This window comes from Schistocerca nitens, chromosome 2, assembly GCF_023898315.1.
Source record: "Schistocerca nitens isolate TAMUIC-IGC-003100 chromosome 2, iqSchNite1.1, whole genome shotgun sequence".
Classification (NCBI taxonomy): domain Eukaryota; kingdom Metazoa; phylum Arthropoda; class Insecta; order Orthoptera; family Acrididae; genus Schistocerca; species Schistocerca nitens.
Genome location: NC_064615.1, coordinates 282821579 through 282965757, shown reverse-complemented (window position 1 = coordinate 282965757; position 144179 = coordinate 282821579).

Here is a 144179-nt window from a genome sequence, read left to right as displayed (position 1 = left end):
CGTAATTGTAGAGAGAATTTCCTTTGTAGTTGTAGTTTTTCATTCTTGTACAGTAAAACAGTTGTGGCATGCATGTAGATTTGCACCAAGTATTTCGCAGATGCGTTTGCAATTAACGAGATATTATTTTCAATGTTATGTTAATGTTTTCTCTTATTTTGCTCTTCAAATTGTGCTTTTCTGTGTTGTCTTGTGAAATATTGTGACAATAATGGCGTGTGAAAAATGTAATAGTAGGCTCCAAAGTAAACTGAGAAATGACAGTGAAGACGAAAGCAGTGTGTTAGCGCCACCATGTAATGAATTAACTAATGTTCAAAGTAGTAATTTGGTAATTGTGCATAGGGAAATGGAGCGGGCTGCAAATAATGGTGTAGGCAGTGAAACAATTAGTGAACAGGGGAGCATTATCGATCGATCGGCCGGCAACAGCTCGCCTCAGGATTCCGAAATGAGAGGACACAATCTTGCAAATACTGTAGATTCAGGTTTTTCGTCCTCACCGTTTTCTCAAATAAATCGAGACACATTTTCTGCTTTTCAAAATGCGAATATTGCCGGTTCAAATGCACTGCCGAATAGCACTGAGGAACATGTTTCAGATAACAGTGCACTGTTATTACAGTTAATGCAACAGATGGGATAAAGGCTACAAAAGTTAGACGCAACGCTTGAACAAAATCAGAAACAAATGGGACAAAATCTTCAAAAGTTAGACACAATGGAACAAAATCTTCGGAAGTTAGACACCACACTTGAACAAACACGTGAAGATTTAACTACTGAGTTACATAACATTGAATCGAAATGTCAAAAAGTCTGTAATGATGTAAAAACACAAATTTGTGAGCATTTCCAACCTATTTTTTGGCGTCATGAAAATGCATTACAGAATCACGAAGCAGCCATAAAAGAACTGCAAACTATTGTTCATGAAAATCACGACACCTTGCAAGCTAAAATTGACTCAGTTGCATATACCGATTCGGTTACGCAACTTGCAAAAACTCAGGAAAACTTAAAGGACACAGTAGATACGATTTCAACACAAATGGACACTCTGAAACTTGGTTCAGCAAATTACACAGAGGAAATAATTTCACTATCGGATAAAGTAGCCGAACTTTCAGATCAGTTCACTAACTTATCTACAAAGGTAGATGATGACCTGAATGACACAAGACCTGTAGCCTTCACGGACACTAAAGAGCACGAACAAATTAAAAAATTCAAACAAAATCAAAATCAAATCAATACACAGTACAAAAGAGAAATACGGGAAGTACAAGATCAGTTGGCACAAGTAATACAAGAATTACATATTTCAGAGGACACTCGCGCTCCAGTACGGGAAGAGGGACATAGAAATACGGAAAAACCACAAAATAATAACACAGGACACTTCGGAAATTATGAAAGAACATGGCAAGGCGCATTGGATTTTGAAATGGAACCGCCGAAACGAAGTAACAATAAGCGATGTGGGACCCGCCGACACGATGATTTTGACTATAAGCTGTTTATTACTACACGTAAATTCAAAACATTTAAGAATTCTGACAACGACATTCATCCACAAGCATGGCTTCATCAATTCTCTCATTGTTTTCCTCCCAACTGGTCATTGGAGCACAGGTTAGAATTTATGTGTGGCTACTTGGAGAATGAACCAGCTGTAAGAATGCGATCGGTCATTCACGATTGTCACAGTGAAGGAGAATTTTATCATGCCTTCCTCTCAGCGTATTGGACTCAAGCTACACAAGACCGAGTAAAACATAGCATCATAATGATGAAACGTTTCGAACAATCTGAATTTTCCAGTCATATGAAATATTTTGAAGACATGTTGCATAAGAATCAGTATCTTTCAAATCCATACAGCCCCTCAGAACTCATCCGCATTTGCTTAATCAAATTGCCTGTACATTAACGACATATTATTTTAGCAGGACGTTGCAAAGACGACATTAAAGCTTTTCAGGGACTGTTACAGGAACTGGAAATTGACACTGACAATCGCGGAACGCGAAAACAGGAGCACAACAATTACAGGTCACATCTGTCACAATTCCGCGATGACAGAAATAATACACGACAAGGCTATTCTTATAACGTAAATCGTGGCCAAAACAGACACCACCCATATGACAACTGTTGGCAGAGTAGTAATAATTACAGGGAAAGATCACCTCTCCGCGGTAATGACTATCACAGACACAATCAGAGAAACAGACAATATGGGAACCAAAATAATTATTATCAAGGGAGAAAGAATAACTTTAGATGCAATGGTCCAGCGCGCAGTTACGATTCAGGGGGAAATTCTCCACCACGTGACCGACAAGAAAGAAACTATGGAATCTACCGACATGACGACAGACGATATGATCGTAACGACAGACCTGAATTGCATCAGAACTGGCGGGATTCAAACAGAGCAGGGCCCTCTCGACAAGGTGAATTTGTAGAAGTTAGGTCTCCAAATCCCAATAACGACACGCGCCAACAAAGACACAATAGGCAATGACTCATACCGCTGGCAGCCACAAAACGTACTTATGAAACTGACGACGCAGCTGCCGTAGCTAGTAATTACGTAAAATGGAAGACATTAGGGACATCTTACTCCAGGAACACGACATAAAACATAACAACATTGCATATCCTGTGATTCACATTACTGTAAAGTACGTAAAATTTACGGCAGTACTTGATTCTGGCAGTCCCATTTCAGTAATTAGTGAAACAGCTTTTAGCAAATGCAACAAATCGAACGATTGCCCCACACTTCCGTTACGTAAGATTAAATTACAAGGTGCAATCATTGGAAAAAGTGTAGATGTACGCCAACAAACCAACTTAGAATTCTTTTGTCAAAGCCACAGCTTCTCTATGAATTTTCTTATTGTTCCATTATTGTCGACGGAAATTATACTGGGAGTAGACTTTTTGAATGAATACAAAGCAATCTTAAACTTTCACGATGCTGAAATAAGTTTAGAGAAAGAAGGTAAGTCAATAGCTTTGAAATTCGAAGATTGGCTCTCAAACCATGACGAGGAAATTAATCGGCTTTACCTTCTGTTAGACAACAGTTCGGAATTTTCTACGGAACTAGACACTAACAATCACTCTGCAAGTACTGACAGGGATGATATCGACGGCATATTTGAAACTAATGAGTTAATTCAGAATAAAATTCAAACAATTGAGAATTGTAATGACACTGATAGGCAGGACTTTCTTGAGATTTTACAAGCACATTCCACAGTTTTTACTCACAAAACAGGAACAATCAAGGGATTTCAATACCAATTTCGTGGTCGTGAGCATACTAAATTTTGTGTTAGACCATACGTAATTCCAGGACATTATAGGGACCGTGTTAGAACAGAAATACAATCTATGCTTGACGAGGGCATTATTGAGCCTGCAGTAAGCTCATACAACAATCCATTACATGTTGTTGAGAAGAAAAATGGATCGATCAGGCTTGTCTTAGATTCGAGACAAATCAATACTATCATTATTCCTGAAACAGACTGGCCGCAAACGTTGGAAGAACTTCTTCAAAATTTTAATGGTGTATAAGTGTTGTCTTCCATTGATCTCAGATCCAGCTTTTATCAGATCGAACTTCATCCAGAATGTAGAAAATACACAGCTTTCCTTTGTTTCGGCGTTTGTTATCAGTTTCGGAAACTTCCTTTTGGTTTGAACATTTCTTCGGCAGCATTCATTCACGGGCTAAATTCCATATTACCTGAGTTCTTAAAACGTCACATCACCTTATATGTGGACGATATTCTAATAGCAGAAGCTTCATGGGAACAACAAAATCGCATCCTCAACAGTTTGTTACGTATTTTTGCAGAATCTGGAATTACAGTTAACTTGGAAAAGTCTGAATTCGGTAGGTCAAAGGTGAGGTTTTTGGGACGTATTATTTCTTCTGAAGGCATTCAGCCGGATCCTGAAAAGATAGAAGCAATCAGAGCCATTCCAGTTCCATCCACAAAAAAACAAGTCCGCAGTTTTCTAGGTCTCGTAAATTTTTACCGTCGTTTTCTGAATATGCAAATTCTTGTGACACCAAAACTTTGTTCTCTCACTGGAAAAAATACTATTTGGAACTGGGACGAACAAGCACAGTTGGAATTCAATTCTTTGAAAAAATAGCTACTTAACGCGCCAATACTAGCTCATCCAGATCTGTCACAAGATTTCTGCCTTAGCACGGATTCTTCTAAAGTCGGTCTTGGTGCCCATTTATTTCAAGAAGCCATAGAAAATGACACTACCGTCCAGAAAACCATTGCTTTTGCTAGCCGAGTGCTAACAAAATCTGAAAAAAAAATTTCCGTTACTGAATTAGAAGCTTTAGCTTTCGTTTGGGCGTTTCTTTCTTTCTGGTAAGCACGTAAAAGTATACAGTGATCATCATGCATTACAATTTCTTATGTCTTCAAAATTAAATCATGACAGGTTAAAACGTTGGGCATTGTTTCTGCAAGAATTCCACTTCACAATAATCTACATTCCCGGCAAGGAGAACATTGTTGCGGACGCAGTGTCACGCGCACCGGCTGGGCTTGAGAAAAGTAACAGTATTCAGTATTCTTTACATTCAGAAAGTCGCCTTTGAAAACTTCATCACCACATCTTTAAAGGACATTGCTCATGAACAAGATAAAGATCCGATTTGGAAAGACATCAAAAGCAAATGGCATGAAAAGACACACACACAGATTCGGCATTATTATCTGGTTAGAAACAACATACTGTTCAAACGCTGCACTGTTGATGAGAAGCTATGGGTACTTTGCATTCCTGACGATTTTGTTAATAACCTCATTTGGTACATTCATTTCAGCTATGCACATTTTGGCCCACGAAAATGTTATCATATTCTTCGAACGACTTGTTATTTTAACAATATGGAAAAGAGAATTCTAAGAGTCTTGTCTATTTGTAAACTTTGTCAAAAGGCGAAACCATCTACTATCTCCCATCGTGCTCCGATGTTTCCTGTCATTCCTTCTAAATTAAAATAATTTGCTGCTGTTCATCCCTCGGACCGCTTGTCAGAACATCTAATGGATTTTCGTACGTTCCAGTCGCTGTTGAACTTACTTCAAAATTTGTTTCTTTCACACCGTTACGTAAAGCCACTGAACGGTCTGTATTCAACGCCTTTGTTAAAAATTTCTTACGTGAAGTTGGACACTTTAGTAAAGTCATTTCAGATTTCGGACCGCAATTCAGATGTGCTGTTTGGTCACGCATGCTTCGGAATCATAAAATCAAACCTGTTTTTATTTCATTGTACTCACCACATTGTAACCCCTCCGAACGGATTGTGAAAGAAATCAATAAGCTTTACAGACTTTATTGTCACAGAAAGCATCAGCATTGGGACAGATATTTACACTTATTTCAAAACGTGCTGAATGAAATGCCTCATGACTCGACTGCTTTACCACCTACTCTTGTACTGAAGAATGAAGAACCACCGAACAGAATCAGAGAGCTTGTACCTTTCCCGAATACACGTAAACTTCGACACAAAGACATAATTGATTTGGCTATTATAAATATAAAATCTGCAGCAGACAAAAGGAGAAAACTACACGGTAAAGCAAATGCAAAGAAATTATATATTGGTCAGAAAGTTATCATTAAAGCTCATTCATTGTCACATAAGAAGAAACACTTGAGTCACAAATTCTTTCTAGTTTACAATGGACCTTACAGAATCCGACGTATACCACATGATAATTGCGTTGAAGTTGAAACTCTGCGTACTAGGAAGAGTAAAGGTTTACACCACTTTTCACATGTAAAACCGTTTGTGGAAAGATAATCTGCTTCTTAACTTTGTCTTTGCCATATAACTTTTCACTTTACATTATTAGTATGCTTTGTCAGACTTAGAATCTGTTAGCATGCAACAATGTTTGAAGTTAAAAATCCAGTCAAGAACCAAGAGAACTTATTTAAACAGAAATTACGAATGCATTGTTATTGTGAACAGACGACACAGTGTTATTGTGTGTGTACATTCTTGCTTGTTAGTTGCACGATTACGTAACGACAATAAGGCTCACATACTTAGAACATTTACCAGTACTGCTAGTGAGATTTTAATGCAACACTTTGGTTTACTTGAAAATACATTCTGGATTTAAAGTACATTCTGTGAGATTATAGATGACGCTACTAATATGTGACACAATTTACAATATTGCTTTTGCGCTGTATCTGTTTTATATCTGCACAGTTTTTCTGAATTCTTGTGGAAAGGAAAACATGTTTTAGTAGTAATTTTTGTGGTATAGCTACAAGGAGACAGCCTTTTCCGTAGCACAACAATACGTTACAGCACAGTACTTTCTTCATCACGGCAATAAGCGTAATAACTAAGATGTCTATAAGCAAAGCATTTTACTTTTGTTTATCATGAGGTAAGTACGTTGACTTCTGCAGAACTTAGCTTTCGGAGGACGATAACTACGACACTTCCACAGAGATTATCTTACAACAAGACGCACAGTTTAGCGCTACAGTACACGTATTTGAGTGATTAATTTTGTAGTTAAAACATTTATTTTTAAAGGCATTTGAAGTACAATATACAAAGGTTTTCCGTGATACATTTCATTCCATTGCTGTAATCTGTAACACCTGAGGGTATAATTACATTAATCCTCAGGGGGGGTACACGCTTACTTTGTGTATCATGTGTTTGGCAAGCACAAGGAGCCCTAGCTAATATGGTATTTGCTTATACAACTTTACACATCGGTACCATGTTTCTCTAACACAGAATTACACAGCTATCTGATTATTTAACTGAGAGAGACAAACATTTATTTTACTACATCAGTGACAGATGTTTACGTAATTACACCATTGAATAACTTCACACTTATGAAATTGTATTTTGTCTGTACTTTGTGAAATGCCCATATTTTTCCGGAACCATTGTGATACTATGAGAGCTTTGAATGACGTATTTGGTATGGGATCATGATTTTTGAAGTACGTTTGAGGTAGATAACACTTTTGAAATGAGCAGAGAATTTTTTTTAGGTTTTAAAATATTCAGAAGGCTACGACGATTTTGAGATGTGATTGATCTGTTATGGTGTTATTATTACGACAACGATGTGTATTATGCTGTTGAGGTATGTTTATGATCAATGAGATTTATTTATTTATTTATTTTATTTAGGTTATGGCATATAACACATCATATAGAAAAGACATAAAAAATCATGACACAGAAATAAAGAGTAGTCACAGTGTGTAACATATGGTTGTAGATATAAAAGTGTTTAAAAATAGTGTATATAACAAACAAAAGTTCACAAACAAACATCCAGATTTGTGACATAGTCTATTGCACTTTCAGTCGCGGTCAGAAACTCATTGGGGTCTCCTGCAAAACGTCTCAGAGGGCAATCTTCCACGATGTGACGAATCGTCTGCCAGTCCGCAGCGCAGTCACATCTCGGGGTGGTGATTTTACCCCACCTGTGTAGGCTATCTGCACATCTGCCGTTATTTGTCCGAATTCGATTCAGGGTCGTCCAAGTTTTCCTTGGCAAATTGAATCCTGGTGGTTGGACGTTGATGCATGGCATATTCTGCAGGTTTTGGGGCACAGATTCTCTCCACCACATTTTCCAGAGGTTGCCATAATCCGGGTTGAGAGGATGCGTATTTTTTGCCTTTTTTAAAGAGGGGTGTCTTGAGCGCAATCTGTTCATCTCCAGGGCAGGAACATCCTTATGGATTGGCAGTTTCTCGTTGTTCAGCACTTTTCCATACTCGCATAAGAGAGCGTTCTCTCTGCGCAGGTCCGGTGGGGAAATGTTGCTCAGTATAGGTAGCCAGTGTAAAGGCGTTGGCTTTATTGTTCCTGATATCATCCTCATTGTGTAGTTTAGTTGAGCATCGATCAAGCCTGTGTGTTTACTGTTTAGCCATACCGGTGCGGCATATTCTGCTGTTGTGTAGACAAGTCCCAGAGCCGAAGATCTCAGTACAGCCGCGGAAGAGCCCCACGTGGTCCCACATAGCTTCTGTATGATATTATTTCGAGTTTTAAGTTTTGCGGCTGTATTACGTAGGTGTTCCTTGAATGTTAGGGTTCTGTCAAAAGTGACACCTAGATATCTGGGGTAATTATTATGGTTTAGCTGCCTGTTTTCGAAATGAACGTTGAGCTTTCTTTTTGCTTGGGCATTGTCGAGGTGAAAGCATGTCACCTTCGTTTTTGTCGCGTTTGGCCGTAATCTCCCAGCTTTGTTAGATCCGCAGTTAATGTGTTTTCCGTTGCCTCCATTGATCTGCCTCTTGCAGCTATTGCCCAGTCGTCGGCATATCCGAATTTTTGAGAAGTGGTTTCAGGTAAGTCAGATATGTAGAGGTTAAACATCAATGGCGCCAGAACGGAGCCTTGTGGTAAACCATTGTTGAGCTTCATTTGGTCACTTTTTAAGTCGCCAATTATGACTCTGAAACTTCTATCTGTATGGTATGACCCGCAGCAACTTAAATATCAGGCCTTGTCGCCAAACGGTATCATAAGCGGCTGATAGGTCAATAAAGGCTACTGATGTTCTGAGTTTTTTCTGAAAGCTCGCCTCTATATGAGTTGCTAGGGAGAGGATCTGGTCGGTGCAACTGCGGTTGGGTCGAAAACCTGCCTGTTCAGTCGGTACCACTTCAAGAATTTTTCCGCTTATTCTATTGTAGATGATACGTTCCAACAGCTTATAGACACAGTTCAGCAGAGCGATAGGGCGGTAGTTTTTGGGGCATGTCATTAGGTTTGCCTGGCTTTAGTATCGCTATAATCTTTGCTCGTTTAAGCTGGTGTGGGATATTACCCAATTCTCAAATATCTGTTAAGAAGTTTGCGAGCCATGTTCTAGTATATTTTCCACAGTGAAGTAGGAATTCCGGGTGGATGCCATCGAAGCCAGGAGCCTTGCCACTTTTGATTTTTGACAAGGCTGCTGCAACTTCTTCCGCTGTGATAGGCTGGGAAAATTCGGAGGTAGGCGATGCCCTTTGTTTTAAGGATCTTAATTCACATTTGATGATCGTGGTGTGTGTTCTGTCCCTTGGTGCTCTTGAGGTTCTAACTATGTGTGCGGCCACATTGTTAGGGGTTATCGGGTGGGTGTCTTTTATTTTATGTTTACTGCCTCCCAGGTTACGGAGTAGGGTCCATGCTTGCCTACTGGATTTAGTGAAATCTAGATTCTCCACGGTGTCCATCCATTTTTCCCGTCGAGCTGCGTCTAAGCTGTGTAACAGTTCGTCTGCGATTTCTTGGTTGTTGGTTTCGGTAAATTCCTGGTACAGGTCTTCGCATCTCTCATTCCAGCCAGGGATATACTCTTTCCGGTAGCCTCTGGGTACATTCCTCTTAGCCATGGCGATGACTGCTCCCACAAATCTGTCATAGTTGTCCCTAGTCGGGGGTATCCAACCTAGGCACTTGTCAAGGTTTTCTGGGGTGTAAGGCTAGTTCGCGTCCGTAGTAGAATACTACACGTGCACCCTGGGTAACGCTAAATGAACTAGCACTAAAGGCAACCAGATAATCCAGATAATCCTGTGCTGGATCTCCTGGTAAACACATCATGAATGATACCGACCAAATGAACGATCAATGAGATGGTGCTATATGAGGAATCTGATTATGCTATGTATTTATTATGATGAAACATTGAAGATGTGTAATAAGCTAAGGAATAAGGAGTAGTGGTAAGGGACTCTGACTTGTGAAAAAGGATGTTGGAAACCAAGAATCGTACTTTAAAAATTGTGAAATGTATGTAAATGCGTGAATGTATTACAATGCTGACGAAAATTTTTTGGAGACTGTTATATCAATAGGATTTTGTTTCTACAGATTAGTAACGCAAATTCTTGACCTGTGAAATTTTTTATATGAGACTGTCACTGCTGTCGTAAATATTTCGGTAAGAAAGTTAAGTGACCTTCACGTAATGCATCGTGGATGCCCAGCTGTACCACCTGCCTGGAAAAAAGCCATTAGTGTGTGCCTTTCAGAGGCACAGGTGGAGAAAAAAAGAGGCCGTTATCCTCGCTATTGACATTCCTTTGTAGAAAGCATCGCAAATATGACACGCTCATTACTTGAAAACATATGATTACTCGTACTTTGTGCTATTTACTAAAATGTCTTATGAAATGATGAGAAACATTTTACACCTATTGTCTTTCTAGTAGAGAGATTGCTCATTTTGTTTAATATCTGGTTTCCAGCTGTGTTGCAGCATTGGTTTTATAAAATAAAATTAAGTGCATTTGCTAATGTGAACACTTTCTGCCAACAGATCTATTAAATAATAATTTTATGATCCATGTTCTTCGAAAAAGGAGCACTTGAAATGGAAAGAACAATAAGAAGCGATTAATAACAGTAACTGCATACATAATTTTCTTTTCAACTACTTGGTAATTTTTTTGCTAGAGTTAGTTATCGTGATGCATCAGTCTAGTGTTAAGATGTGGCATAGGTATTAAACATGGCCATTTTTACTGTAATATTTTTTCTGCTTGAGCTTTGTCATGTTTAGATATAAGTTATTGCATTTGCTGCTGCTGTTTGCCAGGCATAGTGCTACTAAATTTCACTTTGAAATTCTCTGTTAAGCTAGTTTTACTACTGATTTATTTTTCTTGTTTCTGCACATTGGCTCATATTAGTTGTAATGTTGCATTTGCTTGGTAATTTAGATTTACTGTAGCTTGCTTTGCCAATTTCCATTTTTTTGTCATTGCTGTTTCTGTTAATTGTTTTGTGCTGCTGCATTGCCTCGTCCCTTAGTTTTGCATCTGAGCTCAGTAGATTTAAGTTAGCTTAAAAGGGGGTAGACTATATAAGAGAATGAGTTGCGATGAATTGGAAGAAATGCATTGAGAAGTTATATGAAAAAAGTACAGAAAGCAGGTATAGGTAGGATTTTCTTGGAAATAAATGATGAGGTAAGATAATGGAAAATAAATAATGAGGTAAGAAATAGGTGAACATATAAATACAGAAAATATGCTTGGGTAGGATTTTTTGGTGGAAAAAAATGTTGAAATAAGATGAAAGATCTATGGAATGAAGTTTTGGGTTGGACTGCAATACCAAATGTTACACTGAAAACAAACCCTTCCTCTTGTGTTATTCTGCTATATCTTTGTGTACTCTTGTATATTTGTGTTTTTCCTCTCTTTATGTGTTTAGCTGATGTGAGCTATGTTGTGGAATTTTTCAAATACTATGTTATTTACTTTGTAAAGATATTTAGACATTATTAATTCTGTTTTGTTGCTCATGTGTGAAGTTGATGTTTCAAAAGTTATTCTGATCTTTTATGTATGTACTTATGTCATAATTCTTGTAACACTGTTGTACATGTTTATTTCTATTCTTTTGTAAAGCCTGTTTTACTACAAATGTTATCTGTATTGTTATGTTCTTTAATGATGTATTTTGTACCTTTGTGATTGTATTCTTATGTTATAAAATTGTAATTGACACAAGTCATCAAATTAAGTAACTTGTAAGTTTCATTTCACTGCACACATTTCTGTTGGTCATAGTATATGGACAATATGTGAGAAGTAGGGACTGTTAGTGTTTGAACGTGTGTTAATATTTCAGCAAGGGACTGGATAACAGGATTGCTGGTTCTAAGGACAATTCCAAAAACTTTGTGAGTGCACAAGTGGTGGTTTATGGACTTCCTATATTGTCCATAAGACTCTTCGATGGTGATTGTGCACCTGCACAGTTGCTACAGATGGCTGCTGGCCGTCTCTACAAGGACTACAGTGGGTCTGCATCTTTGATGGCCCACCAATACCATTATTTCTACAAGGACTACAGTGGGCCTGCACGTTTGATGGCCCACCAAGACCATTATCTCTACAAGAACTATAGTGGGTCTGCATCTTTGATGGCCCACCAATACCGTAATCTCTACCAGGACTACAGTGGGTCTACTCTGTGATGACCTACCTACCAATATTCTTCAAAACTTCGACTGACTCTGCGGTGGGTTTGCTCTGTTGTGGCCCATTACCTGTCTGCATGTCAAGAGTCAGCACTGTCTTTCCGTTGGAACGACAACACTACTTCTTCAAGACTGCATGGAAATCCACTACTTCCGTGTGCATTTTCTTTTACTGCTCAGGCTTTGAGAAAAACACTGCAATTTTACTGTGATGAATGATCAGGACTGTGAGAAAACTTTAGCTTTTGACCAATATTGTATCAATAAGTGTGTACATTTGATTTCTTTGTTATTGTAATTATGATTATGAAATTTTTTTTCAAATCTGTATTGGCCACTGCCCAAAACAATTTGTAAAATTTTTTGTGGGGAGCATGGCGGCTATGTAAGTAGGCTGTTTAGGTTTTCTTATTGGTAACGCCACGTAGCGCTCTGTATGAAAATCACTGGCTGTGCTGTGTGCAGTCTGTGGCTGCTTTGCATTGTTGTAATACTCGCCATTGTAGCGTTGGACAGTTGGCTGTTAACAGCGCGTAGCGTTGCGCAGTTGGAGGTGAGCCGCCAGCAGTGGTGGATGTGGGGAGAGAAATGACGGAGTTTTGAAATTTGTAAGACTGGATGTCATGAACTGCTATATATATTATGACTTTTGAACACTATTAAGGTAAATACATTGTTTGTTCTCTATCAAAATCTTTCATTTGCTGACTATGCCTGTTTGTAGTTAGTGCCTTCAGTAGTTAGAATCTTTTATTTAGCTGGCAGCAGTGGCGCTCGCTGTATTGCAGTACTTCGTGTAACGAAGATTTATGTGAGGTAAGTGATTCATGAAAGGTATAGGTTAATGTTAATCAGGCCCATTCTTTTGTAGGGATTTTTGTAAGTCAGATTGCGTTGCGCTAAAAATATTGTGTGTCAGTTTAAGCACAGTTATGTATAATTTTTCTAAGGAGACATTTCAACCTGTTATACCATTTTCTGCTGCTGTTGATATTACCTGATACTCATCTGACCAGAAATCCCTGTCTTCCTTCCACTTCACTTCACTGATCCCTACTATATCTAGATTGAGCCTTTGCATTTCCCTTTTTAGATTTTCTAGTTTCCCTACCACGTTCAAGCTTCTGACATTCCACGCCCCAACTCGTAGAACGTTATCCTTTCGTTGATTATTCAATCTTTTTCTCATGGTAACCTCCCCCTTAGCAGTCCCGGAGATCCGAATGGGGGACTATTCCGGAATCTTTTGCCAATGGAGAGATCATCATGACACTTCTTCAATTACTGGCCATATGTCCTGTGGAACACGTTACGTGTCTTTAATGCAGTGGTTTCCATTGCCTTCTGCATCCTCATGTCGTTGATCATTGCTGATTCTTCCGCCTTTAGGGGCAATTTCCCACCCCTAGGACAAGAGAGTGCGCTGAACCTCTATCCACTCCTCCGCCCTCTTTGACAAGGCCGTTGGCAGAATGAGGTTGACTTCTTATGCCGGAAGTCTTCGGCCGCCAATGCTGTTTATTTATCAAAATTTAGGCAGTGGCGGGGATCGAACCCGGGACCGAAGAAGTTTTTATTATGAATCAAAGATGCTACCCCTTTTTTATCTCATTTTGTTCTAGATTGTTCGTTGAATTTGTTCGTGGCGGACGTCCGATGACGCCTGTTCAGGTTCATCGTTGATTCGTTCACTCAGTTTTTTTGTTACAGAGGGCACCTAAACCCTCTGACCAAACACGCTGAGCTACCGTGCCGGCATCCCCTAGACCACGGGTGTAAACTGTAGATTGTATAGTATACCACAAATCACAATGTTAACATTTTTCCAAACTCACAAATACAGGGTTAATATTAAGAAATTCTGCAAACGCACTTACATCACCAATAGCGGGTTTTGATAACATCAAACGGCATTTGTATAAGTCTGTTACAGATATAAATCCAAGTAAAAACAGAATGCATCGCAAAATAGTCGGTATCAAATTATGATTCATTGGATGAAAAATAATTATTCTATGTTCAAATAATTATGTAAATAGTTTTAAGTGGTCAAATGAGAAATGTACTTTCTTTTATTTTTGTGAGTAATTTTCCCCATATAAAATATGCTATGAAATCTTACACAAGTGGAGAACTAACTTCGTCTGCAGTAATTAATAATACCTTGTTTGGATGGATCTGGAAATGTGAAGCTGGTAGCAACAACGATGTTCAGCTACTAAAGGAACTCACTTCTTCGTGAAAAACCTTTCCTGAAACTTGCGAATAGAGAGCATTCTATTTCTCTCGATGAAGGACTTTCATTACTAGGAAATTATGGTCATAAATAGTGCCCTAATAACGCCACCGCTGTTTGTAACTGCATCCATAAAGGACACCACCAGCGGTAGGTGAATCTTTAACAATGCCTCCCACTGATTGTGGAGAAACGTAACTAAAATCATTAAACTTTTGCTGAACATAGTAAGCAAAAGCCAGTTTGTAATACGTCAACAAGTCGTCACGAGGGCCTCGACAGTTTTGTAATGACAGTTTTCTATACACTAACGCAACATTACAAATAAATAACACTGTAATGCGCGGTTTTCTTATGGGTGGTGGTTGGAAACATTTCAAACACATCGCCGTTCAGAATCCAAAGGAAAACGCCTGCGGAGGGTGGGGGTGGGGGTGGCATGTGGCGGTGGGTGTAATGGGCGTCAGTGGTACTGACCTCTTCCTTGGGGCGATGATTCCCACATATTTCTCGATCCAAAACGACAGTTTGGCTTGCGATGAGTAAAAGGACGACGTTCTTGTCAATATTTGGCACTGCTGGCAATTCATGAGCGATAAAAATCTTCTCGATCTACATCTCGGGGCTTTAACCCCAATGGCCGTAATCCCACTCCTCTAGAGTGCAGTGCGACTACAATTCTTGCTGTGATGCACAGCGTGGACTCACTAGTGACCATTCAAGACCATTCGACGAAATCTGAAAATGTTATGAAGCAGCAAATAGTCTTTACGCTTTTTCAGTACTCCTGTTCCACACCTTGGTGTGGCGTCATCATGGTGGGGTGTGACACTGACACATGCAAATGACAAAGGGGCTGTCTAAGACATCCTCCCCCCGCCCCCCTCCACCAACAGGTAGGCGAAAACCTTGGTGGCACATTTATTGGGTATTTTAAAAATGTGCCTTAAAAAAGGAAAATACCTTGGAAAACACCTGCTCACTTTTACTCAGAATTTTAAAAATGTTCACTTACAGAGAAAACCTGCAAAGTAGCCAGAGGTACCTGCTGGCAGGCAACTGACCTCGGAGGTTTGTCAAGTGCAGGTACCTCTCGCTACTTTGCAGGTTTTCTCTGTAATTGAACATTTTTAAAATTCTGAATAAAAGTGAGCAAGTTCCACCGAGGATTTTGCCTAAGTGGAACGTCTTAGAGGGACCCTTTGTCACTTTATTCTAGCATGTGTCAATGTAGCACCCATCTGTGATCACACTGAAGAATGGCGTGAAACAGGAGCACCGACTACGTAGTAGGACTCTTTGTTGTGTCCTCATCGCCACTGTTGAGTCTTGCACCATAGCAATCAAGAAGAGAATGTTGTTCGGTGACCAGTATCGTGTTTGTACAACACAACTGCACACATGTATTAAGAGCGTTCTTTATTTACTCGAACAGAAAGCTACGTAACTTTTAAGAGTCCATGTGTTGGTAAAAGCTCTTCATTAATACTCCACGTTAGCCACACTGGCGGTGAAGTAAAAGTCCCGCTATGCGACGAACCGCAGACGACAAACTGGAATTCGACTGGAATTCACTGAGCGACTGCGCTAGTGACTGCGACTGAGCAAGTAAGTGAGACTGAGAGTGACTGAGATTGCGACTGAGTGACTGAGGCCTCCGATCAGCGCCGGCGATCTAAATACTTGTGGTCGAGAGGGCGTTGACGGCATGTTCCTTGCGAGTCTCTCTTTGGCCTCTCTCCTGATGGGCGCGCTTGATCCGGCGCCTACTATCGATCTCCTTGCTACATCTTTGACGACTGGTGTGCTGGCGACAGTTTACGCCAGCACACTTTTTGCTGCTTCGGAGCGTGTTCAAATTTTATTTAAAATATTTGAACGGTTCCTAGTGGTTCCCGCCTGTACACGAGAGCAGAATTTAGTCACGCTGCACTCCAGAGGTGTGCGATCACCTTCAATGGATATGCAGCCCCACAGTGTCCATTAAAGAAGGGTTGAAACGTTCGAGGGTGGCAGCAGTGTTAAAGGTTGTGAGTGACGTGTTCCAGTTGCTCATCGCAATGTGAACTGTCGCTTTCGACTGTGAAATTTGTCGGAATTCACGTCCCAATGTTTCACTGACGCTCTTCATGCCATCCTATCAGGCCTTTTCGTTTCGATTCAGAGCGACGATCCATCGCAGAGACGTCAAAATAAGCCCTGAAATGGGACGTGACGACCTCCTCATCGGGTGACACGTTCACGGTATCTGTGGGCAGAATTATGATGAAATTTAGTGCGAATGTGACATTATGAACCGACTTTACACGTCACATGAATTGGTCTCCGGTCTTTTGTCCACTAGTGTCGCTGTTTGTAGGCGTCATCGATCCGGAGAGTGACGCTGCAGGGCGCCACGCATCTTCACCATTACAGACGACGGTTCTTGGCACCTTCGGGGCAAATTTCAAAGTTATGCGTCTGAATAGGAGGAAACTGCGAGATGTGGGAAAAGTGATACTTTAATTCCGTCCTGCATTGTAGATAGCGTATTTGTGTGCAGTCACTCCTGTTTGCTTTTATTCAGTGTATCGATTTTGAGAACAGATGTTAATCCGAACGCGTATATCCAGCAGATCGAAGACAAGTCGCTGACAGGAAGATCGACTTTAGGTAACAATGACAATCTGTAGCTCATATCATGAGCAAAGAAAGTAATTCTAAGGTTCAGAGTCGAGTGTTAAAGCGTGGTGAGTGCATACGTAGCGGCACGTTAGTAGCGACAACAACAACAAATGGAATCGCTTTCTAAGCAAGAAATACTTGTTACTTGTAAACACGTCACACAGCCGTTACAGAAATCGAGATTATAAAAATTGTGATAAATAAGGTGATTTCTTGTAGTAGTTTGCCTTGGTATTAGGGAGACAAAGACATGGCCAAAACTTTTGTTCCTAGAGGTAGTAATGTGGATGATTCGATGCTTCGTCTTCATTCCTTCAAGAGACATTTCCTACCTGATCTGGTGCGGATAACTTTCTACCTATAATAAGGAAAATGAGATGAAACTTCTTGGCAGATTAAAACTGCGTGCCTGACCGAGACTCGAACTCGGGACCTTTGCCTTTCTCGGGCAAGTGCTCTACCATCTTTTTTTTAAAATCTCATTTTGTTCGTTATTGTTCGTTTCAAATGTTCGTGGCGGACGTCACCCGACGCCCATTGTAGTTCGTTTTTGATCGATTCACTCAGTTTTTTTATTACAGAGGGCAGCTAACCCTCTGACCGAACACGCTGAGCTACCGTGCCGGCGATGGGGATGAAATTATGATGATTAGGACAACACAACCCAGTCCCTGAGCAGAGAAACCATCTGAGCTACCGAAGCACGACTCACAGCCGGCCCTCACAGCTTTACTTCTGCCAGTATCTCGTCTCCTGCCTTCCAAACTTTATAGAAGCTCTCCTGCGAACCTTGCAGAACTAGCACTCCTGAAAGAAAGGATATTGCGGAGACATGGCTTAGCCACAGCCTTAATCTGCCAGGAAGTTTCATATCAGCGCACATTCCGCTGCAGAGTGAAAATCTTATTCTGGAAAATGAGATGAGCTGAAAAAGCAGGCATTTTATTAAACAATAAGACCTGTATAAAAGGCAAAAGTGAGACTTAGAGGTGAGCCGTGATGGCTCTAGTCTTGGCGGTAAGGCATTCCACTGGCGCCACTAACTAGATAGGTTGCCGATATTGATTCGATCGTACGTCGCTAACTAAGGTCTTTGGTCGAGATATGTGTGTGATTGGTTTGGCGGGCCCTGGAGAGAGAGTCGGCTGCAGAGCGCGTGGCTGGCAAGTTGCGGCTTTTGGGTAACTCCGACCGTCTGGTGCGGGTCCCGAGAAGCGGCGTAAGGTTAAATCGGTCAGCGGCAAGCCTGACGGCTCGCTTAAGAACTGTAGCGGCGAGCGGCGCGAAGACAGAACGGATGTCGCGTCCAACCTGGACCGCAAGTTAATGACTTACTCTGCAAACTTAACGTTTACGGCAACTCGACGACCGCCTTTAAGGTTTGGGAGCAATACTAACCTGGCTAGAATCTTGCAAGTCACGGCTCCTTCACACCTCACAGAAGTCATGTGTTGTCTTCTTATGTTGAGTACTTGATACTATAAGGTCATGTCTGTGTCGTATGCAATTGGACCTGTTAGATCAACGCGCCTACGAGTGTTTGAGAGCATGACTGTCGGTCAGAGTTACTAAGTGCAATTTGTGTTCTAAGCCATATGTTGTGATAGGTTCCGTGAAGGGACTAAATCGTAATAAGATCTGTGTGGCAGGCAAGTTGGTACATATGTATGTTTGTTATTGGACTAACAAGCGCTGATATCATCATCTTCGAATACCAGTAATTTTAAGGAGTGTTAAACTTAATCTGTGTTGGTATCCACTTTGCCGGCCGGAGTGGCCGAGCGTTTCTAGGCGCTACAGTCTGGAACAGCGCGACCGCTACGGTCGCAGGTTCGAATCCTGCCTCGGGCATGGATGTGTGTGATGTCCTTAGGTTAGTTAGGTTTAAGTAGTTCTAAGTTCTAGGGGACTGATGACCTCAGCAGTTAAGTCCCATAGTGCTCAGAGCCATTTGAACCATTTGGTATCCACTTTGCCATTATTTTATATACTTTTTTACTTCTTGGCCGTCCTTCTGTTAAACTTTATTTGCAGAGATTACCGTTTACTTTTCCCGTGTGTGGCAGGGCAGCTTTGGCGGCAAACGGCATGTTCCTGTTCCCTGGGCCCGGAGTAGAGGCGTGTTTGTTTGTTAGCGCGGCGGCACTCCCCCCGTCGTAAAGCACGGAAGGCAGACCCACTTATTTTGTCGTTTGTGTTATGTTATACAATTTATTACATAACAACAACACCAATATTAAAATTTAAAAACTTATTAAAAGAGTCAGATGTCTCACTAAAATTTGAACAGAATCAAATCATTTAAGAAAACTACTTTAGCAACTGTACTATTAAGAACAAGACATAGAAGTCGGAAGTAGAAAGTTCCCAATAACAAGAAAAGTGAAATAAACTGCCCTCGTCTGCAAGCAAGTTACATAAAAATTTTAGCAACCAAATGAATTACAATAAATGTACTAACAATTTGCAAGCTTAGGTATCTGTTACACAATTGGACAACATTCATCCAAATATGGGAATGATCACAAGACGTACCACCGATTTTAGCTTCTCGAAATACGCGTAGTAGTGCGTAACCCTTAATAACAGAATCCGGTAAGCAGTAAAGTACCCAGTCCCTCAAACAGACCAGCCGGGAAGGTATAAAATTTAAACACAAATGCCCTCTCGTATATTCCAACCAAACATTATCAACAACCCTTAGTAAATATACAATCGAATAAAATTCAAGAGCCAGCCGCTGTGGCCGAGCGCTTCTAGTCGCTTCAGTCCGGAACCACGCTGCTCCTACGGTGGCAGGTTAGAATCCTGCCTCGGTCATGGAAGTGTTTGATGTCCTTAGGTTAGTTAGGTTTAAGTAAGTTCTAGGGGACTGATGACCTCAGATGTTAAGTCCCATAGTGCTCAGAGCCATTTGAACCAAAATTCAAGATCAGTTGGAAGTACATGGAATTGAAATTGACACGACCTTTTATAAACATACAATTGCCCTAAATTCAAAGTAAGCTGAGAGCTACGGTAGAGGGCTATCACAGCCAACAAGGAACGAGCAGCCAAATTCCACCCCAAGTGTGCTAGCTAGTGACGGCGGTTTATATTGATAAGTGACAGGTCTTAAGGGGCTCCGGAAAGGCTCAAAATCATGAAAAGTTCAATTTTTACTTTTTTACGTTTTCTGAATCTGCAGACTATTACCTTTTAATAGCTATATAATTTATTCAATTCCGAAGACTACAAATATTTTTAAATTTTTTTGAAATGTGTTCTACATGGGCGTGACCCACTGTGGCGCTGTTAAACTGCTGTCAAATGGTGTTATTATTAACGTCCGTGTTCATCACGTACATTTTAGTGATGTGAGATAAAGTATGTGTTGTGGCTAACCTGTGATGGTTCAATATATATCGCTGGTGTGATTGTCGATTGTTTCATGTTTATTTACTCTGTCGTTATCTCGAAAATAATCGTAATTAATTCTGTTTCTTGAGTCTCTGTTTTGTTGAAGTATAATAATGAGTAAAAGTAAAGTTATTAGAAATCCTCTGAAGGCTTTTAAGAAAAGGAGAAATGTTGGAAAGCCAAAGGTATGTGTTATTACTGTAAACAATAAAGACGATGAAAATCCCCAACATAGCTTGTGTCCCAAAGAAGAAGACAGTTGGTGTAAATATAACAAAGGGTTGCTAACTGGTGAAGTGTACACTCATAAGCATAGTCTGCCTCATGCAATAATGGAGGTGATAAAACCTATTTTCAGAGACTTAGCACCACATGAACTGTTGAAAAAGTGTATTCACGGAAAAACTCAAAACCCCAATCAAAGTGTAAATAGTGTTATATGGTCGAGAATCCCCAAGACTGTATTTGTTGGAATAGAAACACTTCACTTTGGTGTGTATGATGCTGTTGCGACTTTCAATGATGGCAACATTGTAAGGTGCAAGGTATTTAGAAATATGGGAATGAAGATAGGTTCTAACATGGTACGAGCGATGCTTGCTTTAGACAAGGAACGCCTTCGGGCTGCAGACAGGGCTATAAAGAGTCTAGAAATACAAGTAAGAGTAAACAGGAGGAGGAACAAGAGGAAGCTGGAGGAGGAGTTTGCAGAGGATGAAGATAATCCATCCTATGGACCTGGAATGCACTAAAAAGTTAATCCAATCTTTGTCGCTCGATTCCCAAAACTTTTATTTTGTCATACTAATTACATGTTTTCTAAGGATCTTCCAAACATATTTGTTTCAAACTTTCAGTAAATGTTACACAGTACCTTCTGCATAATTTAACACAGCCTTTTTCCAAAAAACTGTATATTTTTGAATATATAAATAAAAAATTGCAAAAAAATGTTGTGAATTTTCATTACAATTGAAAAAAAATCATCTTTAATAACTGAAGTAAAATTTTGTAAAATCCCTGTGTTAAGTTGTAGCCCATATTCCAATAAATAATCTGTAAAAAGTTCAACTTCCTACCTCAAATACTTTGTGAGGAAAGATGTAATTTATAAGCGTTATTTTAACATTGCAAGTATAGGGCGTTCCGGAGCCCCTTAAACTTAACGCACTGAGAAGCAGTAATAAGAGTGTCAGCTTTAAACGAATAATTATAAAGGTACAACGAGGAAGAACCTCAAGCTTGGCTAACACCCATTAACCTCCGGATCTGTTTAAATTCACCAAACAACTGGTTCCCGATTAAAAGGCGACAATTAGCCGTGGCACGCATGAAAACATCACTTTACTTGAGCCATCACGATGCGAGTGGAAGGGGGCGCAAGACTGCCGGTCAAATCGGAGGCCTTGCGACGAATGCGGTGCCGCCGCACCAAGAGACAAATACTCCTCTGGTCTGGGCCTAGGGAACAGGAACGCGCCGTTTGCCGCCAAATCTACTCTGCCAACAGACATGAAAAGGAAACAGTAAACTTTACAAGTAAAGTTTCACAGAAGAACGGCCAAGGAGCAAAAAAGTATATAAAATAATGGCAAAGCAGGTACCAACACAGGTTAAAATTTAACGCTCCTTAAAATCACTGATTTTCGCAGGTGATCATTTCAGCGCCAATAACACACACTTACACATGTACCACGTTTCCTACCACACAGATCATGCTACAATTTTGTTCCCTTCACGGAACCTATCACAGGGAATACTCTTACACTTGCACGACATATTGCCTAGTTAACAGATTGTAATTAGTAACACTGACCGATGGTCATACACTCAAACACTCCCAGGCGCATCAATATTACAGGTCCAATTCCATACGACACAGACGTGACCTTACAACATCAAGTACTCGAAATAAGAAAACACTAACTCAGCTCAGGTGTGAAGGAGCCGGATTCCAAGCTGGAGTGTTATTGCCTCCAATACACAGGATATCGTTGAGTTGCCGTAAACGTTACATTTACTGATGAAGCCAGGAACTTGCGGACCAGGTTGCATGCGACATCCGTCTGTCTTCGCGCCGCCGGCGCTACCAGTTCTTAAGCGGGCCGGCCAGCCTTGCCGCTGACCGATTTAACCTTACGCCGGTTCTCGAGAACCGCGCCGGACAGCCGGAGACCCCCAAAAGCCACAACTTGGAAACCACGTGCTCTATAGCCAACTGACTTTCCAGGACCCGTCATACCAACCACACACACACCTCGACCGAAGACCTTAGCTCGCAATACACGATCGAATCGATATCGGCAATCTAGCTAGTTAGTGGAGCCAGCGGAATGCAGTATTGCCAAGATTAGAGTCGACAAGTCTCAAGAGGAGAGAGAAGCAACTGCACTGCATTGAAGAAAGTGGTAAGACACAGCTATCACTCGTATCTTGCGTTTTCCAGCCAGTACTTTGAGGATATGAATAAGTGCAGCTAAACGAAATGGTGCTTCGGGTTTCCAGCCAGCATGGTACTTCCAGTAAAGAACGAAAATGAGTTGCAAGAAGTAGTGGTCAGTGAGGCTTAAGCAAAGATATGTGGAATTCAAAACAGTATAAGGGAAACAGAAGTAATGGGATTTGGAGGAAATAACAATGTAAAGAAAATGCCGAGCAGGGAAGCATCAGAACATTTACAGAGGTTTAAATACCCAGAAAGCATAATAGAAAGCCACTTTAAGTGTAGCACGGAAGTTAAACGCGGAAACATGGAAAAGAGCTTTCTGCAGCAGTACGGACAAAGATTTCAGGAAAAGACTGAAAAAAGTTTTTGTGTGGAGTGTGCTCTTGTATGGCAGTGAAATATTGACAGTGAGGAAGAAAGATTGGGACAGATTAGAGACACCTCAGATGTGGATGTGCCGAACACCGGGAAGAAAGTTACTTCCGTGGATAAAGGAGGAATGATGAGCGAGAGAGCAGAGAGTTGTAGAGTTTAATAGAAAAAGAAAAAGGAATTTAACAAGGGATATGTTAAGATAGAAGGAATAGCTTAATAAGAAATCTTGGAAGGTTGTGTGAAATTGATGAGGAGGTGAGGGAGAAAAAAATTTCAGATCCTGCATGATGAGCTCCAATGCAACACATACAGCACCATTAAGGAAGAAACGGCGACGTAAAGGGCCTCATAAATAGCAATTGATCATGTTGTTGTTGTTGTTGTTGTTGATGATGATGATGGCTGGATGTTACTATGAATCTTCCGCAGAACTTAGCCTCATGTAAAGTAATGAATTACAGAAATATAGTCCTGTAACTTGTTTGCTCTCAGATCGCAAGGAAACGACTAGACAGCAAATCCAGACAGAGCCTCTGTGGAACATTTCCGGCTAACGGGCGTTCATTCGTCGTTCACAGTTCAGCAGGTGGGCTAATGGAAAACCAATAGAGCGGAAGGGAACGGGTAAATCAATGACAGACGTGACGTCTTACTTGCAGCACAGTGGCCGCATGGTTCTTCATTCTTCTCTAAACGGCGTTGAAACTTTTTATCTCAAATTACAGATTGCATAGTGAGTATGCATAGAGTTCGTTTGACACTTGCACACTACTGTGCATTGAAGCTGCTACCCAGTGAAGATATCATGCGACAAAGGGCAAATTGGCATGAAGTGTGCTTCGTATCTGGTCGTAAAAAACTTCTGAGCATTTCAGTGAATGCGCACAAAGAAGTGGGAATAACGTAGGCTACGTTATGTATATGTGGAAATATCACACAGTGAGTTTCTCAGTCAGAAATTGCATTTCAGTCTTGGCTGTCTGAGAAGATCGTGTTGTACACAGCGAAAGAAGAAAAAACCGTCTACCAGCACGTTTTGTGATGCAACAGCAGCAGGTACCGTATGACTACTAAGTGGATAATGTTTTGTACAACTCAATTGTAACACATAGTAAAATGTTGACTCTAAAGTTGAGTTGGTGGATATTATGAACTTAAATGAATAAATTCATTGCACATATTACACTTAACTAAACGTGGTACTCCTAATAACAATGTTTTAGAGGTTATCTTCAATGAGTCTGCGGCGGGGCAGGTTAAAATATATGCCTCGAACATTCGTCGTACTGTTCATTTTAAATGTCCATCTACCTCAGTACGGCTTCCGCTCGACGTCCCTTCACTCTGCAATCGTATGTACTTACAAGATGGCGAAAAAGCAGCGTTGAAGAAAACGTCGCCTATACCTACCCAGCCGAGACCGCATAACTCTAGTGGTGCAAACAGTTCCTGAAAGTTCCTATTTATCAAGATTTCTGGTGGTAATATGGTGCATTTTTGACTGAAATACGCGTCCTAAAATTTCAAGACCAGTAATGTTTATTGCTTAATAACACACGTTTATGTCTATTAAGTCCACATTTAGTGACGTACTATTCTATAATTCTCAGTTCCCAGTCAAACAATAAATTTCACATGCAAAGCAGCCAGAAATCTACACAAGTTAGAACCGGTTATGTTTGCGATCTCACAGTCTCTGATTCACCACTATTTGCGAGTTCTACATTCTGTCTCATTCACTTACATAAAAGACGTGCTCTCCAAGTACTCCATATTTTTACTAAGGCCGAAAGTTCACACGCTAGTAACTTTCCAACAAAACAATCTAAAAACTTCAGACTACCATCAAAATGTTCGTAATTGCGACAGCCTTAGTCACGACTCGTACTAAACGCGAGAATTCAGTATTTCTTCATTTCACACATAATGAGCACTTTGACATTTACCTTTCGCGTCCGATAGCTGGCTATCGACTCTCTCGATGCTACCCCACATTCTGCATATCTAACTTTCGGTGTGCAGGAACCTCTTAATTCTGATTGGCTGATACGTCTGACTGACCAATCAGAATGATCTTTCTGGATCATTCTTGCGGCAAAACTTGCTGAACCAATCACTAAACAGAAAGTCATTGATGTCCTTCTAAATGCAAATACTAATATATTGTTTAACAAAATAGACCGAAATGAAAATTAATTTTGAAATTAATTTAAAAACTTCTTACATTTCAGACGGGTATTCTGGCTGCCTTCTTACAAAAGCAAGCACACCTCGACATATGTTATCAGCTTCGTGGTTATGAAACAATTATCCCACGCTTCAATTTCAAAATGTAGTACAAAAATTAATATTGAGTATTAACGTAGGTCCCACATACACTCTCTCATTCATTCCCATTTATCACACAACAAAATAATAAGCAAATAATAATTTTGAATCATTTTTTCTATTATGTAACATAGAGCAATGAAAGTTTTGAAACGGAAATTCCAATTAAAAGGTTAAAAATGGCTCTGGGGCTTAACTTCTGAGGTCATCAGTCCCCTAGAACTTAGAACTACTTAAACCTAACTAACCTAAGGACATCACACACATCCGTGCCCGAGGCAGGATTCGAACCTGCGACCGTAGCGGTCGCGTGGTTCCAGACTGTAGCGCCTAGAACCACTCGGCCATCCGGCCGGCTCCAATTAAATGATTCTATACACTGAAAATCTGGGATGACTTCAAATGATAACAAAAGACAAACGGTTATTGTTCCTAAGTGAATTTTACACCCTAAATGTCAGTTTTATGATTTTTAGGCAATTTTCTCAATCTCTGTAACTATAATAGTAAGAAAGCTATACTTATTATGAGCTCTACTGAATAACAAAAAGTAGTATACCAAGTCTGAAAACAATTAGTTAATATATACTATGATTTATTTAGATTCGTAGGGGGTATGAATATACGGTCGTACTAGGTGACACTGTAGCCCGTTCGCACGGCCCACATAGTGTCAGCTGCGCGGTGATTCAGAGCTGAGGCGTCTTCCTGCAGCTGTCGCAGGTTCGAATCATGCCTCGGGCATGGATGTGTGTGATGTCCTAAGGTTAGTTAGGTTTAATTAGTTCTAAGTTCTAGGCGACTGATGACCTCAGAAGTTAAGTCGCATAGTGCTTAGAGCCATTCTTCCTGCAGCTTCCTCACAGCCGTCGGCTCTACATCTACGTATAGTACTGCAATAAATGTTATCCCGTAATAACTTGGGACGTCACAAGTCATAACAATGCCATGATAGAACATCTGACCGAGATTAGTTTTCAACACTTTTCACAAAATGATGCAATTACATCAGTTTAGCATTTTATTCCTTAAGAGAAACACCTTGCAGAGTAAGCAAAAATAGCTGTGACTCCATTATGGACCCAGTCTCTAACAGTCTCCCCTGATCCATGGAGTAGAGAATGAACGATATGGAACGAAGTGGTGGGGTGGTTTGCACACTGGACTAGCATTCGAGAGGACGACTGTTAAAATCCACGTCTGGCCAACCAGATTAGGTTTTCCGTGACAATTTGCTCCAGCATAATACTTCGATTGCTCCTACCGCATTCTTCCGTAGCCGGTGATGGTGCTCCGTCTCTATTGACAGCGCTGGCGACGGAACGCTAAACTCTGATCATCCTTCTTCCTTTCGGTAAGGTCATCGAATTCATCCTCTCCCGTCTTCATAATCACCTGAACGAAAACACTGCTTCCTTCCTACTCATCAGTGTGGCTTCCGTCCCATCTTCACTTCCAATAAAAAACTCCTGCACCTCATTCATCTCCTTTCCCACTAGCTCGACAACCAATTTCACTGCCTTTTTTGTACTGATCGACGTGCAGAAAGCCTATGAAAGTTCTGGTCTCCTTTTCAAACACCAGACTTACGCCCTTGCCGCTAAATATGTCAGCATTACCCGTCCTTCCTGTCCCATCGCATATCTTTTTTCACCATTAACAGTTCCAATACTACATGGTCCCTCGAACTGCAGCCGTATCCCGAGACTCTGTCCTTTCCTTTATTTTCTCTACATGTTCGTATCTTCTCTACATGACCAAACCACTCGCACTGGGCCACCTCCTTCAGCATGCTGATAACCCCTTCTTCCTTGCCCTCTACATTACACTTCAGAAATTGCAATGTCCTCTCCAAATCTCCCTCATTTACTTTATCTCCGGTGCCACCAATGGTGCCCTTGAGATTTACCCTTCCATAACCCAGACAATAATTGTGGGATGAACCACCCACAAATTCCGCCTTTATGGCTTTTACTCAGCCGTCTTATCCGAGCAACTTAAGCACTAAAACATCTTGAAAAAGCTAGAGAAGAAAGCTCTGAACAAAAAACCGAGTCTGGATTTTATGAGGTAAAGAGTCCCTTTAAAAAAGTAAAAGGAAGTCGGTCCCCCACCCTCAAACACCCTGAAGTAACACCAACAGAGCACCCTTCAATAAACTGCATACGAGAGTGGTTAAGAAAGAACTTACCAACCTGAAACAGAAGGCACCCAAGAATTAGATCAAAGCAGCACTCAAAGAACTGAAAAAAACGCAGAGCTCTCGGATTTGATGAGATAAACCAGGAGTTCCTCATCAGGTGTGGAAGCAACGTTCGTAACTGGCTTTCAAGCTCCTTCACAGATGTTACCTGATAACCCTCAAAAAACCACCAAAAGAACAAAAATGACAGACAGAAAGAACTTAGTAATGGTCTTCTCCATGGTTCAGTTTTGGCACAAGTTCTGTTCAATTCATGACATGCCTGAAACAGAGTCGGGGAAAGACGATTTGGCTATGATCACTCAACAGACAAGTTCTGAAGCTGGTCAAGAGATACTTTCTGTAGATGTAAGGGAAATGAATGAAAACTTTAAAAAAGTGGAAATTAACAACTCCAAGGACAACCGAAGTTAGCTGCTTTCATCTTAACAATTAAATGGTGAATGCAGAGCTAAATGTCACCTTTAATAGTCAAGTGTATGTCCACAAAGATGCCCCAAAATATTTAGCAGTAGTTCTTGTTTGAACATTGTCCTACAAGAAACACTTAGAAAACGTTGCGGCAAAGCTGATATCTTTCAATAACGTTGTACAGAAGCTGAATGAAACCTCATCGGACGAAAGAGGTACAACTCTGATGTCCTTTCTGTGTTCCAGTGTGACTTAATAGATGATATGTGAGAAAAATTGATGTTCCTCTAAATGCAGCGACGAGGACAATAACAGGTTGCATCATATCTATTCCTCTTCACTGGTTGCCACCAATAAACCCAAATTGCGCCAGCAGATCTAAGACAGAATTCTCTTCTCACCGAATATGAAAAATTAATTAAAATTCCAAAGCACCCAATCCACTATGATGTGCCTGCAATTAAAATGAATCTGTTTAAACACAGTCACCTGTCAAATGGTTAGAATCGTTGCAAGCGGTGTATTTCAGCATCAGTAGATAGTGGACAGAAACGTGGAATTGAGTTGCCCTTGAGGAATGTCAGACCCTCATAAGGCCTGATACAAGACTAGTCTGCATAAAATTACCGCTTCATGCTTGGAACACAGATACCATAACAGGATTTGTACAGGTCATCACATCTGTGCAGCTAACCTACACCGATGGGGAGAGGCTTCATCTTCTCAATGTGACCGTGGCAATGAACATCAGGCCATCAAACACCTTGCAAAAAGCCTTAGTAGACGTGCTTGCCATCGAAATCAAGAAGATTGCGTGGATTAATAAATTAGACGTTAAATCGTAGATTTAGCGTTTTAGTCCCATGAATTTTGTAAAATTCTGCAGTTACTGTATGTTGGTTGCATTCCCATTTATATTGCCAAATGCTAAATAAATAAATACATCAGACTTACACTTGATCACCAACTACCATGGTAGCCGTGTCTACTAACTATTCAACAGAAGGTCCACAATAGATTAATACTATTAGAACTACTAACTGGCTCAACTTGGTGGTTACACCTGTGCACTAATTTACACACCTACAAAACCTTCATCCAGTCCATCCTTTCCAGTGCAAATCTCACATGATATCTGCTCCACCAAAGTTCCTCCCAATCCTTGAACATCGTACACTCTGACTTGCCCTCCACTGTCCTAATGTGTTACGAACATGCCAACGAAATAAACACTTTTTATAGTTTTTGAAATCATCTGAGAAATATTCGCATTTTGATAATGATTGTCTCGTCTTGATGAAGAGCAAAATGGTGTACCAGGAACAGCTCCCTCCCATCCCTCAATCGCCCCCTTCCACCGATATGGGACAAGGGTGGTGAAATACCAATAGAGGAAAAAATTTACCCTGTTTCGTGTTTTATATATGTCTTCTTGCTTTCGTTTTACCTTTTATGACTCTATTTCAAATTCAGTAACTAAGAAAATCAGGTTAGGTTTATACAAAATCTACATTAGTTCATGTTTACAAATTTTAAAATTGCATGTAAATATTTCTCCTTTTAATTAATATATTTTATCTGTATGTACGCCACATATCTAATGGCTGACAACCCAAGCTCCGCTCACGTGGTGTTGAGGAGGATGAAATAATAATAAAAAGAACATGACAGCGTAGGTCATTCAGAATTTTAGCGAAATTGCAGCCATGACTGTTTAGAATGTATTTTAATCATACCTCTTTGTGTTTACCTTTTAATCCTTTGATTTTCATTTCACTGTTTTATTACTCGGATATTTGCCTTTTCCTACGAAAGAGGCAGTTATTAATCAAGATAACTCATAACGGAACAACTGTACTGATCATATTCAACAATAACTTTTTAAAATTGATGTAACTGTATTTCGATTATAATCGATATGTACACTTCTGAAAAGGTTCCTATCTTTGTAACTCGTAAAATGAATATTTTTACTAATACATATGTTTTTGCATGGGGTCCGCCTTAAGCGAAACACAATTTAGTTTTTGTCCCATACATCTTTCACTGCTGTACTTTTAATTTGTATTACTCTGATAAAAGAATAAGACAAAAACGTCTTTGTACAATTGTAAATGACTTTGCTCCACCAATGGAATTACACTTGAAGGAAGACAAATTCCAAACATGCAGCCATATAAGTCAGGGAACGTCATTTGGAGTTTTATTTTGATTATCCTGACGATCCTACTGTTGGTGTGCGCAATAGTAACGAGAAGGGCAAGGTAGAGAGGCGTTGGCATCTGTAGACATGTTGGGTTGACCGCCAGAGATACAAAATTAATTTTCCAGTTACTTGTGCATCGGCCCACTTTCAAAATGGAGTGGCATTTATTTGCATGCTTATAAGTTATCTCTGAAGTTCTTCTTGGATGCAAGTATTTCCGGATTTACGATGTTCCAAGGTTCTTTGATCTGCGGCTGCAGGCTAACAATGACAATGGGAAGATCTTTGTCACAGACGTGAAGAAGCTGTGTAAGATTGTTTTCCGCCACTTGGTGCGGCGATACACCAACTACAAGAGAAGGCTTTCGTATTATATGATAGACATAGCTGTGATAACGGAGTGACAGTCAACATAGTGCAAGTGCTGAACAGAACGTAATTGAAACAACATAAATTCTACATGAACAGCGTTTAGAAGTTAAATTAACGTACAATCAAATCATATTCTAGTTCTTGTGACATATACTGTGATTAATGACATGTTGAAACTACGATGTCACAAATAATAGTAGAATAATCTGAAAACTTTTCACGTTAAAAAGGATGAATTTCATGTCCTGTTCATTTAAACAAACTGGAAAGCAAAGTTTATGCCTTGGTCAACGTTTTTTTTCATCTGCTGACATTAATTGTGCTTGAATGAAATCTTAGGTTCTGCTTAGCAATTTTCAGAAATTGAACAACTTTTTTCTAAAATATGGCTGCCTACGAGTGGCACTGGAAACAACTGCTTGCTTCCATCCTGATTTGTATGTAGAAATTACGTGAATAAAACTGAATACAAAAAATGGTTCAAATGGCTCTGAGCACTATGGGACTCAACTGCTGAGGTCATTAGTCCCCTAGAACTTAGAACTAGTTAAACCTAACTAACCTAAGGACATCACAAACATCCATGCCCGAGGCAGGATTCGAACCTGCGACCGTAGCGGTCTTGCGGTTCCAGACTGCAGCGCCTTTAACCGCACGGCCACTTCGGCCGGCAAAACTGAATACAAATTCACATCAGTTCCAGAAATAATAATAAAAAATTAGCTCCTTCAGTGCGTTGCCACCGTAAATTCTTAGTTAATGTAATTATTTTACGGGGTTAATTAAGCTGAGTTAAAAGCATCACTTCCTGTTCCTGCAGAGAACGGCTGTTGGACAGGCAGATAAAACCACATTATCGAAACGATAATGAAGGTGGACAGTGAATCATATGACGAAGTGTATTTATGCACATGTCAAATACACGATCGAACCACTACATCCACCGCTCACTTTGTGGTTCAGTAGTCGATAGCCTTTTCTGACAACAGATCAGTTTAGGGCACACACTGCTTTGAAAGTTGATAAAAAGTGTTGTAAGTATTGTAATTGTCAACATAATATCATTGACTGTACGTGGTCCGTTGAAAAAATTCCTCTAATTTGCCTAAAATTTTTTCTGTTCTTATCTTTTACTTATAATGCATGCGCTACTTCGAAATACTCTGCTCCCCAGTTGATACACCGCTCCCAACGCCGTTTCCACTTCCGGAAGCAGTCCTATTACGCCTCTTGCCGGATCGCGCGAAGCGTCATCTGCGAATTGTCCTGTCTTATCTATCGTTGCAAATCTTCGTCCTTTCAACGCGGGTTTCAACTTTGGAAGCAAAAAAAGTCAGCAGGGGCCAAGTTTGGAGAGTACGGACGATGATGCAGCACAGTGATTTCGTTTTTTGTGCAATAATCACGCGCCAACAGGAATGAATGTTGGGGTGCGTTATCGTGATGCTTGAGCCATTAATTGTCTCACCATATTTCAGGCCATTTCATCCTCACACTTTCTCGCAGGCGTTGCAAAATGTCCCGATAGTATCATCGATTAATAGGTCGTCCTTGTGGCATGAATTCGTCATGAGCCAATCCTTCGGTAGACGTCAAAGGGTGTCCTGAACGAGGGTCATCTTTAACTTTTGTCCGGCCATTTTTAAATTATGGGAACCATTCGTAACACAGAGTACGGTTTAAGTACTCATCACCGTAGGCTTCCTGCATCATTTTGTGTGTCTCTGTAAAGGTTTTCTTGAGTTTCACAACAAAATTTAATTCAGACGCGTTGCTGCCATGTCGAAATTCGCAAACTGTACGACACAACGTTCTACTCAATACAGCATAGAACAATAACTAACAGATATACAGCAGTGAAACTTCCGGCAGTTGCACATTAAACGCGGTCAAGTGCAGGGATGCAACCGCATCCCAGAGCTCGTACTCTAGTGAGTGGCTCATTTACTAACTGCTGTTGCGAGAGCAAAAGGTACGAAATGTTTGGGAGCCAAGCTCGTACCACAGTTGCGCACGCGGCCTGTGAAGAGTCCATTTTCGCACGTAGCGGCTACAGATACGGAACTGTGCCTTACATAGCTCACGTTTGGCCTGTTTAAACGATATTAACAAACGAAGCAAACAGAACATAAGGTAGTAAAGTGTCAATATTTCAGTAACTGTTACGTAATAATAATTATATGTGATTATACTCAGTTTATTGCCAAAACGAAGAAGAATTTAACAACTAACGCATAATTGCGAGGCTTCAGTAATAAACTGACAAGAAAATATTAGAAATGTTAAGTACCTCAGGAGTTAGCAAGCTCCCATAAATTTACAGAATCGTTGTCAGGTACAGTTGCGTCGCTTAACAAACCTAACCTTTATTAAACACAGTGCATTCGCCTTGCCGGAGAAGGAACTCATTCGTAGAAAATGTAGATGAATGTACTCGCTTACGAAGCAGGGCGAGGGTTCTTGCCTCCATTTCCAGCCGCCATACCAGCGCACTAAAAGTAAACGACGTACCATTACACGGAAAACGACTGCTCATTTGTTTTTAACGATAGTGCAGATCATCTGAATTTTAACAACCTTGCCTCTACATCAGACCGAATCAAATGATCTCCGAAAACGACAACGACCAAGTTTTATGGAACCGTCTAATACATTTACCTGGCAACACTCTACACTAATGAAACAAGTATCCGTCTTCGCGTTCCAAGCCGGTCTGGTATAAACGTTACCTACTCCCTTTTTCGCATATGTCTTATTTCGCAGTGGACTTCGTTTGACGATCTCATCTTTAATGAAAAAAAAAACATTTTTATGTCCGCAATTGTCCTATCACACTTAAAGTTCGATAACTACAGCAGAGGATCAAGTAGGTAAAAAGACGAGGGCTAGTAAAATTCCTTGGGTAACAGAAGATATATTGAATTTAATTGATGAAAGGAGAAAATATAAAAATGCAGTAAATGAAGCAGACAAAAACGAATACAAACGTCACAAAAATGAGATCGACAGGAAGTGTAAAATGGCTAAGCAGGGATGTAAAGGCATATATCACTAGGGGTAAGATAGATGCTGCCTACAGGAAAATTAAAGACACTATTGAAGAAAAGAGAACCAGTTGTATGAATATCAAGAGCTCAGATGGAAACCCAGTTCTAAGCTAAGAAGAGAAAGCAGAAAGGTGGAAGGAGTATATAGAGGGTCTGTACAAGGGTGATGTACTTGAGGACAATATTATGGAAATGGAAGAGGATGTAGATGAAGATGAAATGGGAGATATGATACTGCGTGAAGAGTTTGACAGAGCACTGAAAGACCTAAGCCGAAACATGGCGCCCGGGAGTAGACAACATTCCATTAGAACAACTGACAGCGTTGGGAGAGCCAGCCCTGACAAAACTCTACCATCTGGTGAGCAAGATGTATGCGACAGGCGAAATACCCTCAGACTTCAAGAAGAATATAATAATTCCAATTCCAAAGCAGGTGTTAACAGATGTTAGAATTACAGAAATGTCAGTTTAATAAGTCACGGCTGCAAAATACTAACACGAATTCTTTACAGACGAATGGAAAAACTGGTAGAAGCCGACCTCGGGGAATATCAGTTTCTATTCCGTAGAAGTACTGGAACACGTGAGTCAATACTGACCCAACGACTTATCTTAAAAAATAGATTAAGGAAAGGCAAACCTACGTTTCTAGCATTTGTAGACTTAGAGAAAGTCTCTGACAATGTTGACTGGAATACTCTCTTTCAAATTCTGAAGGTGGAAGGGGTAAAATACAGGGAGCGAAACGCTACTTACAATTTTTACGGAAACCAAATGGCAGTTATAAGAGTCGTGGGGCATGAAAGGGAAGCAGTGGTTGGTAAGGGAGTGAGACAGGGTTGTAGCCTATCCCCGATGTTATTCAATCTGTATATTGAGCAAGCAGTAAAGGAAACAAAAGAAAAATTTGGAGTAGGAATTAAAATCCATGGAGAAGAAATAAAAACTTCGAGGTTTGCCGATGGCGTTGTAATTCTGTCAGAGACAGCAAAGGACCTGGAAGAGCAGCTGAACGGAATGGACTGTGTGTTGAAAGGAGGATAGCGTGGAGGGTAAAAATCGTAGAGAGAGACCAAGAGATGAATACACTAAGCATATTAAGAAGGATGCATGTTGCAGCAGGTACTGGGAGATGAAGCTTGCACACGATAGAGTAGCATGGAGAGCTGCATCAAACCAGTCTCTGGACTGAAGACCACAACAACAACAACAACAACAACTAGTTACAGTTGCTATCGACTGTTGACGGTCCATATTATCCTCAAATTTGTATATATTTTATAAAGACGACTGGTAATACTTCACGCAGCATCAATCTCGCAAGAGAGGCTACGGAATAGCTGAACCGTTTGGAACCGTTGCATGTACTGCTCTCACGATAATGCATGTTATACTATTGCAAGTAATGAGCTTTTGGTCCAGCTTCAGCTCATGCGACTGGACAGTTTCCTATATTACTGTCAACCAGCGAATTTACCGTTAACAACCTGGCTTGCTCACGGTGATGTTTTTCAACTACATACTATCATTGCTTGGGTACTTACGAATCCGTGTTGTTGCTTAACTACAGCTAACGATGCTTTCCAAGTCCAATTCACCGCCTTTTCATATTTGAACGATCAGAAGACGATTGCAGATAGCAACCGAAATTAGTTATCGAACTTTAAGTATGACAGGAAAATTGCGGTGTAGGCGTTAAAAGTTTTTATTTCAATTTTTTTATTTAATAAACCGCGTTAAGACCGTGTACCCAGGAGCAGATATAGACTCAGATCACAATATAGTAGTGATGAAGAGTAGGCTGAAGTTCAAGACATTAGTCAGGAAGAATCAATACGCAAAGAAGTGGGATACTGAAGTAATAAGGAATGACGAGATAAGTTTGAAGTTCTCTAACGCTATAGATACAGCGATAAGGAATATCGCTGTAGGCAGTACAGTTGAAGAGCAATGGACATCTCTAAAAAGGACCATCACAGAAGTTGGGAAGGAAACATAGGTACAAACAAAGTAGCTGTGAAGAAACCATGGGTAACAGAAGATATACTTCAGTTGATTGATGAAAGGAGGAGTACAAACATGTTCCGGGAAAATCGGGAATACAGAAATACAAGTCGCTGAGGAATGAAATAAATAGGAAGTGCAGGGAAGCTAAGACGAAATGGCTGCAGGAAAAATGTGAAGACATTGAAAAAGATATGATTGTCGGAAGGACAGACTCAGCGTACAGGAAAGTCAAAACAACCTTTTGGTGACATTGAAAGCAACGGTGGTAACATTAAGAGTGCAACGGGAATTCCGCTGTTAAATGCAAAGAAGGGGGCAGATAGGTGGAAAGAATACATTGAAAGCCTCTATGAGGGTGAAGATTTGTCTGATGTGATAGAAGGAGAAACAGGAGTCGATTTAGAAGAGATAGGGGATCCAGTATTAGAATCGGAATTTAAAAGAGCTTTGGAGGACTTACGGTCAAATAAGGCAGAAGGGATAGATAAAATTCCATCAGAATTTCTAAAATCATTGAGGGAAGTGGCAACAAAACGACTATTCACGTTGGTGTGTAGAATACATGAGTCTGGCGACATACCATCTGACTTTCGGAAAAGCATCATCCACACAATTCCGAAGACGGCAAGAGCTGACAAGTGCGAGAATTATCGCACAATCAGCTTAACAGCTCATGCATCGAAGCTGCTTACAAGAATAATATACAGAAGAATGGAAAAGAAAATTGAGAATGCGCTAGGAGACGATCAGTTTGGCTTTAGGAAATGTAAAGGGACGAGAGAGGCAATTCTGACGTTACGGCTAATAATGGAAGCAAGGCTAAAGAAAAATCAAGACACTTTCATGGGATTTGTCGATCTGGAAAAAGCGTTCGACAATATAAAATGGTGCAAGCTGTTCGATATTCTGAAAAAAGTAGGGGTAAGCTATAGGGAGAGACGGGTCATATACAATATGTACAACAACCAAGAGGAAATAATAAGAGTGGACGATCAAGAACGAAGTGCTCGTATTAAGAAGGGTGTAAGACAAGGCTGTAGCCTTTCGCCCCTACTCTTCAATCTGTACATCGAGGAAGCAATGATGGAAATAAAAGGAAGGTTCAGGAGTGGAATTAAAATACAAGGTGAAAGGATATCAATGATACGATTCGCTGATGACATTGCTATCCTGAGTGGAAGTGAAGAAGAATTAAATGATCTGCTGAACGGAATGAACAGTCTAATGAGTACACAGTATGCTTTGAGAGTAAATTGGAGAAAGACGAAGGTAATGAGAAGTAGTAGAAATGAGAACAGCGAGAAACTTAACATCAGGATTGATGGTCAAGAAGTCAATGAAGTTAAGGAATTCTGCTACCTAGGCAGTAAAATAACCAATGACGGACGGAGCAAGGAGGACATCAAAAGCAGACTCGCTATGGAAAAAAAGGCATTTCTGGCAAAGAGAAGTCTACTAATATCAAATACCGGCCTTAATTTGAGGAAGAAATTTCTGAGGACGTACGTCTGGAGTACAGCATTGTATGGTAGTGAAACATGGACTGTGGGAAAACCGGAACAGAAGAGAATCGAAGCATTTGAGATGTGGTGCTATAGACGAATGTTGAAAATTAGGTGGACTGATAAGGTAAGGAATGAGGAGGTTCTATGCAGAGTCGGAGAGGAAAGGAATATGTGGAAAACACTGATAAGGACATGAGGGAATGACTTCCCTGGTACTAGAGGGAGCTGTAGAGGGCAAAAACTGTAGAGGAAGACAGAGATTGGAATACGTCAAGCAAATAATTGAGGTCGTAAGTTGCAAGTGCAACGCATCAAACCAGCCAGTGGACTGATGACCAAAAAAAAAAAAAAAAAAAAAAAAACACCGCATTCCCTCCCCGTGGACCATGTCAGGCTTCAAATATATATAATCTCTGAAAGCGATGATTACTTGTGCCGAATTTCCTTTTAGACGTTGATGTGCGTGGACAGAAACTTCTGTGACCCTGATATAAGCATTATTTTGTCACAAGGAAGATTGCCATGGCGGTGGAGACGTAGTGAAACTCACTGCATTCTGATAATCTAAACTGTCGCGCATGCAGATGATAGTATATTGAAGGAAAGTTGATTGGCAAGTGTTTGCAGCATGGTGCTAAAAAAATCAATTGATGGTACAAGAAAACAGTGTTTTCTTATTTTCGGCTATAAATGTTTTTAAGAGGTATCTAATTTTTTCCCATCGCTTAAAAATTTTCGAAAACCTTGCTTCTAAATGCAGGAACTGCTGCACGATTCAAAAATTTCAATCGTTGCCTAAAATGTTGTGGCGTGGCTCCTAGCTTTTACTTTAACCCATTTAACAAGTTATTGACTGTTAAATCATTGACTATAGTACATTGTATCATGAAAAAATGTTAAAGTACGAAAGCTTACTACCTCAATCGGAGGTGATTACTCATTAACGTGTGCATGACTGCCGGATAAGGTTGGAGTCGATGCCACATTCGAAATAACACATTGACTATCCTGTTGTTAGTAACTATTTCCACCCTGATATTCATTTTCGTCTTTAGTTACCTGAGAATTTCATAGCGTCTTTGGATCTAAATCCTTAAATCGATAGTTTGTTGTATGTATTCCAATCTCTGTCATCCCCTACAGAAATTACTTTCTGCTCTTCCTCCAAGTACCAGATAAGTTTTTCCTAGATGTCTCAACACATGTCCTATCTTCCTGTCCCTTCATATTGTCATTGTTTTCTACATGATACTCTTGTCACCAATTCCCCTGAGAACCTCCCTTTCTTATCGGTCAACCTAATTCCGAACATTGTATTGTGGCACCACGTCTCAAATGCTTCGGTTTTCTCCCTTCCTGCTTTTTCCAGAGCACATTATTTACTTCCATATGACATTGTGCTCAAAATATACACTCCTACAAATTTTTTCCTAAAATAAGGCTGATTGTGGGTACTGGTAGATATTTTTGACCAGGAAAGCCCTTTTTTCCTGTCCTAGTTTCCTTATGTCTTCCTTGCTTCATCCATCATACGTCAATCTGCTTACAAGGTAGCAGAATTACTTCACTTCTTCTACTTCGTGGTCACTAATTTGATTTTTAGTTTCTCGCTGTTCTCATTTCAGCTGCTAATTACTTCCATATTTCTGCAGTTCACTCCCAGTCTATAGGGTGTACTCACTAGACTATACTCCATGCAACATGTCCTGCAATCCTTCCCCACATTCACAAAGAATACCAGTGTCATCAACAAATCTTATAGTTTCACCCTGTTTATTAATCCCAGTCCTGAAGATTTATTTCTGTTATTGCTCCTTCGATGAAAGTGAAGCGTTATTCGGTAGCGTTCTCGCTTCCCACGCCCGGGTTCCCGGGTTCGATTCCCGGCGGGGTCAGGGATTTTCTCTGCCTCGTGATGGCTGGGTGTTGTGTGCTGTCCTTAGGTTAGTTAGGTTTAAGTAGTTCTAAGTTCTAGGGGACTGATGACCATAGATGTTAAGTCCCATAGTGCTCAGAGCCATTTGAACCATTTGAAGCGTTATTGGCAAAAGACTGAACATCTACACACCTCTTATACCCACTCTAATTCAAACACTTCTCTTGCTCTTCCACTATTATTGTTCTCTCTTGGTTCTCCTGCATATTGTGTGTTGCCAGTATTTCCCTGTAGCTTACAGCTATTTTCCTGAGAATTGTGAACCTCTGGAACAACTAATTTGTTCCTAAACCTACCTCCTAATTATCAAGCGTAACACCAGAACCTGCCTCTCTAGTCCCTTTACCTTTCCTGAAGGTAAACAGATCGTGGTCTGACTGTTCCTGAATTTACTTTTTCACTCCACTGTACACTATTCTTGTGAGAAACTATGATACATGAGATGACAACCAGAGTGTGGAATAGCTCTCACATATCAGCAGCTGTTACTTCGGTAATTTGTCGATGATATTTTACAGTTTCTATTCGTTATCGTTAAACAGTAATTGACAACTAAGTATTACAGAAAAGTAAAAAATATGGCAATTTACACTCTAAAATTAACAATGTGGAAAAAATTAATAGTTTCATTTTAGGCATAACCATTTCAGTAGCCGGCCGCGGTGGTCTCGCGGTTCTAGGCGCGCAGTCCGGAACCGTGCGACTGCTACGGTCGCAGGTTCGAATCCTGCCTCGGGTATGGATGTGTGTGATGTCCGTCGGTTCGTTAGGTTTAAGTAGTTCTAAGTTCTAGGGGACTGATGACCACAGCAGTTGAGTCCCATAGTGCTCAGAGCCATTTGAACCATATAATATTGAGAAATCTGGAGCCATTTGAACCATATAATATTGAGAAATCTGGAAACTGGAGAAAAGTATCACCTCTACTGCAAATGACAGACAACCTAATAAACACAGTGTACATTTTGTTGGTAAAGTCATAAATGTGAATATCATATTTCCAAAGCTGTATTATCACATAAAATTTTTAAATGTTGTTTGAGAGAAAACAGATTAGCCCACTGATGGTAGTGAAACAATAAACATGTTTGGGTGTTAAAGAAATAGAGCGTGTGTTTGCTCAAGGCGGATCAATACTTCCACCAATAAATCAACACTTCTGCTTGTGAAGTCGGCATGCACGCCAGAATTATTGCTGTTGGCATTGGTTTGATGCCAGTTATGATGAGAATAACCACATCTCTGGACTGTTCAAAGTAACAAAATAACAGTCATATTTATGATGACTCCTGCTCATGTTACATCATTCTGCGCTGCTGTTGATATTCTCCTACGTCTGTCCGATGACAAACTCTTATCTACACTGCCCTATAGCCGCTCGGGTGAAGACCAACGTTATAGATATCAACAAAAGTATTGTATCGCCTCAGTACTTCGCACAGTTTTGTTTCTCATGTGACTGTTTCTGCAACTATCGCAAGGCCACCCTTGAAGTAGTTTGTAAGCATACACACAGTTTCCATGAGCACTACCCACGGATAGAATGGGGCTTCCTAACTGACTGCAGCATTTCAGCTGACTATAAAATACCAGTACGCCCGTATTACAGACGACTGTGGAACAGCAGGGTGAAGATCCAACAAGCCACGAAGGACAATGGAGACCAATGATCGGGTTCTCAGAAGTCTTGTCAGGCAGCGGAACTGCTCGATCGAAGTCAAAGTCACGTGGCGCTGACATTGAATCGCTTAAAACTGACAGGTAGTGTTGACGTCTTAGACACCACAAGACGTGCACGTTCGAATGGTGCACAAGATGATAGATATACGACTTTTGAGTCAAAGGATACGTGGGCTGAATGGTCCAAAACTGAACTCGGCATTATAAGAGACTGCAGGATGTCATGTATCGTCTCGAACTAGAAAAGTTTGGAATACTGTCGTAAAATATAGTCTACGTTACGCGAAGTCTCATTGATTTAAACACGTCATGCGTTATCCAGTTAGAGCCCATACACTGGACGGTCTTTACTACTGGCATCCTTTGTGGCCGTTGGCCAGACATATAAACATACTGCAGCCGCAGCGGCACACCGCGAGCAGTCCAGTGTCAACAACAGCTTTTTGTTCAGCACTGCAGTAACATGCCACGTAGAGGCATACAACGCTTTGATGCAGTAATCTTTACTTTCAGCAGGCCATACAGAGGAAGACGTTGACGATCGGTTACAAATCACTGAAAGTGGCGTGTCTGAGGTGTGGAGAAAGTACACAGAGACGGGAAACGTGAACGACAGATCTCGTAGTGGCCGTCCTCGTATGACAACACCAATTCAGAATCGTTTCCTCCAGTTGTCGGTTCGCGGGTGTCCAACAGCAACGGCCAGAAATGTTGAAAATGACTTCTCCCGGGCAACATGGATTCATATCCCAGACCATAACAGTGCGTAGAAGATTGTATTAGGTTTGTCTTCGTTCCAGAAGAACCAACGGGACATACGCAATCGCAGGACCTGGGATATTGCACATCAAGACTGGATTATTGAAGAATGAAGAAATGTCATCTTTGCTGACAAGACCAGGATTGGTTTGCGATCGGACACTAGACGTGTTAGGGTTTGGAGAAGCACTAGACGACTCCAGGAACGCCTATACGTTCAGCAAGTCAGTTAGTTTGCAAATGGAAATGTAACGTTCTGGGTGGCAGGTAGTGAAGGGACGGTAGATCCCTTTAATTCCCCTCTACGGCAATTTCACTGGTCTCCGATACCTCCTAGAGGTCCTGCAAACAATTAAAGGACCTAGAGACGTGAAGTCGATGACAACTTCATCCTAGTCGATGACAATGCAAGACCGGACTGCACTCTAGCAGTGTCTCGGTATTTTCAAAGATCCGACATCAACCGAATGCATTGGCCAGCACAGTCCCCAGACATGAATGCAGTTGAGCATGCTTGAGAACTGGTGAAGGTGGAGGTGGCCATTGCACAGCGTCCGAATCCACCTGACAATCTTCAGGACCTTACTGAAGGTGCCATTGAGGAGTGATACCTCATACCCTAAGGTAAGCTTGATGTTCTCATCCAGAGCAAGCTTCGCAAAGTGGAAGAACTCATCCACTGCACTACTAAAAACTGATAATCATCATCAAGAGATAAAGATTTTCACTGTTTTTCTTTTCAAGCTTACAGTTAGTACAGTGAAAATTTTTTTATGATTTTTGGTAACTAACTAACATATTTCTTGTTTTCAGAAGGAATTACGTTTATTTTGTTAATTAGGTTTTGTACACACCTCAATGGGTGTACTGTAAGAAGTCATTGTTGTAAACTGTACCATACTCCAGGCTTTTGTTGAGGTGAGTGTTAGGAAAAGATTGCGTGATGGGAATCTCTGTTCCCGACGACCATGGCGAGCACCTCGTCAGTCTAACGCTGCAACTCCTTGCACTCCGTTACAGATGGAGAAAGTAGACGTGCAGAATACACAATGGACGCCCCAGGAGTTGTTTACGGACGAAACTCGAATCTGTCTGTAGGCTGGTAATTGCAGACCGTGGTTGGAGGCAACCTGGTTATACTGAACGCCTGTTTCTCTCATGTACACCAAGGTGATGGTGAAGTGATGTTCTGGGGTGGCATTAGATGGGATCGTGGTGCACCTGTCGTGGTTTCTGAGGGCAGTCTCACTGCTCTACTGCAAAAGGACATTGTGCCACAAACAGAGGGATTGTGTCATCGAAATTTCCGCGATGGATGCTAACTCGCGTGCTCATCGCGCTGTTCCTTCAGCATGCTACAAGCACCGAAATTGAGTGTCTGGACATGATGTCAATCGAACATTTGTGGGATCGATTGGAACTGGCTGCTTCTGGACATCGACAAGGACTACATACTCTGTGTGACTTACACAGAATCCCATTAAAGAAGGGGATAGCTTGGACTAGGGTTAACTTCATGATCCCATCCATGGTATGCCAACCCTGATTGAAGCCTGCACCCGAGCAAGAGGACGTCCCAACACGTACAGACGTTGCTCAAGAGTGCTGCAAAAAGAACTACTACGTGAAACATAAGATTTTGTCAATAATAACTGTTTGGCTCAAAAATGGTTCTGAGCACTATGTGACTTAACTTCTGAGGTCATCAGTCTCCTAGAACTTAGAACTACTTAAACCTAACGAACCTAAGGACATCACACACATCCATGCCTGAGGCAGGATTCAAATCTGCGACCGTAGCGCTACAGTCACGCGGTTCCAGACTGTAGCGCCTAAAACCGCTAGGCCACACTGGCCGGCAATAACTGTTTATTCTTTTTATTTGGTCGTAATGGTGTCTCACTGAGATTTGTAAACCTTGGGTCTAGATCAACTGCCCACCAGATTCCTTTTACAAAACTTATAAGCATCGTTTACAGTAAATACGAGGGACAGCTTCAGTAGCAACCAGGACGTAGGTCGAGCTGCGTTGGGAACAGCAGTGTTGAGTAGATCCACTGCGCCAGGATTCAGGCCTCTAGTGTGCGATAGTTCTGCTCGCTGTATGGGCCAATGCGCGTTCAGTGCAAGAGTTCAAAGAATTCACTCGATTTTCTGTTTCATGCACGTCTAAACGCAATAAAAAATGGCTCTGAGCACTATGGGACTTAACATCTATGGTCATCAGTCCCCTAGAACTTAGAACTACTTAAACCTAACTAACCTAAGGACGTCACACAACACCCAGTCATCTCTAAACGCAATAGACCACGGTAGTACTGGGGACATTTTTTTTCGAAAATACATTTCGTCTTATGTTCGATAACATCTCATTTAGTAAATAAAATAAAACTAAAAACGTTTCTGCACACACATTCATATAAAGGTGGTGTACAGCGCGTGGTGGAAAATAGTTTCCACCATTTTAGTCATTTCCATTCCTGTTCCATTCGCAAACATAGTGAGTGACAGATTATTGTCTGAATCCCTCTGTACATCCTTAATTTCTGTCTTATTCTTGTACTAGAGGAACAGTTCGTTCTGCTAACTGTTCAAACGGAAGTCATCTAAATTTTCTCGATAGCGTTTCGCAAAAACATCTTTCTTTTCTGACTTATTCGATGAGGCCCAACACGAATTCCTCTCTTATGCCAACTGCCAAACTCTTCATCTCAGAGAAGCACCTGGAACGTACGTACTCAATTATTTTCTGAATGCATATAAATCTCTGTCTTCCTCTATAGTCTTACAGAGCCCTCTAGTAACATAGAAGTCATTCCATGATGTTTTGACAGATGTCCTATCAGTCAGTGTTTTCTACATATTCCTTTCCTCTCAGATTCTACGCAGAACCTCATTCCCTACCTTATCAGTTCACCAAATTTTTCACTATTCTTCTGCAGCACCACAATTCAAACGCTTCAATTCTCTACTCTCCCGGTTTTCCCACAGTCTATTTTCACTACCAAACAATGCTCAGCTCCAAACGTGCATACTTAAGAATTTATTTCACAAATTAAGGTCTATGTTTGACACTAGTAGACTTCTGTTGGCCAGGAATGCTAATTTTTCCAGTGGTAATCTACTTTTGATGTCCTCTGTAATGGACTATATTATTATTATTTTCTTCGTGATTTTCTTTTTATAATTGAAAAGCCAATCGTGAATTAACGAATAGCTTTGTGCCAGAGATAATGTTTTTATACAAAAAAAGAAGAGATACGCTATCACTTGATTAATTTCTATATATTCACCTGTTTGTTTCTACAAGTGGCAGCGGGCGAACATATGACTAGCTCTGTCGTATCAGTATTGATTTAAAATGTGAATTCCAAGCGCATATTAAAAAGTGTTATAAAATTATTAGGAGGGTAGTTTATTCATACACATATTTACGCCAATTAAACCCGTCTGATCATCATTCTGCTCGTGCCGAAATCCTGCATCAGGACGTTCGAAGCGGACAAAAGGATTCCAAAATGAGATTTTCACTGTGCAGCGGAGTGCGTGCTGATATGAAACTTCCTGGCAGATTAAAACCGTGTGCCGGACCGAGACTCGAACTCGGGACCTCTGCCTTTCACGGGCAAGTGTTAGAGCACTTACCCGCGAAAGGCAAAGGTCCCAAGTTCGAGTCTCAGTCCGGCACACAGTTTTGACCTGCCAGGAAGTTTCAGACAAGGGGAATTTGCGCGAGTAGCGGAAGGGCGATCCGGTAGCAGCACTGTCATAATCAGCTCTATGTACAGTGGAAGTAATGAGGAGAAGTACATAATTTTAAATGATGAATATTGATCTTAAATGTGTTGATATTGAAGGTCTGTTGATATTAGTTTCAGTTAAAGTTCACCCAGGATATGTGTACCTTCCAATTTCTTTCAGTTATTTTTTTCAAATAATTTTTCTTCAGTTATTCAAGCTGCAATTATTAATTAGTTTTCATTATTTTGCCCCCCCCCCCCCCCCGCTACATGCCATTATTCACCTCCTTACTGCGTCCGTCATTGGTCATTTTGCCCTAGCTAGCAGAATTTCTTAAATTAAACTGCTTCGTCACTGTTAGCACCATTACGTTTCTCACTGTTCTCATTTCTGCTACTTCTCATTACTTTCGTCTATCTTCGATTTACTCTCAATCCATATTCTGTAGTCATTAGACTCTTCATTTCATTCAGCAGATCATGTAATTCTTTTTCACTTTCACTCAGGATAGCAATGTCATCAGCGAATCGTATCATAAATATCCTTTCACGTAGAATTTTAAGTCCATTCTTGTACCTTACTTCCATCATTGTTCTTCGATGTGTGCATTGATCAGTAGTGTTGTACACCCTTTTTAATCCAAGCACTTCTTTCTTGGTCCCACAGTCTTATTGTTCCCTCTTGGTTCTTGTACATATTGTGTATTGACTGTCGTTCCCTGTAACGTTCCCCTGCTTGTCTCAGAATTTCAAACTTCCTGTACCATTTCACACTGTCTCAAGTTTTCTCCAGATCGACAAATCCTATGAACGAATCTTGATTTTTTTTCAATCTTGCTTCCATAATCAACCGCAACCTCAGAAATAGCTCTCTGGTGGCTTTACCTTTCCAGAAGCCAAACTGATAGTCACCTAACGCATCCTTAGTTCTCTTTTACATTCTTCTGTATATTATTCTTGTCTGTAACTTGGATGCATGAGCAGTTAAGCTGACTGTGTGGTAATTCTGGCTCCTACCAGGCCTCGCAGTCTTCGGAGTTGTGTGGATGATATATTTCCGAAAGTCAGATGGTATGTCGCCAGACTCATACATTCTACACACCAACGTGAATAGTCGTTTTGTTGCCGCTTCCTCCAATGATTTTTGAGATTCTGATGGAATGTTGTTTATCCCTTCTGCTATATCTGATCGTAAGTCGTCCAAAGCCCTTATAAATTCTGATTCTATTCCTGTATCCCCTATCTCTTCCCTGTCAACTCCAGTTTCCTCTTCTATCACGACATGAGGCAAGTCCTTCTCTTCATAGAGGCCTTCTATATACTCTCTCCACCTATCTACTCCTTGCTCTAGATTTAATAGTTGAATTCCCGTTGTATTCTTTAGGTTACCACCCTTACTTTTAATTTCACCGAAGACTGCTTTGACTCTTTTTATATGCTGAGTCAGTCCTCCCGACAAATATTTCTTTTTCGATTTCACATTTTTCATGGAGTCATTTAGCCTTAGCCTCCCTGCACTTTCTATTTATTTCATTCCTCAGCGTCTTGAATTTCTTTTTTCCTGAATTTCCTGGGCGTTTTTTTACTTCCTTCTTTCATCGACCAACTAAAGTATCTCCTCTGTTACCCATGATTTGTTTGCAGTTACCTTCTTCGTACCAATGTTTTCTTTCCAGGCTCTGTGATTGCTGTCTTTAGGGATCTGCATCCTTCTTCAAGTGAAATGTCTACTGACCTGTTCCTTATTGCAGTATCTATAACCTCAGAGAACTTCAAGCGTGCCTCGTTATTCTTTAGTACTTCTGTATCCAGTTTCTTTTCATGCTGATTCTTCCTGAATAAAATCTTAATCTTCTGTCTACTCTTCATCACTACTAAATTGTGATCTGAGTCTACATCTGCTCCTGGGTACGCCTTACAATACAGTATCTGATTTCAGAATCTCTGCCTGACCATGACGTAATCTAAGTGAAATGTTCTCGTATATCTTGGCCTTTTCCAAGAATACCCCCACCTCTTGCGATTATTGAACAGAGTATTCGCTATTACTAGCTGAAACGCAATGCAGAACTCAGTCTTTCTCCTCTCTCATTCCTGGTAGCAAGGCCATATTCTTCCGTAGCCCTTCCTTCTACTCTTTCCCCGTACAACCGCATATGAATGCCCTATGACTGTTAGATTTTCATCTTTCTTTACGTACTGAATTACCCGTTCCATAACGTCTTATACTTTCTCTGTCCGTTCATCTTCCGCTGGCGACGTCGGCATGTATACAGTGAACTATTGTTGTCGGTGTTTGTTTGCTGACAATTCTGATGAGAATCTTTGTATCGAAATCTGGCAGAAAATGCAAAGAATTTCTAGTCGTGTGTGCATTATGTTAGCGGAAAGAAACAATCAATGCCTTCTCTGCGCGATAGCAAAAATATCTTCAAATGTGTGTCAAATGTTATGGGACTTTACTGCTAAAGTCATCAGTCCCTAATCTTACACACTACTTAACTCAAACTATCCTAAGGACAAACACACACACCCATGCCCGAGGGAGGGCTCGAACCTCCACCGGGTGCGTGATATCAATGGAGATACTATCGAAGACAGTGCTGCCAAAGCAGAGTTACTAAACACAGCCTTCCGAAATGCCTTTACAAAAGACCACGAAGTAAATATTCCAGAATTCGAATCAAGAACAGCTGCCAACATGAGTAATGTAGAAGTAAATATCCTCGGAATAGTGAAGCAACTTAAATCACTTAATAAAAGCAAGTCTTCTGGTTCAAAGTGTATGTCAGTTAGGATCCTATCAGAGTATGCTGATGCATTGGCTCCGTACTTAAAATCATATACAACCGTTCGCTCTACGAAAGATCCGTACCCAGAGACTGGAAAGTTGTACAGGTCACACCAATTTTCAAGAAAGGTGGCTGAAGTAATCCACTAAATTACAGGCCCATATCATTATCGTCGATATGCTGCAGGATTTTCCAATGTATATAGTGTTCGAACATTATTAATTACCTCAAAGGAAACGGTCTATTGACACACAGTCAACATGGGCTTAGAAGACATAGTTCTTGTGAAAAGCAACTAGCTCTTTTTTAACATGAGGTGTTGAATGGCATTGACAAGGGATTTCAGATCGATTCCGTATTTCAGGATTTCCAGAGGGCTTTTGACACTGTATCACACAAGCGGCTTATAGTGAAATTGCATGTTTATGGAATATCGTCTCAATTATGTGACTGGATTAGTGACTTCCTGCCAGAGTAATTGACGGAAAGTCATCGAGTAAAACAGAAGTGATTTCTGGCGTTCCCCCAGGTAGTGTTACAGGACCTTTGCTGTTGCTTATCTATATAAACGATTTGGGAGACAATCTGAGCAGCCGTCTTCGGTTGTTTGCAGACGACGCTGTCGTTTATCAGTTGACCCTAAATAACGAAAAGTGTGAGGTCATCCACATGAATGCTAAAAGGAATCCGTTAAATTTCCGTTATACGATAAATAAGTCAAATATAGAAGCCGTAAATTCAACCAAATACCTAGGAATTACAATTACGAACAACTTAATTTGGAAGGAGCACACAGAAAATGTTGTGGGGAAGGCTAGCCAAAGACTGCGTTTGGTTGGCAAGACAATTAGAAAATGTAACAGACCTACTTATGAGACTGCCTACACTACGCTTGTCCGTCCTCTTATAGAATACTGCTGCGCTGTGTGGGATGCTTACCAGACAGGACTGACGGAGTACATCGAACAAGTTCAAAGAAGGACAGCACGTTTTGTATTATGGCGAAATATGGGAGAGCGGGTCCCTGAAATGATACAGGATTTGGGCTGGACTTCATTCAAAGAAAGGCGTATTGCGTTGTGACGGAATCTTCTCACGAAATTCTAATCACCAACTTTCTCCCACGCCCGGGTTCCCGGGTTCGATTCCCGGCGGGGTCAGGGATTTTCTCTGCCTCGTGATGGCTGGGTGTTGTGTGATGTCCTTAGGTTAATTAGGTTTAAGTAGTTCTAAGTTCTAGGGGACTGATGACCATAGATGTTAAGTCCCATAGTGCTCAGAGCCATTTGAACCATTTGAACCAACTTTCTCCTCGGAATGCGAAAATATTTTGTTGACAACGACCTACATGTGGAGAAACCATCACCACGATAAAATAAGGGAAATCAGCTCGTACGGAAAGATATAGGTGTTCGTTCTTCCCGTCCGCTATGCTAGACTGGAAAAATAGATAATTATGAAGGTGGTTTGATGAAACCTCTACCCGGCACATAAATGTGATTTGCAGAGTATCGATGTAGATGTAGATGAACAACCCCAGCACTGAACTGTTCACTGTAACTCATTCTGTGCCTTACCTTCCTGTGCATAACGAAGACTACTGCGTTATAACATGCTGCGCTTGATATTACCCTATAGTCTGCTGACCAGAAATACTTGTCGTCTTTCCATTTCACTTCACTGCCGCCACTATATCTAGATTGAGCCTTTGAATTTCCATTTTCGAATTTTCTAGCTTTCCTACCTCGTTCAAACTTCTGACATTCCACGCCCCGACTCATATGTGACGTTATCGTTTCGTTAGTTAGACAATTTTTTTTTCGTGGTCACTTCCTCCTTGGCTTTCGCCTCCCGGATATCCGAATGGGAGATTATTTGCATATTTTGCCAATGGAGATATCACTATGACACTTTTTTAATTACAGGCCACATGTCCTGAGGATACACGTTAAGTGTCTTTAATGCAGTGGTTTCTATTGGCTGCTGCATCTTCATGCCGTTGATCATTGCTGATTCTTCCGCCTTTTAGGGGCAGTTTACCATCGCAAGAGCAAGAGAGTGCCTTGAACTACTGTCTGCCCGTGCGCACTCTCTGACAAGGCCGTTGGCAGAATGAAGCTGACTTCTTATGCCGGGAGTCGTCGGCTGCCAATGATGACGATATTTATTCCCAGTCAAACCGTGGCGGGGTTCATTTTGATTACTAAACAAAGACGCTACGCCTAGACCGGGGGGAACATCTGCCACACACCTAAGCCATATCTGTCGAGGGAGCGTATCTGTAATACTATTGTTGTGACCAAACGAAATGTTGCAGCCCGTCTGTCTATTACTTCGATCTTAACACCTGAATCCGACGCGTTGGGAGTCCGACACAACCGATCAGTGTTCGACAATGGGTAACAAAAGCGTTGTGCACACGTCTCTCGTAGAGTTTCGTTACACTCACCTTTCAAAAACACTGGCAATAAATCGTTGTTGTCTTATGGGCTTCTCCTCAAGTCACCTTACATCTTCGTTACATATGGCATAACGGCAAGATTTTTAATCGACGAAGCTGCAAAAGAAACTCATCATAAATTTATTTGCAAGAGGTGATTCTCCACAGTTAGTATATGTTTAAAAAATGTCATATTACTGCCTTGAGCTGGTGGTAATCAAACATCATTAATACTCTATTTTAACTTTGTGGTAAGTGTTTCCTGACCTTACGCATATCTTCCCTTGAACCTTAAGACAAACTATCTTTCACCATAGTAAACATAAATTCTGTCGACGTCATCCTAAGAATCGTTTGGGCATCGGTCTCAAACAGATGTCATATTATTACGTCTACATTTATTTGGATACTCTGCAAATCACACTTAAGTGCCTGGCGGAGGGTTAATCAAACCGCCTACACAATAATTCTCTCTTATTCTAATCTCGAAAAGAGGGCAGAAAAAACGAACACCTATATCTCCCCGTGCGAGATCTCATTTCCATTATTTTATTATGACGATCGTTTCACTCTGTGCACGTTGTCGTCAAAAACGTTTTCGCGTTCGGAGGAGAAAGTTAATGATTGAATTTTTGTGAGAAGATTCCGCAGCAGCGAAAACCGCCTTTCTTTTACAGATGTGCACCCCAAATCTCGTATCCTGTCAGTGACATTCCCTCCCCTATTTTTCGATAGTACAAAACGTGCTGGTTTTCTTTGAAGATTCCCGATGTACTCCTTTAATCCTATCTGGTAAGAATCCCATACCGCACAGCAGTAATGCAAAAGAGGACGGAAAAGCATAGTGTTGGCAGTCTCTTTAACAGATCTTTTGCATCTTCCAAGTATTTACTTGAATTCTACGTATTTAGTTGAATTTACAGTCTTTAGATTTGACTGATTTATCGTGTAACCGATATTTAACGGATTCCTTTTATAACCCATGTGGATGACGTCATGCAGTTCGTTATTTAGAGTCAAATGCCATTTTTTGCACAGTACAGATATCTATTCTAAACCGTTTTGCACTTAGTTTTGTTCTGCTGATGTCTTTCCTGTAAACGACAGAACCAACCGCAAACAACCTATGACGGCAGCTCAGATAGTCTTCTAAATCGTTTATGTAGATAAGGAACATCACTGCGCCTATAACAGTACCTTGGGGAATGCAAGAAACCATTTTTATTTTACTCGATGACTTTTCGTCAGTTACTAAGAACTGTGATCTCTCTGACAGGAAATCAGGAATCCAGTCACATAACTGAGACGATATTCCATAGCACGCAATTTCACTACGAGCCACTTTTGAGGTGCAGTGTCAATATGCTTCTGGAAATCTAGAAATACGGAATAAATTTGAAATCATCTGTAAATATCACTCGACACTTAGGGTGGGTAAAGCACTAGTTGTGTTCCAAAAGAACGATGTTTTCTAAATCCGTGTTGACTGTATGTCAATAGACGGTTTTCTTCTAGATAATTCAGAATGTTCGAATACAATATATACTCCAGAGTCCACCACCATATCGACGTTATTGATATGGGGCTGTAACTGAGTGTATTACTTTTCTTGAATACTGGTGTGAGCTGTGCAACTTTCCAGTCTTTGCGTACGATCTTTCGTCAAGCGAGCGGTTGTTAATACTCTGAAAGGAATCTAACTAGTATACGGTTTGAAATGAAAAACTTGCTTTCATTAAGTTAAGTTGATTCACTACTCCTAGAATATCTATTTGTAAGTTACTCATGTTAGCAGCTGTTCTCCATTCGAATTCTGGAATATTTATGAGCCATGCGCGGCTCGTGTTCATACCGTCTCTTGCTTGACAGCTTGTCTTTACGGAACTGTCGCCTCGCTTCTTATTCGAATTACTGGCGCCACTAAGTTGGTGGCTTGCCTGCCCGTGAATGGTAGCAGCAACGCGTCTCGATAAGAGCACTGTCGTATTATCTTTGAAGCAACCGCTAGTATTTCCGGTTCGTCGTGTGTCGGTAGTTCAGTCGGGACGAAGCGCTAGTGAGGTCCGGTCAGCCAGTACTCGCCGACCGCTGGCGACACATATGCACTGTCCGACGGAAGGGAGACTTGAGCAGGGACGACCGTTGGTTGGTCGTCTCATCGTACGACGTGTATTTGGTCGCTGACCGCTTATGGAATATCTGTGTGTGTCGACTTGTGATTTGTCCTTGTTCCACAGTGATTGGTTTTAGCATTGTCGGAGTTCTTGGTGCAAGTGTTTACGTAGAACTGTGTGTAGCTTCTGTGATTTCGACTGAGCACTTACGAATGCTGTCTGCGTACTGGAGTAGGCAGTCGGTCGGTTGGGACAGATGCGAGTGTGTGTTTTCTCGCCGTGTTGATGCTGTCCGGCTCGGCGTGTAGTTTGACAGCCTTTGGTGTTTGTTTATATTTTTGAGTGGTTATTGTTTAGACGCCAATTTGGAAGACGTAGTGCTGCTGGTATCTTCGTTCTCGGTTGATATTTTCCGTTGTCGTGCCGTTGGTCGGCGGATGGGAATTGATTAGGTTGTTAGTCGGTCTTTCAGCCGTCCCTGGGACGGGTTGCCATCTGATTACTTAATTTTACGTTAGAGTTACCTCCTCAGGCAGACCCTTGGAACACTTCTGAGCACCATTGTTCTTTTGTTTTTAGATTTTGGTTTTTGTCTAAGGTACGGTGCGAGGTTTCAGCCGCCTATTAATTTAGTTTGTTTTAATTTTAAAGTAAGGCCTTCAGCCGTCTTAAGTTAAAACTCTGAAGATTCTTGTTTGAGCTAAATTTTATTAAAAGAAAAAAATGGGAATTTTGCTCTGTTGCTCATCCTTGTTATCCAAGCCTAAAGCCGTGAGTTGCTCTATGTTCAGTATGTGGCCTTCAGCCGAGTTTTTATGTAAAATTTTGTAACTAAGGCCTTCAACAGTGTGTATTCCGTAAAGCAATTTTAATAACTTGTGTTCGGGCCTTCAGCCATATTGTCTTGAATCCTTTGAAGGGCATGTGTGATTAGGTGTCTTTAGGAAAATAAAGTTTGTTTCTTTTGTGCAACTAACAGTAACTGATTCTGGCCCCTTTCCACAACCACAACCTGATCCACTCTGTCCTGCGAAACGAGATTTTAATTTACTTCTTCTTCCTTGGTGAAGGAATTTCGGAAGGCTGTGTTTAGAAACTAAGATATAAGTGGACGCCGCAGGACATGACAGTAACCTAACGGGTAGTAGGAAGGTGCAGGCTGACTCTGGACAAAGCTATTTGTTGTTTCACAGTAGTTGGTAATTCATTATATAAGAAGATATAATTCAATCATCAGTAAGATATACATCAATAACAACTGTTTGAGATTGATTTCGGGACGACAAACCAGAAAGACCAAACTTACAATACATACACTCCTGGAAATGGAAAAAAGAACACATTGACACCGGTGTGTCAGACCCACCATACTTGCTCCGGACACTGCGAGAGGGCTGTACAAGCAATGATCACACGCACGGCACAGCGGACACACCAGGAACCGCGGTGTTGGCCGTCGAATGGCGCTAGCTGCGCAGCATTTGTGCACCGCCGCCGTCAGTGTCAGCCAGTTTGCCGTGGCATACGGAGCTCCATCGCAGTCTTTAACACTGGTAGCATGCCGCGACAGCGTGGACGTGAACCGTATGTGCAGTTGACGGACTTTGAGCGAGGGCGTATAGTGGGCATGCGGGAGGCCGGGTGGACGTACCACCGAATTGCTCAACACGTGGGGCGTAAGGTCTCCACAGTACATCGATGTTGTCGCCAGTGGTCGGCGGAAGGTGCACGTGCCCGTCGACCTGGGACCGGACCGCAGCGACGCACGGATGCACGCCAAGACCGTAGGATCCTACGCAGTGCCGTAGGGGACCGCACCGCCACTTCCCAGCAAATTAGGGACACTCTTGCTCCAGGGGTATCGGCGAGGACCATTCGCAACCGTCTCCATGAAGCTGGGCTACGGTCCCGCACACCGTTAGGCCGTCTTCCGCTCACGCCCCAACATCGTGCAGCCCGCCTCCAGTGGTGTCGCGACAGGCGTGAATGGAGGGACGAATGGAGACGTGTCGTCTTCAGCGATGAGAGTCGCTTCTGCCATGGTGCCAATGATGGTCGTATGCGTGTTTGGCGCCGTGCAGGTGAGCGCCACAATCAGGACTGCATACGACCGAGGCACACAGGGCCAACACCCGGCATCATGGTGTGGGGAGCGATCTCCTACACTGGCCGTACACCACTGGTGATCGTCGAGGGGACACTGAATAGTGCACGGTACATCCAAACCGTCATCGAACCCATCGTTCTACCATTCCTAGACCGGCAAGGGAACTTGCTGTTCCAACAGGACAATGCACGTCCGCATGTATCCCGTGCCACCCAACGTGCTCTAGAAGGTGTAAGTCAACTACCCTGGCCAGCAAGATCTCCGGATCTGTCCCCCATTGAGCATGTTTGGGACTGGATGAAGCGTCGTCTCACGCGGTCTGCACATCCAGCACGAACGCTGGTCCAACTGAGGCGCCAGGTGGAAATGGCATGGCAAGCCGTTCCACAGGACTACATCCAGCATCTCTACGATCGTCTCCATGGGAGAATAGCAGCCTGCATTGCTGGGAAAGGTGGATATACACTGTACTAGTGCCGACATTGTGCATGCTCTGTTGCCTGTGTCTATGTGCCTGTGGTTCTGTCAGTGTGATCATGTGATGTATCTGACCCCAGGAATGTGTCAATAAAGTTTCCCCTTCCTGGGACAATGAATTCACGGTGTTCTTATTTCAATTTCCAGGAGTGTATTTGTTTTTCATTTTCAGAACTTGTAACGCCTCTTTAAAATAATAAGCTCAACATTTACACAAATGCAGCTCGAGAGCCCTTTAGGTACCCGAAAAATTACAAGCAGGCAAATGTGACTCCTCTAAAATTACAGAAAGAGCATTACCATAACAGCCTGTGAACCACTCATTAGACAGTTAATTCCCAAAAAAAGAATGGGGCCCTTATTTTGAAAAATTTTACTAGTTCAGGATTTATATTAAAACAACTTAAGGGCGCTTTTCGCGCTAGCGATTTAGAAACTGAAGGAAAAGACCTAGGCCGGCCGGTGTGGCCGTGTGATTCTAGGCGCTTCAGTCTGGAACCGCTTGACCGCTGCGGTCGCAGGTTCGAATCCTGCCTCGGGCATGGATGTGTGTGCTGTCATTCTGTTAGTTAGGTTTAAGTAGTTCGACGTTCTAGGGGACTGATGACCACAGATGTTAAGTCCCATAGTGCCCAGAGCCATTTGAACCATTTGATATGAACTATTTTTTAAAAAAAAATTACAGGTTCAGGATTACGATAAAAGATTTGGAGTGCCTTTGGCCACCAACAATTTTGGAGCCGAAAGGTAACAACGATTTTAAAATTTATTGCAGTCCACAATTAACGATTGAAAGATCTTCACATCAGGCAAACGTGAAGGCAGCAATAACATGTCCGGTCTGGCGAAGGCAAGGCTTTGCTAGGATGGCTTAAGGTAGCAGACACCTTGATCTAAGCTTACCACCGAATGCCATGGGATTAAGAACCTAACTTATGGAGATGCCGTGGTAAGCGAGGAAGCCGCGCCGCCTCAGTGGCTACCGCGAGGCAGGTGTCGGAGCACCAGGCCGCACACACGTGCACAGCCGACGTGGACCAGCGACGCCCGGAAAGCCGGCGGGTTGTGGGTAACACGCCACGGCCGACGGCTCCAACGCTGCGAACAACTCGGGAAGCCGAGGGCAAACAAACACAAGTATAATTCAAGTAAGACTGAGCATCAAGTAAGTAAATTCTCAAGGCCCGATACAAAATGCAAATCCCACCACAAACCCGACCAAAATGTAAGTGTTACAATAACTACATAAATAAAAAAGGTGATTAACTGGTTAAATCGTTTAGGAGTAATAACCAATCAAAACATTAATTTGATTAAACAGTCAACCGTTAACTAAAGCCACAAAAAACAAATTCACTTAAGTAAACTTAAAGGTGGCAAGAAATACTTGAGTGTTAATAGCAAAGTAAGAGATCACAGTAGTAATAAAATATACAACAATCAACAATAAATTCCTTCTTTCAAGAGATGTGCTGGACATCACCAAGACCTTCCAACATGAGTACGAAATCGAGCCAATATTCATCGGTCCGCTGGCGTTTGCTCATCACGATCATGCCCGATGCTACAATACACGCACTCGTTGGGCAAACAAGAACTTGCCACCTTAAAGGTCAGGCTCGATATTCGACTTCAGTGATCACTAATATATGTGATGCCATACGACACATTACAACGGAATTAATTTCACACCGAAGCAATAATGAAAAGATCACAGAAATGCTGAACAAATTGCTATAAAAGCGAAAACAGTTTAAATAAACTCAAATATATCATTCGTAAGGGGAGTTCAAACAGAGAAGGGGAAGGGGGTGAATTTAGTAACTGGAGCACGGAGTGACGGAGAAAAGGGGGCAAACCAGCCTAACGGGAGCACATGGGCCAAAATCCATAAACTGAAGTACCTTACCCAAGAATGAGGTAGTTCGGGTGGTTGCCACAGAAAAATCAACGTGATCGCGACGCGCACATCAGCAGCCGGTCACTCCCATATACGAATAATCGGGCACAACAGCGTAGAACCCAACACTCCACACCAACACGGTGCTGTACAAGTAACCGCCCGCTTCGACGAGCGACCGCCGATCAGGCCCCGTAATGGCTCGCTCGCCGTTCGTCACACGTTCCTTTCTCTCTCACTGCCCCGCCGTCCGTCAACAACCTGCCTGCAACTCCATCTAATCAAAGAGCCAACTACAAGAAGATTGAAGTGCCACCAGGTGGCGTGACAGGAAAGCGGATTGCGTTACTAAGGGAAGATATAAGCCCGCCCGGTTAGCCGTGCGCTCCAACGCACTGCTTTCCGGATGGGAATGCGTGCCGGTCCCCGGCACGAGTCCGCCCGGCGGATTAGTGGCGAGGTCCGGTGTGTCGGCCAGTCTGTGGATGGTTTTTAAGGTGATTTTCCGTCTGCCTCGGCGAATTCGGGCTGGTTCCCCTTATTCCTCCTCAGTTACACTATGTCGGTGATTGCTGCGAAAACACAATCTCCACGTACGCGTACACAAAAATTACTACGCACACTCGTTTGGTGTGGAGGGAAGGGGGGGGGGGTTCACAGGGGGACGAACCGCACAAAAACCCTGGGTTCGGTGTGGGGCGACGGTGGGGTGAGTTGACTGCTGTAACCTGTTGCGGGTTGTGAACCACTGAAGGGTACGGTGAGGACGAAGCCTCTCCGTCGATTCTAGGTCCCCAGTTCCATGCAGTACAATGGAATACAAGGGAAGATATAACAGCTGGGAAAACGAGGCGACACGGTTTAGTAACTCTACTTTAGCAGCACTGACACGGGTAGTACCGCGCAGAGAAGTCACTAATTCTGCCTTGACGCCGGCATAATTTACGTACGAACAGACTCTCTTTGAATTTTCTGTCAGGTTTGGAGACAGTGTTGTTATAGAAACTGTTATAAGCATCTCACACTGAAGTCCACCCCTAAATTCCGAGCCGGCCGAAGTGGCCGTGCGGTTAAAGGCGCTGCAGTCTGGAACCGCAAGACCGCTACGGTCGCAGGTTCGAATCCTGCCTCGGGCATGGATGTTTGTGATGTCCTTAGGTTAGTTAGGTTTAACTAGTTCTAAGTTCTAGGGGACTAATGACCTCAGCAGTTGAGTCCCATAGTGCTCAGAGCCATTTGAACCATTTTGAACCTAAATTCCGAGCTTCTGTAAAAGACTGCCAGACTTGGAGATTCGTCTAAATTTGGCATGGTTTATAGGTTTATTTACATTGCGATGCAGCCAGATATATAACAAAATTTATCACCGAAACACATTCCATTAATCCCTACGTCCCGCAAACGATGTCGTTGTATTGTCAGAATACTAGTCAAATGTAGGAACATCTGCAGCGGATCAAGGATTCGTGAAAGGTCGAAAATTGTCCCTGAACGTAAATGAATAGAATATAGTGTAATATGCGAACGTCCAAAGTTTGCAAATTACACAACACTTGGTGGAGCGAAATCTGAACCCTCAAATTAACTTAACGTAACTTAAATTGGAAAGCACACATACAAAATGTTGTAGGTAAGGCGAACTAAAGACTGCGCTTTATTGGCAGAACACTTAGAAGATACAACAGATCTACTGAAGACACTGCCTACATTACGCTTGTCCGTAATCTTTTGGAGTAGTCCTGCGCGGTGTGGGATCCTTATCAGATAGGGTTAACGGAGTATATCGAGAAAGTTCAAACAAAGGCAGCACGTTTTGTGTTATAGACAAAGTTAGGGCTTGTACGGAAGTTTTCCAGGGATTGTTATTCTCAAGCAACATTTCGAGCGGAACAAACAAGGAGGAAGTTACAGTATCAGCAAAAAAAAAAAAAAAAAAATGGTTCAAATGGCTCTGAGCACTATGGGACTCAACATCTTAGGTCATAACCTAAGGACATCACACACACACCCATGCCCGAGGCAGGATTCGAACCTGCGACCGTAGCAGTCCCGCGGTTCCGGACTGCAGCGCCAGAACCGCTAGACCACCGCGGCCGGCCAGTATCAGCAGAAGTACCCTTCGCCGCACATCATATGATGCTTACAAGGGAACCTCCCCATCGCACCCCCCTCAGATTTAGTTATGAGTTGGCACTGTGGATAGGCCTTGAAAAACTGAACACAGATCAATTGAGAAAACAGGAAGAAGTTGTGTGGAACTGTGAAAAAATAAGCAAAATACACAAACTGAGTAGTTCATGGGAAGATAGGCAACATCAAGGACACAAGGAGCGCAGAAGAGCCGTGGTCTCGTGGTAACCGTGGTAACGTGAGCAGCTGCGGAACTAAAGATCCTTGGTTCAAATCTTCCATCGAGAGAAAACTTTTATTTTTTATTTTCAGTTTATGTGACAAACTCTTATGTTTTCATCACTTTTTTGGGAGTGATTATCACATCCACAAGAAAACCTAAATCGGTCAAGGTAGAAGAATCTTTTTACCCATTCGCCAAGTGTAAAAGTTAGGTGGGTCGACAACACATTCTTGTCGTGTGACGCACATGCCGTCACCAGTGTCGTATAGAATATATCAGATGTGTTTTCCTGTGGAGGAATCGGTTGACCTATGACCTTGCGATCAAATGTTTTCGGTTCCCATTGGAGAGGCACGTCCTTTCGTCTACTAATCGCACGGTTTTGCGGTGTGGTCGCAAAACACAGACACTAAACTTATTACAGTGAACAGAGACGTCAATGAACGAACGGACAGATAATAACTATGCAAAAATAAAGAAGGTAAAATATTCACTGGTGGGAAGACTTGAACCAAGGACCTCTTCTTCTGCAGCTGCTCACGCTACCACGGGACCACGTCGCCCCTGAGCTCACGTTCTCCTTGATGTTGCGTATATGGCCCATGGACTACTAAGTTTGTATATTTTGCTTCTTTTTTCACAGTTCCATACAACTTCTTCCTGTTTTCTCAATTGATCTGTGTTCAGTTTATCAAGGCCTATCCACTGTGCCAAGTTATAACTAAATCTGAGGGGGATGCGATGGGGAGGTTCCCTTGTTAGTGATGTATAGATGTAGCCTTAGATACATGTATCGACGTAGAAGCGAAGCAGTAATGCTACTTATACTTTGCTACGAGACGGATCTACTAGACCAGTAATGGAAAATGCACCTACACGGAAAAAGCTCATAATTGACTGATCTGTCAGTATTTTGGCATGAAAGTATATGAAGCACGCACTTTGTGCTTCCGGACTATATTCCGCGTTATGGGCGACGGAAACGCCAGAAAATGCACCACGCTATTCATTACTGCGTCTTTTGTTCGTGGTGGACTATAACGGTGTTACTTGAGCCGTTTCATCCTCCAGTACGGGGTAACTGCCACACAAATATTCACTGTGCGCACCTGTAACGCGGCGGCGACCGGCAGCAGGTAATGGCGGGTAATATGACCCCACCCTTCAGCATGCCGACCGAATGCCCGGCGCTGTTCAGAGACAATAGGGGAGGTTGTAAAATATGGAGGTTAACGGCGGTCCGTAATGCATTCTAGTCTCCTGTAAGCTATCACGTAATCGCTCGTAAAGACAGTAATATGGGCGACATTTAATAGAGCCATGCTCGGACGTGCTCAAATTTTATTCGCTCAATGAAAATCGAAGGGCTGCCATTGCCCAATTTATCCGTAGTTTCGAACAGTTGAAACTTATTATCTTCTGTACAGTCACTACAAGAATGAACTATATCTTTTACCTTACAGTATGTCTGTTATGTGTCAGAAAATATGGGATTAAACCAGACATTAAAGTTTGCTTTCGGGACATTAGACAGGTAGGTCTACTGATAAACTGATGCTTTGAGAAGGGTCCTCTGCGCTGGATGAATAACAAATCTTTAAAAAGCCTACATTTAACTTGCCGGACCCCTCCATCTAGCCTCACCTGAGATAAGCCTAACTCGTACCTTCATCACCTAGATGGCCCAAATCACCGTATTTAAACAAACCTCTCAGCGAACAGAGCCCCTCAGCGGTCCTATGGCTTCATGCCTCCCAAAATGTTGTCAACAGTTTCACATTCTGGAAGCTGAATGTCGATAGCTACGGACGCCATACATATTTCACGAACATAATCAGTCGAAGTCCCCTCTCGCCATTAAACACGGAAAACATATTGACTGATCAGATATCAGATTACTCTTAGCTCTATCCGACAATGTTTCCAATAAAAATCTTTGCTCACAACTTGCGTAGGGAACCATGTTCAGTCAAAACAACACTAATCATTTTCGCCAAGGATCTCCAAGACAATGTATGCAAGAGGTGAAAAGTCACATCCCAAGAAACCTTAAAGATTTCAGCCTGGTTTTTCAAAGTTACTCAACACCACCAAAAACTTATCAACTGTTGCATAATGTCGGCGTTGACGTATACAACACTCCACAACAAAGTTAAAAGAGGATTTGGTAACTTTGGGAAATGACATGCCATACAACCATCACCAAAATTTCTCACGCCCAACACTAGGAGCGTCACCTGCACTTTCCAGGCCGGCCGAAGTGGCCGTGCGGTTAAAGGCGCTGCAGTCTGGAATCGCAAGACCGCTACGGTCGCAGGTTCGAATCCTGCCTCGGGCTTGGATGTTTGTGATGTCCTTAGGTTAGTTAGGTTTCACTAGTTCTAAGTTCTAGGGGACTAATGACCTCAGCAGTTGAGTCCCATAGTGCTCAGAGCCATTTCGCACTTTCCAATTATAATGAAGATTCCCTCCTCCAGCTTGTCGGAGTTTCCACACCATTCTAAAACACGCAGTCTCATTTGTTACCGCATGACCTTACCCTCTAAATCAGTAACAGGTAACTTCTAGCAGGAATGACTAATAACAAGGGTCAAATTCTTAATCCAGTCCGCTGTGGCCGAGCGGTTCTAGGCGCTTCAGCCCGGAACCGCGCTACTGCTGCGGTCGCAGGTTCGAATCCTGCCTCGGGCATGGATGTGTGTGATGTCCTTAGTGTAGTTAGGTTTAAGTAGTTCTAAGTCTAGGGGACTGATGACCTCAGATGTTGAGTCTCATAGCACTTAGAGCCTTAATCCAGTGGGACCAGTGTTTAGCACGCTATATAGCTGCTTTCGTGAGGGACTGCTGAATTCTAAGAAGGGGACGTTCTGTTCAACAGTGGCATGAGAAGCCGCTCAGTTATTAACAGCTGTACTCAAGTCGCTAACTTGGATCGCTTAAGCCTGCAACGGACGCGTGGACGTGCCGTCGTTCCGCGTAGCTGTGTGCACAGCTCCACCAAGCTTCCCTCTTCTGGCTGTCCGCGTATGCAGCGTTCATATTCCAACTGCTCCTTTTCCAAGACGGCCAACTCCCAGCGCTACCCTAGCCTCCGTGGAACACACCTGCAAACACACCAAATACACAACGACATCAAATATACGTTCGTTCTTCGTTTAGCACTACACGAGGTCAACTAAATAGCTGTGGATACGTCCATTACATAAACAATATGAACAAGCATTAAACATGTTTATACAAGGCCTTCGCATTTTTAAAAGCCATCAAAATTCACAACGGTAGTTCTGAGACCATACGTCAATCATAGACAAGTCATCCCCAAATTACAACTTGAACTAACGAAAATAATAGAAGGTAACGCGACGGCGACACAATTAAGAGGCTTTGGAAAGGTTCAAAATCTTGAAATGTTCAATTTTTATTTCTTTGCATTTTAAAAATCTAAAGACTTTTTCTTTTCAATTGATAAATGATTTATCCATTTCAGAAGACTACAACTATTTTTAAAATATTTTTGAAATATGTTCCGTAGGGGCCTGACCAATTGTTGCGCTGTTAAATTGCTGTCAAATGTACTCATGAATATACATGCTCATCATGTAGATTTTAGAGATGTGAGAGGAAATAAATGTTACAAAATAAGTGTTGTGGTTAACCAGTGATTCTTCGATATATATCACTTGCGCGATAGTCGTGTGTTTCATGTTTATTTACTCTTCGTCATCCTGAAAATATTAGTTTTGAACTCTGTTCATTGAAGTCTGTTTTATTGATCGATAATCATGGGTAAACGTAAAGTGACTAGAAATCCTCTGAAGGCTTTTAAGAAAAGGAGAAATGTTGGGAAGCCAAAGGTAGGTGTTGTTATCGTAAACAATAAAGTCGATAACAAAGTGTGTGAACCTAACGTTGGTGGTACACCCTGCCATTGCAATGGAAGTGAGAAACAAACTACTTCCCAGAGCAAGCTTGATGCAGGTAAAGAAAACTATGACTGTTTTATAGGCGAATTGGATGTGAATGAAATATTTGATATGCCAGTTCTCAAAGGAATTTTTTCAAACTGTGTAAGATGTATTCAGTGTAATAAAGTCGCTTTGGAACTCTCAATAAAACATCACGAAGGACTTGCCAGTGAAATACAATTGAATTGTGGTAAGTGTTCCTATATGACCACGTTTTGTAACAGTATTGCAGTAACTCCAAACGAAGAAAATGTTAGCAAAATTTATGAACACAAAACTAGATTTGTTTACGCCTTGTGTATAATTGGTAAGGGTGCTACTGCAGTAGCAGTTTTCTGTGGAATGATGAATTTTTCCAGTAGCCCAACCAAGTTTATGAACTATAATAGATTTATAAGGTCTAAAGTAGATGTCTGTATAGAATCTATGAACAAAGCTGTGGAAGAGGCAATAATAGAGAACAGTGGTAATAGAGACTCGACTGCAGTATTCTATGGTACCTGGCATAAACGGGGACACACATCTCTTCATGGTGTAGTATCTGCCACCAGTACGTATACCGGAAAATTTTAGATGTAGCAGTAATATCTAAAAATTGTAAATGTCCACAAAAAATGAAGGTACACATAAAAATAATTGCACAGCTAAGTATAGTGGCAGTAGTAGAGGAAAGGAAGGGGCTAGTATATTTCAACGTTCTGTTGCGTGTGATGAAGTGCAATATGTGAACTACCTTGGTGACGGTGATTTTAAAAGTTTCAAACATACGCAAGTACTGAAGCCCTATGGTGATGATGATGCAGTGCAGAAACTTCAGTATATTGGACACGTATAGAAACGAATGAGATCAATACTTCGGCGACTAAAAGCTTCGTACAAAGAACAAAAACTTATTGATGGTAAAGGACTGGATGGGAAGGGGAGGATAACTGACAGCGTAATGACAAAACACGGAATTATTATACATTGGCTACTAGGCAAAACACGCACAGTGTAACTGAAATGAAGAAGACAGTTTGGGCTATTTTTTCTTCACACTTTTTCTACCGATGAAAGTTTGAATCATTATTTGTGACCCAAAGGAGAAAACGGTCGGTGTAATTACAACAAGGGACTGCTAACTGGTGGAAGTGAACACTCATAAACATAGTCTGCCTTATGAGGTATGGAAGTGATTAAACCTGTTTTCAGGAATTTAGCATTACCTGAAATTTGAAAAAGTGTGTTCATGGAAAACTGAAAACTGCAATGATAGTGTAAATGGTGTTATATGGTCAAGAATCCCCAAGACTGTGTTCATTGGAATAGAAACCTTTCACTTTGGTGTGTATGATGCTGTTGCTACTTTCAATGACAGCAACGTTGGAAGATGCAAAGAATTTAGAAATACGGGAATAAAGATAGGTTTCAGTATGATACGAACAATGCTTCCCTTAGACAAGGATCGTCTTGCGGCTGTAAGTAGCCTAGAAATACAAGCCAGAGTAAACAGGAGGACAAAGAGGAAGCTGGAGGAGGAGTTTGCAGAAGATGCGGTTACAAACGAATGGAAAAATGGTAGAAGCCTGCATCGGGTAAGATCAGTTTCGACTCCGTAGAAATGTTGGAACACGTGAGGCGATACTGACCCTACGACTTATCTTAGAAGGTACGTTAAGGAAAGGCAAACTTACGTTTCTAGCATTTGTAGACCTAGAAAAAGCTTTTGAAAATGTTAACAGGAATACTCTATTTCAAATTATGGAGGCGGGAGATGTAAAATACAAGGAGCGAAAAGCTATTTACTATTTGTACAGAAACCAGATGGCAGTTATAAGAGTCGAAGGGCATGAAAGGGAAGCAGTATTTAAGAAGGGAGTGAGACAGGATTGTACCTTATCCTCGGTGTTATTCAATCTGCATATTGAGCACGCAGTAAAGGAAACGAATGAAAAATTTGTAGTAGGAATTAAATTCCATGGAGAAGAAATAAAAATTTTGCCAAATAACCATGTCATCGGCAAACCTCGGAGACAGCAAAGGACTTGGAAGAGCAGCTGAACGGAATGGACAATGTGTTGAAAGGAGGATATAAGGTGAACATCAACAAAAGCAAAAAAGGATAATGGAATGTTGTTGTCGTTGTTATCTTCAGTCCTGAGACTGGTTTGATGCAGCTCTCCATGCTACTCTATCCTGTGCAAGCTTCTTCATCTCCCAGTACTTACTGCAACCCACATCCCTCTGAATCTGCTTAGTGTATTCATCTCTTGGTCTCCCTCTACGATTTTTACCCTCCACGCTGCCCTCCAATGCTAAATTTGTGATTCCTTGATGCCTCAAAACATGTCCTACCAACCGATCCCTTCTTCTAGTCAAGTTGTGCCACAAATTTCTCTTCTCTCCGATTTTATTCTATACCTACTCATTAGTTATGTGATCTACCCATCTAATCTTCAGCATTCTTCTGTAGCACCACATTTCGAAAGCTTCTATTCTCTTCTTGTCCAAACTAGCTTCCATACATGGCTACACTCCATACAAATACTTTCAGAAACGACTTCCTGACACTTAAATCTATACTCAATGTTAACAAATTTCTCTTCTTCAGAAACGATTTCCTTGCCATTGCCAGTCTACATTTTATATCCTCTATACTTCGACCATCATCAGTTATTTCACTCCCTAAATAGCAAAACTCCTTTACTACTTTAAGTGTCTCATTTCCTAATCTAATTCCCTCAGCATTACCCGATTTAATTTGACTACATTCCATTATCCTCGTTTTGCTTTTGTTGATGTTCATCTAATATCCTCCTTTCAAGACACCGTCCATTCCGTTCAACAGCTCTTCCAAGTCCTTTGCTGTCTCTGACAGAATTACAATGTCATCGGCGAACCTCAAAGTTTTTACTTCTTCTCCATGAATTTTAATACCTACTCCGAATTTTTCTTTTCTTTCCTTTACTGCTTGCTCAATATACAGATTGAATAACATCGGGGAGAGGCTACAACCCTGTCTCACTCCTTTCCCAACCACTGCTTCCCTTTCATGCCCCTCGACTCTTATAACTGCCATCTGGTTTCTGTACAAATTGTGAATAGCCTTTCGCTCCCTGTATTTTACCCCTGCCACCTTCAGAATTTGAAAGAGAGTATTCCAGTTAACACTGTCAAAAGCTTTCTCTAAGTCTACAAATGCGAGAAACGTAGGTTTGCCTTTTCTTAATCTTTCTTCTAAAATAAGTCGTAAGGTTAGTATTGCCTCACGTGTTCCAACATTTCTACGGAATCCAAACTGATCTTCCCCGAGGTCCGCTTCTACCAGTTTTTCCATTCGTCTGTAAAGAATTCGCGTTAGTATTTTGCGCCCGCATCTCGTGGTCGTGCGGTAGCGTTCTCGCTTCCCACACCCGGGTTCCCGGGTTCGATTCCCGGCGGGGTCAGGGATTTTCTCTGCCTCGTGATGGCTGGGTGTTGTGTGCTGTCCTTAGGTTAGTTTGGTTTAAGTAGTTCTAAGTTCTAGGGGACTTATGACCACAGCAGTTGAGTCCCATAGTGCTCAGAACCATTTTTTTTTTTAGTATTTTGCAGCTGTGACTTATTAAACTGATAGTTCGGTAATTTTCACATCTGTCAACACCTGCTTTCTTTGGGATTGGAATTATTATATTCTTCTTGAAGTCTGAGGGAATTTCACCTGTCTCATACATCTTGCTCACCAGATGGTAGAGTTTTGTCATGACTGGCTCTCCCAAGGCCATCAGTAGTTCTAATGGAATGTTGTCTACTCCCGGGGCCTTGTTTCGACTCAGGTCTTTCAGTGCTCTGTCAAACTCTTCACGCAGTATCTTATCTCCCATTTCGTCTTCATCTACATCCAAAAAAATGGTTCGAATGGCTCTGAGCACTATGGGACTTAACATCTATGGTCATCAGTCCCCTAGAACTTAGAACTACTTAAACCTAACTAACCTAAGGACATCACACAACACCCAGCCATCACGAGGCAGAGAAAATCCCTGACCCCGCCGGGAATCGAACCCGGGAACCCGGGCGTGGGAAGCGAGAACGCTACCGCTCGACCACGAGCTGCAGGCTATCTACATCCTCTTCCATTTCCATAATATTGTCCTCAAGTACACTGCCCTTGTATAAACCCTCTATCTACTCCTTCCACCTTTCTGCCTTCCCTTCTTTGCTTAGAACTGGGTTGCCATCTGAGCTCTTGATATTCATTCAAGTGGTTCTCTTCTCTCCAAAGGTCTCTTTAATTTTCCTGTAGGCAGTATCTACCTTACCCCTAGTGAGACAAGCCTCTACATCCTTACATTTGTCCTGTAGCCATCCCTGCTTAGCCATTTTGCACTTCCTGTCGATCTCATTTTTGAGACGTTTGTATTCCTTTTTGCCTGCTTCATTTACTGCATTTTTATATTATCTCCTTTCATCAATTAAATTCAATATTTCTTCTGTTACACAAGGATTTCTATTAGCCCTCGTCTTTTTACCTACTTGATCGTCTGCTGCCTTCACTACTTCATCCCTCAGAGCTACCCATTCTTCTTCTACTGTATTTCTTTCCCCCATTCCTGTCAATTGTTCCCTTATGCTCTCCCTGAAACTCTCTACAACCTCTGGTACTTTCAGTTTATCCAGGTCCCATCTCTTTAAATTCCCACCTTTTTGCAGTTTCTTCAGTTTCAATCTGTAGTTCATAACCAATAGATTGTGGTCAGAATCCACATCTGCCCCTGGAAATGTCTTACAATTTAAAACCTGGTTCCTAAATCTCTGTCTTACCATTATATAATCTATCTGATACCTTTTAGTATCTCCAGGATTCTTCCAGGTATACAACCTTCTTTTATGATTCTTGAACCAAGTGTTAGTTATGATTAAGTTATGCTCTGTGCAAAATTCTACAAGGCGGCTTCCTCTTTCATTTCTTCCCCCCAATCCATATTCACCTACTATGTTTCCTTCTCTCCCTTTTCCTACTGACGAATTCCAGTCACCCATGACTATTACATTTTCGTCTCCCTTCACTACCCGAATAATTGCTTTTATCTCGTCATACATTTCATCTATTTCTTCATCATCTGCAGAGCTAGTTGGCATATAAACTAGTACTACTGTAGTGGGCGTGGGCTTCGTGTCTATCTTGGCCACAATAATGCGTTCACTATGCTGTTTGTAGTAGCTAATCCGGACTCCTATTTTTTTTTTATTCATTATTAAACCTACTCCTGCATTACCCCTATTTGATTTTGTATTTATAACCCTGTATTCACCTGACCAAAAGTCTTGTTCCTCCTGCCACCGAACTTCACTAATTCCCACTATATCTAACTTTAACCTATCCATTTCCCTTTTTAAATTTTCTAACCTACCTGCCCGATTAAGGGATCTGACATTCCACGCTCCGATCCGTAGAACGCCAGTTTTCTTTCTCCTGATAACGACGTCCTCCTGAGTAGTCCCCGCCCGGAGATCCGAATGGGGGACTATTTTACCTCCGGAATATTTTACCCAAGAGGACGCCATCATCATTTAATGTCCTCGGGAAAAAATACGGCAGTAGTTTCCCCTTGCTTTCAGCCGTTCGCAGTACCAGCACAGCAAGGCCGATTTGGTTAATGATACAAGGCCAGATCAGTCAATCATCCAGACTGTTGCCCTTGCAACTACTGAAAAGGCTGCTGCTCCTGTTCAGGAACCACATGTTTGTCTGGCCTCTCAACAGATACCCCTCCGTTGTGGTTGCACCTACGGTACGGCCATCTGTATCGCTGAGGCACGCAAGCCTCCCCACCAACGGCAAGGTCCATGGTTCATGGGGGGGACTGTAGTCGAATTAAATCAGGTGATGCTTAGGGAATTAGATTAGTAAACGAGACACGTAAAGTAGCAAATGAGTTTTGCTATTTGGAGAGCAAAACAGCTGATGATGGTCGAAGTAGAGAGGATATAAAATGTAGACTGGCAATGGTACGGAAAGCTTTTCTGAAGAAGAGAAATTGGTTAACATCGAGTATAGATTTGAGTGTCAGGAAGTCTTTCCTGAAAGTATTTGTATGGAGTGTAGCCATGTATGGAATTGAAATATGGGCGATAACTAGTTTACACAAGAAGAGAATAGAAGCTTTAGAAATGTGGTGCTACAGAAGAATGCTGAAGATTAGGTGGGTAGATCACGTAACTAATGAGCAGGTACTGAATTTAATTGGGGAGAACAGGAATTTGTGGCACAACCTGACTAGAAGAAGGGATCAGTTGGTACCACACGTTCTTAGGCATCAAGGAATCACCAACTTAGTATTGAAGAGAACCTTGGAGCGTAAAAATCGTAGAAGGAGACCAAGAGATGAATAGAGTAAGCAGATACAGAAGGATGTAGGTTGCAGTAGTATTCGGAGATGAAGAGGTTTGCACAGTATAGAGCTACATCAAACCAGTCTCTCGACTGAAGACCACAGCAACAACAACAACAACGAGATTAATCCATCCAATGGACCTAGAATGCACTATAAAAGGTAATTCAAACTTTTTCGCTCGATTCCCAAAAGTTTTATTTTTCACACAAATTACATGTTTTCTCAGGATATACCAAACCAATTTGCTTCGAATTGTCAGGAAATGTTCCACAGTTCCTTCTGCGTAAGGTAACACTGGCTTTTTCCGGAAACCTGTATGGCTGAATTTATAAACAAAAAATGGCACAAAAAGTAATGAATTTTCATTACAATAGAAGAAATTAATCTCTAACAACTTAATTCAGATTCTTAAAAAGCCCTGTGCTAAGTTGTAGTCATTACGCCAATAAATAACCCGTAAAAATTTCAACTTCCTAGCTCAAATACTTTCTGAGAAAACATATAATTTATAAGCACCATTGTAACATTGGAAAAATAAGGCTTTCCGTAGCGTCTTAAACACGCCAACGTACGCACAAGAAGGAACAACGAGATCATGGCAAACTAAAATATAACAAGACGAATGTAGTACTGTGTCGGACACAGGTGTCACAAACATGTTCACGGATCACGCCATTAAGTCGCCGTCTAACGAACACTGGTATCTCCGTTCTCAGTTTAGCGACAAATATTATGGTTAGCACGAGCACAAGATATTTTTTGGTCATCCTCGTGTGATACCATTAAGATACCGAATCAAACAGATTTCAAACGGTAGCCACATGATGCTAACAAGGGCTAATACAATACAACAGACAGCCAAAAAATATACGCCCCTGTCTTTCACGTGATTGAACTAGCAAATAGACGCTACACATGTGTGCATCATTAACGAGCACACGTCACAGTAGAACTACAGTACTAGCAGTGGAGCTACAACCAAGTTCAGAAAGCACGATACCAACAAACACGGAATACTACACCATTGACATTTACCACAGACAGATTATGAAAACGGCTTGTGGCCTGTCAGACTCAAAATTACGCACCAGATTATGAACCGAGTTGATGCCATGTACAAATGAAGACCACGGCAAGTTATAAATTGAATTTTGGATGCCAGTCGCTTTCAAATAGTTTGTGAGCAAGCTACATTTACCAAAACGGTGGAGTAAAACAGAAACACTGGTGGGGAGAGGGTAATCATTCACAACAAATTTCTTATACACGACTGATTATACAGTCGAGTACTTGGAACATGCCAGTATGATGTGGTTAAGATCCGCTGCTGCAGTTGTGTCCTTATCACAGTTTCCAGACTTGTTAATCTTCAACTGATGTAGGTGCGCAAGGTAAAACCGTGTCTCAGCCTCATGCGAAGTCCCAGCTAGTTTCGCACTGAAGCACGTTCCGCTAGAGCACACCTCCCTCCCATCCCCCCCCCCCTTCCCCTCATCCTGCTGTTGCATGCGTGACGTCGCGAAAACAGCCGCCAGGGAGCGTCATAGACAGACAGTTGATATTAAAAATAATTGTTATCAAACTGAGCTCCAGGACTGTGGATCCCGAAGTCGGAACCACACTGCATCTGAATTCTACGATACAACATACACACTGAAAAAGACTGCGGGGACTTACTTTTGTAATATGTATAATTAGCAGTTTATTGCAATGTTTGTTCATCTAGAAACAAACAAAACTTACCATCAGGTAATGTTATCTAATAAAGTAATGCACACACGAAAAGCCGGCCGCGGTGGCCATGCGGTTCTAGGCGCTTCAGTCCGGAACCGCGGGACTGCTACGGTCGCAGGTTCGAATCCTGCCTCAGGCATGGATGTGTGTGATGTCCTTAGGTTAGTTAGGTTTACGTAGTTCTAAGTTCTAGGGGACTGATGACCTAAGATGTTAAGTCCCATAGTGCTCTGAGCCATTTGAACCATTTTGAACACACGAAAAAATGAAGGTTCGTATCACGCTACCTGAATTCAAATTACTTGTTGGGTGTTTTTACCGGCTGTCCATTTCCGTTGTGACGGTTCTAGAGTCATTCAAAGAAACTGTACGGTCAGTAGCGCATAAATACGCAGATCTTGCAATACTAGTTGGAGGCGACTTTAAACTACCGAGTATACAGGGTGGTCCACTGATCGTGACCGGGCCAAATATCTCACGAAATAAGCGTCAAACGAGAAAACTACAAAGAACGAAACTCGTCTAGCTTGAAGGGGGAAACCAGATGGCGCTATGGTTGGTCTGCTAGATGACGCTGCCATAGGTCAAACGGATATAAACTGCGTTTCTTTTAAATAGGAACCCTCATTTTTTATTACATATTCGTGTAGTACGTAAAAAAATATGAATGCTTCAGTTGGACCACTTATTTTCGCTTTGTGATACATGGCGCTGTAATAGTCACAAACATATGGCTCACAATTTTAGACGAACAGTTGGTAACAGATTGGTTTCTTAAATTAAAATACAGAACGTAGGTACGTCTGAACATTTTATTTCGGTTGTTCCAATGTGATATATGTACCTTTGTGAACTTACCATTTCTGAGAACGCATGCTGTTACAGCGTGATTACCTGTAAATACCACATTAATGCAATAAATGCTCAAAATGATGTCCGTCAAAGTCGATGCATTTGGCAATACGTGTAACGACATTCCTCTCAACAGCGAGTAGTTCGCCTTCTGTAATGTCCGCACATGCATTGGCAATGCGTTGACGCATGTTGTCAGGCGTTATCGGTGGATCACGAAAGCAAATATCCTTCAACTTTCCCCATAGAAAGAAATCCGGAGACGTCAGATCCGGTGAACGTGCGGGACATGGTATGGGGCTTCGACGAACAATCCACCTGTCATGAAATATGCTAATTAAAACCGCTTCAACCGTACTCCAGCTATGTGCCGGAATCCATCATGTTGGAAGTACATTGCCATTCTATCATGCAGTGAAACATCTTGTAGTAACATCGGTAGAACATTAAGTAGGAAATCAGCATACATTGCACCATTTAGATTGCCATCGATAAAATGGGGGCCAATTATCCTTCATCCCATAATGCCGCACTATACATTAACACGTCAAGGTCGCTCATGTTCCACTTGTCGCAGCGATCGTGGATTTTCCGTTGCGCAATAGTGCATATTATGCCGGTTTACGTTACCGTGTTTGGTGAATGACTCTTCGTCGCTAAATATAACGCGTGCAAAAAAATCTATCATCGTCCCGTAATTTCTCTTGTGAACAGTGGCAGAACTGCACACGACGTTCAAAGTCGTCGCCATGCAATTCCTGGTGCATAGAAATATGGTACGGGTGCAATCGATGTTGATGTAGCATTCTCAACACCGACGGTTTCGAGATTACCGACTCTCGCGCAGTTTGTCTGCTACTGATGTGCGGATTAGCCGCGACAACAGCTAAAACACCTATTTGGGATTCATCATTTGTTGCAGATCGTGGTTGACATTTCACACGTGGCTCAACACTTCCAGTTTCCTTAAATAACGTTAACTATCCAGCGAACGGTCCCGACACTTGAATGATGTCGTCCAGGATACCGAGCAGCATACATAACACACGCCCGTTGGGCATTTTGATCACAATAGCCGTACATCAACACAATATCGACCTTTTCCGCAGTTTGATAAAAATGGGGGTTCCTACTTAAAAAAACGCAGTTGATATCCGTTTGACTTATGGCAGCGCCGTCTAGCGGGCCAACCATAGCGCCATCTGGTTTCCGGCTTCAATCTACACGAGTTTCGTTCTTTGTAGATTTTTCGTTTGATATTTATTTCGTGAGATATTTAGCCCGGTCACTTTCAATGGACTACCCTGTATACTGGGGACGCCTATGGATTCATTTTGGGGGTACAGACACACAGTCTCACGAAGTACTTTTGAACATGTTTTCTGAAAACTGTCTTTAGCAGCTAGTTCGGCAGCCAACACGCAATGGGATTATCTTAAACCTTGTAGCTTCAAACGGGTGGACCTTATCGATGTCGTCACTATAGAGACGGAGATCAGTGATCGTGATGGCATTGTAGCAACTATGGTTACACAAGGTAGTAAATCCGTCAAGAAGTCTAGGAGAGTGTTTCTGCTATAAAGAGCAGATAAACAGTTGTTAGAAACTTACTTAGACAATGCCTTGCAGTCATTTAATTCCAGCATGATGGACATAGAGGAATTATGGACAGAGTTTGAGCAAATTGTCAATCGTGCTTTGGAGAAATATGTGCCTAGCGGTTTGATTAAGGACGGAAAGGACCCACATCGATTTAACAACGAAATTCGGAAAGTACTGAGGAAGCAAAAACCGTTGCACTCTCGCTTCAAAAGAGAACGAGCAAATGACGACAGGCAAAGATTTGTAGAGATTCGTGGATGTGTGATAAGGTCTTAGAAAAATATCTGGCCGAGAATCGAGAAAATTCTGGTTGTATGTAAAATCGTTTAGCGGGTCTATGGCTTCCATCTAATCACTCGTTAACCAGTATGGTATGGCAGTCGGAGGTAAGAAAAAAAAAACGAAAGTAGAAGTTTCAAATTTCACGTTTAAGAAATCGTTCACACGGCAGAGTAGTACAAAAATATCGTGAAATACAGGAGGAAGTAAAGCTGTGAGGACGGGGCGTAAGTCGTGCTTGGATAGCTGAGTTGGTAGAGCACTTGGCCGCGAAAGGCAAATGTCCCCAGTTGAAGTCTCGGTCCGGCACACAGTTTTAATCTGCCAGGAAGTTTCATATCAGCGCACACTACGCTGCAGAGTAAAAATTTCACTCTGGAAAAATACCGTAGTTTGACCATCAAACAGCCTGCTGTTTGCAGACATAGAATAAGCGCCCCTGGCAAAACAAATAAGGCTTATGTTGTCCAAGTTGGACTGTTCTTTAAGGAAAATGCGACTGTTTTGATAATAAAAGTTCAAATAAAACAATTTATCGGTGCGCCACTTTTTAGACAGTTTATACTCTCATCTTCAGGTGGATAACAGCGAATTCTTGTTACATGTCTACTATACTCTGCTCATCATAAGAATAAACCTGATGTAAGCAAACACAAACGCGATGATTGCACAGGAACCGTAGCACACATATACATGAGTTGTTACGTTCTTGGAAGTAGGTCCTACTTACGTATTAGATATACACTCCTGGAAATGGAAAAAAGAACACATTGACACCGGTGTGTCAGACCCACCATACTTGCTCCGGACACTGCGAGAGGGCTGTACAAGCAATGATCACACGCACGGCACAGCGGACACACCAGGAACCGCGGTGTTGGCCGTCGAATGGCGCTAGCTGCGCAGCATTTGTGCACCGCCGCCGTCAGTGTCAGCCAGTTTGCCGTGGCATACGGAGCTCCATCGCAGTCTTTAACACTGGTAGCATGCCGCGACAGCGTGGACGTGAACCGTATGTGCAGTTGACGGACTTTGAGCGAGGGCGTATAATGGGCATGCGGGAGGCCGGGTGGACGTACCGCCGAATTGCTCAACACGTGGGGCGTGAGGTCTCCACAGTACATCGATGTTGTCGCCAGTGGTCGGCGGAAGGTGCACGTGCCCGTCGACCTGGGACCGGACCGCAGCGACGCACGGATGCACGCCAAGACCGTAGGATCCTACGCAGTGCCGTAGGGGACCGCACCGCCACTTCCCAGCAAATTAGGGACACTGTTGCTCCTGGGGTATCGGCGAGGACCATTCGCAACCGTCTCCATGAAGCTGGGCTACGGTCCCGCACACCGTTAGGCCGTCTTCCGCTCACGCCCCAACATCGTGCAGCCCGCCTCCAGTGGTGTCGCGACAGGCGTGAATGGAGGGACGAATGGAGACGTGTCGTCTTCAGCGATGAGAGTCGCTTCTGCCTTGGTGCCAATGATGGTCGTATGCGTGTTTGGCGCCGTGCAGGTGAGCGCCACAATCAGGACTGCATACGACCGAGGCACACAGGGCCAACACCCGGCATCATGGTGTGGGGAGCGATCTCCTACACTGGCCGTACACCACTGGTGATCGTCGAGGGGACACTGAATAGTTCACGGTACATCCAAACCGTCATCGAACCCATCGTTCTACCATTCCTAGACCGGCAAGGGAACTTGCTGTTCCAACAGGACAATGCACGTCCGCATGTATCCCGTGCCACCCAACGTGCTCTAGAAGGTGTAAGTCAACTACCCTGGCCAGCAAGATCTCCGGATCTGTCCCCCATTGAGCATGTTTGGGACTGGATGAAGCGTCGTCTCACGCGGTCTGCACGTCCAGCACGAACGCTGGTCCAACTGAGGCGCCAGGTGGAAATGGCATGGCAAGCCGTTCCACAGGACTACATCCAGCATCTCTACGATCGTCTCCATGGGAGAATAGCAGCCTGCATTGCTGCGAAAGGTGGATATACACTGTACTAGTGCCGACATTGTGCATGCTCTGTTGCCTGTGTCTATGTGCCTGTGGTTCTGTCAGTGTGATCATGTGATGTATCTGACCCCAGGAATGTGTCAATAAAGCTTCCCCTTCCTGGGACAATGAATTCACGGTGTTCCTATTTCAATTTCCAGGAGTGTATTATTACTAAGTTACCTTAAATGAAACCTTCAAATACACAGATTAATTAACAGCCATCAACGCATTAGCAATGTCGTTTTTATTTCAAAAATCGTGTACAGTCAAAGTCTCTGCACTGTTACGCTCTTCGATTGTTGATGCGCACTGTGGAAATGGCTGAGGATGCTTCCTGTTCCGTAGTGAAACACGGTTAAAAAGTGTCGAGAAATAGGTTGTTACGGAGATAGTCGGCTTTGAAGTTTTCCGAGGACTCTTTTAGATTCATTTGAGACACAAAGACAAACTCGACGTATAGCGGAATCGCTAGCGTAATAGAGCGGAAACTGTTACAGGCCATGGTTCGGCGGTTTAAATCTCGCGTGAGTCATTGTTCTTTCTCGTTCAATTTGAAATACATACATTTCGTAATCGTGAAATTCATCTTATTTTTTTGTGGATAATGCACGTCTTCATGTTTCTAATTACATATTGCACGCGAAATTCCTGTTTTCATTTCAAATATAAATTCTTAATTGTCGATATTTTATGAAAGACTGTTAAAAAAAGTTGCTTCAATTTTTAAGGCAAAAATAAAAAACCAAATATTCTGTTCGGACTATGTCCATCATTTTATACCACAGATGTACATAAGTGTCGTAGAAACATGTTAAACAATCGTTTTCAGAGCATCGAGCACACCATACAAATGCTGCGTTTTTTTTACATTTTCCACTGTACCATTACAATATGAACCCAACATAATTGATCTGGAGCCAAGTTACGGTATTTGGGCCGAGAAGTAACAAGACTGTTAAGCTGCCAGACGTAAGCAGCTTTTTCACATATCACTGCCGAACGCTGGCGGAATTTAGAACAGTTCGTCATAAAAGAAGAGGAGAAAATGCGGCGCCTGGTTGGCTTCGTGGATTCTGTTATTGATAGGCTCGTTATCAACGTAGCAGGTGACACTTCCAGATCCGAAATATATTTCTCCGATTCGGATAAGGAAGAAGCTAACAAGGGAACCTCCCCATCGCACCCCCCTCAGATTTAGTTATAAGGTGGCACAGTGGATAGGCCTTGAAAACTCAACACAGATCAATCGAGAAAACAGGAAGAAGATGTGTGGAACTATGAAAAAATAAGCAAAATATACAAACTGAGTAGTCCATGTGCAGGATATGCAACATAAAGGATAGTTTGAGCTCAGGAGCGCCATGGTCCTGTGGTTAGCGTGAGCAGCTGCGGAACCAGAGGTCCTTTGTTCAAGTCTTCCCTCGAGTGAAAAGTTTAGATTCTTTATTTTCGCAAAGTTATGATCTGTCCGTACGTTCATTGACGTCTCTGTTCACTATAATAAGTTTAGTGTCTGTGTTTTGCGACCGCACCGCAAAAGCGAGCGATTAGTAGACGAAAGGACGTGCCTCTCCAATGGGAACCGAAAACATTTGATCACAAGGTCATAGGTCAACCGATTCCTCCACAGGAAAACACGTCTGATATATTCTATACGACACTGGTGACGGCATATGCGTCTCATGACAGGAATATGTTGTCGACCCACCTAACTTGTACAGTTGGCGAATGGGTAAAAAGACTCTTCTACCTTGCCCGATTTAGTTTTTCTTGTGGATGTGATAATCACTCCCAAAAAAGTGATGAAAACATAAGAGTTTGTCACATAAACTGCAATAAATGAATGCAACAGTTTCACAGTCGCACAGTTTTCCCTGTGCTCTGTCAAAACATATGTTTTTAACGTTTTCAAATTTTTCTGTGTGTAGACCGTCAAATCCTGCGTATGTCCAAGCAAATCTGAACATGTCCTGGAATTTTGGAGAGCGGAGTTGATTATGTGTGAGTGCCTGAACTCTGATAATTGACACACGATCACGTAAACAATACTGCTCTGTGTACCTGTGCAGCTTCGCAAAACAATTGTCTGAAAATAAAAAATTAAACTTTTCAATGGAGGGAAGACTTGAACCAAGGAAGGACCTCTCGTTCCGCAGCTGCTCACGCTAACCACCGGACCACGGCGCTCCGGAGCGCACACTATCCTTTATGTTGCCTATCTAGCGCATGGACTACTCAGTTTGTATATTCTGCTTATTTTTTTCATAGTTTCACACAACTTCTTCCTGTTTTCTCGAGTGATGTGTGTTCAGTTTTTCAAGGCGTATCCACTGTGCCAACTTATAACTAAATCTGAGGGGGGTGCGACGGGGAGGTTCCCTTGTAAGAGATTACCAGACGACTGACTGCAATTAACACCTTCAGTGGGTTCAGTATATAACAGTACGGTGAAATTCCTGCTGTATGCTTTTGCATCACACACAGCTCACTCATAAAAATTACCCTGTGTTCAAATTAGAAATTTTCATCACTTTTATTTGCAATTAGAATACTATGTCAGGTGAGAACGAGAGCATTTTATGCTTTCCGTCTGCTCACCTCAGTAGCGCGCGATAGCCCTGGAGTTTTGCCGAATATTGTTTCATTCTCATTAAAAATTAAATGACCTTCGAAGCTATATTGTGTCTTTGCTCGTCTCTTTTTATCTCTGAACTGCAACTGCTGAAGTCATTATAGGTTAGTTGGACCAGCGGGCTGGGCAGTGCTGCCCCAACCTCAGTGCGCCGATAAAGCTGTAGAATCGCATTATCGCTCAGTCTATTTGCGCGTAACAAAGCATAAAGTGTATCCTTATGATCGTACTTGACTGTACTGGTCACAGCTTAGCATCTGCTCCAAGTGAAACGAAATCCAATGAGATTCAAGCAAACGCGGTAGAATACATGGCGTAATGTTTACATCAGGTTTATTCTTATGATGAACAGAGTATAGCTGGATACAGCTAGTTGTTTGTTTTGGTTTCATTTTGCTACAAAAAGTGTAACAGGCACTTGTCACCCTCAAATGGTACTAAGATTATATATTTGAAATGCGATGGATTTAGTTAAAATCCGTTACAGTGTACAGAACTGTGCAGTTCGTCATAAATGAATATTTTTTACTTGATTTTTCACACAGAAACACGAACCGCTAATATAAACACACGAATGTTTGTAGCGATGTAAAGATATGGTATTTTGCCTGAGAGATCATTCATCACTAGTATACACTGTGGATCAGAAATATATATAGTGATTATAAAAATTTTTCTCTCTTTAAAACATCTCCTTAAAACTACTACATTGCAAAATATATGACAGTGATGTAACATAAAATAGGGCACACAAAATGCCATTAACTAAGGAAACACTCCAAAATGAAATTGATTTCATCAAACAGATAGCAGCCACAAATGCTTTTCAACCGACGCTTATAGAGAAAATATCTAAGAAAGTTAAGAAAGGAGTAGTTAGAAGCATAAATAAGCTCAACAGACAGACAGACACCGCCGGCCGCTGGTGGCCGAGCGATTCTGGCGCTACAGTCTGGAACCGCGCGACTGCTACGGTCGCAGGTTCGAATCCTGCCTCGGGCATGGATGTGTGTGTTGTCTTTAGGATAGTTAGGTTTAAGTAGTTCTAGCTTCTAGGGGACTTATGACCTCAGCAGTTAAGTCCCATAGTGCTCAGAGCCAATTGAACAATTTTTGAACAGACAGACACCAGGGCAGCATGCATTCGCTATTTTAGTACCGTTTCACAAAAAATTGCTGATGTATTGAGACCAGACAATGTGTGAGTGGCTTTCTCCACAAACAATAAATTAGGTAACATACTGCCACACAATGCAAAAACCAATAACGATAAATTCACCAACTCAGGTGTAGACAAGATAAAATGCAATCAATGCTCTGTATAATATGTAGGTCAGACCGGACGAAGCTTTCGAACTAGATTCAAATAACACATTAATGCATTTAGATACAACACACCCAATAAATCTGCCATAGCTACACACATTCCCTTGATGACATAGAGGACCATTTAATAATAAACAGCGGGCACAAACTTTATGAACAGCTGGAAATTTTCATTCACAAGAAAAAACATGAGCAGAAAACACCATATGAAAAAGCTGAGACAGGGGCAATGAGCTTCTTTAAGATCTTTACAGGTATACTAGATGATGCATTGTAACTTTTTCTACCTCTAATTCCTGAGCCAGTTATAAACAAAAAAAATCCCAATGCACTATAAAGAAACACTGCGTTATACCAAGTCTACATGTAGTTATTTTACTTTATGCTACTGTAATGAGTTTTTCAATATAATACTTTTAACAAGATGTTGTAAAGAAAGAAATAATTTTATATTTTATACATGTCTATGTACACTAGCTATGAATGATCTAATGATCTCTGAAGCAAAGTACCATGTCTCCACATCGCTACACTCTTTGGTGTGTTTATATTAGCAGTTCGTGTTTCTGTGTGAAGAATCAAGTCAAAAATGATTTTTTATGACGAAGTGTTGGGCTCTTTACAATGGGACAGATTTTAACTCTACAAGCATTTCAAATCTATAATCCTAGTCCCATATGACGATAAAAAGTGTCTGTTAAATTTTTTGTAGCAAAATGAAACCAGTACCGACTACTAGCTACAACCAGCTGGTAGACATATAGGAAAATATTGCCATTTTCCACATTTGTAGCAAAATGAAACAAAAAAAGCTGCATCCGTCTGGTATGTATGTAACAAGATACCGATGCTTTCCGCCTGAAAATGAGAGTACAAACTCTCGAAACACGTCGTGTGAGAAACTAAAACGTGACTGACCCAGATCAATTGTTTTAGTCGAACTTTCATGAACAAATGACTCACCAGGTCCGGATGGAATCCCATTTCGATATTTCAAAGAATACTCTTTTTGCATCGGTCTCTTACCTAACCTGCATTTATCGGGAATCTCTCGCGCAGCACAAAGACCCATGCGACCGCAAAAAAGCGGAGTTGACTTATGTAGATAAGAAGGTTAAAAGGACAGACTCGCAAAATTTCAGACCAATATCGCCAACATCAGCTTGCTGCAGAATCCTAGAAGAAATTTTCAGTTCTAACAAGATAAATTTTCTTGAGACCGAGAGGCTAATGTCTACGAATCAGCATGGGTTTAATAAAGCATCGCTCTTGCGAAACTAAGCTAGCCCTTTTCTCACATATACCGCGGGATATGGCTGAAAAGCAACGGACAGGTTCCATATTATTAGATTTACGTAAAGCGTTATGCCATAGGTGGTAAATCATTGGAAGCGGTAACGACCGTAAAATACTTAGGAGTTACTATCCGGAGCGATCTGAAGTGGAATGACCACATAAAACAAATAGTGGGAAAAGCAGGCGCCAGGTTGAGATTCATAGGAAGAATTCTAAGAAAATGTGACTCATCGACGAAAGAAGTAGCTTACAAAACGCTTGTTCGTCCGATTCTTGAGTATTGCTCATCAGTATGGGACCCTTACCAGGTTGGATTAATAGAAGAGATAGACATGATCCAGCGAAAAGCAGCGCGATTCGTCATGGGGACATTTAGTCAGCGCGAGAGCGTTACGGAGATGCTGAACAAGCTCCAGTGGCGGACACTTCAAGAAAGGCGTTACGCAATACGGAGAGGTTTATTATCGAAATTACGAGAGAGCACATTCCGGGAAGAGATGGGCAACATATTACTACCGCCCACATATATCTCGCGTAATGATCACAACGAAAAGATCCGAGAAATTAGAGCAAATACGGAGACTTACAAGCAGTCGTTCTTCCCACGCACAATTCGTGAATGGAACAGGGAAGGGGGGATCAGATAGTGGTACAATAAGTACCCTCCGCCACACACCGTAAGGTGGCTCGCGGAGCATAGATGTAGATGTAGAAGCGTTTGACACAGTGCTCCACTGTAGACTTAACGAAGATGAGAGTATGTGGAATAGGTTCCCAGATACGTGAGTGGCTCATACCGAGTCATGTAGATTTTTTCCCCTCACTCTGTTTGCGAGAGAGACATTGAAAGGAAATTACTAGTAGCGGTACAGATTACGGTGACTTGGGGAGTATATGTGTAGATATAGATGTTGTCAGTCTGTAATCTGCGTCGATTCCCACAAGTAGCGAGACAATGTTCGTAATACGCTGCGGGATCCTGCAACAGACTTTACGTGGTGGGGTAGTAAGCTGACAGGCGGCTACCTCCGATGTCGTCTGGTATGGACACCACTGCTCCGTCCCGGGTCTAATTTCATCATCTCCTCAGGTGGCGCCATAACCGCCGCTAATGCAGGAACCGCCGGCTGGCTGCGTAATTGAGATCGGTAATGCGAGCCGCCGCCGCTAATCCCGGCGCCGCCCTGTGTGATAACTCAGGAAGCGGCGCGTCGCGACGCCGCAGACGACGGCGCGGCTTAACTCGAGGCGCGGATCCGCCGCGTCACGGTTGGCTGTCTCGCTGGCTGCGATTAGTCCCTCAGCTGAGCTCCGTATCACTGGTGCCATCAAACGGCTTACAGCACAGTCCACATCGTTATTGTGGCGCTTACATGATTACGTTGGCAGTTATAAGATGTTACCTCCTTTCTCGATATTGTGAATTTTTTCTTATTTGTCAAATACAGTGTGCTCCCTGCCGCCGTTGGATAAGCAGCTGCAGCAGCAAGTCGTATACTCCTAGCTCACTCATTTCTTACATAGTTTAATTCTTAATTTCTTTGCGTGTTTTTGGTACTTGCATTGTTTGATACATAAATTTCGGGCGTATTATAGTATTTGAGAGTTGTAGCATCGCGTTTTAATACCTGAATAGTGTAAAATCGCGTAGTCTCCTTCCGCTGCCGAGCAGTGTGTCAGCAGTGCGCAAGTAGCAGCATTACTGCATTTACTAGGCAATCTTGTATTTTAATAACCGTTTAAATTTTGTCGATTTGTTTGCGCTCTCTGTAGATTAGTTCAGACGTTCTTTGCAAAACAGTTTTTAGCATGGATAGGGACTGCAACTGCTGTGTTCGGATGCAGGCTGAGTTGGCATCCCTTCGCTCCCAGCTTCAGGCAGTGTTGGCTTCGGTCACACAGCTTGAGGCTGTTGCCAATGGGCATCTCTGTGGGGGTCCGGATGGGGGTTTGTCGGGGACGGCCAGCTCGTACCTCGCATTCTCCGATCGGACTAAGACTGTGGTTGCCCGGGATACTGCCCGCATTGAGGCTGATCCCTCACCTGTGGTAGAGTGGGAGGTCGTCTCAAGGTGTGGCAGGGGGCGAAAGACATTCCGGAGGGCTGAACGGAAGGCGTCTCCAGTTTGTCTGACGAACCGGTTTCAGGCTCTGTCTCCGGCTGATACTGATCTTCGGCCTGACATGGCTGCTTGTCCTGTTCCAGAGGTTGCCCCTCAGTCTGCAAGATCCGGGCGGTCGCAGAGGGTGGGCTTACTGGTAGTTGGGAGCTCCAACGTCAGGCGCGTAATGGGGCCCCTTAGGGAAATGGCAGCAAGAGAGGGGAAGAAAACCAATGTGCACTCCATGTGCATACCGGGGGGAGTCATTCCAGATGTGGAAAGGGTCCTTCCGGATGCCATGAAGGGTACAGGGTGCACCCATCTGCAGGTGGTCGCTCATGTCGGCACCAATGATGTGTGTCGCTATGGATCGGAGGAAATCCTCTCTGGCTTCCGGCGGCTATCTGATTTGGTGAAGACTGCCAGTCTCGCTAGCGGGATGAAAGCAGAGCTCACCATCTGCAGCATCGTCGACAGGACTGACTGCGGACCTTTGGTACAGAGCCGAGTGGAGGGTCTGAATCAGAGGCTGAGACGGTTCTGCGACCATGTCGGCTGCAGATTCCTCGACTTGCGCCATAGGGTGGTGGGGTTTCGGGTTCCGCTGGATAGGTCAGGAGTCCACTACACGCAGCAAGCGGCTACACGGGTAGCAGGGGTTGTGTGGCGTGGACTGGGCGGTTTTGTAGGTTAGATGGCCTCGGGCAAGTACAGAAAGGGCAACAGCCTCAAAGGGTGCGGAGCAAAGTCAGGACATGCGGGGACCAAGCAGGAATCGGTATTGTAATTGTAAACTGTCGAAGCTGCGTTGGTAAAGTATCGGAACTTCAAGCGCTGATAGAAAGCACCGAAGCTGAAATCGTTATAGGTACAGAGAGCTGGCTTAAGCCAGAGATAAATTCTGCCGAAATTTTTACAAAGGTACAGACGGTGTTTAGGAAGGATAGATTGCATGCAACCGGTGGTGGAGTGTTCGTCGCTGTTAGTAGTAGTTTATCCTGTAGTGAAGTAGAAGTGGATAGTTCCTGTGAATTATTATGGGTGGAGGTTACACTCAACAACCGAGCTGGGTTAATAATTGGCTCCTTTTACCGACCTCCCGACTCAGCAGCGTTAGTGGCAGAACAACTGAGAGAAAACTTGGAATACATTTCACATAAATTTCCTCAGCATGTTATAGTCTTAGGTGGAGATTTCAATTTACCAGATATAGACTGGGACACTCAGATGTTTAAGACGGGTGGTAGGGACAGAGTATCGAGTGACATTATACTGAGTGCACTATCCGAAAATTACCTCGAGCAATTAAACGGAGAACCGACTCGTGGAGATAACATCTTGGACCTACTGATAACAAATAGACCCGAACTTTTCGACTCCGTAAGTGCAGAACAGGGAATCAGTGATCATAAGGCCGTTGTAGCATCCCTGAATATGGAAGTTAATAGGAATATAAAAAAAGGGAGGAAGGTTTATCTGTTTAGCAAGAGTAATAGAAGGCAGATTTCAGACTACCTAACAGATCAAAACGAAAATTTCTGTTCCGACACTGACAATGTTGAGTGTTTATGGAAAAAGTTCAAGGCAATCGTAAAATGCGTTTTAGACAGGTACGTGCCGAGTAAAACTGTGAGGGACGGGAAAAACCCACCGTGGTACAACAACAAAGTTAGGAAACTACTGCGAAAGCAAAGAGAGCTTCACTCCAAGTTTAAACGCAGCCAAAACCTCTCAGACAAACAGAAGCTAAGCGATGTCAAAGTTAGCGTAAGGAGGGCTATGCGAGAAGCGTTCAGTGAATTCGAAAGTAAAATTCTATGTACAGACTTGACAGAAAATCCTAGGAAGTTCTGGTCTTACGTTAAATCAGTAAGTGGCTCGAAACAGCATATCCAGACACTCCGGGATGATGATGGCATTGAAACAGAGGACGACACGCGTAAAGCTGAAATACTAAACACCTTTTTCCAAAGCTGTTTCACAGAGGAAGACCGCACTGCAGTTCCTTCTCTAAATCCTCGCACAAACGAAAAAATGGCTGACATCGAAATAAGTGTCCAAGGAATAGAAAAGCAACTGAAATCACTCAACAGAGGAAAGTCCACTGGACCTGACGGGATACCAATTCGATTCTACACAGAGTACGCGAAAGAACTTGCCCCCCTTCTAACAGCCGTGTACCGCAAGTCTCTAGAGGAACGGAGGATTCCAAATGATTGGAAAAGAGCACAGGTAGTCTCAGTCTTCAAGAAGGGTCGTCGAGCAGATGCGCAAAACTATAGACCTATATCTCTGACGTCGATCTGTTGTAGAATTTTAGAACATGTTTTTTGCTCGAGTATCATGTCGTTTCTGGAAACCCAGAATCTACTATGTAGGAATCAACATGGATTCCGGAAACAGCGATCGTGTGAGACCCAACTCGCGTTATTTTTTCAAGAGACCCAGAAAATATTAGATACAGGCTCCCAGGGAGATGCTATTTTTCTTGACTTCCGGAAGGCGTTCGATACAGTTCCGCACTGTCGCCTGATAAACAAAGTAAGAGCCTACGGAATATCAGACCAGCTGTGTGGCTGGATTGAAGAGTTTTTAGCAAACAGAACACAGCATGTTGTTATCAATGGAGAGACATCTACAGACGTTAAAATAACCTCTGGCGTGCCACAGGGGAGTGTTATGGGACCATTGCTTTTCACAATATATATAAATGACCTAGTAGATAGTGTCGGAAGTTCCATGCGGCTTTTCGCGGATGATGCTGTAGTATACAGAGAAGTTGCAGCATTAGAAAATTGTAGTGACATGCAGGAAGATCTGCAGCGGATAGGCACTTGGTGCAGGGAGTGGCAACTGTCCCTTAACATAGACAAATGTAATGTATAGCGAATACATAGAAAGAAGGATCCTTTATTGTATGATTATATGATAGCGGAACAAACACTGGTAGCAGTTACTTCTGTAAAATATCTGGGAGTATGCGTGCGGAACGATTTGAAGTGGAATGATCATATAAAATTAATTGTTGGTAAGGCGGGTGCCAGGTTCAGATTCATTGGGAGAGTCCTTAGAAAATGTAGTCCATCAACAAAGGAGGTGGCTTACAAAACACTCGTTCGACCTATACTTGAGTATTGCTCATCAGTGTGGGATCCGTACCAGATCGGGTTGACGGAGGAGATAGAGAAGATCCAAAGAAGAGCGGCGCGTTTCGTCACAGGGTTATTTGGTAACCGTGATAGCGTTACGGAGATGTTTAGTAAACTCAAGTGGCAGACTCTGGAAGAGAGGCGCTCTGCATCGCGGTGTAGCTTGCTCGCCAGGTTTCGAGAGGGTGCGTTTCTGGATGAGGTATCGAGTATATTGCTTCCCCCTACTTATACCTCCCGAGGAGATCACGAATGTAAAATTAGAGAGATTCGAGCGCGCACGGAGGCTTTCAGACAGTCGTTCTTCCCGCGAACCATACGCGACTGGAACAGGAAAGGGAGGTAATGACAGTGGCACGTAAAGTGCCCTCCGCCACACACCGTTGGGTGGCTTGCGGAGTATGAATGTAGATGTAGATGTAGATACTCATATTGCTCTGGACAGAAAAAAAGACAGAAAATTTGCCTTTAGTGTAAAGACAAACGTGTTCGTAGAAGTACATTACAGAGTGTTTCCGTAAGAGCGTGCAAAAATTTGTACATTGCCCCCTGACAAATATCTCTAGTGTGTTTCGAATCACATCACAGGCAGCTACGATTCTGACAACTGCTCCATCTCCGTATCGATTGGGATCTCACAAGTGACTTCAGATAACCCCATAGGAAATAATTGAGGGGATTCAGTTCAGATGACCTCGCAGGCCATGGAATAGAACGTCCCATTCCAATCCAGCGACCAGAAATACTTCGTAGTAATTAAGCTCGTCCTCCTCGTTTACTTGCGGGAAGTACAGAATGTGCATATAAATCAACAGCAGAGTATGTGTAAACTTGTTCGCATGATAGTTGTAAATAAGCTGGTAAACAGAAATGATAGACAAAGCGCAAGACAAGTTTATTTCCATATCTCCTTAAGCTGCCGTCTCCGAGCCCTGGTTCCTTACCTCAGATTGTTCAGTGGAGCATTCTCTATGTCTTATTACAGTTTTTTTACGCTCTTACGGAGACGCCTTGTACACTTTACACGAACTAAAAAGGAAAGTCTTTTATAAAATTTAACGTGATATCAATTCATAAAAAACAAGATGTAAATAGTATTTATTTTATTCCTCTCTTCTAACTGTGCACCTGTTTCTCGATCTAAATCTGGGTCTCTTGTCTCTTGACATTTCATGGGCCAGTCTCTGTATCCTGCCAATTCCCATTTTTTTTTTAATGTGCCCACACACCACAGGTATCACTAGCGCTAAATTATATGGTTCGAAACGACTTAACAGATAGGGTGTAGATCGAAAAAGGTGTCTAAACGGGAGGTCTCGTTGAAAAAAGTTGGAAAAAGTAGTACTTACAACCGCTTTTTCGAGCATTCTGGGTGCCTCATACCATGTATTTCAAAGGCACTTAAAACTCCTGAAGCGAGGTTACTTAAAGCTAGATTAATACGAATTTTGAGATTACTAAGTGTCAAAAGTTATCTAATATTAATATTTAAATTAATCGACAGTGTGTATGATTATCATCAATTAAGTCCTAAATCTTTTGGTAGGGAAGAATCAAGGAAAAATAATATGTATAGGACATAATGGGTTACATGCTGTATCTTGTGAGCGTGCAAGCTGTGGCGGGAGTTTAGACAGTCAGTTTCCCGCCGCAGAGCACGTGGCTGTCTGTTGCTACGGCGCCGGGGGGAGCGGCTAGCGTCTACGCGGCCTTGGGAAAACCCGAGCGGACGTTTGGCAGGGGCGCGTATGGCTGTGTTTGCGCGCTTGGAGAAATTTATATGCCAGAGAAAAGTTGATAAAAACAGAACTAAGAGTGACACGGAGGTGCCATTTGCCACTCATGGACAGAAAAGTATGTAAAACTAAATTATCTAGACGCGCCACAAAAATATGTAATTATGAAATTTCAAAAGCTAATATCTCGGCGATGCCTTGGCCGATTAATATAAACAAAATGTCTACGGATACGGCTAGTAGAGCTGCATCGAGCAATCATAGCCGATTTTTGAATGAGAGGTCGCAATATGGGATTCGACTGAGAGTAACTGTATGTTTCGTAATAAATAATTTTGAAGAGACGAAACTAGCGGCAGAACTCTAAAGTTTAAAGAGGTAGATGAGTAATTAAGTAAGTATTTTATTTTATGTATTTATGTTTAGTATCAAAACTCCGGGAAAAGCAAAGTCACACCACAAAAACTTTTTCTGTGGAAAAACGGTGGCAGATACAGAAAATTGGACCTTAAATTGTTATTTCCTGGAAAGTTTCCATATTTTTCAGTGTATCATGTGGTTTTGTGTTTAGGTGTAGAATATTCGTAATTATTGTCAAACATTGTTTTGAGTTATGCAGTTGTTTCGAGGGTGGATAGGGCGGCAATCTTTGATGACGGGGAGTTGGTTCTGAGCAACTCGAAGAGCCGGACGTGCCGCTCATCTGGGGGTAGTAGTGGGTTCGTAGCCACGTTCGGGGACAAGTCTGTATGTAGCGACGTTCGAAAGCGATCAGGATTAGAGCAATATAGTGGTTTAGGACAGCAGGCTAGAGTGAATTTTGTGAACTATCAACAGACTGTCGAGTTCCGCGATCGTGACATATGATTTTTATAGATAAGTGTTGTAGCATCAGTTATTAAGGACCGCCCTCAGTTAAGAGCCTCTCAGACTGCATTTTAAGTGTTTAGTGAATATATTGAAGAAAATTAACTACTTCTTGAAACTATAAATCAATTGAGTGACTCAATATTTTAAATTTCACCGCAGTACCTGCCTGCATTGTTTTGTTATATTTTATTTCGGCTTAAAAATTGAGTTTACGACAGGTGTGAGCCGGCACCCTATGACGAAAACGTTGAGACCAGCCACATCTCTGGGTCACTCAATGGAGCTGAGTGTATATATTTTCGTGCCATAGCACGTTGGGGCTAGAGCCAAACTATTTAAATTTCAGTGTGTAGTGAGTGCCCAGTACAGTCATAATACGTGTCAGTGTAAGAAACAGTTAGTAGATTCTTACAACCTAGATGTTCTGCTACATTGTAGTGGTAAAATTGAGTAAATTGGTATTCATTTTGTAACGAACATTTACTTACCATCATTTCTCTTGAGACTGACTATATTAACATACCGACACGGGACTATAGTTGATTGTCGCGTCGCGTTCGATTGTTAGCCGTCTGCCTCCCGACTTCCCCTCCTTCAGACTTACAGCAAAGGCAAGTAGATTCGTGCTCATCTCCTTTGCTGCTTCATCATACGTAGTCATATCAACTCGACTGATTGAAACTTAGAATATTGTCTTTTTAGTCAAAACGTGAGTGGATTTGATTTACTGGCACATTAGTAAATCCAGCTAACCCTAAATTCTTACTGCACAAGAGCCTTCCATACGCGTACAGCGTTAAGCTTGAATATATTCGTTCATAGTCTCGTTTTTGTCAACTAAGACTCAAAAAATTTAAATTGCTTTTTAAAAAGTATTTTGGTGGGGTACACGAGTTCTCCCCAGTGGTGACGCTTGCCTCATACCATCATAATGTTGTCTTTTCTACAATCTTTTACATAGGCTTATTTCGCTAACTCTCTCACGTTCTCATTACTTATCGTATCCATCCAAGTAAGTTCTGTGCTGCTTATTTGAAAATTCATGTCGAAAGCCCGTATCAGCCTTTTCTTCATCATCCGCTTTTCCGACGCATACGTGAGTATTACAACTTGTTAGGCTCCATTGTAACATATTCTAAGGCTGCAGCACGTGGAATATGTAATGATGGAGTACGACTTCTGGTTCTATGTATGTGATATAAAAGACTGTCACATCTCGCAAAAGAATGATGTAGTGACAGATAATAGGGATGGAAATTCTGTCGATGCAGGATGCGAATGACACTCGTCTGATTGATTCCACATGCGGCAATATGCGAAGTATCACTGTGCAGATTCATTAGCGTCGCAGCATGAACAGCTTCCTCGTTTTCTGTGTCAGCTGCAGTCTTGTTTCTTGTCCTCTTTTTGACGTTCAAACAGCCTGTCAGCACTAGCGTCTTTATAATTCGTGCAACTGCCTGGCCCGTCGGACATCGGTGACCCGCAAAGATATCCTTACACCGCGGTGCCGCATTTCTTCTACATTCACCATATAAAAATAATGTATCCAACCTCTCCTCATTAGTGTACATGTCTGTCAGCAACGACTTTTCAGCAGAAATGAGCGGCCTGCAGTGCAGACAATCAAACATGCATATGTGTTGACATTCTGACGCAGCGTAGCATGAGAGCTCTGCTTGGAAGGTGTTTGAGTTCGGCCACCGTGCTCTCAAGTTTTAGGACATTTCTAGAATTTTTTACGACAGGCTTCAACGTCAACATTAACACACGCTTCATCACTGTAACAGTCTTCTCAAGTGCTATCGAATGCAGTTCTAAAAAGTTCCGTTTAAAAAAAGTTGACACCAGCTCAAAAAACATTAACGAAACAAAAAAATTCGTGCCCCTCAACGCTATAACATTTGCTGAAAACTGCGTTTCGATATGTGTAACCCCTTCTCGAAATAAAAGGGATGTTATGTCTTACGTGACTAACCGTGTATATCGAAGAAGCAATGACGGAAACGAAGGAAAAATTCAAGAGTGGGATTAAAGGATACCAATGGTAAGATTTGCTGATGACTTTAATATTTTTAGTGAGGGTGAAGAAGATTTACAGGATTTGTTGAATGAAATTAAATGTCTAATGAGTACAAAATATGGATTGAGAGCAAACCGAAGAAAAAATGAGAAGCCGAAGAAATGAGAACAGCGAGAAGCTTAACATCAGCACTGGTGGTCACGAAGCAGACTAAGTTAACGAATTCTGTTACCTTGGAACCAAAACAACCTATGACGGACGAAGCAAGTCGATTATCGATGGAAAAAGGGTATCAGGTGAAGTCTGCTAGTATCAAAATATACCTTAATTTGAGGCAGAAATTTCGAAGAATGTACGTCTGAAGCACAGGATTGTACGGTAGTGAAATATGGACTGTGGGGAAAGTGGACGGAAGAGAATCGAAGTATTTGAGATGTGGTGCTGCAGAATAATGTTGAAAATTAAGTGGACCAATAAGATAGGGATTGATGAGGTTATCCGCAGAACGGTAAAGGAAGGAACATATGGAAAGCATTAACACTAAGAAGGGACAGGACGAAAGGACATACGTTAAGACTCCAGGTGATAACTTCCATGGTACTAGAGGGAGCTGCAGAAGGTAAAAACTGTAGAGGAAGACAGAGATTGGAATGCATCGAGCAAGTAATTGAGGACGTACGCTGAAAGTGCTACTCTGAGATGAAGAGGTTGGCACAGCAGAGGAATTCGTGGCGGGTTACAACAAAGCAGTCACGAAACTGATCATAAAACAGAAAAAATGCGTGAGAGATAACAAAGAAAGAGAACGGTGATAAAGGTAGAAGAGACAGGGCACTCCTTTTCTTCTGCTCATTTTTCGGTATGAACCAGTCTGTCGTCTCTGCTCCTACTTTCATGCAAATCACACATCCTTGAAACATCCCTATTCTTCTCCTCATAGGCAGCCTTCCAATTCCCATTTTCTAAAGAGTTTCCCAGATCTAGCTTCTTTTCACACAGTTACTAGTCTCCTCAAATTCCTGAAACAGAATCATTAAATCATTACCATATTCGTAGTCTGTATTTCACTAAAAAATCACTTCTCTATTGGGCCCGCAGCGTACGTAAGGTCAAGATACGACGTTTTCCGTCAACTGATTGAAGGTTAGCTGTAGTTTGTTTTATTTGCCTCATTTTGATTACGTTGAATCCATCTAAGCAACACAAATCAAATAAAACATTTTGCTGTTAACCTTGGGTATTCAGTCGGGAGAATCAATCGTGTGGACAATTTGTTCCTTTTACGAAAGATTGCGAATTCCAGATGTGTACGAAGCCTTTTTGGACGATTTAACACAGACTCAGTGATTGCAGGCTCTCTTCGACACAGCTGAAACTTCCCCACTAATTACAGGGCCAACGCGATCATCAAATGATTCAGAAAAAAACTCATTCGTTCATTCACTCCGGAACAAAAAAAATCACAAACCTTATTTATGAAGGAAATTGTGTCTTAGATCCATCTCCATTACATGTCCAGATCTCCGGTGATTCTACGTCTTAATTTTTTTCCGTTTACAGTCTCTTTCTATTCAAACAAACCGCTAGCGGCACAAATGTTAATTGGCTTGCTTTAGCGAGAAGAAAAGCAGAATATGTATCTCTCAGAAACACGTCAATCCCTCAATCGATACTCCAGAAGCTGTCCTAGTTCCCCTCTAACAACCATGGCGAATGCGTATATGCATCTCTGTTATTTCAAAGAATAAACGCACTAGAAAATACTTTGGCGTCGTCGAGCTGTCGCCGCATATGTTACGAGAAAATCAGATCAGATACTTTTCCAAAGTGAATGAATGTGGATGGTTTGATTGACAATGATTAATTGATGCGTGGTAGAGGGTATTTTCTGTGGGGACATTACAATGCCCCTCGCAGCGAGCGAAGTTTGTGAGCCTAATTTTGATTTACCGAAGACACTTCGCGAGCTATCTATTAGTGTGGGTAACCCGGAAGTGATGAGTGTCAGTCCTCCGACTGAAAAAAAAAAAAATATGTTTAAGACAGACGAAGAAAAGAAACATTGAAAACAGAAGACATGAAGAGACAGGTACCGCGGCTGTATTGCTTTTACGTGCATCAAGGTGTTATGTTTGCTGTGCACAACCAAGGAAGATGATCTTTCATGAAACTGTTATCAGGGTCTACCCATTCGGGAACTTTCTTAAGCGGGGAAACCTTGGAAAACCTCTTAAGCCTAGACCCCCAGCCTACGGTACATAGAAGATAGGAAAGCCTACAGAAGAGAAAAAAATAATTTTGAAATTGATCTCTAAAGGAAAGATAGGGATCGATTTATATAACGATTTGGAGAAGAGTGATTTGTGCCTCTAGCAAAAAAAAAAAAAAAAAAAAAAAATAACTCGAGTTTTTTTTACAATCTTGTTCCCAGGACAATATCTTACGGTGCTGAAACTCCCCTGGATCTTGCATGTCCCCGACGTCCACATTTGTAGTCGGTCTTCTACGCGGCCCACAATGGGAAGAGTAGAAGGGACAAGAATACCAGATTTCACATGCAACATTCATTCCAAAAGAATTAGCAATGACCGAAAGGGAAACTGTTTCTGTAAAAGAACTGGTTAGGTTGCACCGTCCAAGATTCTCCTTTTTGAAAACAAAATCCCTATGGCTTCATGCATCCTTTTTCTTACGATGTACTGCAAGGAATTTAACCATTGACTTAAAGTTTCCATTTATCCATTGACTAATGCTGTTGCCGAAAACATCATAATATTTACTCTAGTTTGAATTTTCTTTTGGACTTCGCATCACCACTTGTGGTTGTAAGTCCAAAAATTCTGACACATTTTCTGTCAGTTGATTTCTTCTTCGTAATTTAAAGGATTCATGCAACTTGCAGTAGATTTTGGATTCAAATCATCGAATAATGGAAAGTGTGGTTCATTTTACACAAAGACATAATCCATCATTTCCTTGAAAAGTCATATCATTTATCTATACTCATAAAAATGTTATCCTAAATACATATATTTCTCCGCTTGATTGCTGTAATGTAAAAGTTATTAGTAGTGAGGAATGTGGATTCACTTCTTTCATTTATTCTCTGATTCATCCGGCATTCATACATGCACATATATGGAAATGGATTTTCAAACAAAATTCCAAAGTGAACAAGACCCATTAAATAACTACTAATTCTATGAATCTTAGTTTCTTTTAACATTCAACAATAAATCAAGAACTCTTAACGTCTAATTATGGCACTTTTTTGAAGTTCAACATCAATCAGTTTCCCCTCGCGTTTAATGCGAGTCTCTTACAAAGCATATCTGTGTCGTCTATATAGATTCTAACTCTCGCGCCGACGTCAATTGTTTTGCGCTGGAAATTATCTTTGCGGCGTTAACCGTCACTCATGATTCACTGCCTAAACGCATCACTTCGCACGTTTACACCTCTAAGTGTGCACTTGAAATTATATATGAACATTCTCTGGGAACCTCTTTTGATTATGCAGCGTCATTTTCGGGAAATATTTCTTTCTTCTTGAAGGTCATTCAGATCCTTTATAAATTTTGATGACATTAGCAATGCTAAAGTTCCATGTTTACCCAAACACAGGTGAAGCCTATCTCCACTATCTTCTTTGCAGCACTCGATAGTAATAGTTAGTCACTATTTCTACAATCTGTGTCACTCATTAATTATTTCAGTTTAAAGTTTTCTAACACTAAACACACACAGTTTATTATTATGTTTTTACGAGCATTCATCTCTGTCACTCGCAATGGGGAGCAGTATGGGCTTGCAGAGGGTTCGATCAAACCCCATTTCAACATGCGATCTATTTCCTTTTGAACTTGAGCCTTTAACCTCCAGGGAACAGGATAGAAAGTTCTACAATACGTTTCGTGCGGGGCCTAACGTAGAGATGGCATATGTATCCCTTAATAACTCCTGGCCTTTCATCAAAAACGTTTTCATACGTTAATAATAATTCATTGAGCTGCTTCTTCTGATCTTCGATAATGCAGTCGGATTCATTTAACTTTTCAAACACTAATTGACCGAAATCTTCTTTGACTTGGAACCCATTAATTACGTGCTCTTTCGAATTTTGGGCCGTCCTGATTACTTGCACACTGATCCCACAATTATATTTTCTCGTAAGGCTTTTTTTTCTCAACAACTCCAACTCAATATCTTGTTTATTAACATTCAACCAAATTTTTCCTGTTTTAAAATCTATTCTGCATCCGTATTGACGTAGGCTGTCGACTCCAATAATGCAATCTACCACCAAATTTTTCACAACAAGGAATGTGCTTAATATTGCTACATTTCCGAATTCCACACCAAGTAGTGACTGCACCTTTACATTAGCCGATCGAGCCCCAACGGCGCCTATTATTCTGCAATTTTGAACTGGAAAAATTGGTACTCGTCCTATATTTCTGATCCTGTTGAATAGTGCCTCCGAAATAACATTTGTGGTTGCAGCTGTGTCTAAAACCGCCACTATAGGTATGGTCTCCATAATGACTTGCACTTCGGCTACTGCCACCTGTTCCTTATCCTCATCTTGTGGTTCTAAGTCCTCGGTCAGTTCATCTGCCAGTAATCGTCCATCATTATACGTTAGCATGGGTACGCATATCCTGTTGCCCCTCAACCAATTGTTGACCGCTCCTCCGGGGCACGAGTGGGTCCTTACAAGTTTGTTGGATTTTGATTTGTCTGCTGGTTGACATCATCCGTCACTTCGATAATTACCGGTTGATTCGTAGATGTCCGTCCCCACTGATGTTGGCTATTTGAATTCATTCCTCCCGGTTGATTCCACTTTCTATTATTGTTATTATTCCAGGCTTGGGGTCTGAAATTTCTTTCGTTCCCCCACACGGGATTGTATCTTTTCACGTTCCTGTTGTTCCTTGAATAGCCCCTCGCAAGACCATTGCCGGGATTACTATTGAGATTCTGAGGGGTTTCTCCATTACTTAACGATCTCTGTTCATTCCTTCTAAGTGTCGATTGATCGCCATTGGTATAATACATACTTCCACCTTGCCTACCGTTTGGCGGAGGTTCTACCTCCCTATATTGGAATCTGTTATTACGGGCTTTCTGGTTGTTCTCTTCGATAATGTCTATATGGTCTAACGTCGTGAGGAACGACTCCTAGTCTTTGTCGTTGCCGTAAATCAACTGATTCCGGATGCTAGTTGGTAGTCTTGCCTTAAGTATGTTTATTATGTCTGGCAAGGGCATAGGTCTGTCCCAGTATCTCGTTTTATTTATATATTTTTCGAAATACTTTCTCAGGCTTCCTTTCGAAAATGAGAAAGGCTCTGGGTAGAGCACCTCCTGCCTTAGGCGTTCCTGTACCCCTTCTGACCAGAACTTTGCTAAAAACGCCTTCTCAAAATCGTCGTATGTCGAGCAAACAGAAGTCATGTCCGAGGCCCAGATCGCCCCCGAACCTTGTATATATCCTGTAACAAAACTGATCTTCTGCCACTCCGACCAATTTCTGGGTAGCACTCCTCTGAAACTTCGAATAAAAACAATTGGATGGACCCCCCTTTTGTCAGGGTTAAAAATCTGGAATTGCCGATGCTTTATCATTTTTTCTTCGGCATGGCAAAGGCTTTCGTAATCTCCGTTAGATAATAATTCACGCGAACAACCAGCTTGTGGCAATTTAATGTTTGAATTGCTTACACAAGTCGGTATTGTGTGCGAATGGGCAGTAACTGGCTCTATAGTCGCTGCCAACTTCTGCTGCTGCCCTGTATTCATTTGTTCTGAGCTTTGTTGTGAAGCGCGCATCGACTCTTCTATCGTTTGTTTCCAATGCTCCAAATCAGCACCTAACTGCTGTCGCACCTCCTCAAGTCCTTTCGCAAACAAATTCTCTTCCTGTTTGCCAGATAAACTCTGGAATGCTGCCTTAACATTTTGCTCAACGTTTTCACAGATTAGCCTTTTGTTTTCTAATGTGATTTCGGATAATTTACCCGTTAGTACGTTAATTTGGTGGTCTATAACGTCTTGACGCTCTGTCAGACGTTCAACGCATTCCTTTAGGTTAGTCTGTGTACGTGCCAATTCAGGAAGTTGCGCAATTGCACATGACATGGCGTCTTGCTTTTGTACTAATTGCGGAACCATTTCCACTTGTTCCCGTACAGTATCTATCTTAATAGCCACATACTCCTTCATTTCGACACGTACGCGGTCAGTAGATTCCTCACATTGTACTTTCACCAATTCTATTTGTGCAGTTAATTTTCGTTCCGTCTCTTCGGCCTGATCTTTGAGTTCCTTGGTCTTCGCTTCTATCCGCTGCTCTAATTCGGAAAAACTGTCTTATAACTGCTGCTTAATCTCAGTCTGGACTAATTTCATTTCTTCTTGAGTTTGAGTGACTGTCAATAATTGTGCTTTAATATCGGTTTTCAGATTTTCCTGCCCTTCAGTAACTGAGGCTAATTTCGTATTCAGATCATTTTACCCTTCAGTAACTGAGGCTAATTTCGCGTTAATGTCGGTTTTCAGATTTTCCTGCCCTTCAGTAACTGAGGCTAATTTCGTATTCAAATCATTTTGCCTTCAGTAACTGAGGCTAATTTCGTGTTAATGTCGGTTTTCAGATTTTCCTGCCCTTCAGTAACTGAGGCTAATTTCGTATTCAAATCATTTTGCCCTTCAGTAACTGAGGCTAATTTCGTTTTCAAATCATTTTGCCCTTCAGTAACTGAGGATAATTTTGCATTAATGTCGGTTTTCAAAGTATTCATGCTCTCGGTTATCATCTGCATCTGTCTCATGATAGTTACCCATGGATCTAATCCCTGCTGTGTACTTGCTGTTACACCTCCAGCCGTGTCTACAGGGCGTTCTATTGCGCTATCTGTAGCCGTCGGTCCTACAACACTTCTTACTGCATCATTATTATCAGTGCTAAAAGCTGAAGGCTGTTGCGTGCTGCTATGCTCTGCTTGACTCATCCTAAACATTGCCCTAGTCAAAACCATGTAAATGTTTTACTGTCAGTATATACAACTCCCTTCTACTGTCACTATATGTAACTCCGTTCACACAAGAGTACTTCTGTGTCTACTTTCTTAATGTACATATAAAGATAAATGCAACTGGGACAGGTCAATCAAAATACACTCCTGGAAATTGAAATAAGAACACCGTGAATTCATTGTCCCAGGAAGGGGAAACTTTATTGACACATTCCTGGGGTCAGGTACATCACATGATCACACTGACAGAACCACAGGCACATAGACACAGGCAACAGAGCATGCACAATGTCGGCACTAGTACAGTGTATATCCACCTTTCGCAGCAATGCAGGCTGCTATTCTCCCATGGAGACGATCGTAGAGATGCTGGATGTAGTCCTGTGGAACGGCTTGCCATGCCATTTCCACCTGGCGCCTCAGTTGGACCAGCGTTCGTGCTGGACGTGCAGACCGCGTGAGACGACGCTTCATCCAGTCCCAAACATGCTCAATGGGGGACAGATCCGGAGATCTTGCTGGCCAGGGTAGTTGACTTACACCTTCTAGAGCACGTTGGGTGGCACGGGATACATGCGGACGTGCATTGTCCTGTTGGAACAGCAAGTTCCCTTGCCGGTCTAGGAATGGTAGAACGATGGGTTCGATGACGGTTTGGATGTACCGTGCACTATTCAGTGTCCCCTCGACGATCACCAGTGGTGTACGGCCAGTGTAGGAGATCGCTCCCCACACCATGATGCCGGGTGTTGGCCCTGTGTGCCTCGGTCGTATGCAGTCCTGATTGTGGCGCTCACCTGCACGGCGCCAAACACGCATACGACCATCATTGGCACCAAGGCAGAAGCGACTCTCATCGCTGAAGACGACACGTCTCCATTCGTCCCTCCATTCACGCCTGTCGCGACACCACTGGAGGCGGGCTGCACGATGTTGGGGCGTGAGCGGAAGACGGCCTAACGGTGTGCGGGACCGTAGCCCAGCTTCATGGAGACGGTTGCGAATGGTCCTCGCCGATACCCCAGGAGCAACAGTGTCCCTAATTTGCTGGGAAGTGGCGGTGCGGTCCCCTACGGCACTGCGTAGGATCCTACGGTCTTGGCGTGCATCCGTGCGTCGCTGCGGTCCGGTCCCAGGTCGACGGGCACGTGCACCTTCCGCCGACCACTGGCGACAACATCGATGTACTGTGGAGACCTCACGCCCCACGTGTTGAGCAATTCGGCGGTACGTCCACCCGGCCTCCCGCATGCCCACTATACGCCCTCGCTCAAAGTCCGTCAACTGCACATACGGTTCACGTCCACGCTGTCGCGGCATGCTACCAGTGTTAAAGACAGCGATGGAGTTCCGTATGCCACGGCAAACTGGCTGACACTGACGGCGGCGGTGCACAAATGCTGCGCAGCTAGCGCCATTCGACGGCCAACACCGCGGTTCCTGGTGTGTCCGCTGTGCCGTGCGTGTGATCATTGCTTGTACAGCCCTCTCGCAGTGTCCGGAGCAAGTATGGTGGGTCTGACACACCGGTGTCAATGTGTTCTTTTTTCCATTTCCAGGAGTGTACATCTAACATGAACACAATTAATCAATGCTTTAATAATAAAAATATAAATCCAGCCCTCTCGCAGTGTCCGGAGCAAGTATGGTGGGTCTGACACACCGGTGTCAATGTGTTCTTTTTTCCATTTCCAGGAGTGTACATCTAACATGAACACAATTAATCAATGCTTTAATAATAAAAATATAAATCTGGCCTTTCCTCTGCGCCCAGCGTGCTGTCTTTCGGTGTTATTTGTAGATCCAATTATATCACCTGCGAGTCTCTTTTCCAAGCGTCAGTTAGGTTAGCTCGTCGTAGTTGACATGAAACAGAGAACAAAATTATTTTAGCAACGTCCAAAAACGTGTCCTGTCACGGATTGGCCATTTTAACCCTGTTAAACACTGTATTCAGTCGGGAGAATCAATCGTGTCGACAATTTGTTCCTTTTACGAAAGATTGCGAATTCCAGATGTGTACGAAGCCTTTTTGGACGATTTAACACAGACTCAGTGATTGCAGGCTCTCTTCGACACAGCTGAAACTTCCCCACTAATTACAGGGCCAACGTGATCATCAAATGGTTCAGAAAAATCTCATTCGTTCATTCACTCCGGAACAAAAAAAAGTCACAAACCTTATTTATGAAGGAAATTGTGTATTAGATCCATCTCCATTACATGTCCAGATCTCCGGTGATTCCACGTCTTAATTTTTTCCCGTTTACAGTCTCTTTCTATTCAAACAAACCGCTAGCGGCACAAATGTTAATTGGCTTGCTTTAGCGAGAAGAAAAGCAGAATATGTATCTCTCAGAAACACGTCAATCCCTCAATCGATACTCCAGAAGCTGTCCTAGTTCCCCTCTAACAACCATGGAGAATGCATATATGCATCTCTGTTATTTCAAAGAATAAACGCACTAGAAAATACTTTGGCGTCGTCGAGCTGTCGCCGCATACGTTACAAGAAAATCAGATCAGATACTTTTCCAAAGTGAATGAATGTGGATGGTTTGATGACAATGATTAATTGGTGCGTGGTAGAGGGTATTTTCTGTGGGGACATTACAGTCTGTTGGAAGAAAAACTTAAAAATTACATTTACCGTTGACTTTCTTCAACAGCCATATTGTTCCTGTCTCAGCTCGCTTTCTACTATTCTCTGAATTCTCTTTTCCATAATCTTCTCAAATTCCTTGGCAGCGTGACATGTCAGAAGAACTCCCCTATAATTTCGAAACAGTCTGCTGCAACCCATCTTAAAAATTGTCACTATAGTTGTCCTTTCCAGTCTTTAGGTTCATATATCCTTTCCACACTGATCTCATGACTGAATAGAGCGATTCCACTCCAACAGAGCTAACTGCTCTCACGATCTGTCTAGCTGCCTTTCCCCCTTTCATGGTTCGCATCGCTTCCTCTACTTCTATCCAGCTTACGTATATCTCTACATTCTTTACATTCGCTGAACTTGCTGACGTCAAACTCACTCTATATTCCATGGAGTGTATCAAAAAGGGAATGCTGCTCAGGTTTCATTGTTAACTGCTATGGTTTCCTAGCTGTGGTGCAGGCGAAGAAAACAGGGAGAATTATATGCAAACTAACGGTAAAGAAACGTAAAAATATGAGTTCCGTAGAAAGTGTCGGAACAATTTTAAGTGTGAAACCCCACCATCTGTTTCCTGCCCCCTGCAATTTTTTTGACTGTTGTGTGAAAAAAGGCAGCGCTCGTAGAGTGCAGGCCACTACTGACAGCAGAACAGCTGGGTGAGGCGGAGCGTCAGTTGGTTGAGTTCCATGGCGGCACTGCAGCTCAAAGTGAGTACTCGCTTAGATTGCTGTTCTCTTCCCTACTGTTTATTGGCGCCAACAAGCTTAAATGAATTCCGTTTCAGATGGTGTGGATAGAGAAACGTGTGACCAGCGTGGCAGATGTTTACAACACAGCCCGCCAAGAGCCTACGAAGACGTAGAAAAGCTTATCGGCATACCGCTGTTCGCACAAGTGAAATCTTCCAGAGAGTAAGCGGCTAAAGAGAGACAATTTCCCATCCTTCAGAGAACGGCCAACGTTCTTGGGAGACACGTGAAGTGACATCACGTGTGGTGGGAATAGCGGTGGAGACCGCCCTGCCGCGGACTTTCCGTCCCGTCGCAGAGTAAAGGGCAGCGCTGAGGGCCGCGAAGGGAAGGGAAGGGAAGGGCTGCGGTGTTTGCTCGCCACTCGGCGCCGGTCTCAGCAAACACCTTCAACTGTCCCGCGACCCTCAGGCCGCGGCAGGGGTTAAGGGTCTCAACGTCTGCAGCCTTCCATTCACCGCAGCAATTCCGCCAGTGGCAGGTGAAGAATGCCCAGTACAATTCCCCCAGAATAGATTCCATGAGCTTGTTACAAAATCATATAATGACGAACCTGAGAAAAAGAAAATTAGTCTCCTTCAACGGCTAGATAACTGTCTACAATGGGCGACAAATAAATTATAAATCATTCTTGACTTCGTAACCCAGTTCATCGTCACAAAACACTAGTCCATCTCTATAGATGGAACGGTGATGTTGCGAAAACATAAACGAGCAGTAACAAAATTTTCAGCTTTTGATTGTGAGTTTATTTATTCCTCACGCATCATGTTTCGAAAGGTATCATCACGCTTCGGGTGTCAGGTGCTATAAGAATGCGTGAAACATGCTCACGTGAACGACCTGTTACAACGTGATGGAAAAAACAGGCCCTTTGTTAGCTACTGTGTGACAGGCCGTTTACACGAGCATATTTCATCGATCGTCATGCCATGTGAGATTTGAAGGTACAAGGTATCTTCCGAAACCCATAGTGTCAGGAATAAATATACCTCGTGTTTTTTCATTGCAGCATTGTCATAAAACGTTAGCCATATCCGGACGGCGATCTGCTATTAACAGTCTGGCGTTTTTGGTGGCCTATCCCCATACTACGTGACAAGATTACGCAAAGTGGTACTACTCTCTAGCGCAATTTGACCGATAACAGCAGGTCTCAGTCCTGTTAAGAAAAACTATCGGGCTGAACGGGCGAAGTGTGTAATGACTACCCATAACACAATGTTTACAGCCTACGCAGATAACACCGCCGTTCTAGCGCAAGATGGCAAACCATCCAACATTAACTCACGTCTACAAACAGCACATATAACTGTCGAACCTCGGTCAGAGAAATGGCGCGTCAGGGTAAATGTCGACAAGTGGAGGTAGTCATAAAACACGTCACACCACGGTACAGCAACGCGATAAAACAATCTCTTTATCTTCAATCTGTGGCGGAACTACTATTGTAACAATAAGTGAGAGCATAAACTCCCAGACACACACATTTCCTTAGGGGCAAATATAAATGTATGGTAGACTAACAAGGGGAATCCTTCAGACACGGCAACGGATTCGGCTCAAATTACGCAGGTTTCTTGGGTACAACCTAAAACGAAGGACGCTGAGATATTTTGGCTCAACATCCTTCCATTTTTGAGAAAATCGCCCCTAAATGTTACGACGAGCAATCGACTAAAAATTGGCGGGATCGGCAGATAGTAGTAAATCATTTTTCATCATTAGGTATGGGGTCGGCAAACGCATGCTTTTCCAGAAGTCTAGGAAAGAATCTTTCACAACTGCCGCTTATGTACCAACGTGATAAATGCTTTTTGCCGAGAGCGCCTATAGCGCAACGGCCACAGTAACTGTCTGGGAAGCGGAGAATAGGGGTGCGATTCTCGGAGGAACCTAGAGGATGTTATTTTTCTCTGAAACTTCCTGGCAGATTAATACTGTGTGCCCGACCGAGACTCGAACTCGAGACCTTTGCCTTTCGCGGGCAAGTGCTCTACCATCTGAGCTACCGAAGCACGACTCACGCCCGGTCCTCACTGCTCTACTTCTGCCAGTATCTCGTCTCCTACCTTCCAAACTTTACAGAAGCTCTCCGGCGAACCATGCAGAACTAGCACTCCTGAAAGAAAGGAGATTGCGGAGACATGGCTTAGCCACAGCCTGGGGGATGTTTCCAGAATGAGATTTTCACTCTGCAGCGGAGTGTGCGCTGATATGAAACTTCCTGGCAGATTAAAACTGTGTGCCCGAGTCTCGGTCGGGCACACAGTTTTAATCTGCCAGGAAGTTTCATATCAGCGCACACTCCGCTGCAGAGTGAAAATCTCATTCTGGTTATTTTTCTCGTTTGTCTTTTTGCGTATCTGAACTGATGGGGATAGGAGAGTTAAAAAGATAAGTGAATCAATAAGGAATGAAAAGAAGGTAGGTAAATAATCTTCACTTTTCTTCGAACAACTAGATAGATGGTACTTGTCATATAAACATTCGAAACAAATATACGCACCAAGAACATCTAATGAAGGCAATCTTTTGACAGTATACTGTTCCTTCCGAAGAGTCGGCGGAAAACAAATTTGGTTTACATTTAAAAATATGTCTTTTCAGCGAATTAATTTTAATGCGTACCACGCATACGATATCACTGCCTAAAAATCGGTGCTGAAATTTGGTTATGAGTTATGCTGTGAATAGTTACTGCATCCGTGCGGTTGTGCAATTCCCGCTGTGTTTCCAGATAAACATCGCACGGCAGGGGCACAGATATGAAGTTAGGCGGTATTACTTTTACCGTGCACATCGGTTGACCCTCGTCATCTATAAACATGGTGTCATACATTAGAGTATTAGTTTGTCCACCCCAGGAATCCAATATTAGACAAAACTTGTTATCAGCAACGTACGACTTTGAAACATTCTCGAGAAATGTTATGTTTACCATATAATCGCATCCTGTTTGATCGGTTTTGATCACGTAATAAAGACTTAAAACTGGTCATAAGTGACGCCGTTTGCTTACTGAAAAGAGCCGCCACTTTCTGTATATCTTCTATACTTCCTACCTCTTTGTGGGAAACGTATTTTGTGACGTGACGTTGACAAATTTTATGTTCCGATTTGAAATTCCTTGCCCAAGATAATGATGCAGCAAACGTAAAATTTTTCTTGGTCATATATTGAAGTGCTACACCCGCAGCCCACTCCTGCAGTGTCCTCGTTGTTACATTCTCGTTACAGGAGTAATTAGGGTCGTTACGACTACGAGATTCACCAAATCGATCCACTTATTTATCGCCTGGTATTTGTCGTATCTTGTCTCTTCTTTCACGATATCATTTTCCCACAATTTTATGTCGTTCTTTCTTTTCAGGACTGTTGTTGCTCCGTTCATTTGCAGTGTTTGTAGGTTCCAATTCGGATGATCCCTGGCTAGCGCTAACGCCTTTATATTTACTTCTAGCACCGTAGTTCAATCGTTAGTAACCGGTTCATAATATACGTGGGGAACTGATGAAGCACAGACTGCCTGCAACGTGGACATCTCGAATTTGTTTTGATAAATTTGCGATTCACTAGTCGTGATACCTTACACTGAATCACCTTATGCTTCGCCTTCACGGTGTAGTTCTTCAGTAGCAACAAAAGTCATTTCGTCCGTAAGATCCAAAAATCGCTCGACGATAGCAGCTCCTATCAATCTGGAACGCCGAGAAACAGAACTGCCTGCTTCCGATAGTGCATTGATAATACATGTGTCATGGAATACTCTTACAAACGAAAACACAGCGTCGTCTGTGACAGGCTGCCAACTATATATTTCAGCGGTAGTCGAAGGGTGTACATCCTAAATATGATAAAACAAATAATAAGTAGCTACTACAGCATAAACAGAAAAGCTAATTACTACAAACTTCATAAGTGCAAGTCATATGTTACGGAAGATCACTGTCTTCTTTCACAAAACGTATTTTATTCGGCAAATTAACGATGAAAAATCATTACATGTATCTTCGAGGTTCCCGGCAGCCTAATTACGGAAAACAACTCTTTTCGATTGACTTCTATGATGTTCGTGCTGGACACCCTCACTCTTCTACGTTCCCAACTATGATATGACGAACAGGCAACAGGGCAACGTAACTCTCCCAGCTTGCATTCTGTCCCGTCCCTCGCTGTAAACAAGCGTCGCGCGGTTGGCTACTTGTGGTCCCTCGTGAGGAGTTAGTAGCACTCTTACTCTGAGTTTTTTTCATCTCACAAGGCTTAAAATTTTAATTACTTACTAATTCACGTCGTTTGGGAAATTAGTTGGCCTACCTTATCACTATTATTATTCCAAGTGGAGTTGCATACCTATCCATACAAATTCTTATACGAAAAATTACAAGTAAAGAAAAATGTGAATTGCACCGTACACCAGGATTCGAACCCGTGTTCTTCGCTTCGCAGCCAGTTACCTTGGCCACTGTGTTGTTTTTTTTTTTTTATAACATTTTGTTCATTATTGTTTGTTCTATATATTCGGGGCGGACGTCCAATGACGGTTGTTCAAGATCATCGTTGATCCATTAACTCAGTTTTTTTATTACAAAGGGTAGCTAACCCGCCGGCCGCGGTGGTCTAGCGGTTCTGGCGCTGCAGTCCGGAACCGCGGGACTGCTACGGTCGCAGGTTCGATCCTGCCTCGGGCATGGGTGTTGTGATGTCCTTAGGTTAGTTAGGTTTAAGTAGTTCTAAGTTCTAGGGGACTGATGACCTAAGATGTTAAGTCCCATAGTGCTCAGAGCCATTTGAACCATTTGATTTGGTAGCTAACCCTCTGACCGAACACGCTGAGCTACCTCGCCGGCACTGTCAGCGCTCTCGCCCAAAAGCGTTTACCATGTGGGTACATAAGGGGTAGTTGTGAAGTTTCATTACTCGATTTCTAGAAAAGTATGCGTTTGCCGACACCACACCTAATGATGAAAAATGCTCTGTTTACAATTATATATCGATCCCGCCAGTTTTGTGTCGATTGTTCATGATAACGTTTAGGGGTGATTTTCACAAAAACGGTGAGTGGGGAGGGGGGATGTTGAGCCGAAATATCTTAAGAGTCCTTTGGTTGTACACAAGCGACCTGCCATGAGCTGAATCGGTTGGCCATGTCTGAGGCTTTCCCCCTATAAACACACCAACTACGAAATATCGCCAAACTCCTCTAGCACAGCAAATTCACAGGCACCGCCATTGCGCCCATACAGTCTACTAACCGGCAAACACAGGGAGGCCGAACATACGAAACACAAACATAGCCCTCACGACTCTATAATCAAATCGGTTTCTCTGATGACAACTTTGGCATGTTAAAGTCACGGTGACGTTCCAGCTGGCCCAGAAGATATCGTCGGTGCGCCAGCTCCTCTTGTAACATTTCCTCAAACCAATCATAGCCTGTCGCTACTGGCACAAATCCGTCAGGAGCCCTACTGTCCTCCAAGATTATGGCAAAAAGGTTTTTTTCCAAGGCACTTGCAGTGGTACTTCCTCCTCTCTTCCTGAAAACCGCTACCCTCCAATGACTTTTCTATCTGTTATCTCATCGACGGGGCCGTACTAGTGGATGTTCGTACCCAGACGTACATACATCACAGACCCGCAACCTGTGTCTGCTCGATTAGCATACTAAGCCTTTCTCACGAGGGTCACAGTAGAACTATTTTCCTTGGTCTCTAAGCAAGTGCGTGCATGGAGAGGCTCTGTTTCCTCTCCGGATAAAAAGTGTGTAGTCTCCCAGTCCGATTGCGTTCTCTTAACGGCGCAGAATAATTCATGACATCGCGAGTAACAGAATCTTTTGAAATGAACTTTTAAATTGTTCGAGTCGATTGTAAACAGCAGTAAACATTGTGAATAGCGCTTCACTCTCAATTGAACATACACAATGAAACACAATAACAAGAGGCAAAGGAGACAGCAACGATGATTTCGGACAACTGATTTAGAAATAAAGGAGAACAGCTGAAAAGTATTAACTCATTCGTCTCAGGAATTAGTTTTGTACTACACCCATACATGCAACCATATAACACATAAATAATCGTTCTGGTAAGTGCAACGAAGCGAGCTCCAACTGTGATCAGACTTTGTAATGTAATGAGCCTCGTGCATTAATAATTACACACACAGTAGCGTCTAAGTTTAGAATTTAGAATATAGTCTGCAGTAAATGAGCGTAGGTAAATAGTAACTGAATTTAAACAGTAGCAGTTGCAATGGTCAAGACAGAAAATGATTTATCTGATTCGCAGGAAACAATTACTAGCGGTTTCATAAAGAGAAGAATAATTTTAATGTGAAACACATCTATCTGATTCAACTTCCAAAGGCTTTAGGCTATCGAAACAGAAGCGCCATCACTTCGGTTCCGCTGCCTGTCGTGGTGTTTACTGCAAGTAATGTCTTTAGCTCTTCCCTTCTTTTGGCATATGCAGTGCTTGGGTAGAATGATTGGAAGGGCATCAGAAGCTCAAGAAAAATCAAGACACACTCATAGGATTTGTCGATCTGGAAAAGGCGTTCGACAATGTAAAATGATGCAAGATGTTCGAAATTCTGAGAAAAATAGGGGTAAGCTATAGGGAGATGGGTCATATACAATATGTACAACAGCCAAGCGGGAATAATAAGAGTGGACGACCAAGAATGAAGTGCTCCTATTGAAAAGTGTGTAAGACAAGGATGTAGTCTTTCGCCTCTATTGTCCAATTTGTACATCGAAGAGGCAATGATGCTTATAAAAGAAAGGTTCGGAAGTGGAATTAAAATTCAAGGTGAAATGTTATCAATGATACGATTCGCTGATGACATTGCTATCCTGAGTGAGAGTGAAGAAGAATTACATGATGTGTTAAATAGTCAGCACAGGAAAGGAATTCGTGGCGGGCCACATCAAACCAGTCAGAAGACTGATGACCCAAAATGGAAAAAAAAAAAACAACTCTTGACGGGTATTCTACACAGAGCCATCTCACACGATGACAACAGTGTTGCACACATATGTTCCCCGTTTGACTAACACTCAGCTACCGAGGTCACCTGTCCCCTATATCAGCCTAAGCCAATTCAATAGCCGCGCAGTCTTAGGCACATTGCCACGGTTCGTGAGTTGCCCCCCTTCGGAGGTTTGATCCTCCCTCGGACATGGGTGTGTGTGTTGTCCTTACCGTAAGTTATTTTAAGTTAGATTAAGTAGTGTGTAAGCCTAGGGACCTATGACCTCAACAGTTTGGTCCTATAGGAACGTACTACAGATTTCCAATACCAAAGCAAATGTGACTGTTAGTTACGGTAGGATTAGCAGTAGCATATCGTAACGACTGGAACTGACTGGGGGTTTTGAGAGCATGTACAGTTCTTATCAAAATATACCATTTATTGCTGATGTAAGTAGCACAAATAATTCTAAACAAAGAAGCCCTTCAAAAATATGCACAGTAACCGTAAAAGATTACAGACAGTCTGAGGGAAAATTAGGCTTATGATGCAAAAAACAATAAGAACCGTTTGATACAAACACAATGAACAAACGTAATTAAAACTTTCGTAATCAATAGAAAACTGGCGTCCCGCGGAAGAAGTCAGGTGCCGACGCTACCCTGCAACACACGTCAGGCAGGCGGGCTGCAGCAAGCGCAGCGCCTGGGACTCAACGACTGCAGAGTCCAGCGAGACTAGAAATTTGTGGTTCAGTCCGCAGAGGGCCTTCACGTACGGCAGACACGAAAACAGGAGTCGGACTCAACCGCGACAGGTGTCTCTCCTTCGCGGACCTTTTGCTGCATCCGATGTGTCACGTGCAGCTAATTGAATACAAGTATAGGTCTGCAATGTGAGTTTTTATGGCCACGCCGGTCCCGATCCTGGCAGTTCCGTAGAGCCAATTTATTGAAGCCTTCTGCTACTGATCCAACACCAATTCCGATTGCACACAGCCTTCGGCTCCGGTGGACAGTGCTAAGTTTGGCGAAGTGTTCGCAGGAATCAGACTCTTCTGGCGAGACTGAGAGGACTTTTAATTACAGCGGTCTTGTCGGAACCGTAAGTTTCATTCTGCACCGACTTACGCCTCCCAGTGGGAGCGTGGACTTAGAGGTATCCGAATGTTAACTCAAGTGTAAGGACTGTATCATATCATGGAGAATATTTTTGGGTGTTCCGCTAGTTGAAACGATTTAGCCTAAGAATCTTTACCAGGTTACTGACGTTTTCTGCATTTTGTCTAAGTTGATCTACATTATCGGTCAAAGGAGACCATTTGTGTTAAGTTGAGGATAGTAATTTTGTTAATAAATAGACAAAGAACTTTCTTCTTAAGTTTTCTTGTGGTAGGAGTGTTCCGACCCTGGAACACTTCCCCAATGAGTAATACACAGCTTCTGAGTGATAGTGTCCGGCCGGGGTGGCCGAGCGGTTCTAGGCGCTACAGTTTGGAACCGTGCTACAGCTACGGTCGCAAGTTCGAACCCTTCCTAGGGCATGGATGTGTGTGATGTCCTTAGGTTAGTTAGGTTTAAGTAGTTCTAAGTTCCAGGGGACTGATGACCTCAGAAGTTAAGTCCCATAGTGAAAAAAAGTGACAGTGAAAGTACACTGATGGGAAAAATCTCAACATCAAAACCTAATTAATGTAGAGGATAGAAATTTCGCGAATACATTTGTCTAAGTAACGTATTTACGTGTTAACATTGCAAGATCATGGCTTAATGTAAGCGTGAGATAAGACACAGCAAATGTGAAATGCTGGTACATTAACTGGTGTAACCACCAGAATATTGAATACAAGCGCGCAAACGTCCATGCATTCTGTTATACAGGTGCCGGATGTCAGTTTATGGGATGGAGTTCCATGCGTGTTGCACTTGTTTCTTCAGTATAGGAATGGTTATTGCTGTTTGTGGATGATGCAGGAGTTTTCTTCGCATGATGTCCCAAATCTATACAATTGTAGACAATTCTGGTCATCGAGCGGGGCAAGGCAACATATCGATACTCTACAGAGCATGATGTGTTACAACAGTGGTATGTGGGCGACCATTATCCTGTTGGAAAACACTCCCTGTAACACTGTTCATGAATGGCAGCACAATAGGTCGAATCAGCAGACTGAAATACGATTTTTCAGTCACGGTGCGTGAGATAACCACGAGAGTGCTCCTGCTGTCACACGAAATCGTACCCCAGGTCACAATTCCAACCATTGGTCCACTGTGTATAGCACGCAGACAAATTGGTCATAGGCCAACTGACTTCTTTCTAACCAACACACAGTCATCACTGGCAGCAAGACAGAAACGGCGTTCATCAGAAAACACAATAGACCTCCATCCTACCCTCCAAAGAATTCTCATTTGACACCATCGAAGTTGCAAATGGCAGTGGTTTGGGGTAAGAGGAATGCACCGTACAGAGCTGTTCTTGAAGTAACCGATTTCTAACAGTTGGTTGTGTCACTGTGGTGCCAACAACCGCTGCTCAGGTTGCTGTTGAAGATGCAGTGAGATACGACAGAGCCATACGCCGAACACGATGGTCTTCCTTCTCAGTAGTACCACCTGGTCGTTCGGCGCCTGGTCTTCTTTTCAACCGTATATTCTCTGGACACCGCTGCCAGCAATCATGTATAGTTACATTACAGTAAGGCTTTCTGCGGTACAGCAGAAAGAACATAGAGCTTCTCGTAGCGCTATTACAGGACCTCATTCGAACTCAGTGAGGTGTTGATAACGGCGTCTTTGTTGCTTTAAGGTCATTCTTGACTAACATAAACTCACCACGTCCAATCTCAAAGGTAAATAACGCTGAAGACCGTTGTAGCGTGTATTTAAAGCAAACCAGATCTGAATCCTCATAGTGGCGCTACTAGCGCCACACTTACGCGACTGACGCGAAACTGGAAAAGACATCATCTTTCAGATGTAGAAACACGCCGGCTGATTTTCGTCTACTTCGCACAACTGCTTCTTGGTGTTGCGATTTCTTTTCCTTCAGTAAATATAATTACCGTAGAGAAATTAAGGTGTTTGCTTAATGAATCGACAATGAAGGTAACAAAACCCTAAGAGAGAAAAGCCAGAATGATCGAAATTCCTTTGGTGAAAAAATCATTAGGAGGCAGCTCGGTCTTGATCACACAAACTTTTACGCTTTACTATTACCGGTTTTGGCTACTGCCATGATCAGAACTGCTACAAACAGCGACCAGCGCTTGCTATGTACCTATATGTATAAGTTGACGTTGATATGTACATCAGAATGCTGGCTGGTATGCATGGCAGTTAATCATGTAAATACCTTTTATTATTCTTCTGTAGCACAAGGCCTTTTATAGACTTAGCTTCAGCATATTAAGGGAAGTTTGTTACACCACTGTTTTTGTTTGTAACAGATCTGAAGATGACAGGAGCCGAAACCGATAATAGTGAAATGTAAAAGTGTGTGTGTCCAAGACGGTTCTGTAAAATAAATACGATCTTCGATTAATTTTCAGACTTTATGTCTTCAATTGAGACAGGCGTTTGCAAAATTTCTAAATCCAATAATCCCAGCTCCTAAAAAGCAGGTTTCTGCTGAGTCATTAGTCGCTGGGAAGAATTTGGGTACCACTGACGGCTGTGTATGTAAGGGCGGGTTAAGACAGTCACCGTGTTTCACAGTCTCAGCTTCTTTTCTTTTTTCCAGAGGTGACGAGTACAACGCTGTGCCTCACCCAGGCGGCAGCCACGTCACACACGCTGTCACAGCTTTGCTCCTCTCCGCAAGCGTGACGCGCGCCCTGGCCAGGCCACGTCGCCGCCAGCTGCTGCTGCCGCCGCAGCCTGCGGTAATGGTCCCCCACAGTGTGTGGGGCACGACGTCGTCGTATGAATGCGGCCCCGCCTGCTCCTGGGGCAGGGGCAGCAGGTGGGCTGGGTGGCGGCTATTGATGGCTCCTGCTCACCCTAATTACACCTGCCTACCGCAGCCTCGCAGGTGAGCCTCGAATAACGACCGACTGCCGGGAATGCAGGTCATCACACTTCTAAGGACTTATCTTGTAACACCGACAATGCACCTCCAAAGTTTTCCGTCGTTTAATATCCGTCGGTAACTTGCAGTATACTTATAATTCTCAAACTGTAATCTTCATTACAAAATAAAATATATTTAATGTATAATGGACATACACTGGTGCGCCAAAGAAACAGGTATAACCATGCGTATTCAAATACAGAGACATGTAAACAGCCAGAATACGGCGTTGCGATCGGCAACGTCTATATAAGCCAACAAGTGTCGGCGCCGTTTTTAGGTCGGTTAGTGCTGCTACAATAGCAGGTTATCAAGATTTAAGAGAGTTTGAACGTAGTGTTATAGTCGCCGCACGGGCGATAGCACACGGCATCTCAGAGGCAGCGATGAAGTGGGAATTTCCCTTACGACCATTTGACGAATGTACCGTGAATATCAGGAATCCAGTAAAACATCAAATCTCCGACACTGCTGCTGCTGGAAAAAGATACTTCAAGAACGGGACCAATGAGAACTGAAGAGAATCGTTCAACAAGACCACAGTGCAATCCTTCCTCAGATTTCTGCAGATTTCAATGCTCGGCCATCAACAACTGTCAGCGTACTAACCATTCAACGGAACATCATCGATATGCGCTTTCGGAGCCGAAGGACCACTCGTATACCCTTGATGACTGCGTGATACAAAGCTTTACGCCTCGCCTGGGTCCAAATGTGTGAAATATTACGGGACTTAACTGCTAAGGTCATCAGTCCCTTAGCTTACACACTATTTAACCTAAATTATCCTAAGGACAAACACACACACCCACGCCGAAGTGAGGACTCGAACCTCCGCCGGGACCAGCCTCACAGCCCATGACTACAGCGCCTGAGACCGCTCAGAAAATCCCGCGCGGCTCGCCTGGGTCCATCAACTCCGACAATGGAATGTTGAGGACTGGAAACATGTTGCTGGTTGTACATGTCTCGTTTCAATTAGTATCGAGCTGTTGGACGTGTACGCGTATGTAGACAACTTCACGAATCCATGGACCCTGCGTGTCACCAGGGTACCGATAAAAGTGGTGAAGGCTCTGTAATGCTGTGGGGCGTGTGCAGTTGGAGTGATATCGGACCCATGAAAGGTGTAGATACGATTCTGACAGGTGACACGTACGTAATCATCCTGTTCGATCACCTGCATCTATTCGTGTCCATTGTGCATTCCGACGGACTTGAGCAGTTGCAGGAGAACCGTCCGACACCCCACACGTCCAGATTTGTTACAGAGTGGCTCCAGGAACACTCTTCTGAGTTTAAACACTTCCACTGGTCACCAAACTGCCCAGACATGAACATTATGAGCATATCTTGATGCCTTGCAGCGTGCTGTTCAGAAGAGATCTCCACCCTCTCGTACTCTTACGTATTTATGGACAGCCCTGCCGGATTAATGGTGCCAGTTGCCCCCAGCACTACTTCAGACATTATTTGAGTCCATGCCACGTCGTGTTCCGGCACTTCAACGTGCTCTAGCGGGCCCTATACTGTATTAGGTAGGTGTACCAGCTTCTTTGGCTCTTCAGTGTATTTGTGAATGTACATAATTGATTGCAATTTTAATGTAAATATTGCAAGTTTTGCGTAATAGCCAAGGGAACTTTATTTAAATGTGTCGATAGCAACGACGAAATTACAATAGCTGTGCCGCTTTTTGTCTTTGCCTATGTAGACTCTGTGGCGCGCAGCGAGCAGAGAGGAGAAACTACAGCTGGAGTTTGGAATGAATGCGGAAGTGTTTGTTGGGCGCTCCCGCAGACGCGCTGTGCAGCTGTGATCGCGCATGTGTGTGCGCACCTACTTCGTGAACCTGCGAGTATTGAGAGCATGGCAGGAGTGAACAGGCAGAAGAAAGCCGCAATTATAACTATTGCTTGTCCCATACTTATCGTGGTACTCAGCCAAAAGCAGTAGCAGCAGTAACAGTTCAGCATTGTCGTCGGCTACATTCTTCGTCGTCCGCATATCTACAACGTCGTAAGACTGTTGAGTGACAAAATATAACTAATATTGTAAAGGCATTACCAAGTGGGATTTCTTTCACAAAGTATGGCTAATCTGAATAATAACCAGCAACAGTTAAAACTTGCAGGATACCTTTGTTGTCATCGTCCGCAGACACTATTACCAAGCAGCGTCCGTTTCCTTCCCATGCAGTCACAAAGTATCGAAAAAAATTTCAAAATTGATTAAGTACTTACAGTCATTTTTGTGTGTTTACTAATGACCAGTTTCAATCCAAATATTGTTGCCACAGCAACTGTTCATTCTTGTTACCCATAACAGAACCTTAACTATTTTTCAATTTAGAGTATTAACTTCAATCACTTAAAGTAAGGTAAGTATCGTAAAATTTCGCTTGCAAAACTAATAACTAAAGATACAGCACAAGTTAAGAGTGCGCTATTTCATTTATTCCGTAATTCTGCTGGCATGGTATGTATTTTATGTCGTTATATTGAAAGTAAATCCTGTTCCTCATCTGTTTAAAGTAAATTCAATTCAGTCTTTCAATAATTAAAAGTAAATTGCTTGCCTAATTCTAAATTTAGCATTACGTCACACTTTGGTTACTGAAAATCAATTTTTACATAGCAAAATTTTGGTTGAAATTTCCTGGCAGATTAAAACTGTGTGCCAGGCCGAGACTCGAACTCAGCACCTTTGCCATCTAAAGGCTAAGATCCTGAGTTCGCGTCTTGGTTTAATCCATCACGAAGTTTCGAATCAGCGGACACTGCGCTCCAGAGCTAAAATCTCATTCTTGAAAATTTTCGTTTATTTATATAACCAAGAACTCCACGTCTGGCCGCACTGTTGACAAACTCACCGTACAGCGCACGCGCGGGAGAGCCGCTCTGCGATTTTCGGCAGAGGGAGTCTGAATATGGCAATCACTGCGCATTCGTTACTTCCGCGGCTGCGCATTCTCCGCGCGTGTGTTCTGAAAACGCGGCGTCGGTGTGCGGATACCTTTAGTCGTACCTAGCCACGAGCAAGGTTGAACCACCTGAAGATGTCGGCCAGTTGCTCCTAGGAAATACTGTGGAATTTGCACAACGAGATCAGGCGGCAAATCCGTGAAGACTATTTACAACATGTCCGCCAGGAAAGCTTGAGGAGTCACAACTCCATTTTACTTTCAAAATTTAGAATTGCAGAATAACTAACTGCAAACTCTGCTTTCTGATTCATTTACTTTCTTGTGAACTGTTGTGTTGTGGAAAAGCGTGACAACCTTCTTTTGCCACGCCAGTGATTAACTGCTTAATTTTTTTGCCAGTACCTTTCTTAAGAGTCTGGAGGCTCATTGCCCCAGCGGGCTGGCGACACTTTAATTATCCATTTTTTGGTAATCAGTGTTTTTGTACTATCAGTTTTTTTTTGTATTAACCACCTGTGTGGTTCGTAAGAGGTCGCACTAAATGTCCACCCATTTCAAAATTATCATTAGTATGTAGATTAGGTTTAGAATAGATTCTTCCTTCAAAGGGATCTGTTGTACCCTTTCCTCCTACTAACCGGTGTTATTTTTCTTCGGTAACGAAACCCGTACTCACTGTAAAATTTTATTAGGCATACTCGGTCACGGTCGAAAATATCGCAATCTAGTACACCGATTAGGAAGGGGGGAGGTTACAATCTCTTCTGACTCGATAGCACCCACATCTGATCCTACCTATACAGCAGAACTCAACTACAGGTGAGAACAAATTCGACAAGATTTTATCGTGTTTCAGCGGAGTGGAACAATTTAGAGTGTACTCGTTCCTGTTAGTATTCAAGATCATTCACCATAAACGAAACAGTATGGATATGAAAATCGCCAGAACAGGCTATATTTACCTTTAAAGATAATATAAGAGAACGAACAAAGGATAAATTATTACCATTAACAGTATGCTGTGTCTTGGCTTGGTTCAAATGGTTCAAATGGCTCTGAGCACTATAGGACTTAACTTCTGAGGTCATCAGTCCCCTAGAACTTAGAACTACTTAAACCTAACTAAGCTGAGGACATAACACACATCCATGCCCGAGGCAGGATTCGAACCTGCGACCGTCGCGGTCGCGCGGTTCCAGACTGAAGCGCCTAGAACCGCTCGGCCACTCCGGCCGGCTGTGGTTTGGCACAGGGTTTTGAATATGTGAACCGTGTATCGTCATGCAACATTTAAGTGGTTTAATTTATTTATCTCGTCCGACTGTAGGAATATAGTAATAATAATAAACTTAATTGCACACAAGTTGTGCATATTAAGGTGCATTGTTTAACACAGAGGTCTATGATTGATTTCACACGGTTTCTACACGTTAGTACGTGGTATCGGTCACAATGTTTTTCACAGAGTTCACATGTGCATATCGAGTCAGGATCGTGGTATGTCTTCGTCCTGCAGATTATGTGATGGTAGCCGTGGATCGCCATGGAATTTATGAAGTGTCTCAGCTCCTGGTTTGTGCCGGTCCGTGCTTTGTTCATCATGGCCTCTGAAGAGTAGAACTCTGGCCACATAGCCATCTTTTTCTTCTCCCTCTCTAGCCGCAGTTTCTTCCAGTTGTCTGTGTAGTGCAAGTTGAATTTCCATCTCAAGTCCTCTACGAGAAATGTTTCTTTCACGAGTTCCTACGCTAGTCTTGACTTGGTGTAGTTGGAAATTCCGAAGGCTGCCTTCAGGAATCTGGCTTTTACTTTTTGCATTCGTTGTTGGTCTCCATAGCATATCATTCCTCATGTTGTCTCTATTCCATATTTTAGAATATTAGCGATTTTGGCTTCGAAGAGGGCCATGACTGTTTCCATGGATAAGTTGCTTAATGACTTGATGTCGTAGATGGCTTTGGTTGTGGCTTCTGCTCGTCATGTTGTGTGTATTCTGTATGAGTGTGCTGTTGCCTGAAACGTTATGCCCAGATGTTTGAAGCTGTTCGTAGTTTTTAGAGGTTCTTGCTTCAGGTAAATTTTGTACTTCGTGGATAGGCGTCCTCCTTTTCTGAAGACCATGTATACAGTTTTTCTGCGTTTATATGCAGTCCGTTGTGTTCAGCCCATGTTACAAGAGCATTTATTTCATTCTGCAGTTCATTTGTATCGTATGATCCCACCACCATGTCATCTGCGTATATATACATCTTGAGGGACGGAGCCGAAGTTATTATTGCTAGGACCACGTCGTGTGTGGCTACGTTGAACAGAACGGGACTTGTGGGGTCTCCTTGTAACACTCCATTTGTCTCTGTAATTTCTTGCGAGGTTGTTACGTTGTCTGATATTATGATGGCGTTTTGGCTCAGGATGTTGTGCAAATTGTTCCTCTGGGATCTTGTTGTCGATTTCTTTTGTTAGTCGTACCTTCTGTTAGGCATAGGATCGTCAGTATTTTGAGGAGGTTGTTCTCTAGTGCGATTCCCCGGTACGATCTTGGGTCGTGTGGTTCTCCTTTCCCCCGTACAGCATTCTGATGTCCGCTCCCGGTAGCTGAGTGGTCTGCCGGCACGGAAGCTCAGCGTGTTCGGTCAGAGGGTTAGCTGCCCTCTGTAATAAAAAAAACTGAGTGAAAGGATCAACGGTGAACTTGAAGGGGTGTCATGGGGCATTCGCCCGGAACAAATGCAACGAACAATATCGAACACAATGAGAATTGCCGGCACTGTAGCTCAGCGTGTTCGGTCAGAGGGTTAGCTGCCCTCTGTAATAAAAAAATCTGAGTTAATCGATCAACAGCGAACTTAAACGGATGTCTTACTATGTCTGCCCCGAGCAGATGCAACGAACAAAATGAGATTTAACAAAAAAAAAAAAAAAAAGTGGTCAGCGCGACAGAATGTCAATTCTAAGGGCCCGGGTGCGATTCCCGGTTGGGTCGGAGATTTTCTCGCCTCAGGGACTGAGTGTTGTCCTAATCATCATAATTTTTTTCCCCCATCGACACGCAAGTCACCGAAGTGGCGTCAAATCGAAAGACTTGCACCCGGCGAACGGTCTACCGGATGGGAGGCCCTAGTCACACGACATTTACATTTAGCATTCTGATTGTCGAGGTTCTCCATCTCTCCGGGGTCATCCTGTGTGCAGGCATAAGTTCATGTCCGTGATTGCTGGAATTAAAACTTCCGGGGCTGCCTTGATGTATTCGCTGAATATCCCGTTTGGCCCTACAGCTTTCGTGTTCTTCAGTGTTTATAGACTATAGTGTTTCTGATTTCCTCTGCCGTGAATCTTCTGAGGTCTTCGTATTGTTTCATGAGCTTCTTTGACTCTTTGTAGATGTAGGATGTTGGTGTAGTGGTCCTCCCAGACTGGCATTTCTATTTTCCCCATTGCCTGTGACTGCCGTGGCTTTGGAGCTATGTAGGGGCTTTCTTTTGCGTCTTGCATCATTTTTCTAGCTTCGAGTTCAGTGAAATCGTCTTGTTTTTCCTGTAGGAGGTTCTTGTACTCTTTTCTGAGTCTGCTATATGTGATCAGGTCGTCCTATTTTTGTGTACGTTTGCTTACAGGCTTAAAATAGGAGACATTGTGATAGTTGTTACCTTAATACACATAAAAAAAAAGTTTTGCATCACCTCGGTTCTGAGAGTTCCAGAACTTGTACAGAAAATTGGAATAGATATCAACATAAACATCATTTTCGCCGTTTATATTGCTCATGAAAATCACACATTGCTTGTTGTACCACCATACATTGAGACATTTAGAGGTGGTGGTCCAGACTGCTGTACACGCCAGTACCTCTAATACCCAGCAGTACGTGCTCTTGCATTAATGTATGCTTGTATTCGTTGTGGCATACTATCCACAAGTTCATCAAGGCAGTGGTGGTCCAGATTGTCCCACTCTTCAACGGCGATTCAACGTAGATACCTGAGAATGGTTGGTGGCTCACGTCGTCCATAAAGAGCCCTTTTCGATCTATCCCAGGCGTGTTCGATAGGGTTCATGTCTAGAGAACATGCTGACCACTCTAGTCTAGCGATGTCGTTATCCTGATGGAAGTCATTCACAAGATGTGCACGATGGTGGCTCGAATTGTCGTCCATGAAGGCGAAAGCCTCACCAATATTCTGCCGATATGGTTGAACTATCTTTCGGAGGACGGCATTCTCGTATCGTACAGCCCTTACGACACCTTCCATGACCACCAGCGGCGTCCGTCGGTCCCACATAATACCACCCCATAACATCAGAGAACCTGCACCTTGTTGCACTCCTCGGAAAGTGTGTCTAAGATGTTCAGCCTGACCGCGTTGCCTCCAAAAACGTCTCTGACAATTGCCTGGTTGAAGACATATTCCACACTTATCTGTGAAGAGAACGTGATGCCAATCCTGAGCAGTCCATTCGGCATGTTGTTGGGTTCTTCTGTACCCCGCTGCATGGTGTCGTGGTTGCAAAGATGGACCTCGCCATGGACATCGGGAGTGAAGTTGCGCATCATGCACCCTATTGCGGACTGTTTGAGTCGTAACACGACGTGCTGTGGTTGCACGAAAAGCATTATTGAACATGGTCTCTTTGCTGTCACTGTTCCTCCGAGCCATAATCCATAGATAGCGGTCATCCACTGCAGTAGTAGCCCTTGGGCGGCCTGAGCGAGGCATGCCAGCGACAGTTCGTGTCCCTCTGTGTCTGCTCTATGCCCGAACAACATCGCTTTGGTTCACTACCGGTCGGGGTGGCCGAACGGTTCTAGGCGCTGCAGTCTGGAAGCGCGCGACCGCTACTGTCGCAGGTTCGAATCCTGCCTCGGGCATGGATGTGTGTGATGTCCTTAGGTTAGTTAGGTTTAAATAGTTCTAAGTTCTAGGGTACTAACGACCTCAGACGTTAAGACCCATAGTGCTCAGAGTCATTTGAACCATTTTTTTTTTTATTTTGTTCACTCCGAGACGCCTCGACACTTCCCTTGTTGAGAGCCCTTCCTGGCACAAAGTAACAATGCGGACGCGATCGAACCGCAGTATTGACTGTCTATTCATGGTTGAACTACAGACAGTACGAGCCCTGTACCTCCTTCCTGATGGAATGACTAGAACTGATCGGCCGTCGGACTCCCTCCGTCTAATACGCATAGTTCTTTACATCTTTGGATAGGTTTAGTGACATCTCTGAACAGTCAAAGGGACTGTGTCGGTGATAAAATATCCACAGTCGATGTCTATCTTCAGGAGTTCTCGGAACCGGGGTGATGCAAAACTTTTTTTATGTGTGTATGTACCCACTTCAATGTATTAGTTGCTTTTCTCTGCGTCTAAGAGTCTTCCCGCAAACATATCACAGAATTTATTGCCAGATCTTTTCTGCACAGTCGTGAAAATCAGCATTGATGGCTTGCTCTTGCCATACCTAGTTGGAGGTACTAACTAAAAACAAAAGACTTGTAGTAGCTATAAGCCTTAGGATACAAATGAACTAAGTACTGATGTAAAGTTGTTCGTTACAGTTCCGTCAGTCACCAGTATAAATTTTATCTCCATCGCATAACAATAGGACACTCAGAATTAGAAGTCTCTCTATATCTTCTGGTTGCTTTCTTTTGCTTTTGAACATGAACTCTTCGCTAATATTACTTCGACAAATAAATGTAGCATTAAGTTCAAATGGTTGGTTCAAATGGCTCTGAGCACTATGCGACTTAACTTCTGAAGTCATCAGTCGCCTAGAACTTAGAACTAATTAAACCTAAGTAACCTAAGGACATCACACACATCCATGCCTGAGGCAGGATTCGAACCTGCGACCGTAGCGGTCGCTCGGTTCCAGACTGTAGCGCCTAGAACCGCACGGTTACTCCGGCCGGCTAACATTAAGTGTTGAGAGGTACAGCACCCTTAACCTTAACGAGAGAACCAGTTTAATACTTATTACGAGCATTTTATGGTTAGGTTAGTGATTTAAATAAACATTAGCGGTACTAAAGGAGTGCAACTCTGCAGACTGGGTGCGATCCTGCGTTTGCTTTCTAAACCGTATCACAGTTGTGGGGATAACGATCGTAGCGCGGAGTTCTTGGCAAGTTTGACGCTCGCGGCAAGTCGCCTCTGCTGCGTCGTGGAGTTGTTGACAAGGTCAGCGGCGCTGCGAAACTCGAGTTAACTGCGGAACAACAACTTTCTCTGCGTTAATCCGGAGAGAGCTGAGGAGCTACGACCGCTGACAAGCCCCACGGTGCTTCTCAGGTAATCACTGAAAGCGGAGACGCGGTTCAGGCTGAAGGAAATGCACAGGAGAAACCACCGGCTGTGACAAGATTATAGGATACGTCTTCTGCTAACTGCGCCTCCAAGGATAGCTGTTCTGAATGTTGAGGCAGGTGTGAAGAGGAAAGCCAGATACTTGTATTTTTTTTTCGGTGTTGTACTGTGCGACACTAGCAGTGAATGGATGTAACGAAATTTTTATGAAAATTCCATGTTTTATACCATAAATATGTATGTAAATTACGATATATTCTATTTGTAATTTAGAAATTAAGAATAACATTTCAACAGCGGAAAACAAGGCTTTTCTGTTACATCTCATTCAAAATGGCTGTCATGTAAGACAACGTATTCTGCTACCGCAATTCATGGAATCTGTTCTTTATGACTCAAGTGTCAGTTACAAAGTGTGCAGTACATTTCGTACTAAAACGTGAAACTCATTAATTTTGGCTGACTACACAAAGAAAATAGTCACATTAACTGCCAGCGGGCACTGAGTAAACCAACTGGGAAAATTGAAAATTTGTGCCACACTGGGATTCGAACTGGGGTCTCCTGCTCACTAGACAGATGCATTGATCACTGCATCATCGAGACACAATGGTCACCGTAATCCCACGGACTCCCCCAGCATGGCTCTCGTGGGACCAAAATTCTCAAATTTTCCATACACTGCTGATGTAGTGCCCCTTTCCCGTCACCCAGATTATTTGCGGAATTTCTCCGATTCCCGTAAGAGTTCCAGTGTGGTGTGCATCCACACTGAAGTAATCATTGCCCATACTCGCCACAGTTACGTATGTGGTGTCTGTCTGAATCGCGGTCCAGTACAAATTCTCAAATTTCCCCAATGCTTTAATCAATGCCCACTGGCAGATAATTTAATTAATTCCATCGTGTCTTCATTCAGTGTGTCTCCAGGATTAAATAGTCTGTTGCTTCGGATATGTCTAAGAGAACAGAAACTACGTACACTACTGGCCATTAAAATTGCGACACCATGAAGAAATGCAGATGATAAACGGGTATGCATTGGACAAATATATTATACTAGAACTGACATGTGATTACATTTTCACGCAATTTGGATGCACAGATCCTGAGAAATCAGTACCCAGAACAACCACCTCTGGCCATATTAACGGCCTTGATACGTCTGGGCATTGAGTCAAACACAGCTTGGATGGCGTGTACAGGTACAGCTGCCCATGCAGCTTCAACACGGTACTACAGTTCATCAAGAGTAGTGACTGGCGTATTGTGACGAGCCAGTTGCTCGGCCACCATTGACCAGATGTTTTCAGTTGGTGAGAGATCTGGAGAATGTGCTGGCCAGGGCAGCAGTCGAACATTTTCTGTATCCAGAAAGGCCCGTACAGGAGCTGCAACATGAGGTCGCGCATTATCCTGCTGAAATGTAGGGTTTCTCAGGGATCGAATGTAGGGTAGAGCCACGGGTCTTAACACATCTGAAATGTAGCGTCCACTGTTCAAAGTGCCGTCAATGCGAAAAAGAGGTGACGTGTAACCAATGGCACCCCATACCATCACACCGGGTGATATACCAGTACGGCAATGACGAATACACGCATCCAATGTGCGTTCACCGCGATGTCGCCAAACACGGATGCGACCATCATGATGCTGTAAACAGAACCTGGATTCATCCGAAAAAATGACGTTTTGCCATTCGTGCACCCAGGTTCGTCTTTGAGTACACCATCGCACGTGATCCTGTCTGTGATGCAGCGTCAAGGATAACCGCAGCCATGGTCTCCGAGTTGACAGTCCATGCTCCTGCAAACGTCGTCGAATTGTTCGTGCAGATGGTTATTGTCTTGCAAACGTCCGCATCTGTTGATTCAGGGATCGAGACGTGGCTGCACGATCCGTTACAGCCATACGGATAAGATGCCTGTCATCTCGACTGCTAGTGATACGAGGCCGTTGGGATCCAGCACGGCGTTCCGCATTATCCTCCTGAGCCCACCGATTCCATATTCTGCTAACAGTCATTGGATCTCGACCAACGCGAGCAGCAATGTCGCGATACGATACACCGCAATCGCGATAGGCTAAAATCCGACCTTTATGAAAGTCGGAAACGTGATGGTACGCATTTCTCCTCCTTACACGAGGCATCACAACAACGCTTCACCGGGCAACGCCGGTCAGATGCTGTTTGCGTATGAGAAATCGGTTGGAAACTTTCCTGATGTCAGCACGTTGTAGGTGTCGCCACCGGCGCCAACCTTGTGTGAATGCTCTGAAACGCTAATCATTTGCATATCACAGCATCTTCGTCCTGTCGGTTAAATTTCGTGTCTGTAGCACGTCATCTTCGTGGTGTAGCAATTTTAATGGCCAGTAGTGTATATCTGGCTGTGTGCTTATGAGTTGCTACAACAGAAAAAAAGGTTTTTTGTAAACTTATCAGAATTTCTGGAAGTTTCTAAATTTTAAAGGTAAAGCTATTATAGGATTCATCAGAAACGTTTTAGGCAAAGAAGCGGAGTTGTGAAACTCGTGGTGTTGTCGTTCTTATAACTACACTGTCAAGTAGTTTGTAATACTATGGCTCCACATGTAGAAATTCTTTTTGTTTTACATAGTACTTATCTGTCTTACTTACTTACTTACTTACAAAAGCATATGATTCAGTATGGAATACCAAAGAAGTATGTTAGACTTATAGAAGCGAGTTTGAAAAACACAAAAGGTAGAGTACGCGTGGGGAAATTGGAGTCAGAAGAATTTGTAATAAAGAACGGACTTAAGCAGGGAGATGCCCTGTCTCCGCTACTTTTTAATTTAGTCCTTGAATATATTGTACGAATGGCAGCAGATAATTCAGAGGGTGTGGAGTTAAATGAAAATATTAAGATATTAGGGTATGCAGATGATCTAAACATCATTAGCGATAGGAAAGAATCTGGAACAGCAAATGCGAATGCGCTAATCAAGGCTAGTGAAGACGTAGGTCTAAGGATAAGTGAAGACAAAACTAAATACCTGGTTACTACTAGAATGCCAACAGCAGTAGATCACGAAATGTTAAGACTTGGAGACATGCAGTTTGAAAAAGTGAACACATTTAAGTATCTAGGCTTGGACATCACCTCGAGAAATGAGATTGAATCCGAACTGAAGAAGAGATTACGGACGGGAAATGCGTGCTACTTCTCACTGAATAGATTACTTTCATCACGGATATTGTCTAGAAACTTAAAGATTAGAATATACAAAATTATTATTCTACCAGTTATGCTGTATGGGTGTGAGACTTGGTCTCTCACTGTCAAAATGAAAAGCCGTTTAGAGTATTTGAAAACAAAATTTTGAGGAAAATTTTTGGAGCAAAAAGGGATGACATTAGCGGAGAGTGGCGAAAACTGCATAACTAAGAGGTTCACGAACTCTATTCAAGCCCTGACATAATCAGTATTATTAAATCACGTAGGCTGCGATGGGCGAGTCACGTAGCTCGAATGAATGAGAGCAGGGCAGCGCGCAGAGTACTGGTAGGGCACCTAGAGGGAAAACGTCCCGTGAGGAGACCGAGGCGTAGATGGGAGGACAATGTGAAGGCCGATTTGAGGAGCCTAGGTATTGAAGGGGAATGGAAAGAAATAGCCCAAGACAGGGACAGAGGGCGAAAATACGTTGCTGCGGTAATGGACTCTCGAGTCCGGTATGACCAGTGAGTAAGTAAGTAAGTAAGTACATAGTACTTATATTTTACCTATTATTTAAAATCTGAAAATATCCAGTGGTATATAACACGAATGCTAAACTAAGTATGTAATTTTCATGAAAAAGACGTTCTGACTAGTGCCGAGCTCCATAAATCGCTTAAGACAGATGCTGGTACGTTTCTTTTGAGAAGGATACAGTCCATCTCCCTCTCCATGCTTAGCTGATACGCCATTGTTGTACTTCGTCTTTATTGGCTTTCTTGGCAAAATTTTAGATCCTAGCTTTCCTTCGGTCAATCGAACCATTATCCTCCAAACATTGAAACTGTAGATCTCTTATATTGAGATATGGAAACGAGTGAAAACAAAGACAAGTATTTGTAACCGTTATGGGGAGGGATTGTCCTTCACGTGTGACCTTTACGACAGCGACATGTGGCCTGATAAAAGTATCAGAACCGTCCAAGAGCACAACAATCCATCAGCACCACCATAAGTGATTCTGCATATCCGCTCTGGTGACGAGTAATTATTGTGACTTCAGTACTTCGTTAACGAGCATTATCATATCTAGACCAGTATCTTCAGTAGCTCGATGTGCAATGCAAGAGATATGCATCAGTTTCCTTTATGTAATTACTTAGCGTTTGGTGTACATGCGTTGCAGGTGCCGCCGTGTACGTAAATGTTACATTGGATGTATTGGATGACTGCAACAAAATTATTAAGTAGCTCATAACATACCTTGACAACACACCATGGTAAAGGCAAAGAAACAAAATTCCTTTGAATTATTCTGAGAAAAAATAAAGAACAGTACAAATACCTTTATTTGTTGTAAAGCTATTTTGGGATGTTACCTTCTTGTTATAGTACGCCAGTTCTAACTTTTGATGTTATCGTCCAGTTATTACAGCGTAGTGTAGCAAAGTGACGAGACTTCCACTTATAACGTTTTAAGCAAGTTATCGATCATTTCAATATGGAATCCGGTAATGAATCAAACAAAACATTAGATTCCGACTTGGAGCAGGTTATTTACTAAGTATTTCCTTGCTGTAGTAGTCAGCATATAAACCTTCTAATTTGAATAAATCTATCTGTCGTAATACACGTAATAATATAGTCTTAATTGTCGTAAGACTACAATTTCGTAATATAGGGCTTACGTTCTTACGGTTTGTAAAGAAAAGAAAGCTTTTTAAGGAGCTATGACCAAACGATTTTTCCCACATACAAATATTCAAAACTTATAGATTGTGAAGCTGTTTGAATATGAATAACATTCCGTTTAGTTTGACAACAACCTCAATGTTTTTACAGGACCGAAAGGCCATGTGAATTAATACAGAATATTAACTGAACTTGGTGAAATACATAATTTTAAAACTGGCTTTCCTGTAAAAAAAAAAAAAAAAAAAAAAAAAAAAACTGAAAATTTATACCTCATTTGCAAAACTAAAAGACTGTCAGCAACGCATTTTAAATCGTGCCAGACTTATTATATCGAGTTGTTATAGAAATACGGACATTTAAATTGCGTTGTAAATCAAAATTTCAAAACACACTCGATATGTAAAATTGTTGACTCTAGTATTCTATTTGGATTTTTGCACTATTAAAATAATACACAACTACTAAACAGTAACTTTCAGGGACAAGCAAGCTTTAAAACATAAATTTGTCTTTTAAATTTGGAAACATCTACTGGGTTCATGTCCATTTTACTGATAAACAGAAATTATAAATCGTATTTCCACAATTAATGATGTCATACAAATGTAGAATTAGTTCATGAAAATCATCAACATCTGCTTGATTTTCACGACAACTATTGTGTTTCATTTATCGTCTGAGTAAGAGGCTAAATGAAATCGTTTATTCAATTTTGGACTGAGTCCGCCACGTTTCACATTCATAAGCTGTACGGTAGAAGCAGTTCTGATGTCACATATATCAGACGTAGTAGTATTATGTTATGCCCATTTTTGTCATTTTATTTTAAAATGTTACGCTGTATGTGATGGAACGGTGTTTAATTTGTAGTTGGAGGGTGAATAAACGAAAGTCTTCAACATACAGGTCTTCAGCATAAGACCATTGTTTTTATTTATGATAAGATAGAACCGTTTTTACAGGACCGACTACACAGAGGAATGAAATTATTAAGGCCTTGGTGGCCCCTTGTTGACAAGTTACCTGTTGGTGCCTGTCTCTAATTCTTCGGCCGAAGTTTGTTTGATGACTTTTCTGACGTTTCAGCAGCACGAGTGGTTGGCATTATCAAAGCTTCACCCTCCATTGCTGGCGATGGACTGGAGTAGAGATCGCGGCCGCAGACTATATATACCTGGCGGACCAAAGTCCAAGAGCTTTTCCGTGGTCATTTCCGGTGCGGTTCTTCCCTAGCTACCTGCACTGGTCGTTTGCTGCAGTACGGGAATACAGGATCCGTTTACCTTGAGTCTTTCTTCTTGCTTGTTGGAGCTACTGTCATGTTCATGTATTGCTGTAGCTTCTATGAAAAAGCGGGTGTGATAGCTCTTCTCTCCTGCAAGAACTTCCGTGTCGGCGGATTTCACTATACGGTCGCTCTCACACAGTGCGTATTCCAACCACGGCCGATTTCTCCATCCTACCCAGCCTGTAATCCTGATTCACAGACGCATAAACTAACGAAAAAGTTGGCCCCTCTGCAGAGCCACACGTGGGAAAGACTGACGCGTACATAAAGGACTGAGGACATTTCACTGAGAAATTGGCTCAGACGACATCCTGATCAGCTTTGATGTTGTTTCTTTATTTCCCAAAGTGCTACTCAGTGACTCTCTGGAGCACATCGGTTCCATTTTCCCGCAAGACATCACCGAGCGCTCTCACGCATGCCTCACCAGCTATTTCACATGGAACGGCAACTCCTACGAACAGCTGGAAGGCGTCGCTATGGGTAGTTCACTTTGGAGTGGTGGCCAACTTTTTCATGAAACATTTCGAAGCACCGGCACTGGACTTGGCTCCTTGTAAGTCGATGATACCTTCGTTGTGTGGAGCCCTCCATGCCAACATAAAATTTACCATGGAGGTGTAAGGGGACAAATAGCTGCCCTTTGTACGTATTCTGGTCACAAGGGATTGTGAAAACCTGGGACACAGCATGTATGGAAAACCAACGTCCACGGACAGATACTTACACAAACTGTCAAATCACCACCTCAGCCAGTAAACAGACATGATTAACACGCTCGTAACGCGAGTGAGACGAATATGTGAGCCACAGCATCTCAGACACGAGATGCAACACGTGGAAAACATTCTGAGGAGCAGTTGGTACTCCATCAGTTACGTAAGAAGTGTCACACAATCAAATACTCGCCGAAGTGACAAATCGGAAAAAGAAATGTCGGGTACGGCGTTTCTGCCATACATTCCCAGAGTGGCGGACAGAATAGTCCGGATACTGCGCAAACACGGCGTAAAGACGATACATAATCCGATGAAGAAGATCTGAGAGAGTCTCAGATCGGCAAAGTAGAAAAGGGACCTATTTGCAATGTGATCGTTATATTGCATACCATGTACATGCGGAAAAGTCGATGATGGAATGATTAGACGATCAATGAACAAAAGGATCACCTAAAACAGGTGCCGTTGCAGATGGAGATAAGTGGAGAAAATGATATGGTGGAGCACACGAGTTGTGTGAGGCAGACCACAGTGAAATTCGCGGACACGGAAGTTATTGCTGTAGAGAAGAGCTATCACACCCTCTTGTTCAGAGAAGCTATAGAAATACACAAATATGACAACAACTTCAACAAGAAAGAAAGAAGCCTCAAGGTGAAGGGATCCTGGATTCTCGTGCTGCAGCGAACGAGCGTTGCAGGTGGCAAGGGGAGAACCGCAGCGGGAATGACCACCGAAATGCCTCTGGCCGTTGGCGCGCCAGGTACGTACAATCTGCATCTGCGAACTCGACTTCAGTTCACCATCAGAAATGAAGGGTGAAGCTTTGACAATGCCAGCCACTCGAGCTGGCGAAACTTCAGAAAAAGTCAGTTTTTCTCGCACTACATAGATTTTGTGGATCTACAATTACGTCACGCTATGTATGCCGCTACACCCGAACTGGTCGATCACTACAGATACTCCCATTCCGGAACTGACTCAGAATTCACAATTGATGTACTGCATCTTATGGAAACCGTGATCACTGTCTGTATAATGAAACCCTTGTTTTCGCCCTGGAGCACAAAGTATCTTCAGATCCAAAACTAGCGCTGTGATGCGTAGTTTGTCCAACGAGCGAGGATCTTATAGTAAATGCTTGCTTTCTGCTCGTCAGAGATCGCAGACCACACGTGTCTACAAAGAAGAAACTGCCGTCCAATATTCTACGACTTATCTGTTTGTAGCAGTATACCAGAAAATATTCCGAATTCAAACATTATAGCCAACGTGAGACAAAGTAACCTCCTCCAAGAGAAACAACATGGTTTATGAAAGCGTTACTCGTGTGTGATTCAACTTGTTTTCTCTGATCGTGATATTCCCGCTGCCTTTCTCGATTCGTCGTTTCTAGTCTTCGAAACGTATTTGATTAGATGCGGCAGCGGTACCTTGTAAGGAAAATAGGTCCCATGAGATGTCCGACCAGATTTCAGACTGTATCTGAAACTTCCTAAGAGCTAGGACGTCATCCTGGATAGATACTCGTCTACAAATACTGATGTCGTACCCCATGTGCATCAGAGGAGTGTGTTACGTCGCTGCTATTTATGTTACAAATTAGTGAGTTGCAGTATTGTTCTATTCCAATCTCATGATTTCTGAAGATTATGCAGCTGTTTATTCAAAAATAATTATGTCTAACATTTCAGGAACATCATCTTAGAGCTTGACAAAATATCAGATTACTGTCAAGACTTCTATTTACCACTAAATGTTGATAAATGAAAAGTTGTACAATCTATAACGTAGAAACTTGATATCCATTGAGTACGGAATTAGTGAGTCACATCTACAATCAGACAAGCTTTACATATACTTTGAAGTATCAATGCGTACATTAACAGGGTGTTTTAGAAGTGATGGTAATAATTCACATATATAAAGTAAAGGCCAAAAGTAGCTAAAAAGCTCCAATATCATGACCCCGCAACTCAACCTTTGCCAAGCATCGCATTAAATCAAGTTGGGAACCAACTGTAAACGCCCCTGGATACCTCGGTTCTTATGTTGGTATCAGAAGGATTGGAATCGACTCTCTTTTCTCTACGCATGCGCAACTACTTCCCTTTTCCCCTCCGTGCACTGAAGAGTAGGCTGACATGCACTTCATGCATGGCAAAGCGAATGCCAATCCCCTTCAGGGTACACGATTGTATGAAGAAGCTTTTCCACCCCACAGGAAGCCCGACCGGCGTCTGGCCGATTACATCAGCGCCTTAGAGAAACCTGGAGTTTCGCACACCATGTACGAGAAGGTCGACCCAGATGCATAACACCCGACGTTGAGCAAAGGGTGTTGTGCATTGTACACGAACGTACGAGTACTTCAACAAGGGGGATTAATACCCAAGAGCGTGTCCTGAGTCATAGGTCCGCGTAGTTTATCTTACATCGGCAAGTACTCTATCCACAACATCTCCAGCGAGTGCAAGCGCTCAGCAATGCAGACTTCCCTCGTAGAGAGAATTTCTGCCAATGGGTGCAACAGCCAACAGCGGTGTACAATGAATCCGCTGTTTGTAAGCAGTATTCTGTTCACGGGTGAGGCTGGATTTACCAGTGACGGTAGTTTTTAACTACCATAACTGTCACATTCTGGCTAATGTCAATGCTAACGCAACACATGTATCACGACATGAGCACCGTTATTCGTTGAACGTCTGGGCTGGACTGCTCGGAGACTGCACAACGAGACTACACTTGCTACCACAGAGACTAAGCGGACAGTAGTACATGCGGTTTCTGCGGACTGTACTTCCAGTTGTTTATGATGATGTTCCACTGAACCAACGCCTGAAAATGTGGTTCATGCATGACGGTAATCCAGCATATTTTCATTCATGAGTGCGCCGGCTTCTAACTCGGACGTATGGTCGTCTCTGGATAGGCAGAGGAGGGCCTGCGCCATGCCCTCCAAGTTCTCCAGAATTAAATACCACGGATTCCTATGTGTGGGATCATGACACAAACCTGGTCTACGCTGCCGAGGTCAACTCTCCTGAGGAATTAAGCTTGCGGATTGAAGCAGCCTTCCAGCATTTACAGAATTTCCTAGGACTGCATAAGAGGATTCCAAACTCATTTCAGAGGCAAGCTCAGTGTTGCATTCAGACGCTTGGACAATATTTTGAACACCTACTTTAACGTTTAGAAATGCCATGTGTTCCTAGGCACTGGTGAGCTACAATAGGAAAGTATTGTACCTGGATAACGGTTGATTGCCGACCTCGGGGAAGATCAGTTCGGATTCCGTAGAAATGTTGGAAGAAAAAAAAATATGGTTCAAATGGCTCTGAGCACTATGGGACTTAACATCTGAGGTCATAAGTCCCCTAGAACTTAGAACTACTTAAACCTAACTAACCTAAGGACATCACACACATCCATGCCCGAGGCAGGATTCGAACCTGCGACCGTAGCAGTCCCGCGGTTACGGACTGCAGCGCCTAGAACCGCACGGCCTCCGCGGACGGCAGAAATGTTGGAACACGTGAGGCAATACTGACCCTACGACCTCTCTTAGAAGAAAGATTAAGAAAAGGCAAACCTACGTTTCTAGAATTTGTAGACTTAGAGAAAGGTTTTGACAATGTTGACTGGAATACTCTCTTTCAAATTCTGATGGTGGCATGGGTAAAATACAGGGAGCGAAGAGCTATTTACAATTTGTACAGAAAGCAGATGGCAGTTATAAGAGTCGAGGGACATGAAAGGGAAGCAGTGGTTGGGAAGGGAGTGAGACTGGGTTGTAGCCTCTCCCCGATGCTATTCAATCTGTATATTGAGCAAGCAGTAAAGGAAACAAAGGAAAAGTTCGAAGCAGGCATTACAAACCATGGGGAAGAAATAAAAACTTTGAGGTTCGCCGATGACATTGTAATTCTGTCAGAGACAGCAAACGACTTGGAAGAGCAGTTGAACGGAATGGACAGTTTCTTGAAAGGAGGGTATAAGATGAACATCAACAAAACAAGAAATGCCATGTGTTCCTAGCCACTGGTGAGCCACAATAGAAAAGTATTGTACCTGGATAACGGTTGATTGCCGACCTCGGGGAAGATCAGTTCGGATTCCGTAGAAATGTTGGAAGAAAAAAAAATGGTTCAAATGGCTCTGAGCACTATGGGACTTAACATCTTAGGTCATCAGTCCCCTAGTCGAATTAAGTCGGGTGACGCTGAAGGAATTAGATTAGGAAATGAGACACTTAGAGTAGCAGCTGAGTTTTGCTATTTGGGGAGCAAAATAACTGATGATGGTCGAAGCAGAGAGGATATAAAATGTAGACTGACAATGGCATGGAAAGCGTTTCTGAATAAGAGAAATTTGCTAACATCGAGTATACATTTTAGTGTCGGGTAGTTTTTTCTGAAAGCATTTGTATTGAGTGTAGCCATATATGGAAGTGAAACAAGGACGATAAATAGTTTAGACAAGACGAGAATATAAGCCATCGAAAAATGGTGCTACAGAAGAATGCTGAAGATTAGATGAGTAGATCACATAACTAATGAGGAGGTATTGAACAGAATTGGGGAGAAGAGGAGTTTGTGGCACATCTTGACTAGAAGAAGGGATCGGTTGGCAGGGCATGTTCTGAGGCATCAAGGGGTCACCAATTTAGTACTGGAGGGCAGCGTGGAGGGTAAAAATCGTAGAGGGAGACCAAGAGATGAATACACCAAGCAGATTGAGAAGGATGTAGGCTGCAGTAGGTACTGGGAGGAAGCTTGCACAGGATAGAGTAGCAAGGAGAGCTGCATCAAACCAGTCTCAGGACTGAAGACCACAACAACAACAACGGTTGATTTGTGGACCCATGTTTATTGAAGCTTTTTAGCTACTTCTGGCCTGTACTTTCCATGTGTGAATTATTGATAATCACTCCTGAAACACCCTTTATAACGAAGAGCTACAACATAGATTCAGTTCTATGGGAAACAAATGAAATAAATGTCAGGTCGGGTATTTAAGCGGCACTGAGCATATACGGAGAAAGGCGTTGCAAATCATCGCTGGCATGTATGACTAATCGAGAGCGTAAATCTGCTGGACCCACTAAAAACCACGCCCTCAGTCTGGTAAGAACTTGTTTAGAAATTTCAAGGACATTATTCAGGGCAGAAAATCAGGAATCTCTATCCTATAGAAGTCGTGCAGAAACAGTAGGCAAGTAACAGCTGACGCACAGGCTTAGAAAGGAACATTCTTCCTGCGGCCTGTCTGTGACTATTACAGAAAGAAACCTCACGATGTAGGTGATATGTCTCCTACTCCACGAACGTCACAGTGGACTACAGAGTATAATACAGGTTTCAACTAAATAGTACCGACAAACGTCTTGTGATAACAGAAGGTGTCTTGACTCGCAGGACTTTACGATGACGAATGGGATGGGCATCGAAATATTGGGTACAAAATGGAAACAAAAATTCGACAGAACACACGAAAGAACACCGTTAATCAATCTGGCCAGGAGAACCTGAGCGTTTTGGCAAATTTTGACTGACAAGTTAGTTTACCTAATACTCTATACTTTCTTTACCTACTTTGGTCGTCGTGGGCCTTTTCATTCACCCCCCCCCCCCCCCTCCCCGCTCATCCCCTTTCCCACCACCTCCGTATTATCTCAGGTTTTGCACATCTTCCATTCAAGTATGTTTTAAAATATTTAAAAATTTTCATAAATTTTCTTAAATTTTATCTTCTCTTAATAAGTTAAAAAATTCACTGCAGCCTTCGATCCTTCTAACTGTAACAAAAGTGAAGAATTTCTTAAAACATTTTTATGAAACAATAATTTATAGAATTTTAAAGTTGTTAAAGGTTTTTTAGAGTTTTAAGGTTTATTCAGTGGACACTGCCTGAAGATCCGTTTCGTCGCCGTAATACAGGGTGAGTCACTATTTCCACCTAAAATAACTCCGAAAGTATGATCGGAGCTGAAACGTTTGTGGGACAAAAGTTGCATGTGGCAACTGGGGCCATAATATGACATTGGTTTTTGTTGCTAGGTGGGTTCGCTTCAGAGATATGCAGGTCAACTTTGTTGTTTCAAATGGGATGCTACAGTCGGGTACTTATTTTCTAATAGCGACTATCGAGACGAGTTGAATGATGTGTAACAGTAAGGTCTTAGAAGGTCAACGAAGGTCACAAAGGTGGCATGAACGTCCATTTACAGAAGGTGCTCGAAGTGATGACCATTGGTACTAATGCAGTGCTGCAATGCTCTTATCATGGATTGACTGGTATTCCCTGTCACATCGACACTTATCGAAGGACCCTGTAAATGCATATGATATTCCTCTTTTACATCATCAGACGCTGAAGCTTTAGCATACCTTAGGGGCGTTACTAACGAAAAAATACGTAAACTCTCACTATCATATTTTACAAATTGTTATTCTACAGACTGTTTTCGAAAAAAGTTTTTTTTAATTTTTAGCCCAATATTCCTTGTTTCCTTTTAACCATTCGTGTATCCCCCAAAACTCATCATCAGCACATTCGCAAACCGTCCACAGGGAAGCTGTTTACTTCCCTGCCGTCAGTACGTCACAGCACGCGGCCGCGTCGTATGTTCGCGTATAGACCGCTTTTCAGGTTCTGCTCTTCCGGTAAGAGCTTTTTGCTTGACGGGTTTGGCCCAGGTAGAATATCCCTCCATTTATTGGCAACCACTTCTTGGTTTTTCATTCTGGCCCAAAATTAGGTCCTAATAATTTTTTCGTTTATATTCACCTTTCCAACGGATCACAATGGTATGATTTGTTAAGGACCCATTGACTATATTGGAATCCGGCTGTTTTCTTCTATGGCATGTCGTCTTTTAGCTGTTTTGTTCAGACGGTCAACGAATATCGGGTACAAAGTTCCGAGCTTGTCAGCTGTAATGTTTTAATTATTTGGCGCCGGCCGTGGTGGCCGAGCGGTTCTAGAGTCTGGAACCGCGCGACCGCTACGGTCGCAGGTTCGAATCCTTCCTCGGGCATGGATGTGTGTGATGTCCTTAGGTTAGTTAGATTTAAGTAGTTCTAAGTTCTAGGAGACTGATGACCTTAGAAGTTAAGTCCCATAGTGCTCAGAGCCATTTCAACCATTTGAATTATTTGGCTACTAACATTTTACTATTCTCATGCAAAAAATTTTGAAATAATTTACCATACCAGTGTAAATCTCAGAGTTATTATTCCCGTAATGATGTGGCTTTTAGTGCTATGAAGCCGCCAGTGACCCAATAATAAAGGACTATATACAGGTGAAGCGGTTTACTAATACCCAAGATGATTACTCATAGCTGTGGTTGCCCTACTTTCGAGGTTGCCTGCAGAACCTAAGGGTTTAATGATTTTTATCTGATAAAAGTTTTTCGGTCCATGATATTTAAAACATGTGCCAGAAGTTAATGTTGCTTCTTGTAAATGATTATTCAGTTGAATAATTTTTGTCCATGCCGTCTTCTCCTTGGACTGCATATCTTAAAAGACAGCTTATAGCACGCTGCATAGGCAAAAGGTTGTTTTTATCAGTTGGTCTTGCAGCAGTGTATACGTAATGGCAGCTATTTGGTGCTTCTGAACCTGTACTACGGATACTGACTGACGTATTTATCTATCACATCTCTATCTCCAATACGACCACACTCTTTAAAGAGCTGTGGATGAAATACCTTTTAGAAACCAAGGAAATCCGTTTGTTTACTTTACAGACAAGTATCGTTTCATCCATATTTGACGTCTGCCGTAATGTGGAGTCTCCCCTATGAACGGACCGAAACATCGTCTATTTCTACTCACAAAGAGAATTATCCCAGTCATTTAGTGTCCGAAGGCACTACTCGGTTATTCTTATTTTGATTTATGGATACCACAATACCACAATACCAAACAGCTGTCATCAGATATATAACGGGCGGTCAAAAAGTTTCAGTTCGAAGACCGTACATCCATAATCAGTATGTCAGTCATGTAAAAGTGACGTGAGCGTGGAGGCTATCATCCACCGACGCACCTTTTAATAACGCACCGTGTCCTGTTATGTGAAGAAGTTCGAAACTGCCTGCTGCACATTTTCGTCTGACAGGAATCGTCGACCCTTGAAGACCGTGTTTAAGGAACCGAAGCCGTGGTAGTCGCACGCGTAGAGAACTATAGGGCGTGTGCTGTAGTGTCTCCCAGTTCAGATGGCGTAATTTCTACGTTCCATCATTTGCGATATGGGGGCGTCTTCTGTCGAATCGTGCCCAGCACGGAATATGGCGCACCGTTCCACACCGGCGGTTTCCAAGAGACATGTTGTCCTATACAAATTCTTTATTCTCCGATGGACGTCTACCGGCGAATCTCCTTTGGCAGCTAAGGAAAGAATATCAGCACGCTGGTTCTGTTTGGAAGCGTCCCTTTTGGACGCTTGTCAGAAAGATACGAATGCCGCACTAATCCCTTGTCTACATGTCGGTACTTACGTACCCTTATCGGAGCCGCGTTACGTTGTACATACGCTCCAATAACGCCCTGAAACGAAAAACTTTTTGATCAGCCTTAAAGTATCTTTGCATCAACAACAGAGCTCTGAGTGACGGAAGACTGTCAATAGAACTGTTTACAAGGGAAATGTTGGTTGTATGGACTGGCAACAAGGAAGTAGATGAGTCCAGTCTTAAAAGACATCAGAGGCAACGGCGAAGTTCATTACCAGCACTTCAATATCTTTGCTGATATACTCACAGACAGAGGACCATGGGACATACAAATAGCATTAAGGATTAGGATCATCCAGCAATCAAATAGTGTTGGGACTCTCCGAATGAGAATAGAATATATAATGGAGAGGCGATTCACAGCGAGAAAAAGAATGTGGTACAATGATGTAGGCTGGAAAGACCAAAGTTATGAGAATCACAGCTAAAATATCTTTGTGAAAAAAGGAACCTTGTATCAAATAAAATCTTCTAGGTGCACTGAAAGTTTGTTGTAAGAAAAAGTGCAGGATATAAGAAAGCGAATTTTTACAGTTAAAAGATTTCGTATAGAAGTGAAAAATTTTCAACCGTTATTTTGTATGAAGTGTAGCCGCGCTACGTTGCACATACGCTCCAATAACGCCCTGAAACGGAAACTTTTTGATCAGCCTTATAGTATCCAGTATCCAACAGAGCTCTGAATGTGGTAACAAATCACGTAAATTCAAAAAGATAAAGGAAAAATTTCTAGGATAATTTAAAATGCGGTTGTCGTGAAAAATGCGTAATGTGAAGTGGACTGATTGCAAGAAGAATGAATAAGTAGTTCCAGAAAAAAAGGAAATGGACGAAAACTAGTAGGAAGGATAAAGACGAGCGAAACATCTGTGGCAGCGACATGCGTTTCGAAGAACCTGTCTGCAAAAAGATATGTGTAAGTAAAGCGTGCAACAACGACGGAGGGAGAGGTAAGAAAGCACTCGGAGAGCTGTATGATAATAAAAAGCCAATTAAGTTTGCAGTAGATGAACGGAGAGGTACGCGACACAAGAAAATCGGAGACAAATTTTTGTTTAAAATGAGTAATATAGAAAAAGGAACCATGATCACAATAGAGAGTCTGAATGAGACGTACATTATTCGAGACTAAACGCGGAGTTCTTTCCGCTCTGGTGATTGGATGCCGCCGATCGCGCGAGGTCACGTCTCAGTTGTTATTTCTCAATTAACGGTCTGGTCTTCCGTGACGGCTGTATTCGGTGGAATAGCCTGCAGCGCGGGTTTTAAATCAATAGTGCGGAAAATTTAACACCCACTGTGCTGCAGCGTTTCAGTAATGCGTTCCCTCCAGTCCGACAAAGAAGACCTGCTGACAGCGTCCATCCAGCAGCTCCCTTTTCCCAATCCTTCGTTATTAATTTTCTGGTTATTAATTGTTGTATTAATTATGCATGCACCCGGATGGCCAAGAGCGCAATTGCGCACGCATCCGCGACGTGCGGACACAAGCCTACCTTGTACCGAGCGAGGTGGCGCAGTGGTTAGACACTGGACTCGCATTCGGGAGGACGACGGTTCAATCCCGCGTCCGGCCATCCTGATTTAGGTTTTCCGTGATTTCCCTAAATCGCTCCAGGTAAATGCCGGGATGGTTCCTTTCAAAGGGCACGGCCGACTTCCTTCCCCATCCTTCCCTAATCCGATGTGACCGATGACCTCGCTGTCTGGTCTCCTTCCCCACTACAACCAACCAACCAAGCCTACCCTGGCGACAGTTGGTGAGCCGGGCAGCCTGGATGTGGGTTTTTGGAGTTTTTCCGCATAGAACTAGATAAATACCGGGCTGGTACCCACGTATTACCTCAGATGCACTCTATGCTACCACTTCGAAAACGTTGTTGTACTCGCAAATGGGATCTACGCTGCCAGGGGCAGTCAAAGGAAAACCGACCTTCGGCCACAGTGGGACTATGTAATGGTTCCCTCCAGAAGTAATCAACACACACGTTAAGATATTGATCCCGCTGGGAGACGAGACGATCAATAATGAAACTTCCTGGTAGATTAAAACTGTATGCCGGACCGAGACTCAAACTCGGGACCATTGCCTTTCGCGGGCAAGTGCTCTACCATCTGAACTACCCAAGCACGACTCACGTCCCGTCCTCACAGCTTTACTTCTGCCAGTATCTCATCTCCTACCTTCCAAACTTCACAGAAGCTCTCCTGAAAAACCTTGTAGAACTAGCACTCCTGAAAGAAAGGATAATGAGGAGACATGGCTTAGCCACAGCCCGGGGGATGTTTTCAGAATCAAAATTTCACTCTGCAGCGGAGTGTGCGCTGATATGAAACTTCCTGGCAGATTAAAACTGTGTGCCGGACCGAGACTCGAACTCGGGACCTTTGCCGGCAAGGGCTCTACCATCTGAGCTACCCAAGCACGACTCACGCCAGGAAGTTTCATATCAGCGCACACTCCGCTGCAGAGTGAAAATTTCGTTCTGGAGACGATCAATTCCTGTTTCGTAGAATGCGGTCTGCCGCTGACGGATACACAACGGCACCCACTTTTGCACTTCTTCACCCGACTGAAACCGACATCCACGCAAGTCTTTCCTCACGTCGTCAAAGATGTGAAAATGAGACGGTGAAAGATTTGGTCTGTACAGAGGACGCTGCACTGTTTACCAGCCAAAACGCTGAAGCGTAGCGTCCGATCGGCAGTGTGGGGGCAGGCGTTATTGTGCAACAGGGTGACTCCGTCCGACAGCGTTCAGACAAATCGGGGGCAAACGGCACAGTCAACATTGCAAAACACCCCACATCTCCCACGCCAAAGAATTTTTTTAAAAATTTCCAATCATTAGTATTCTGACTGGTTTTATGCTGTCCGCCACGAGCTACTCTCCGGTGCCAATCTCTTCAACTCAGAGTAGCACTTGCAACCTATGTCCTCAGTTATTTGCTGGATGTATTCATGCCTCCATTTTCCTATACAGTTTTTATCCCCCACAGCTCCCTATAGTAACATGGAACTCATTCCCCGATGTGTTAACAGATGTCCTGCTTCTCTTTCCCTTCTTCTTTTAAGAGTTTTCTACATATTCCTTTCCACGCCGATTCTCCGGAGAACTTCCTCATCCCTTACCTTATCGGTCCACTTAATTTTGACCATTCTTCTACAGGCCAGAATGAGATTTTCACTCTGCAGCGGAGTGTGCGCTGATATGAAACGTCCAGGCTGATTAAAACTGTGTGCCGGACCGAGACTCGAACTCGGGACCTTTGCCTTTCGCGGGCAAGTGCTCTACCACCTGAGCTACCCAAGCACGACTCACGCCCCGTCCTCACAGCTTTACTTCTGCCAGTACCTCGTTTCCTACCTTCCAAACTTTACAGAAGCTCTCCTGCGAACCTTGCAGAACTAGCACTCCTGAAGGAAAGGATATTGCGGAGACATGGCTTAGCCACAGCCTGGGGCATGTTTCCAGAATGAGATTTTCACTCTGCGGCGGAGTGTGCGCTGATATGAAACTTCCTGGCAGATTGTATCTATAGCACCACATCTCAAGTCCATCGATTGTCTTCTGCCGTGGTTCCCTCACAATCCATCTCTCACGACCATAGAAAGCTATGCTCCAAACGAAAGTTCTAAGAAATTGCTTCTTCGAATTAAGGGCTACGTTTGATACTAATGAACTTGCCTAGGCCAGGGATGCCCTTTTTGCCAGTGGCAGTGTACTTCTCATGGCCACCGTGCTCCATCCGTCAAAGGTTATTTTACTGCCTAAGTAGCGGAATGCGTTAACTTCGTCCACTTTGTGATCACCAGTCACGATGTTAGGTTTCTCGCTGTTCTCATTTCTGCAACTTCTCATACTTTCGTCTTTCTTCGATCTACTCTCAGCCCATATTCTATACTCATTAGACTGTACATTCCATTTAACAGATCCTGTAATTCTTCTTCAGTTTCACCGAGGGCAGGAATGTCATCAGAAAATCGGATCATTCTTAACCTTTAACCTTGAATTTTAATCCCGCTCTTGAACCTTTCTTTTATTTCCGTCATTGCTTCTTCGATGTATACATTGAAAAGTAGGGGCGAAAGGCTACATCCCTGTCTTACACCCTTTTTAATCTGGCAGCTCCGTTCTTGGCCTTCAACTCTTGGTTCTTGTACATATTATATATTAACCGTCGGTCCCTATAGCTTACCACTATTTTCCTCAGAATTTGGAACATCTTGCACTATTTTACACTGTCCAAAGCGTTTTTCCGGTCGGCAAAATCTATGAATGTGTCTTGATTTTCCTTTAGTCTTGCTCCCATTATCAACTGCGACTTCAGAATTGCTTCTCTGGTGCCTTTCCCAATCCTAAGCCAAACTGATTAACACAACCTCAATTTATTTTCCCATTTTTCTGTATAGTATCCTTTTCAGAAAATTGGATGTATGAGCCATTAAGCTGATTGTGCGACAATTCTTGTTGGCTCTTGCAATTTTCAGAATTGTGTGGATGCTGTTTCTCCGAGGGTGAGATGGTATATCGCCATACTCATACATTCAATACACCAACGAGAATGGCCGTTTTTTTGCCACCTTTCCCAATGATTTTAGAAATTCTGATGGAATGTTACCTATCCCTACCACCTTATTCGATCGTAAGTCCTCTAAAGCTCTTTGAAGTTGTAATTCCGCTGGCCACCACAAACTCTCCAAGCATGAACATTATTGAGCATATCTGGGATGCCTTGCAATGTACTATTCAGAAGAAATCTCCACCCCCTCGTACTCTTACGGACTTATGGGCAGCCCTGCAGAATTCCTGGTGCATGCACGTAATGGTGTTGAGTCGTTCCTCTGAACTTCGTCCTTTTTGTGTAGTCCTAGATCGGTGAATGAAGTCGTGTGTTTCCTGTTACTTTTCCTGTCTTTCCCCTCGTGCACGCCTAGTTAAATTGTGCAACGTAAGCTCATTTTATCAAAGCAGATTAATTTATTTCATATTGAGGCACAAGTTAAGAATATTGATTGGATGTTCACGCATGATTCATCATGGCTATCTGTGAATTAATGTGTTTGTAGCAAAAGCTCATAACTTGTGTCCTGTTACCTTCTTTATAGCTCTCCAAATAACTGCCTAATTTGCAAGTTATTGCTTTTAGTACCTTTGCTCTTTATAATATTAGCCTAGTTTTACATGCTGCACAAACACAAGTTGTTGGTTAGCTCTTAAATTTGTCAACAATATGGAAATGAGCGTTTCGCGTCATTGGCCGGGAGGTCCCTTGCAGGGCAGGTCCGGCCGCCTTTGTCCAGGTATTATTGCATTCGACGCCTCATTGGGCGACCTGCGCGCCGTATGAGGATGAAATGATGATGAAGACAACACAACACCCAGTCCCTGAGCGGAGAAAATCTCCGACTCAGCCGGGAATCGAACCCGGGCCCGTCGGACGGCAATCTGTCACGCTGACCACACTGCTATTCGGGCGGACGTCAACAATATTAAATACCATAAGTGAAATTTTATTACCTTTTCTTTTGAACAAGTAGTCTGATAATTTCCAATAAAGTATCTTCTTGTACATTAGGAGGGCTTGGCCTGGTGGCGATCCTGTGGTTTAATTGAGCATTTAACCCTTGCAGGTGGCTTAACCATTATAGGTGCACGCAAACTGGTACTTAACATACATCGTCAAGTAGCAGCAGAAGGATGTAGACCTGTAGCCTAGCCGGCCGGGGGGCCGTGCGGTTCTAGGCGCTACAGTCTGGAGCCGAGCGACTGCTACGGTCACAGGTTCGAATCCTGCCTCGGGCATAGATGTGTGTGATGTCCTTAGGTTAGTTGGGTTTAATTAGTTCTAAGTTCTAGGCGACTGATGACCTCAAAAGTTTAGTCGGATAGTGCTCAGAGCCATTTGAAGACCTGTAGCCTATACGGTTTCACAAGCTATACATCAAATTTTTGCTACAGAAACACAAATCTTTCTTCATACTGCTTGATCAGTGCTTACAAGCGATGCTGTAGATCCTCTTATTATAAAACTATAATACTATCATCACTGCTCAGAACTATAGTTTCTATACTCTCTGTATTCACGATTTTTCAGATTTATGATAAGGACCTATGAAATTTTGCCAACATATGGTTGGATGATACTCAGTATGCTGTCAGAAGTAAGTTATTCGTGCTGAATGGAGTGAAAATAGAGGGCTCATGTATCAAGAAAAACTTAACACTTCACAACAATGTAACAGGTGCCTCCCAGCTTTATCGTTATTTGACCTTCAAAAACCACGCAGGAGATTTTCATATTCTCTCATTCGATAAGCGCAAACCATTAGACCTATAGAAAATAATGAAAAGGACCTTTTAGTCGTAAATTTATTGTAGTGAAATTTTCTACTGGGGGCTGGAAGCCACGGTTTTCGAGTTATTCAAAGAAAACGACTGATGTGATCATCAAATGCATCTTCACCACATACCCATCCTTCACCAGTCAGGATTTCTACATGTAGTGGACTGTTAAGGCAGCCAGTCCACAGTGAAGTAGCCGAAA